This window comes from Neltuma alba, unplaced genomic scaffold, assembly GCF_004799145.2.
Source record: "Neltuma alba isolate B1F8T4 unplaced genomic scaffold, ASM479914v2 tig00012116_pilon, whole genome shotgun sequence".
NCBI lineage: Eukaryota > Viridiplantae > Streptophyta > Magnoliopsida > Fabales > Fabaceae > Neltuma > Neltuma alba.
Genome location: NW_021636668.1, coordinates 1 through 124,128, shown reverse-complemented (window position 1 = coordinate 124,128; position 124,128 = coordinate 1). Strand labels below are relative to the sequence as shown.

The following is a 124,128-nucleotide window of genomic DNA, read 5'->3' as shown; positions in this document are numbered from 1 at the left end:
CGCTCTCCTTTTCACTTTCCACGACCCCCATAATTGCAACAATTCAGTATATTTCGGGGGTGTTTGGATAGAAACCAAACCATGGTTTCAGAAGTGCTTTTACGGATTACGAAGTAAATATGTGGAGGAGGTTACCTCGTTTTGTGGAAAAGTGATTCTGAAACCTAGGTTTTGGTTTTGCCAAACACCCCCGAATACAATGTTCATATTTCGTCCCACCCAAACCCTCCAAATAATCCACCGCGCTTCTACTACATTAGAAGTAGCTTCGAGCAATATTTAAAAGAATGGCTCTCCCTCTGCCATTTTTTTGCCCACAAACCCAATTTCTCTGATCGTTTTCCTCTTCGTCAGGGAAGTACTTGACTTTCTTATATTTATAATGGAGGGATTCAGGTTTTGTCAGAGCATCTAGCACTGAAAGCACCTTGATAGAAAGACTAAAAATTAAAAGGAGATGGTTCATACACTAATATTCTGAACTATCTTCACGCACTAATTGATAATCGTATTTACATAGCTGGTTATATATTTCGAAATTTCACTGAGAAACTTTGTCTTGAGAAAAAAAATGAAAATAAGCAATCTCGCATGAACATTGACAACCACTTGTTGTGTTCGTCACATACAAATTCCTGATGCCTGGAGAGTCAGCACAGACAATAAGAGAAGACGTAAAACACGAGATTTCACAAGCTAGCTCGCGCTTGTCAATTGGCAGCATAACAGAAGCTTTACTTTTATTGATCACCAAAGGACTTCGACTGCTTTCTGTGCAAAACGCACAAATGAAGATGATAAAAAACAGATAGGAAAGAAAGACCAAATTTATACTTAGACGGTAAGAATCAATTCGCTCCAACTGATGTACTCACCTGCAATATCATGGGAAACAATCCACATGAGCTCGCACCAAACATGATGAACAAGCCAGAGTTCCATCTCTTATGATTTTAAACGATGAGATTTGTTGGAGGCTATTATTTCCTGCGCGGAAAAATTACATGTGAGCTTTCATCTTTCTCACTACCTGAACACCAAGGAAGATACAAACATGAAAAATGAGGCTACACCTGAGAATAGCGCGCATGATCATTGTGCAAATTCGAGGTTTTTACTATTGTTTCCCACTTGGTATTATTGCTGGATGTTGTATGAGAGTCCTGGTATATAGATTGGGAATGATTGCTTAAATTTGATTGCTGCAATGGATTCCTTCCTGAAACCAAAGGCAGGGCACGCCAGAGCCATGACTCAGAGGGCGATCTCGGTAATGGTGGGGGAACAGGACACAGAACAGATTCACTTGAATTACTATCAGCTATTACAATTTCCCTGTTGTTGGTATCTGAATCCATCGCCTTCTTCTCTTCCAAGGCTTGTAGTTCTTTTCCATCTTGAGAAGCTTCTGGAGAAAATGAATGTGAAGAAGATAATAGTTTTACCGTGCTTGCAGAATCTATGTACAATGTCTTCTCCACTGTTGAATTACTTTCTTCATTGTTTCCATGGCTTCTGCTCTGGAAGTTCAAATATCTGCTAGATTGACTAATATTCTCAGCCTCTCTAGAATCACAAAGCAACTTTGCTCCTCGAAGTGGATATTGAGGTCTACTTCGACAAGGAGAAACTCCAGCAGCAGCAGTTCTTGAACGCCTGAATGGAGACAACCTATCTTGTTGCTGCGACTCACCTGCATCATAAGTAAACCTACATGATTGACTCATCCACTTCTTCCTCGCCTCCCTCGTGTCCATTGATACGGTTTCAGAGCTCGACTTGTTCTTATAAATAGCATCAATGGCCTGCAGGAATCATGCATCCTTGTGGGTAAATGTATTGGCACACAAAACACTAAGGGGGAAAAAGAAGTGTCTGCGTCAGACAATACTTTTATCAGACACAATACAACATTTTAATTCAGACATGAATGTTTCAAATTTTGTGTGTGTGTGTGTGTGTGTTGTTACCTTTTTTACCATAGGAGCTGGGCTATAAGATCGAACATGAGATTTTTTGTTTTGTTTAGAAACCTCGTAAGCAGCAGTAGACATGGGAACTATGTTCCTCATTTTCATGCCAGGCACAGAATTTAGCAAGCACAGCGAATTCTTAAGGCGTAGTTGGGGAAGCAGCCCACAACCTTTTGCCGAGCCATTTGCAGAGTCATATTTATCGTCTTCACTTTCTTCTTCAGTTTCACATTGGTTAGAACTTTGTATAATGTCAGAGATGTAGTTCTTGAGCAGAAGCTTCTTTTCCTCACGAAATGATCTGTTAATTTCTCTAGCCTGTTCTACCACCACAGATTGCTTTCTTGAAGCATATTCTGGAACCTGTAAAGTCATTGCTTTAGCTGCGGGCAAGAATCGGTTCATCATGAAGTCCCTGATTTTCTGATCCGTGTGAAATGTTCCAGACTTGTTCGCATTGTAACTATTTAATTCTAACCCACTCATCCCACTTACTCTACAGTTCATTAAGACGGATTCTGGAGGCGAAATTGTATCAACGGCATCAGAATAAACGTTGTCATCATCATCATCATTCCCATTGGTCCTTCTTCTCTCATCTTCTGTTTCTTTGCTCCACGTGGGAGATTGAGCAACAGGAGGCTCCTTCGGCTTGGATCTTCCGAGGATGTTTTCCCAATTGAGGGGAACAGTAACAGGTTCTGCTAGTTGTTGCATAGTCGAATCTGATTTAGGGTATAGAAGAATGTGCTTTTTGTCCAGTGTTTTCTGCGATGCAGCAGAACGTCTCACAGACAGAAGAGGGGCTTCAATATTCAATCTTTTTTCGTCCATCTTGGTCAACAATTGAACTGTATCACGCGGCCCCTCACAATTCAGGAAAAGGTTATGAACAATGTCAGCAGCGAGGCAGAAAATGTCGGGTAAGAATCACTAGTCCTCCTACCATGAAATTAAAATCTGGATAAAGACAAAGAAAGAAGAATAAGATTATTAGCAGCAGGAGACCTCCTGGCTGTAAGCACTCAGTACAGCAGAAGCCATTAACAGGTTCTATATTGGGAGAACGCAAAAACAGATCCAAAGACGCAAATATTGAGCAGAGTTTACCCCCACCATGACACTGAGCAGAGAAACAGAGAAATATGTCATAATTCTGTATCGGAAGGCTGGGTAAAGAGCCGTGATTCCCCATTTGTACAGAAAGGTGAAAAACAATTGAACATGACAACGCCTTACATCTCTCTCAGTATTACACTGAACAGAGGAAAGACTATATGCTTTGTTATCAGTATCACAGGCTCAGACTCAGAACCACCAAACCATGAACACCAACAGAAAAAATAATAAAATAAAAGAACATGCTGTAGAGAAGAAAAAAACAAAACCATCTCTATAACAAAAAGGATATGAAATGACGCGCACAGCTACAGAAGCGAAAGGTTTCGGGTTCCTTGACCAAAGTATTTGACATGGCTGTAAAGAAACAAGCTTAAGCGGAGAAATCCAGAAAGTGGAGTAAGACATTGAATGAGGAGTAAATAAAAGAAGAGGGTTACCTGGAGAAGGAAAGATTCAGATGAAGATGGATCAGAAGACAACGGTAGGTTGCCGGGCGATGGGAGGAGAGGGAATGAGTAAGGGGAAAGAAAAGCAGAGGGTTTAGGGATGGAGACAGAAGCTTTAATATGCATCTTTTGCTTTCAAAGCATGTTTCACGGTTCGTTCTAGCTGTGCGCAGATGGAAAGTAGAGGTTGCCAACACAGTGACGGTACATTCTCAAATCAAAACCGTCCTCGAATATCCAAACGACAGTATCCCCGGCTTCACTGGACTTTACTCCCTTTATATATTGGTATAACTTATTTATCTATCTACCATACTCCATTTCATGTGCTTACTGATGACATTAAGTATAGACCGTGCTAAGAATGTGAGCTAATTATAGATTAAAGACGGGAAGTGTGGGGTATAAAAAGGAAGAAATAAATCACAAAAATACAAGGGGTTGAATCACATGATGTGAATTGTGAATACGTAACGTAGAGATAGACAGTTCAGAGAAGACAAAGTGGGTGGGGAGAGGGAGGAGGGAAGAGGTGCGGCCCACTAAATTTAGTTGACATTAAAGGGTGAGTCCTCCTCCTCCGCCCTCCGCCATGACCATGCGTCCTTGCCTATGAATCATTTGGGTTGGGGACAAAACCCAAATAATTACACCCACTCTCCAGGGGCAAAGAGCCAAGAGGACGTGCCTAAAGACAGACAGCCTCATAAAGCAAAATTCCACTACGGCTCAAGCCAATAATTGAAACGCCCCACTCTCTCCAAATCTTTCTGCTTTTTTTCTTCTTTTTTTTTCCCAAAGACAAGCCCAAAATATATTACAGATCAAATTTAAAAGTCCACTCATTGGCTCTGGACATTTATTATTGTGTTCACCTGTGTTATTGACTTCTTTCATAATAGACTATTGCCAATTTGGAGTCAATTTTAGCCCGATACACCCTTCTCTGATTCTGGATTTTGTTTCCAGTGAACTTCCTGTACTTTTCTATTATTTTTTATTTTCTTTTTTGAATAGGATGGTATCGCTAACTCCTCCGGTATCCCACACCACATTGGATGCAGACTAATCCGAAGCGCCCCCCAGAAGAGGACTTCCCAGGATTCGAGCCCATAACATGGTAGGGACGTGACGCCTTGCCTTTCCGTTTGCGACCAGTCGGACCCGCCCTCCCGGGCATTATTTTTTATTTTCTTTAAAACAATAGAGAATCTCTCTCCCAAGTGTGTGAATGAGAGCGAGAGCCGAAGGCCCCTTCTGCGGCTATATGGTTGAAGATGATAGGATGAATTTTGTAAGACCTTATTGCTAATGAGTAATGCCACGGCTTCCCTTGATATTCAAAAGCGAAAAAATAAAAAAAGAAGTGAACAATTCTCGTGTAAAAAGTAATAACGATTATTATTATTTTACCGGTTTAAAAGTACTTCATGGATGATACGCCACCGAGCACTCTAATCCAAGGGTTTAGAATAATATAGGACGCCCATGAGTTTCAGCAACAAACTGAAACCAACATTCCAGTATAAATAGAGCACATTATTACTGTGTGGATGATACAGAATCTGCAGAAACACAAAGCCTCGTCTTTATCACCTTCAATGTGTTCCTGATTTGGTTCACACTACCTGTTCTGTGCCCATTAACGCCTACATGGAAATGGAAGCAGCCAAGTGATTCTGCTTCTGATTCTACAGAAAAAGATCAAATTACTACTGACAAGGAATCACTTCGCATCAGTCTTCATGTTCAGCGCATTGCTGCTGCGAATGGGTTCCTCTTCAGCTCCAGGAGACGGTACGTCTTTCTCTCCCCAGCTTCTCTTTCAACCTTACTCCATGGAAACTTGTGCTTTGCCATCTTCTTCTTCTTGGCAGCCACCCCCATCACGTCTCCCGATTTCTGCGTTAAAATTTTATCAGAGCTTGTCATTTTCAAATGAGCATTCGAAATACGACTTTCATATAAACACAGTTTCTTACTTTGAGACACAATCCCTCTTGAACGTCACAAATGGGGTAGTCACTGGGGCAACAATAATTTGTTCCGCAGCAGCAAACAGCATTCTCATAATCACAGCAACCATAGATCAGGCAGAAATCGAGTGAATCCAAAATGCAACAACATGTTTGATCTGCAGCACAAAAGAAGAAGTCTCCGCATTTCCTTGGTGAAGGCGACGGAGGAGGAGGAGGAGGCGGTGGCGTTACTGGTGGGGGAGGACCAGCTGGGGATGGTGCGGAGGACTCTTTGGTTGGGTATGAAGCCATGTAAGCTACTCCACATTTCCCATATTTCTCAGCACCGTTCCTTTTAAGTAAGAAATAGCCGTCTAGTCCCCAGCTTGTTCCCCAGGAATTCTTCACAATCCAGTAATCCTCACCATCCTCTGAACCATACCCCACAATCAAAACCGCATGATCAATATCTTCTGGATCACTTGAGCAACTCCCATCATAAATCCCCTGTTCAAACAATCACAAAACAAATTCTAGTTCCTCAAACTCGTAGTCATCCCCTGCTTTTTATTGACTGATTTATATCAGTATGACTAGTTCAACTTACACCAGTATAGAGTTGGAAATCAATTGCAGAGCCATCCATGCCCACGCTGATAGGCTGCTTCACTGTTGCACACAGAAGAGCACTCTCTGTTCGTGCCACATCCTTATATCCATCAATGCCAACCACTTTTCTCTCCTCCTGATTCACCAAAAGGCTCTATAAAATTACGCAGAAAGAAACATATCTATCCATTTCCTCTATGAGCAGAACAATACCTTAGTGATGTTGCAGGTTCCATCTGCTCCAGTATATGGATAATTAGTTTCTGTGTCAATCCCACCATTGCTTATAACCCATTCGAAAGCGTAATCCATGTTCCCTCCGTCACATCCATCATTAGTGGTGTCACAGTCCACAAGCTCTTGTTCTGAGAGACTAATGAGTTTCCCTGTGACTATTGCATTTATTCCTTCCATGGCTCCCGTGGAAGAGAAGGCCCAGCAGCTTCCTGATGAGAAGGTCAATCAGAGGTATGTTAAATATTACGAGTCATGAATGCATGGATAAAAAGTCTCATAATTGCTCGTTCTAATAAATTAATACAAGGGGCAATATAAGAAGTATAAAAGAACAAAACTATTTCAGTAAATAAATTCAGTAGAAGGAACCAGCTCCAAGAAAACGTGTCAACAATAGTTGTCAGTGAGAAGAAACTTGGTTGGACCATTTATATCAAGGACTGCTAAATTGTGGTGCGCCACATAATTATGAAAATTAAAGTAGACCCGCAGCTACATGTGAGCAAAGTGTCTCAATGATTATTACTTAGATTGTTAGATGCACCAGAAAGTAGTACTATGAAATGGGATTAGGTGAAGAACATAAAAAGTGATGAAGTGTCATTCCACCATCAGAAGGAGGGAAAGTGATTATATAAAAGATAATAACCGCATTAAGCTTAAATTTCAATAGTTAAAAAAAGAAGCTTACCACAATCTTCTTGGTTCTTAACACCAGTAACAACCCCCTTCGTTCTCCAATCTAAGGAGGAAGGCGCATCTTCACAAGACCCGTCCTTTAAATGGAAGCCTCCATTCATGACGCTATTGTCCCTTGTCTTGATAGGCTTCTTCATCTTTGAAAAATATTTTGTCCTGAACTCTTCATTGGTCATATCAGCAAACCTGTTCAGACCCAAACGGTGCGCATTGGGAGAAGTCATCATTGCATTCTTCTCTACAACATATTTGAGATTCCTCTTGAAGTTCTCCAACCTCATGGCTGCTTCTTCTGGGTGTCTGTAAAACCTTCCATGCTCCCTCTTCCAACGTTGGAACAGCTCGAGCACTTGTTCCTCGTCGGAAGGATACTTGTCAAGTTCATAGCCTAAGATGGAGTACTTACTGGGAACACCATGAGAGAGACAAACCAACGAACCCCAGATGAAGAAGACAAGAGAGGCCTGAAGTTTCTTTGAACTCATTATCTCCTCTGGGTTACAAGCAAATGTTGGTGAACCAGAGGGTCTTTGTGTTGCATTATAAAGGGAGCAATTGAACGCCCAAGTCTTGACCAAGCCTACCAGTCAGCTCAAGGGCAACAAGCAACCAATTCTCTACGTAAATGGACTTACCCTGAGACTTGAATGACGTGGGGGAAAAAAGGGTCGGATGTAATTGACCATAGGGCTAACTTAGTAGATAAGAATAATTTCATATGATTTTTTTTGGTAGCAAATTTTTCAGGTGTTTGTCTAATAGCCTTTTATCCCAAAGATCTTTTAATCTGACGGTCAATCTGGGTTTTGAATGGAGGTTGGACTTGCTGTTCAACAGTCAACACCTGATTTTGCCGATGCCGCCATTGTATATTTTGGGCCGTGCTTTTCACGTTTCTTTTTCCCAAAAACAAAGAAAGAAAAGAAAATGCATCTAGCTTCGTCCCACGTGTCTTCTTACTTTTTGAAAAATCTAAGTTCCGTAATTTTAGAGTTCTGACTCCAACCTAAAAACATGCCCAAAAGAGAATGCCATACAAAATTTCTAATTCCTGGTTTGGGATATGCAGAATTTAAGCATATTATCTATAGCTTATATTTTTGGATGGGTTTATATTTTACATAGAAATCTGTGATATACTCTTCCGGTCCTTAATATAAGACTCATTTAACTAATTTGATTAGATTAAGGAAGTTAGGTAAGTTAGTTAATCATAAAAAATGTGACACGTTTTTCCTAAAACACCATAATCATCTTTCTTAATACCTACTCTCCCTCTTCTACTTGATTATAGTTGAGGGAGTATCCATAAGGGTAATTTAGAGAAAATTGATAAATATGAGAAGTAGGTCTTATATTTAGGACTAAAACTAACTCAATAATTAGGTCCTATATTAAGGACCGAAGGAGTAGTTTATGAACTATAAATAATATAAATTTTACATTGCAAATGGGAAATAAAATATATAAAAGGAGACATTCCCAAAGTATGGGTGTCTGCGTGTGTGGGGGGGAAAGAATTCTTGGCAAAGGGACCTGTTTTTCATAAGCACTGTACTTTTTTGGGAGAGCTGATATTATGAAGAAGAAGAAAGGCAGCGATCAGCACTGAATTTCAAGTTCAAGCAAATAATTGCTGAAGAATAGCCAAATGGTTGAACCAAAGTGCCAAACCAGCAAATAAAGAGACATTGTGGCTGAGTAAATTCAAGTTCCAGGTACCACATGTCTCATAATGATGATTGGATTAGAGAGAAAGCATGTTGCAGCTACCCTGCTGGAATGGCAAGCAGTAACCTCGGAATAACAAAGTAGTGGTACCCATTAAAATGGAAAGTGCCCATTCAAGATGCCGAACAAAAAATTCTTCCCTTTGTTAAACCCTCCCAAAAAAAAAAACAAAGAAAAAGTCAGAGCAAAAAAAAAGAAATGATTCTGGTCTCTTGTCTTTGAGTATCTTTTAAATTGGGCCATAAACGAATTACGTCCTTACTTAATATGGGCCGCATATGGAGCCCTTTAAACATGTTCCCGCCCTCTATTCTGGACCCTCAGCTGCAAAACCACCCCCTCCTCCTTCTTGTCATTCTTGTTTTTTTTTGGGCCTGAATTCTTACAAGCGGGTCTGAAAGCATCAGGTTAGAATGCGGACGAGCACTTAGAAGGTGTTTGGATATCCTGAAAAATACTTCTCAATAGTACTTTTTCGTAAATCAAGATAAACTCTTTCACATATTTACCTCGTAGACCGTAAAATCACTTCTGAAACCATGATTTGGTTTCCATCCAAACACCCTTTTAGTCTCTCTTTTTCTTTTCAAAGCACAGACATTCTTTTACTAAAGGCAAAAAAACATTATTATATACTAAATATAAGTATCTCTCAATAAAAATTCAAATGCCCTTCTTCTTATGCAATTTGTCTACTTTAAAACAATTAACACCTCGCCATGTCTGGAATTTCGCATCCTTCAAAATCACTTTAAAAAAAAAAAGTAATTTTATGCAAATATACATTTTTTTATGTATTTATTTTATATATCGTAAAATTATTTCTAAAAACTAATCTAAATACGTCCTTGATCTTGAAGCCCGATTTTAATCGAGCTAAACGATAGACTAAGATAAATTTCGACCCATTTTGCCGCCTTAATGGTCAACGTCGAAATTGGGACCATGTGCATCCATGAAGAAATATCCACACGAAATTCAATGCTCATTAAATTAATTGTGGAGTAAAATACTCCAACCCCTTTCTTGATACTTGTCCTATATCAATATATCTTAGCATATGCACACATGCAGACAAACAGGTGGAATTTAAAATGAATATTAAATCTGTGGCAAAAATATTAGTATTAATTCCCCCTCGCCGCCCAATAGTTTGCTAATATATGAATGAAAAGATGTAAATATATCATTGTTCTGTCCACTTGTTGTACTACCTTGCAGCCTTTTTCCCCGTCGTCCCTGCTGATTTAATAAGAAAACGCCAGCGTGAAACTCATGCGGAAAACTTGTCTTGTTCTGTGGGGTTACCTTTGTTTTCTAGTTTCTCAATAACTTAAGAGTGTTTGGATAGAAACCAAACTATAGTTTTAAAAATATTTTTACGGTTTATGAAATAAATATATGAGAAAATTTATCTCATTTTACAAAAAAATACTTCTGAAATCATAATTTAAAAGTTACCAAACACCCTTCCATATTAGATCTTTTCAAACAACACAATCCCTCCCTGTGCCCCCCATTTCAATAATTATTCTACCCTGTGTTTCACTCCCCACAGCCACAGCCACTCCTCCTTTTCCCTTTTTCCTATCGAGTAAACTCACCCATTATTTGCACTTACAGGACTTTTTTGTATTCACAGTTAATAACTACGTTTATATAAATTTTTTATATGTATTTATTTTATATTTTATAAATTATGATTGAAAAGTTATTTATGCGTTATTTCAAACAAACCCATATTAGACTATTGAGTCGGGATTCCGGTTGAGGTAACACCCAATAGAAGATAGTTGTTTCCTATATTTGAAGTTGTATTGAACTCTAGCTAGTTCTAATTTAGGCTGGACATCAAACAAAAGATCCTTCTTAGAGCATTTAAAGTCATATTACCTTGGTAGGCTATAGTTCGGATTCGAGTTGTACTGGACTATAAATAAAAAAAATTCTTTTAAAAAGATATTTTTTTCTATTCGCACCTGCACAAGAGATGTTATGCTCAGTGTTAAATTCCCTCCGCTCATATTAACATTTATTAGTTTATTTTAATTTCCAATTCTCCCTTGACCTTTCGACCACTTTAATTAATCTCATCAATACAACTAAACCCGGTTACCCTTCGGCCTTGTTCGTTATGGAATTGTTACTGTTAGTCTTTTAAATGATTCAATTGAGAAACGGTGATTTCCAAAAAGAAAAATATTAATCATCATACAAACCGAACTACTTTGAGGATTCCTTCAATTTGGTCATTTATGTTGACAGTTTTATTGACAAGTCATATCATAAACATTTAATTAATGTGCATATATGCCAAATTATAAATAAAACACATTCCTCAAGTTTGATCTGATCACACGAACTAAATACTTTTTAAGGAAAATTAGACAGATAGGCTTAATTAAAACGTTTCAACTTTTAACCATGTGCATCCATGAAGAAATATCCACATGAAATTCAATGCTAATTAAATTAATTGTGGAGTAAAATACTCCAACCCCTTTCTTCATACTTATCCCATATCAAGGGTGTGTTTGGATGAAACCAAACCGTGGTTTGGAAAAGTGATTCTGGAGAATAGATTCTGGAAAAAATAGATTCTGTGAAGAATAGATTTTGTAAAAAAGTGATTCTGAGAAGTGAGAGTGTTTGGATAGTTGTTATCAGAAGCACTTTTATATATACAAATTACTAAAAAAAAGACATAAGTTAATATGATAATTACAGAAAAAATAGATTTTATGATATATCTTAATTTGAAGAAATAAAGTTGTTAATAATATGTTTTTTTACCAACATAATTAATAATACATAAGATAATATAATTAATAAATAATTAATGTCTATATATATTTATAAAATATAAGATTAAATATATTTATAAAAAAATATGTTTATAAAAAAAATAACAAGATACATATCATATAGGTCCTCACACTCTCCCTTTTTTCTCCAAAAGCAAAAAAATTTTGCTTTTTCCAAAACCATGGTTTTGGTTTTTGGGGAGACTGTTTGGGTAGCATTTTCCCCAAACCATGGTTTGGGGTGCTATCCAAACAGAGCCCAATATATCTTAGCATATGCACACATGCAGACAAACAGGTGGAATTTAAAATGAATATTAAATCTGTGGCAAAAATATTAGTATTAATTCCCCCCCTCACCCCAATATTTTGCTAATATATGAATGAAAAGATGTAAATATATCATTGTTCTGTCCACTTGTTGTACTACTTTGCAGCCTTTTTCCTCGTCGTCCTTGCTGATTCTTAATAAGAAAACACCAGCGTGAAACTCGTGCGGAAAACTCGTCTGTCTTGTTCTGTGGGGTTACCTTTGTTTTCTAGTTCCTCAATAATTCCGTTCAAATGTTTAAAGACTGTCATCATTCGCTCCCAATGTGCCTCATCGCTAAACATAAGAGACACTTATGTTAAAAAAAGAAAAAGAAAAAGAAAAATGGTTAATCACAAGATATGACTTCATATCTCGATTAAACTCGGTCTAAATGCCGCATCACTGCGCATACAAGGGACGCATCTATAAAAGCATGGTGTGTCATAACATGATATGTCGGGAAAACTAGGGATGGCGAGTTTCCATATGATTAACTTGTTCCTGCTCTGCTTCCTCTGTGCTCCACTCATGTGTCTCTCTTCTTCCATCTCCGGTGGCTTCTCCATATTGAGAGACCATGACAGCCTTCGAAAGTTTGCCTCAGAGGAACAAGTCTACGGACTTTTCCGATTGTGGCAGAAGCAGCACCGACGGGTCTACCCAAACCCACAAGAAGAAGCAAATAGATTCCAGATTTTCCAAAGCAACTTGAAGCACATCAATGAGATGAATGCCAAGAGAGAATCTCCCTCGCAGTCCCGTCTTGGTCTGAACAAATTTGCAGATTTAAGTCCCGAGGAGTTCAGGGAAATCTACCTGCACAACGTAAACATGGCGCCCAACACTGCTACCAAGTTCAAGAAGGACGACTCCTGTGATCATGACGTGCCTGCTTCTCTAGATTGGAGACAAAAAAATGCTGTCACTTCAGTTAAAGACCAAGAAAACTGCAGTATGATGATCTGTCTTGTTTTTTTGGAGCCTGGCGAGAGCACTTAATTTATTGATCATTGATTTAATGTGTGATAATTGCAGAAAGCGACTGGGCATTCTCAGTGGTGGGAGCCATAGAAGGGATAAATGCAATAAACACGGGGAAGCTGATCGAACTTTCAGCACAACAACTGGTGGACTGTGACCCAAAAAGCCATGGTTGTGCGGGAGGATTCTACTTCGACGCATTTGGTTGGGTTATAGATAATGGTGGCATAGATACAGCAGCTGATTATCCATATACAGCCACAAACGGTTCTTGCCAGGTATTGATTTCCTTTCCTTCTGCTATATACTAGCCTTGTTATTAAAAAGTTGGCTAATCTGTCTCTCTTAAACTAAATTAAATTCTGGGCTCTCTTCCTTTTTGTTTCAAGCAGCAATGGAAAAAGGCTGTTAGTATCAGTGCCTTGTCCTTTATTGCATTTGGCACAGACGATGCAATCTTGTGTGCCGTTGCTCAGCAGCCTGTCACCACCAGTGTGAATGCCGTCGATTTCCAATTTTACACTGGCGTAAGTGACCTCCACATATTTAATTATTCTGTACCACGAGGCATGGGACATGAAAAGAAGATTGATTTTGCTTTTTGTTGGGGTGATTTGAGCAGGGAATCTATGGAGGCGACAACTGCGATAAGAATTCGACGACAGCCACGTTGGTGGTGCTGATCGTGGGATACGGAACAGAGAATGGGGAAGATTACTGGATAGTGAAGAACACATGGGGACAAGACTGGGGAGAGAAAGGCTACATAAGGATCAAGAGGAACGCTGGGTGGCCTTATGGCGTATGTGCTCTTAATTTTGCTGTTGGCTACCCAACGCAAAGCACCTCTTCTTCGTCATCGTCATCCACTTCCTATGGGGCTGTCCTCCAGGCCTAGACTAACTATGTTACTTCGTGGTACTTTTGTATTATGTGTATGTCGTACGTAAGCCACGCTTCTGTGTTGCTGTGTCGGAGTTGGACATGTTACTTACATAGTCACGTGTCTTCTCTACTAATAAATAATGTATCCTTCGGCTCTGCAACTCTGTGGTGCGTCAGGTTGTTACTGAATAATATTGATGTTGTGCTGCGTCCTGCACTGAGTATTATCATCTGCAAGCTACTTCTTTTCCGGACCAAATCATCGGCGAGCTTCAAGAAAGATCAAACCCAGAAACTTGAAGAATCTTTTACCATTATTTATATTCTCATGCGATGATGAAATGATTGGCCAAAAATCGAACCACTGGGGCTCTTTGGATCAACATTATTTCATAAATTATAGTTAAAAAATTACTTATAAATAATTTTAAACGTTGGTTGAGAAAAAGATATCAAAACTCCTGAGGAAATAAGATGGCTATGAATGAGCGACAAAGTTCACGGGATTTAACTCTCCCATCTTCGTATTGAGTTCACGGGGAAAAGAGAGGGGAGTGAAGGAGAGAACATTTAGCTTTCGACTTTTTTTTCTTTGTTCTGTCCGCTGCTCTGCCATTTTCGTATTCTGGTCCCTCACCAAGCTGCAGGGGACAGCGACCACTCTCCGATGCCAGCATTTATATGAGAGCATCAGACGTTTGTCGTTTTGCTCATTAAACGGACGATATGATTCAATACGTTGTGGTTCACTGGTTGTCGTATGCACTTTGCAGGAACTTCCACGTGGCCCAATCAGAAACGCATTGAGGCCCCGAAACGCCAGAAGATATATATGTATGCGTGTGTTATATCTTATTTATAAAGTATTTCTAACATATTTCACACATATTAAAAAAATCTTAAATTGTATTTACTCTATATTAAAATATAATAATTTTTTAAATTTATTTTTATTTAATATATACACTTTTTTAAAAAATATCTATATTATAATAAATAAAGAATAAAATAGTAAATTTATAGTAAAAATTTAATGAAATAATTTATAAATATGACTAAGAAAAACCTTCTCTCTCTGTCCTATAAATAGGACTAGAGAAGTATATATTACTTTCATTTTTAATAGAAAATCTAGTATATAATTTAATTTAAATTACAGATTAGATTTTATATTAAGAACTAAAAGAAGTTGTAAAGGAGTTTGTCTAGTTATTTATCACTATATTTAGTCGAAAGTTGAAACAAGGTGAACTTAAAAAAAAAGAAAGAAAAAAAAGGAGCTGTTAGGTTGCAACTCTATATCAAATTTCATTTCATTCAACGAAATTTAAAAAAGTGTGATCTCCTTTTCCCTTCGATTTTATGAGATATATTTTGGAATGATTTCCTGGTTCATAATTTAAGATATTTTGGAGAAAACAGTGAGTTATTAATAACCTTGATCCAAAGTTACCCTCCTTGAATTAAGTGGAAGTTAATTAGAGTTTAGCGTAAAATGAAGGGTGTTTTTCGAATTTTTTATTTTTTATGAAAAAAAATTATGGTTTTTAATTATGTTTAATGAGTTTTTCTTTTTACCAGCAATGTTTAATGAGATTTATTAATGTTTCCAATTTGTTCCAAAAATATGTTATCCATAATTTTGGTAGCATATAAAAGGCTGTAATGCGTGGGCTGGATGGAAAGATAAATAACCGATGTATGACTCCAGGCTGTTCACACTAATATGGCCCATGAGCTGATTTGTCCTGTAATTTAGTACTCTTCCGGTCCTTAATGTAAGACTCATTTAATTAATTTGATTAGATTAAGGAAGTTAGGTAAGTTAGTTAATTATAAGAAATGAAACACATTTTTCCTAAAATACCATAATCATCTTTCTTAATACCCCATTTCCCTCTTCTACTTGGTTATGGTTGAGGAGTATCCATAGGGGTAATTTAGAGAAAATTGATAAATATAAAAAATGGGTCCTATATTTAGGACCAAAATCAACTCAACAATTGGATCCTATATTAAGGACCGGAGGAGTATTAACAAGTTGGATCCTATTTATAATCTTAAATTCTTAATCAGTTTCATTTAGGGCCTGTTTAAATTAGTGATTAAAAAAATTATTTTTAATTTTATTTTTTAAAAAATTAAATTGTGTAATATGATTTATATTTAGATTAACTTTTGTAAGTCAGTTTATAAAAGTGAAGTTGTTTAGATTATCATTGAAAAAGTAAGTTTAGTTATAAAATGATAAAAAATAATATAAATTTTATTAAATAATATATATTTTATTTTCTCTCTTTTGCAATACTCTAATTATATTTTCCCGTATATTTTTTTTATCATTGATCTCATTATTATAAGGGCATATTTAAAATCAAAAGTATATCTATAATCTATTTATTACTTTTAACTAATTTTTTATTATCCGTAAATTAGTTATCTAAATATTACTCATCTAGTTCTGTTTATAAAGTAGAGAGAGAAGTTTTTTTGGCCCTATTATAAGTCACTTCATTAAATTTTTGGCATCAATATACTATATTGTCTTTCATTTATTATAATGTAGATAGTTGTGTTTTTTGAAAGGTGCATATATTCAATAGGGTAAAGTTAGAAAGTTGCTATATTTTTATGAAGAATTAATACAGTTTAAGATTTTTCTTGATCCGTATGAAACATGTTAGAAGTACCTTATAAATAGGATCAGAGAAATATAACAGAGAAAATAGTAAATTTCTTAAAAATAGAACTCAACTCTTTTTTAACTTCTTCTTTCTGCGTTTTTACTTATTATAGCTTTCTATGCAAAAATTAAGTTGTCAAATTGTGGATCTAAACACGACAAATTTTGTATATGTTTGGTCATTCAAGCGCACGATTGAGACATTTTGATGCTGTCACGAAGATACCTTTGATGTTTGGATCTTTAATAGGGAAAAAAAAAAAGAAGGCAAAAGCAGACCAGAGAAACGAATATTATTAAATATTCCAAATGTATCGCCATTTCTTTTTGTCGGAGTATTTTTCCCCTCACTTTCCTTTTTTTTATTTTGGGCCAGATTTTCCCCCTCACTTTCTAACTGAAGGTTTTGAATCGTTATTTACAAATAAATAGCTTAAATTTATTTTTATTTTTTATTCTGAAATCGGTTATTTACAAAATATTCTATTGTTACATGACTTTTTTGTTGAATATGTTTCTTCTTCGATATTTTATTGCAATTTTTCCAAAGTTAAAGCTACTTTTTTTAGACTGTTCTTATGGAGGAGAATACTATCATTATAATAAATAAAATTATACTACCTCCGGTTCTTAATATAAGAACTCATTTAACTTTTATTTTGGTCATAAATATAAAACCAAATCCAATATGTCTCTCACATTTATCTTTTTTTTCTCTAAGATTGTCGTTATAATAATAGTAGTTCTAACTAATAAATTTGATTAATAAAGATATTTTAAGAAAGATAATACTTATTTATTACAAATAACTAACTTAATTGATTTTTCTTAATCTACTTAAATTAATCCACTAGCTCTTCTATTTAAGACCGAAAATACTCGTAATATATAATAATCCTCATAAAAGTTGAGTGGATGCTGAAAAGAAACCCCGTCACCAAGGAAAAGGAATGTAATCAAGGAGAATGAAGTATTGGAATTTGCAGTAATCATAGGATCAAAGAATATGATTGCTTTCGCAATATGGAATTTCTGCTGTGTGACTGTGAGTAGTTCTCAAACTTGCAAGCTTCCTAAATTCCGCTTCTGACCTGAAACTGACATGCAAACCACAATTTGCCCCTCTAAAGTCCCCATGAGATGACCTTCTCACCAAACAAGTTACACACTGACCCTCAATTATTAGCTCCATAAACTAAAATCCACAAATTAAACCGCAATCCCTGTGATATTTTTTAATTGCAGGCCGCAGGATAAGGTTTCCTCAAGACAACTTAAGACCCCTCCTTTGCAGTTCTCTTCTGTTTGAATCAAGATTTTTGCGCTATTTTTCTCATCGATGATGCATAAAGAGATAGGAAGGTGCCTGCACGCGACCTCAGCTTAGGAGTGAAAAAAATAACATGCTCATTTGGTGAAGTTGAGCTTATCCGAATGTTAATTTTGACAATGACAAGTTTCACCAAAACATAATAACGACACATCGTCAGGTAAATTAATTGTAAACAAGTTCTAATGTTCTGAGTCAAACATTTAAATGGTTGGGTCGTGGGTGAAAATATCTACGAAAAGCACCGTATCCACAAAGCAGCACGGCTCCAAAATGATACCGACTATTCTCACAACTTGTAACATGATATCCATGAGGTTCCTTGGCCTTTTGCTTTTACAATCTTATCGGGCACAACAAACACAGAGATAAATCCTACATAGAAATTCAATCCACGAGACACTAATCAGTTCAAGACCCAATTCATCAAGTATAGTGAACACCACAAACACAACAAACATGGTAATTAATAATCTAAAGCAAACCATGACATCCTCAGTGAGTGTCAGTCTTACAAAACATCTGTTCTGTAATTTTAGCCAACGACCTTAGATTACAACCTACGATAGTGTTGGCGAAAGAGCAAGTATCTTCCCCACTGCTCCCTGCCGGAATATCCACCACGTACGACTCTATCACCACCGTCTTCCCTTCAAATCCTTCACCATCCTCCTCATGCAGAGTGATGGTGGACCTGTAATTCAAAAGCCGGTGATCCCCACCGATCATGCTAAACTTCATCACATACTGATCATCATCAAGCTTGTCCAGCCTCTCCAAGCTAACTCCGGCTGGCATGCCGGACATAACCTCAACCTCACGCACACTGCCAACCCCACCATCACCAGCCAGTATGTTACAGCTCTTTATGAACTGCTTGTAACGCTGCGGGTGATCAAATTTCCTGATCAGGGACCAAACCAGAGGCAGTGGTGCGTCTATGATCTGAACCTGGTTCGAGCCACACTGGTTGGATAAGGGGCTCGAGGTGTGATGGCGGCTCAGCATGGCGAGCATTTTTGGAGACCTTTGGCCACAAGGCATTAAGTTTTCAGAGTCCTCTGCGTTAGACTCTTGGTTGTAGTTATCTCAAGGAACTTTTGGCAGTGTGTATTTATGTGAGAGGAAACCAAGAGAGAGGGAGGGAGATGGGCTTACGAGTTACGAGGTAAAGTATTCATCAAGAGGAGAAAGTGAGGTTGAGGTATTGGCTTGTTTTGGAGTCGGGTCGGCGGAGCTGCAATTTAGTACTTTGGAGTCTTTCGGGTGAGCCATTCAATGCTTCGGTGATAGTTATCCTCTTTGCACATGTCGGTTATGGTTAGGAAGAGAGGCTATGATTGCTGCCCCACTTCAGAGAGTAAATTATTGCAGCGTGTCTTTGACTCTGTTAAAATTCGTAGAGATCCCTTCCTTAAGAGTTGAGTTAACTTGGAATATCTCCCAACAAGTTGGCACAACTGATACGGATACAATATAAAAAAAAAATGAAAAGAAAGAAACCATTTAAGTGATTTATTTATGTATTTTTGGAGTGGGCGGTGTTGTGGCTGAGGGAGCAGAGGCAGTCGCTCAAATCAAAATTAGGTAATTTCACGAATTTGTCCATCCGTGGTGGAAACAGTTTCAGGAAATACTCCTTTCTTCTATGCAGAGTTCATCTCAGTCATTTGCCACTAGGTCCGTATCCAAGGGAAATTTGTCTTTACTACCGACGAAGAATACTCAAAGCTCTTCAATACTTTTTTCTTCCTCAGAAAGGTAAAGCAGGTGGGGGCATGCACTCTGGTCTACAAAATTCCTGAGTATAAAAAAGACCTAAGATAAGTAAGAATGAAAAAAGATCACAATACCCTCTTATTTTAGAAGTACGCGTACTTCAGAAAAAAGGTTGCTATAAGAAAATGTTCCCATCACATAGCACATCAGCACTATAAAGTCCGTGTAAGTTTAACCCATCTTAGTCCGATTCCAGTGTACAACATCTCAGGATTTTTCTAGAAGCACTGTCTGACTAAAATTACAGTCTGCTCCCTTTAGAGCTAGTCAAGTAATGTGAGCTTAATTTAAGAAGGAATAAAAAACGGTCAGGGCATAGCACATAGAATCGCGGCACACAGAAAAGCAATGATCTATCAAACAATAATCTCTATTATTTTGATGATCTACTTTCATGTTTGTTGCCTGCCCTTTGTGAAATATCAAGCTTGCCCAGTACTGAGAGGGAGGAGCATTATTGTCTAAAGACTTTCACAGCTGGTTTTAGATCGTTGATATCATTATTGAGGTACTTTAACTGTGGAGTTGGGCCTTGACCATTACATGCAACAAATCAGCAAATGGTGGGCAAAAAATATCAAGCTAATAAGACTTGCTATTTAGAACTGGGGTCCAGAGCTTAGATATTCCATGCTAAGATCCAAACAATAATCAATACAGATGGGTCTTCAACATCATTGAAAACCCTAGTACCAAATAATGTCCACAGAGCTTTAGCTGACATAACTGCTCGAAGCTATATCAAATTAATATTTAGCGACATGGTGATTAGTAATAACACAAAAAGGAACTAACACGAATTAGGAAATATGTAAATCCTATAACGACATGAGTGTGTTTGTAGTTTTTCCACCATATTTTTGAATCAAAGATACTGCCAGTACTCATGGCCAAAAGAAAACTGCAAGCACCAAATATAGAAACTAAAGATTCAAGATTTACATAATATCAATTGCAAATTCATATATACATCTAACAAGGTTCTTCCTCCTAATTCTTCCGATTTGTTTTTGCCCTTTTGGAGTTCAGAGACAAACAAAAATTTAGCATGTTGAGGTTGCATCGAAAATTAGGGATTGGCATTTGGCCTTAATCCGGTCTCTAGAATATTGTTCTGGTTTTATAGAATTTGGTTCACGGAAGGACTAAGGGAGTGAAAGGTGTCCTCCCATTGCTTAGTGTCGCGGTGCCTGTGGTTGAAGCAAAAAGGTCTGGTGATTTAAAAGATGTTTCTTCTCACACCACACCTATTTTGGTAGCCTTGCTTTTTCTGACTGCTCTTGCCCATTTTATCTCTTAGGAGTTGAGTAGGAAGGGCTGACAAAGAGATCAGGTCATAGAACCTGAGTTAATTCTTTCTTATGATCTTATCCTAGTTCTATGTACTTTTCACCTCCTAATAAAGTCACTTTTTTTCAAGGAAAAGAGATAAGGCAGGACTTGTTTGGATTGACTTATAAGTAACTTTTCAAACATGATTTACAGAATACGAAGTAAGTATGCGAGGAAAATTTTATCTCGGCTTACGTAAACTTGCTTAAAAGTCTGTTTTGAATGGAGGTCCAAACAAGCTCATAATCTGCATATCAACAACAGGCAAATTTTACTTCCTAAAGAATGCCATCTATAATTTCTACAAGATCTACAACAACAAGCCTTATCCCACTAGGTGGAGTCGACTACATGAATTATACGACGCCATCGTGTTCTGTCAACAACCCAGTCCTTAGATATGTTATTGACTAGGAGGTCTCGTTCAATGACCTCATTAAGCGTTCTTCTTGGTCTTCCTCTGTTCCTTTTTATGGGATTCCATCTTGTCTAATTCACCCTCCTCACCAGGGCTTCCAATGGCCTTCTCTACACATGTCCAAACCATCTTAACGATTTTTAACCATTTTCTCTTGGATAGGTGCCACACCGACTCTTGCTCTGATATTTTCATTTCGAATCTTATCTTTTCTTGTATGACCACACATCCATCTCAACATCCTCATTTCTGCTACCCCAACTTTCTGCTCTTGTTTTCCCTTTATTGCCCAACATTCACTACCATACAACATAGCCGGTCTTATAGCAGTCCGATAAAATTTTCCTTTAAGTTTCTCAAATACCTTCTTATCGCAAATAACTCAAGTAGCTTTCCTCCACTTTAACCAACCAATTTGTATTCTATGAGAAACGTCTCCATCAATTTCTCCATCCTCCTATATAATACATCCTAAGTATTTAAACTTTGATACTTGAGGAATGATTTGCTCCCCCATCTTCACCTCCAAATCCCCATTGCCCTACCTCCCCCAAAATCACAATGCATATATTCTGTTTTGTTCCTGCTCAAGCGGAAACCTTTCGACTCCAACGTCCTTCTCCATAACTCCAATCTAGTGTTAATCTCTTCTTTTGATTCCGCCATGAGAACTATATCATCCGTGAAAAGCATGGACTTAGGGATTCTTTCTTGAATAGGTTCAGTTAGAACATCCAGAACAATATTGAACAAGTACGGACTCAAAGAGGATCCCTGATGTAGGCCAATCTGAATAGGGAAATCCTTTGTCTCACCTCCAAGCGTCATTACACTGATAGTTACCCCCTCATACATATCTTGTATGGTTTTGATATAAGCAACCCATACACTTTTTTTTTTCCAAAGCCTTCCACATTACTTCTCTTGGCACACGATCGTAAGTCTTTTCCAGGTCAATAAAGACCATATGTAAATCCCTTCTTTTATTTCTATATCTTTCCATTAACCCTCTTAGTAAATAGATTGCTTTCGAAGTGGATCTCCCTGGCATAAATCCAAATTGGTTTTCTGAAATAGAAGTCTCCAGCCTCAACCTATATTTCATCACTTTTTCCCACAACTTCATTGTATGACTCATAAGTTTTATCCCTCTGTAGCTTGCACAGTTTTGAATGTCTCCTTTATTCTTGTAAATAGGAACTAAAATACTTCTCCTCCACTCATCTGGCATATTCTTAGAACGTAAAATTTCATTAAAAAGCTTGGTTAGCCACACCTTACCCTCATCTCCCAGACATTTCCAAACTTCAATAGGGATACCATCAGGCCCAACGGCTTTTCCATTGTCCATTTTCTTGAGAGCTGCCTTAACCTCTCCAATACGAATCCTGCAGTAGAAAGCCAAATTCTGATCATCTTCGTTAATTAGCAAGTCCTGTAAGTCCTGAGTCGCATAATTGCTTCCCTCATTAAACAACTTGTAAAAATAAGCCTCCCATCTGTCCTTAATATCACCATCAGTAACTAACACTTTACCATCTTCATCCTTTATACACTTTACTTGGTCCAAATCTCTCTTTTTCCTCTCCCTTTGCTTCGCAATCTTGTAAATATTTCTTTCTCCCATCTTTGTTCCTAACTCCTGATAAAACCCTTTATAAGCTTTAGTATGTGCTTCGCTCACTGTTTTCTTCGTCTCTTTTTTAGCCAACTGATATTTTTCCCGGTTTTCTACACTATTGCACGAGTGTATGGCCTTAAAACAATCTCTTTTCTGTTTGACTTTCTCTTGCACACTCTTATCCCACCACCAAGTCTCCTTATCTCTCTGACTAGGACCTTTGGATTCTCCCAAAATTTCTTTACCTACCAAACGAACCCTTGTAGCTATCTCTTCCCGCATCATGTTTGCATTTCCCTGCGACTCCCAAATCCCTTCCTCCACAAGGGTCCTTTTGAATAACTCTCATTTTTCACCATTTAACTGCCACCACCTAACCCTGGGTTTTACCACTTGATGATACTTTTGCCTGATACTCTTAAAACGTACATCAAGAATAAGTACTCTATGTTAGGCAGTCACCCCATCTCCTGGAATCACTTTGCAATTAGTACACAATCTTCTATCTGGATTCTTAACAAAAAAGAAATCAATCTGTCATTTTGAGACACCACTTTTGTACGTGATTAAATGCTCCTCTCGCTTCTTAAAACAAGTGTTGACAATCTTAAGATTATATGCAAGAGAAAAGTCGAGAATAGATTGTTCTCCACTATTAAGCTCCCCAAAACCAAAACCACCATGGGCCCCGCTGAATTGTCCTGCTTCCTTACCGACATGTCCATTAAGGTCCCCACCGATAAAATTTTTTTCTTCGAGTGGTATGCTTTGAACCAACCCCTTCATATCTTCCCAGAACTTATCTTTAAGGTGTGTCTCTGCCCCAACCTGAGGTGCATAGGCACTAATGATATTGATAGTATCTTTTCCAACAATTACTCTTAACGATATTATTCTGTCTTTAAACCTTTTAACCTCTACCATGTTTCTTTTCCATGTTCCATCAACGATGATATCAACCCCATTCCTTGCACTCACCTTTCCTGTATACCAAAGTTTATACTCTCCAAGTTTCTTGGCAGCTTCTCCAGTCCATTTGGTTTCTTGGAGGCACAAGATATTAATCCTTCTGTCCCTCATAACTCCTGCTATTTCCATAGATTTCTCATTCAGCGTCCCAATATTCCAAGTGCCAAATCTAATCTCAGTCTCATGAACTAACTTCTTTAGCTGCCTCCGTCCAAGAGAGTGCAGTAACCCTCGCTTATTTAACACTACATCCGGGTGACGATGCAGCGGCTCTAGCTCATTTCTCACTGTACTCGAGCCATACAGCACATCACTTCTGGGCAACGACCTAGCATTAGCGTACTTACTTCGTTGATCCATATTCATGAGATTCGACCGGCTTTTACATTGGCTGTCGAGAGCCTAACACAACCCTCCTTCTTTATCCAGACTTGGGACCTACTATACAATATAGGCGGAGTTAATGCCATCTATAATTTATCCCACTAAAATGCCAACTAATCTCAATGAATCCAAGCTAAATGAGACTCTTCGGTGCACGCATTTCCTGCTTAAAAAATTATGAAACGACAAATATGGATACTAAAGAAGAAATTCGTACAGACATCAACCATGCAATGTCACATCTTGCTCACAAATTCCATTCAAATCCATACGCAGTGATATGATAGTGAATACTTGGTGCTTATCGTCAGGAGCTATCCTAAACCCTATAAAGGATTAAAGGGCCACCCCAGGCCACAACCCGAAACCTCCAAGTCGAAGGCTGATTGAAGAAGATATCATTGTCCGTCCCCACGCACTTTTATATTCCCTTGCTTTAGTCATCTGAAAATAGCCCTTTTGTTCATCGTTTCGTTATTTTCTTGGATTAGATACTTGTTCAACGAGTATTAAAACCTCAAAATTAGGTATAGTATGTCCGGACTCGTTTCAAGATTAAAGATGATGAAATAGAATATGAAGAAACCGAAAGTTCTATGCAGTAGATTTATGAGCTAAAAAAACTTACTTTAAATCGCAAGTTGACAGTGGCATCAGTAATTGCAATCTGCAGCAAACAAAGCATCTTTTTTTAATTTCATTTCGCGGGGAGCAAGAGACCCTCCCCTTTCCGCCCAAGATATTTGGTGCAGAAGGCCGGAAGGAGGTCAGACAGTTGTTTCTTTCCCGAAAAATCTTTGTCTTTTTGATACAACGAAATATCTTATTTGACAAGTGTTCCAATTATAGAAAGCCTGATGTTATCCAACATTGTGATCCACAACCCGATCAACTATCATGTGCCCAAATTAAAAGACCGATTATAAACCCGAAAATGCTAACACATGATATCTAGGCCCAAATCGAGGCGGGCCATTTTGCAGAAATCTGGGGAGCTGGGGGCCGGAAGCAAAGAAAATTATTATTATTGATATTTTGGTTCAAATTACAATCGCTTAAACGCCCGCAATGGTGTTATTATGCGTAATTTTTTTTAAGTTAGATTATTTTCAAATCACTTTAAATTTGAAACTAATCTCTATCTGGGAGCATTAAAATTAAACTTCTTCCGGCAAGCGCGTAATTTTATTCGCTCACTTATATTATCAACTTTCACCGTATATGTCAGTAGAAATTCATGTTATTAAAAATTAAATTGAAAATCTCCCTACATATATCACAGATCACAATGAGTCTTTTGAGGGAAAAAATCCAAAGATGTGGATGAAAATAAAGAATAAGAATGAAAAGGGACGAATAAAAAAAAAAGGGTATGAATAAAAAAAGATGAAGAGGCCAGGTAAGGCAGGGGGCACAAAAATGGGAAGCAATAAAGTTGATTATAAACTTATACTGCCTCAGAATCATCATAGTGTTGCTGATGGTAATGTTGGTGACATGTTGATATAAAAAAGGAATGCCTTTAATATCATAATAACCTTCCTGTACTGTCCACCACTTTGTTCTCCAATTTCATTATTATCAATCACACTCTTTCATCCAATCCATTTCTCTCTATATCTATTATGTATGTTATGGACCACATCATGCCCTGCCCTCTCTCATTCATTATGATTCCACCCACATACACCACACTATCTTCTTCCTTCCCACTTTCTGGTTCTTGTTCTTGTTCCTGTTTCTCTCATCTTTGACGCTGACCTTCACTTCTCTCTCTAGCCAGACACTTTGATTTTGGCCCCAGACATCAGTCCCTACCAAAATCACTCCCTTGAAAACCCTTGGTTATGAAATATATATATATATATATATATATATATCATATCCCCTGTGCTTCTTGAGGTCCTATTCTGCCCCATTTAATGCCCATGCTAGCTAGCCCCCTTCAATGCTTGGGCCCATCCAACCCCATTAATATTTCATTCATTCATGTTGCATTCATTTCAAACAACCTGAAAACTAAATCCTCTCCATCTTCCTATCCCTGGTAATCTTTCGGAGGCAGGCTTCTTTTTACGCTTTTGAGATACCAGTTTGATTTGTTGTTATCTGTGAAAGTAATATTTGCTAGTAGAGAGGGGGGATTTGAGCCACAAGATACAGGTACATGGAATAGGTACGAGGGGTGAACACAACGCAACAGAAACAGAAGAGTGAGTCGTATGATGCTGCTTTAAGGTAACAGTGAAGTAATGATGTGAAAGATATGTGTGTCGAAGCATGTTTGGGTTGTAATGGGCTGTCTGGTTGTGAGATTTTGTTGGGTTGTGCGTTGGAGTTGTTGAAATATGTATATATGATATTAGCAGTCGGTAGAGGGTTGATTCTTAATCTTATAATATAATGGGAATATGTATGAAAGCAGCTCACCATTAAAAAAAGCTACAAGTGGAACTTGTCACCAAATGCTCTTTGTGGGCCCCCGACTTTGACCCGTTTTTTCTATCAGACATACATATTTGGAGCGTTATAGGCACTAAACGTGGATACCTTAGACTTTTGTTTATCCCGGTACGAAGAACGAACTCTTTCCACTTCCACCAAACTCAAATCCTCTTGGTTGAAATCTTCGTTCTCAAATCTCCTTCAACTTGGACCCTCACGCTCAAATAACTTGAGCTGTTTTATTTTTGTTAGACATAAGTATCTTCTTATTAAAAATAATTTTATTTAAAATACTGTCAGACACTAAATATAGATACTTCAAATTTTAGTTTATCATGTTGTAAAGAATGAACCCATTCCGTTGTTGCTGGATTCGAGTCCTCTTGGTCTTGGTTGACCCATTCAACCCTTCATTCCCAAACAGTAACTCCATGTTGTTTTTCTCTTTCAATGGAACATATATAGTTTTTATTTGTTCTGCCCGAACATGACGTGTTATGATGTTTCCATTTGTTGTTGAGATCCTGTGTGATAGAGTAAAAAACTAAAAATTGCAATCTGCCTTCAGCTATTAAATTTTGTTTTGTAAAATCATCCAGATATCATCACTAGTAAAATCAGAGTTTTTTCGTTTGGCCAGCATTAAGTATAAAATCAAATTCGCCTCCTTAATTATAAAAAAAATTAAATAAATAAAAGCTCTCCGACTAATATTTTTTTGATTACTTTTTGGTTGTAGTGTTGTGGTTGGAATTTTGTTCATCTTTTTTTCTTCTATTTTGATCAACGGAATTTTCTCCATCATAATTTCAAATAAAACACATATAGTCAAGTTTCCAAACCCAAAAAAAAAAGAACAAAAATCAAAACGCGATGTTTTTTGGTGGAGCTCGAATGTAATATTCCACCTAATAGCACAAGCTAATGAAGTAAGGCAAATACAATCCGACAATTTAAACACCAATAATATTATATAATAGCACCAAAGCAATATAATTAAACAGGTTTTGTTCCTTTCTTTAACCAAAATAAAACATGTTCCTTAAAATACTCATGGTTGAGCGGTGGAAATGAATTAGGATATACTTAAACTCAGGAAATTTTAAAATGCATTTAACTCGGTAAAGTGGAAATAAAACAGAACAAGACACTCAAATTATAAGTTCTATATATATATATATATATATGTTAGAACTCACTAATGTGATTCCTTTTCTCTCTTTTTTTTTTTTCAAAAATAGTGAGATTAAAAAGGGAAGAATGATGAAAAGAAATAGGAGAGGAAACGTAAAAAGATGGAGGCTCATGGGTCCGTACATAGCTCACATGATTTCCACAAACACCTGCGTCTGAATGAATAAGCGGGCCACATTCTACGTGGGACACACTTAACTACATCGAAAACTTCATTTCACATTTTTGTAGGTTATAAATATAAGATTTAATTTATAATATAATTTATATTACAAATCATGTAATATATTTAAGACTCAAGATAGTATATATCTATTTTCTCAAAATAAGTCCCTATTTATCTGTCATTTATTTTCTTCTACATCAACATTTATTTATGAACTTTGGTACAACCCGCTTTAATTTAAAGGTTGATATATTTTTTCGAATTATTATTTTAACTTCAAAAGAGCAGTCCATCTTGAAGCCAAGAACCAACATTCAAAATGGTTCAGTTTATGTCAATGTCATTTCGGCTTAAATGGGTTAACTAAATACTACCTCCGGTCCATTTAATTGAATTAGTGGGTCCACTTTTCTTGCCTCTTCTAAATGGATACAAACAAATCATATCAAACTCAAACCAAAACACATGCCTTTTTCAATCTGATCTGTGATTATCTTATCACCTACTTAATTTACTCTTTTTTTTTTTTAACTCTTCTTTTAACTAACCTATACTTAGATATGGCTCTTGAACTCCTACTCACCCCGTAAGCCTAGGAAAATAACTACTTTTAAAGCCTCGATAAGGTGATAACTAATGATAATGAACTATAATCTTCTCATATAATAAGAAGTTATTGGTCACATCATAACTACTCTTTCTCTTATGAATTGTCTTATTTTATTGGAACCGTCAATACAATTGCGAATTGATTTTTCTACATTCATACATCTGTTCATTGACCTAAAAATAAATGTGATTGGGCACAATTTCCACTTTTTTTTTATAGCGTTACCTAAATGCTCACTTTTATGTTTATTTGTGAGTATAAAAAAAATGCATGTTAACTCAATTTAGATTCCCGCTAATGAGCACAATTTTGGATGATCTACATTAGAGTTTAATTCTTCAGTTTTGATATATTATTTATTATGAAAAATTAATCTATAAATAATTAATTTAACTAATTTATTTAATCTACTTAGTGAATTAGAAAGAAGGAGTGAAAATAGGGAGTGAAATATGTGCAAGCATAGGCGTATGAAAAAGAGGAAAAGGACAAAACGGAGGGATTAATTGGGGTTTGGTAGCAGACAAATACGTAGGCCTTAGTCAAAGCACTTCACAGAACCTCATAAAAAGTGTGAATCCCCGTTGCCACTACCCCTTCCAATGTCACTCCCTCCCCACATTCCCACATGATCCTGCCTTCCTCTTCTTCACATTTCGCCATCCCCCCTTTTTCACACCCCCCCCCCCCCAAAAAAAAATCCCTTATCTTTTTCGCTCCTTCCCCAACTCATTCTACTTTTAGAGCCCCCAAAGTCTCAAACTTTTTAATTTTGATAGCTACCCACACGTCCACTCCTCCTTAATGTCTTCCTTCACAATCATTCACCCACATGTTGTTCAAAAAGATGTTCAATACGGCTGAATTAAATGTAAAAACATTGAAGATTATTGAAAGGCTCTCTTTTCTTGGGGTTAGTGTCTTTGCTTGCTAGGCAGTCCCAATCATGCACCATACACATGTCAGCTTTGAATATCCTCATCCTGCAGCCCCTAACATGTGTTCTTATTGAGATGAAAAACTCATATCAGTCAGTGTGTGTTCGTGTGGAGGCCAGGGACTGACCTGAGGGCCCCTGAATTATGCATGAAAAGCCCAAGTACAGAGTGTGCTGCAATTATTCATACCATAAATTCCATCCCAATCTACTCCTCCCCTTTGCTTACTTCTTACTAATATTCATTCATTCTATAATATTCCCAATCCTTTCCTAAAAGCTCTTCATTAAATATACCTCCAACCCAATAAAGCTTCCCCGTTAAAATCATGCCCCTTCATTACCCAAAATGCTTCTGCTTCTTCGTTCTTCTCCTCCTCCTTCTTCTTATCCAATATCTCTCCCTATGACCCAGTTCCATCTGTCTCCTCTCTTGCTCTGTTAGGGGGGAAAAATTTTTTTTTTAACACCATACAGAGGAAGCAGGGGAAGAAGTTGCAGGCATGAAGAACACCATAAGGTGTTGCATCTCTTGCATTCTTCCCTGCGGAGCACTGGATGTGATCCGCATAGTTCACTCCAATGGCCGCGTCGAGGAAATCAGCGGCTCCGTCAAGGCCAGCGACGTCATGAAGTTGTACCCCAAGCACGTCCTCAAGAAACCCTGCTCTCCGTCGTCTGCCGATGACGGTGTCGTTCCCAAGATCGTGATCGTCCCTCCCGATGCCGAGCTCCAACGAGGCAAGATTTACTTCCTGACGCCGGAGGAGAAGAGTCGGCCCACATCGTCGGCGCCGAAGAATAAGAAGAAGAAGGAGCGGAGTGAGAGAACGTTGACAAACAGAGATAGTAATAGCGGCAACGCCGCCGTGGCCATGGCTAATCTGCAGATTCTATCCTCCGATCGGTACTTGACGGATATACTATCCGAGAAGCTCTCGACGCAGAGAGATAGAAGAAGAGGGCGCGTCGCCGTGTGGAGACCTCACCTGGAGAGCATTTCGGAGTCTCCAAGTGATCTGTAAGGGGGTGGTTCTTGATTGTTTCCGAAATCTTATGATTTCAACGAAGCCCGCTTCATCCTTTTTATCCATATATTACAGGGTTTATTTTAAGAGATATTTGCAATCCATTTTTTGAACTTCCAAAGAAAAAATGAATTTCTTTTTTAGTTTTTCCTTTGTGTCTTCTTCCTCTTCCGCCAGTGCTTCTTCTCTGTACATAGGCTTATAGATAGAGGAACGCAGTTAAAAAGAAAAATTGTAATAATGCTTATCTTATGGATTTTGAAACTGGGTTGCTCTAGTGCTAGAGGCGGATAATTCTGCAATCAGATTAGGGCCATAAATGGGTCAGTTTCCATTGTGGAAATAGTTTTGAGCTTTTACGATCTTTTGGGTGGTCATTGTTCGCTCAGTGGGGCATATATTATAGATCAAATCATGATGGGTGCTATAAAATTGTAACTGTGATAAAGATATAAATCCAGGACTTTCTATATATTGCGCGCTTTTAATTTACTTACCGTTCGTGAAGAAATTTTGATCTATTACTGCATGCATGGATATAAAAGATCCCACTTCTGCAGTTCTGCTGTGTCAGTAATTATCTGTTCATTAGTGATTCTGCATTCAAATCAATCATAATGAGAGATGATTGCCACATGATTAGACCTGGGAAAGCGGGCTGGCGGTGCGGATATGGGCCAGCCCGCCGCGGTGCGGGCCAAATGCGGTGCGGGCTGGCAAAGCCCGCCTAAATTTTTTTTTTTTAAATTTATTATATTAGTATGAGTTAAACCTAATTTGAAATGTTGAAATTAGGCTCCGAGTTTTAAACTTGAGTAATGGATCCTAATAAAAAAAAAGAGAATTAATTTATAATATTAGAAGAAATTTAAGAAAAACTAACATATATATTTTTTTATAAATAATTAATTTAACTAGTTTTCTTATCCAAATTAATTAAGTAAATCTTTTATGTGTGTGTATGTATGACTATATGAAAATCACATATTTATCTAATCTTATGAAGCCGTGCATACTAACGACAAATAGATATAAAAATAAAAGATGGATAGTGCTCTTCATATAACCATACATATATATGAAGTGCTTAATTAATTATATATATAATGATATGGATGAGGTAATGTCCATATGAAATTTAATGGTCAAAATCATCTAACTATATTATATAATGTATTAAAAATCAGAAAAAGTAAAAAAAAAAAAAAAAAAGCGGGCTGACGGGCTGGCCCGCGGCGGAGCGGGCCAAAAGCGGTGCGGGCTAGGGCTAGGAAAACATCAACCCAAGCCCGCCTTTTTTGGCGGGCTGGGCCCGCGAGCCCAGCCCGTATTACCGGCTCTACACATGATCATTTTGTTAATGGAAGCTCGCGTTATATTGGAGCAACCTACGAACTTTTGTTCTGAGATAAATTCTAAGTCATTAGTTTAAGAATATTATTATGTAAAGAACAAAATTTAAAGAAAACCCAGAATGTCAGAAAGAGTCTCTCTCTCTCTCTCTCACACATTGACATCGTCATGGAGCGTTGTTTAATTTGTCGGTGCCGTTCATACTTTAACGCTAAAAGCTCACCTAATGCTTCCATCACTTTCCCTTACAAAGAGGAGTTCCATTTCTTATCGTAGTATATTGCATTAAATTTAAGAAGACTTCTTCTCTGCATTCTTATATCGTAGCGTATTGCATTAAGCTATGGCGGACTTCCCTACCCACTGGAGAAAAATCCTCATCCAGTTTTTCACAAGAATAGGGACTGGGATACGTACCTAATATGAAATGTATGCACATTAGAGTCTAAAAATTTTGATAGAAGGGGGAAATATAATAAGTTGGAGCTATGATAAGCAAAAGCTCGTGCTGATGTCTTGTGGATCTGATATTTCTGATTTGTGATTCAACTTTTTTCGGTCGAAAGCTCCCGGCACCAGCTGTGGTGGTCAACAAAAAGTTGACAGGCAAGTTCGTGCATGAAGGAATCATTAAAATTAATGTGATCTAATCTGTAAACCAGTTCATCTAATGGCATGTCAGGTCCCAATACAAGTGAAGTGGGTCAGGAACCAACATCTTTCTGGACACTTTGCAGAAACATCATGCAACTTTTTTCATGTCTCATAATGGCATAATGCATTACTGTTCTTTGTGCGATCTTTGAGAGTACGGTTATTGTGCTTCTGAGCAAGTATGTAGAGCCACTTTTCAAGTGGAAGATACAAGATTTGCAGAGTCTAAGAAATATTAGCGAGTGTGACGAAGGGGTTGATGAGCCGCTCTTGATGGCAGAATTGGCTCAGTTCCAAAACTTGCAGGGTTTTCAATTTTCCTTTACGAGACAAACCCAAATTGGAATCATCATTGCTATAAACTAAATAAAGAAGCCAACTTTCTTTGAGTAAGAAAGAAAGGCTTTGATTTGACAGTGGACTTAAGGTGGCTGTTGCGGGATATAAGAGAGTTTCATAAAATAGACAAACGTTATAATGATCTAAATTCTAGTTCTTAACCAAGTGGAAGAAGAAGCAGTTTCAAACCGTACCTACACAAGTCCCACAGAGAAGAATGGTGGGGACCTGAGGGTTAGATTTGGTTGGATTTGAGTTTTGACTTTAGAAAACTGGGGAAGCGGCTTGGGGACCATGGAGAAGCTATCTGTTAATGTTGACGACAGAGACGAGAGGTTCTTATAGCCTTGTTTGTCCGGTTCAGAATAAAGCTAGCGAGTTATAAACCTGCCTTCCAACAGAAGAAGAGGAAGAGGTTTTGAGAAGACCAAAAATATGTTGTTCTTTCTGGAAATTAATAGTAATAACTTTTAAATAATCTAATCTAAATACTACCTTCGATTCTGTATATACAATATAATTTATTTATAGTGCAGTTTACTACCTTTGGTCCTTAATATAAGATCTTATTTATTTTTATTTTGATCTTAAATATAAGACCCTAATCTATTTTGTCTCTAATATTTATGCATTTCTTCCTAATGTATCCCTTCTAACAATAGTAGTTTTAACCAATACACTTGATTAATAATGATATTTTGGGAAAGATAACACCTATTTATTACAAATAACTAACTTAACTTTTTTTCTTAGTCTCCTCAAATTAGTCAACTATCTCTTATAATTAGAATTAGAAGTAGTATTTTACAAACTGGATTTTATGTATGATTAGGTTGGCATTCAGCCACTCAAAATCATGTTGCAAAGGTGATTTCTCAAATATTAAACATGACCGAGTGATTTGAGGTGATATGGGTTTTTAAAGTGTTTATTCGGCTTAATTCTTTTCGTTTGCTTTTCTTCATTCATAATATTATGAATGACAAGCCACACCGGTAAACAAAATATTATTATTTATTCATTTTCTTTTCAAATTTTAATTAATAAATTGCAAATCACATTAAACTCCCGTCTGATGGGTCCAGTAAAAGTCATTATTTTTCATAAACAGCGTTATTTTGAACATCTCCAAACTATTTTGGCTAGGTTTGGGAAAAAAAACAGTGGGAAAAATTTACTTTATAAAATATTGTAATAATAATATCCAGCTATAAATTATTCAGGTCAAATTTTAAAATTAATTAATTAATTTATATATTATTTAATATTCATGGTTTTTCTCTTTATAAACACTTAACAAGGATGTTGCTAACTCGTTAATAATTTGAAGGTGTCCCTGCCATTACTGTTACTATAAGTGCTGGGTTAAATTATCAAAGCGCACTCAAATAATGTGGATGAAGCATCTGATAGGGGTATTTGAAAAAAAATCAAACTATGATTTTAAAAATCATTTTATAATAAAATAAGGATATGAGAAAAAAATTATTTCAATTTATGTGAAAGTACTCCTCTAGTTTTATTTATAGACTGAGAGAAGAAAATTTTTTATTCTATTTATAAGAAGAGAGAAAAAAATTTCATATGAATGTATAATTTTATTCTTAATTTATTATTGTGTTGATTTTATTTTTATAAAATATATTGTATATTAAATAGAGATGAAATTAGAAAATTATTTAATTTTAAAAGAGAGTTAATAAAATTTAAAATTTTTATCAGTATGTATGAAATATGTTAAAAATAATTTATAGATTAGATAAAAAAAATATTTTACAAGTTTTTTTTTTCCTGGTTACAAATACTTGTCTACATGCGATTCTGAGTGAGTGATGAGGATAACAAAGCCTTGGAAGAAAACTTCGCGAAACAATCATAGTAAAATGCTGGATTCCCCGGGAAAAGGAATCCTTAAAATCAAAACTTCAAAAGTCCAAAGTCAAAAGTCAAAACCAATGTTCCATATATACTGCTATATCTCTTTTTTTTCTTAATTTACAGTAGTATTTTGGCTGGCATATGATCATACTATGATATAGGGATATGTTGGTTCTCCAAAGCAAAACAAATGTGATATTGTGATTGTGAAAAACATGGAGCGGCCAAGCCGAGCCGATCCCATGACGCCAGCCACTTTCCACGGCCCGTCTCAGACTCAGTGGGTTCCCTTCAACGTCACGCGCCCTTCCCCGGCGACTCAACGCCTCTACCGTACCGCATTACCCTACTCTCTTTCTCCTTCTCTCATGCGTCCGCCACTCTCCTCCCTCTTTCTCTCTCATCGTTCCCACTTTAACCCCTTTCACCTTCTCTCCGGCTAGTCGCCGTTCTTTCTCCGATGGGGGATATGCGCGAGTCTCTCACGCCGCCTGTGAACCATTCGCGCCCGATGCCCGTCCGCGAAGATTGTTGGACCGAGGAAGCTACCTCCACCCTCGTCGACGCTTGGGGCCGCCGTTATATACAGCTTAACCGCGGCAATCTCCGTCAGAAGGACTGGCAGGACGTGGCGGACGCTGTCAACGCTCTACATGGTCATACCAAGAAGACGCATCGGACGGATGTTCAGTGCAAGAACCGCATCGACACCATTAAGAAGAAGTATAAGATTGAGAAGAATAGGGTTTCCTCCCCAGGCGGGGCTCCTTCTACTTGGCCCTTCTTCGATCGCTTAGACGTTTTGATTGGGCCTGCTTTGAGTGCAAAAAAGGCGTCGCCGTCGCCTCCGGTGCCGCTTTCTTTGCCGTATCATAAAACCCCGTCCCCCGTACCTGCGGTGCCGGTGACGACCTTAGCGCTACCGCAGAAGCGGTCGGCGGCGGCACTATTGGAGGATGGATTCTTCATGAGGAATTATTCAGCTATGGCAGCCGCGGCAGCTGCAGCAGAGGCCGATGAGGATGAGGATGACGACGAGGGCGAGGAAGATGAAGTTGAAGAGAGGGGAAGCGAGGTTGAGGAAGAAGAGAGGGAGAAGGAAGGGGTGAGGAGCTTGGCAAAAGCAATCGAGAGGTTCGGGGAAGTTTATGAGAGAATGGAGAGAGAGAAATTGAGGCAGATGGTGGATTTGGAGAAACAGAGGATGCAGTTTACTAAAGATCTGGAAGTACAAAGGATGCATATGTTCATGGACACGCAAGTTCAGTTGGGGAGGATCAAGCGCGGGAAGCGACCTGGATCTAATGGTAAGTTAAAACTTTCTCGTTGTCTTCTCAAGTTCTGGGTTGATGGCATAGCATAAAGCCATAAACTTTAGTTATTTTGTTTCGACGGTATGGAGTAAGTAGCTTATATCGTGGTTATAGGCTATTGGGTCGCAAGGGTATTTCCGGTTTGATTGTTGGTTGGTGGGAGAAATAGGTTTTTGGTGTAGATTTTGTGTGTAGAAAAAGCAATCATTTTATGTAATAGTTATTTCGCTTTACAATTAAATAAGCTAGTCGTGCTTGTGCGCTTTCTTACATTGTCATAGAAAGTTCTTCCTAATTTATTAAATTTGTCCTTGAATTGAATATATCTTAAAAAGACAGCTTCCTTGTTCAGGCTTACGTGTTTCTTCACATGGTCTATAGTGGTGTGGCATTACCCTGTTCTAAATTCATTGTCTGTGAAGTTTATAAGTAAATTATTGCAGTTTTTCTCTTAGGGGGAAAACCTAGCAGTTTGTTTTCTGAGGAACCACTTCATCTCCTCTGTTCTGAGAGTAATTCGCTTGCAAGTGAATGTTATCATCAGCCAGGTTGAGGCTGCAGGCACCAAAACCTCATCACTCTGATGCAACAGGGGAGGGTAGCCAATGGCCATGTCACAGAATTGAGGCAACCAATCTAAATAAGTCAGAACAAATAAGAAAACTAATTTATGTATCTAAAATTTATAAAGGGAAAACTATAATGCAAATTAAGTCCCGAGAAATATCAATATTATAAAGTAACACGCAGTCATATGAAAAGAATATAACCCCAGGTGTGCACACAACCAAATACAAACTAAGACATGAAAGACTAAGACCTTTTAGCATTGCCATGAACACTGATGCGGACATGGACGTGAACAGTGCTTCATCTTCGACGTGTTTGCACATCATTGAATAATACACATTTTCTTTTTGGCCTGAGAGTAGTACATGTTGCTAGCAACTTGCAAGAAGTACATAGCAGCTTCCTTAGATCTTAAACAGTGTACAGCTTTGCTGGCAGAACCAAGGAATAGGATTGACAAAAGGCTGTTTTTCTTACCATTGTGTGCTTCAAACTTCCATACTTGATTCCAGTTGCCCTTTGTTTTAGATGCCTCTTGGTTCTTGAGTGATTAAAGTGAAGACAAAGGTGTGTACTGGCAGTATGCTCAGTTGATGATGTAACTGTTGGGTTTTTATGACGGTAAATTAATTAGCTTTTGCTTTGTGATGTTAATATGGTTGGATTATTATACTTAGGCCTGAATGATGTTATATTTCCTTTTATTGCAAATTTTTTGGGTGCTAATCTCCTTATTTCTTCTGCCTGTGTTTGACGTTAAGCAGTTGGTAATTGTATTTGAAATTAGGTTCTTTCCCGTAAACTAAGTCTGAAGTTTGAGTCTTATGAATGAAAAACGAAGGGCTTAACCCCTGTTGGGTCCCGACTCGGCCTGAATTCAACCAGATAATATCACCAAAGAGGTGGGGCTTATCATGTCATCTTGATAAATTTTTATTATGGATGACCTCCTGAGATATTGTGAATTCTTGATTCTGTTGAGTAGAACTCTTGCATAGATTCTGCACACTGTCGCCCAATGATGGATATGATGTAGCGTTTTCAAGTCTTTCGTTTACAGGCTAAAGTTAGGGAAGTACGATACTTTAGTTACATTAAGAGGGTTTGAACTCTAAACAAGAAAATTACTATACTGTAAAGACAAGCATAGGTTTTTACACGCACAGAATCTCTCCAACGTAATAATACTATTTTACGTGTGCAGAGGTACAAATAAAAGAGGTTAGTTTTTTTCTTAGGTCTCGAATAAATAAGAAGAGAGTGTTACAGACTTGCAAAGGAATGAATGCCTTGTTGCGTCATGAGCTGAACAAAATGGTGACAACAAGTTACATCTGTTAATGTTTATTATTGTTTTCATATGAGACTTGCCATGGAGCATTTACATGCATCTAAGGAGAATTTTCATTCTGCAAAATGAAATACCCATTTATTTAGGAGAACCAGGTATAGATTCTCCCTATTGGTAACTTTAATTCCATTCATGGTTAGCCAGTATAAATATGTTTGGCACCCGGGAGTATCCTTATTTGATTACTCTTCTCCTCGTAGTTTTACAATAATTGCTCTGGACAAGTATGCTTACATCAGGCATCTTAGATTTTCGGCTGCCATTGCATGTTTATCCTATTATCCAGCTACTCAAGGCGGTGTTTTTTCTGAAGTATATTTGGTCGGTTTTCATCACTTAAAAATGCTATTACTCATCTGTTATCCTAGCTGATCTTTAAAATGAGCGTTTCTGGTGACTAAAGTATCAAGTGGGAGATTGACTGCCGTCTAAACATTTCTCTTAACTCGAACTTGAACCTGTAAGAAGAAGCTGGGAACTAAAAACACGGAAGAAGGAATAATTGCACTAGAGGGAGGAAGTCGCTTGGCAGAGCAGAGATGCACCTGCCAGGCCGGTGGAGCTTATTTGGAAGCTACTTGGGATGACTCAAAGTGAGTCATGTATAAAAAGAGGATTAATTTATTAAATGAAGAAAAAAATTAAAGACTGAGTTTTAACCAAGTTAAAGATTCAGAGATTGAGTCATACTGAGTCATAGTAGAGGGATCAAGTTATAGTTGTGTTAAAACTTGAAACCTCAAAATATTAAATTTCCTTTAAATTTTTTGTTTTTCAACAGATTGTAATTGATTGAATTTGTTCATTACTGCAGATATGTATAGCTAGCCAAGTGCGCAAAGCTTGGACAGTGATTGCTGATTGGAAGGCTTTTTGAGAATTGAGATCCTGTTTCTTAAAGTATAACCTTCTGGTAAGGTATATCTTAAGCTGCTGATAGGTATGCCATCATCAGGGATTACCAATTAACGACTATCATTCATTTAGCTGGATTTTCGTCTGTACGTTGGAGGCCGTAGTGAATTAATTCAGTAACCGTGCTCGATCCAAGTCGAGCTCACATATACAATGTCTAATTTAGGTCAGTACTGTTTCTAACCAGTTTTTCACCCCTCCAGTATGCTGAGATAATTCATAGCGGACTGGCATTTCTTCAAGAAGCTGAAGGAAAATATGTAGTGTTATTTTCTTTTTCTTTTCTTGCCCTTAAACATGTAGTGTTATCTTCAAATTTAATTATTTTAGTAAACTGGAAGTGTATTTACCATGGTAAAATATTGCTGAGAGGAATGAGTGTCGCTTTAAAAAAAAGAAAAGAAAATAAAAGAAACAAAAGTTTTGGAACTGAACCATAGCGTGCGACTTGTAGATAGTTTGACTTTATACGCGCACACAGATGAATGTTATAGCATTATATATTCTATATTTACGATGATATAATATTAAGATTATAAAATTAAAGGAATTCAGGTGTCTAAAATTCTTAAACAAAATCTAGTAAACATCATCGCCTATTAGAAACCTGGCTTATCATTTAAAATTGGTTGAGACGGTGCAAGGGCCTATGTGGGTGACGATCAAACCTCCAAGAGGGAATATAGCAAATAAATAAATCAATCAAAAGAGACAAGGCAAGTGATGCAGCAATCAGATTTCCAAAGTTGCACCATGGAAGATGATTATCCAGAATGATTGGGGCAAATTTTAATGCAGCAATATGGATATGGATGGACGTGTTGTAATAATGATATTGATTAATATGTTAAATATTAATGCCTCATAAGACAAGCCGATTGAGGAAATAATTTTAGGGTGAAAATTTTTAAGAACACGGAGATATTCTTGGCCAAAAAAAGAATATGAAGATATTTATTCTAGACGATGAATATATTGCGTCGTTCTTACATCCTGCTTTCATACATTGTCATGTTTTGATTATTGCATGCTAAACACAGTTTAGGGTTTGTTTGAAGTTGTTTAATATGAGCACTTATAAGTACATTCACAATTTTGACCAAAAAAAAAAAAGTACGTTCACAATTGGGGCAAGCCTTGTCTCATAAATTTATTTTGCATTTCGTAAATCACGATTGAAAAACTGTTTTGATACCTAATTAATTTGAATGTCTCCAATGAAAACAAGACAAGTTCTATAAGAGAATGAACACGATTATCATAGTGAGATAATTTATCACTGATACTGATGGGATACTTGCTGGTCAAACTCACTTGTATGACTCAGTCTGTATATCTCGTTAAGAATGTCACACATTATCTTTTTTTTTTAAAAAAAATGAATTTTAATTATTGGTACGAAATGGCTGCGTTTTTTTATTTCTTCTTTTCTGATATTCTAAAGCTAAGCAATCAAAATTTATTTGAAGTTTAACTTGTGTTATGAAAAATTTATATTTATTTGTATCTCAAAAGTAAGTTATAAAATTTACTAATAATTTTTTGTTATATTGATATAATATTTTAAAGATATAACGTATGTGACATATTAATAACTAATTCTACATAGGAACTGAAAATTTCCCTTGTAATTTATTAATAATAGGGGTGTCGGGGAACTCCCAATGCCACTATCATGTATACTCATCCTATCCTTAATTATTCAGCTAATGTTTTCTAAATGTAAGGCCTAGTTATCATATTTATTAATTTTTTTAAATTAACTCTATTGATACTCTTTCAACCATAATCAAGTAGGAGAGAAGGGGGATATTAAAGAAGATAATTATGGTATTTTAAGAAAAACATATCATATTTTTATAATAATTAACTAATTTACTTATTTTTTTAATTTAATCAAATTAATTAAATAGATCTTATATTAAGTATCGGGAGATACTCACCAATATTTCGATCTATATTTATACAACCGTTATATTTTCGGGAGATACCATGGATATTTTTTATTGGCAGCTGCAGAGACTAATTTGTCTCAAATACTGAGAGCAAAAGTTAGATTTCTCCCAACCGCAGAAAATCCTAAAAAAATTTAACATTATTTTTTCATACACAGAATTTGAACTCTAGACCTTAATTAAGGAAAATCTCTTACACTCGATTCAGGCTTTGCTAGTTGATCTCCAACTTCGCAAAGCAAGATTGCTAGAGGTTCGCCGTTTTGTTCAGTTTATATCAGTTAGTTCTAGTTACAATATATATATATATATTACTACTGCACTGTTACTGTATTACCTAGTTTTTACATCTGAATCGGACATGCGTAACAAGAGTTTTGTGTAAATTAAAGTGAAACCCCAGGCAAGGCATTTAATTCCGACGCACACAGCCAGCATATGGAGAAAGCCATTAATTTGCCTTGAGACGATATCTTAAGCTAACAATATCCAAATAGGTAATATATACAAATACATGTGCATGGGCAGACAGCTGGACTAGAATTAAGAAGATATAAACGAAGATTATTTGCTGAAAGTAATTAAGGTGGTTTAATTTCACGAAGACAACATATTCTTATAATTAACGACGACACATATCATATTACTTCGCTTGTTCTTTCCCTTCTGTTTGTGCTGAATATGTGTGGAAATGAGGCAGCAGAGTTGGATGATTTCAGCCAATGCTCTTTCTCCATAACACTTCTGCTAATTCCACCTTTTTCTTTCGTGCAGCCCTGCATATATATACGCTAGTCATCATGTTATCATTTAAATATTCTATCCCATACATATGTACGTAGCTACGTACCTACGTACGTACGTACATACATGAAAACACACGCATTCATGGACGCTCTCATCAGAATATGCAAGTAAATGATGGAAAATATCTAATTAAGCTGACCCTTGTACATTAATATAAATATAATTATGCAGATCATACAATAAAAATCCATATTAGCCGTATTAATTATAAGTATGATTGAATATAATAATGAAGAGATACACGTATAATAGACACGCATGTAGATGCACCCACTAAACATCATCAATGTCTGGTGCAACTTGAGAATTCTGCAAGCGCATTTCCAGTTTCCAGAACTTCTCGTCATTGCAACTGAATCATATATGTGCGCGCGCGCAACTGGGTTCTCCATGTAGAGAAAATGATTTTCCATTTTCATTACAGCCTAATTAACGTTGTCTACTAAATCACACCTACCTGGACTTCTCCCTTAATTTTATATAATCATTTACCTCTTAATCGGCAGCTCTCTGCTGGGTTTTGTGTGTGTTTATAAGCATCATTATGCATTTGTGCGTAAACTACGCACCCCCAGCAGGCATATCACTGCAACTAGTTCTTAGTTTGGTTCCCCAACTAAATGATTTCCCGATTAATCAAAACTCCCAAAGTCATACTCCATATATATTACTGTTTCCCCTCATGTGTTCTGCCACAAATGAGAAAATGTGACTCTTGCGATTTTCACACGCTTTAATTAGCTGACATGCCAAGGGTTCTTGTCAACCATTTGAGCTAAAGATGCTCCTTTTTCACTCCAACAAGCTACTTGCAACGCGTTAATTGAGAAGATTAAGAGGCCAGGCTATCTAATAACTTAACAAATATATACATGCTATGTGAATTGACAACTTAATTAATATATTAATTGTATCTCTATATGTACGCACTTGTCTTAATAGAACTTTTATGAAGAGTCCTTTCAATGCCAAATAAAGCTATGAGCAATACTCTCTTCCTATCTCTAACTTCACCTTGAGGTATATATTTCAAGAGGTCCTCTTCCAATCAGCTTCGCTTAAATAAGTCGTTAATTACAAAAATTTGGAGTATTAATACTCATCAAAACCTATGGCATGCTATAGGCAAAGGACAAGACCGGGTTTACATGAAAGGGACACGGTTCAGCATACTACTCATTCAATCTAAGCTTCATGGCAACGGTGAAGAACTAGTATATGGGGGTGTCCGGGTAAAAACAAAATTACGGTTTTAAAAGTGTTTTTACAGTATGTGAAATAAACATGTAGAGGAGTTTGTCTCGATTTGCAGAAAAGTATTTCTAAGAAGTGCTTTTAGGGTTACCCAAACACTCCCTATAACGACAATAAATAATAAAATAATAATACATGAGACTAACCTCAATCTACATGAGTTAATTAAAAACATTCAACCAAAATTTAGATATTAAAAAGTGCCAGATTGCTCTTACTGGCGCCAGATCGCAAGTTTGATTTAATCCTGCATGAATGCTACCACTTCTAATTAAAAAAAATAGCAATGTGCGTGTTTGTGAAAATTACACTACCTAGCTATTATGTATAAATGCATTACCTAATACTACCACCCTATCCACAAAAAACCCAACACTATAATTTTTTTTTATTCCCAACAGAAACTAATTAAGTGAGACACACTTCCGAACTCCTAGTTTCCTTTTCTTGCTTTGGGACAACTTTTTATGAATAAATCGTCTGAAGGTCTACAAGTGTGTGTATTTATTTATTTTTATATACATAAAGAAAAAGGGCACAAGATTTTAGTTTAAAATTTAAATATAAACATGCGACTTTTTTTTGAATTTGCAAAGTATTTGTAGAGGTTAATCTATATAGAATTCAGGTTTCTATTTCTTGTAGCATTTCTGATTGGATTTTTAGTCAGTGTGTGTGGGGATGTATTTCCAGGGTCGCATGCATGCACGGCTTTCATTAAACAATGGAGGTTGTCAGCATTTAAGAACAAACTGAAATAATCTTCTGCAAATGCAGAAGATTACATTTATTCAAACTACTCCTCTAGTCCTATTTATAAGGTAAAGAGAGAAGGTTTTTCTTAGTCCTATTTATAAGTCACTTTATTAAATTTTTAGCATGAATGTATTATTTTGTCATTCATTTATTATAGTGTAAATAGTTATTTTTTGAAAGGTGTATATATTAAATGGGGGTAGAATTAAAAAGTTGTTATATTTTAATGAAGAGTTAATGTAGTTTAAGGTTTTTTTTTGTCTGTGTGAAACATGTTGGAAGTGTCTTATAAATAGGATCAGAGGAGTAAATAGTTGCAGCAAAATTGATTTCAAGTGACCTATAGAACAAACACAAAAGGACTTTTGCCAGATATTTAATATAATACGTAGCTAGATCAGCTAGTCCCGTTGGCATAAACTACACTACTAAATGATGAAAAGCCGGTTTTTATGTTTTGATTAAATGCAGAGAAGAACATATTCATTGAGAGATTTTCAAAGAAAAATGACAATATTTACAAGAGAAGAAGTGTACTTCCTCCATCCCTTTTTATAAGCAATATTAGAGCTCATCATATAGATTAAAATGTTAGTTAAAATTAGTTAAAGACAATAAATTTGTAAAAATTAAAAGTTCTTTATCTAAAATGCCCTTATTTATTGGGAGGAGAGAGTATAAGAGAGAGAATAAGAAAATTATTATAATAAAGAGAATTATGGAAGAGAGAGAATGTATGATGGAGAGATGATGGTTTGAGAAATGAGATAATAAATCTATTAAGTATCAAAATAAATAATTAATGAGGGCAAAATAGAAAATCCATTATATAAATTTAAGACAGTTTGCAAATGTTGCTTATATTTAGAGATAAGAAGGAGATGATAGTTGTTGCTTATAAAATGGGACAGAGAGAGTATACTATTAGAGGGGGGTGTGTGTATTAATGAAAACTCTCGGGCTTAATGTTTTAAAATGTTAAGACAATATGTGACATCAAACACACGTATATGTATCTCTCCAAAGTCTATTGGAGTAGAAGGCCTCCTTGTCTGTGATGCTCAATTGGCCCCAATCAACACACTTTCTTATACACAAAAAATGCAAACTGAAAGTTCAAATGCAGTATTACCATATATTTTCGACGCTGACATAACAAATTCAACAGGAAAAAATATATAACAAGGGTCTATCATTTTTCATAATAAGTGCGTAACAATCAACTCTTTAATGGACATAGATGTGCGTATTTGATATTTAACTTAATTACCTGGTCATTTACATACCCTTGTCTCCTACAAATGCATAAATACCCGATCGAATTTCACTGGCTAATATACAGGCTATTATCGATGCCTCTATTCAAGCATAAACTATATCGATCTTTTCTTAAGACATTCTAGTTAAATCTATGGAAATATGTATCTCCTAGCTATATCTACTTATAGCTACTAGTATACTATTTACTAATTCATCAACTGTGTATAGCTAGCCAGATTATGTGGCTTAGTTTATGAACACTGTTTCTTGGTGGACCGTGCTGTTTATGATATTTACGTTATGATTGATTTGACTTCCATCTATTTTTTGAGTTTATGCAAGACATGAGTACTAGTAAACATTTCTAGTTATCTTATAATTTGTTCGATTAGACAGATTTTCACATAACTTTATCCCGCTCCTTCCTTCTTCCTTCGCTTCCCATTAATGTATATTTTCTTCAGTATTTTGGAAAATTTTTTTTATAAATTCTTACCATATGGATCGTCCACGCAGTTTGCACATCCAATAAGCTTGCAAAGAGGACTCGTATATATACACTTTGGACAACAAGTGAGACAATCACATTAAATGACAAATTAACCAGACAAGCACCAAAAAAAAGTACATATGTGTGCTTGCTAGCTATAGACCACTGGCCTTCATCACATGCATCAGTTATAAAATGAAATATCTTACAAGTATGGCTAACATTGAACAACTAATTAAACCCAATTTCGAAGGTTCTTAAAAGAAAGTGAGAGGGGTAATATATAACAAGAAAGCTTTTTGCTACGCATCAGCATTTGGAGCTAGCTAGCTGGGACTGATATTCATATACACATTAATCACTTATATGGAAAATGAATTCGAGTATATATATTTATGTTCCTACGTCAATATGTGTATGTAATTACATGCAACGTAATGACATGTGAAGGGCCACAAAAGAAATGGGGAGCACAAATATCCAGCAGAATCAAGAAAAAGGCCCAAATTAAGTATAAAGTAAACACCCCGAGGAGTATTTAATTAGGAAACTGCAAAAACAGTGATTTGAATGATAGGAGAGAGAAAATGACCATGGGATCAGACTATTCTTAATTGCTTCTAGCCTAATCACCAGTCCTGTAAAATGTTGTTCAGGCAAAACGATCCATCTCTCCATAGTTTTACTATATGCAAAATTAGGGTTTTTACCCCTCGTTCTAGGGTTTTGTACGTACACTACAGTACAAATGTAATCCGCATCTATACCCTTCAAATTTCCCAGGTGTCTGGTCTCTGTTCATCCTCTTATTTTGGGTTCTTTTAAAGCAAAATCTTTCGTTTATCTATGCGAAGCAGATCATATATATGAAGAAGCTTATATATATATATAGATATATATACCTGACACGAAAGCTGAGGCAAGGTTACGTTCTCTCAAGAAGCCATTTGCTTTAGAGTCTTGGCTGTCTGATGAGGTCCCTTAATTGGGGTTCTCTTCTTCTTCTTCTTCTTATACAGAATTCCTCTGGCCTTTGCCTGACACTCTTTCACTTCACGCAGATACACCCTGATAGCTCCACTTCCGAATGGATTATTCTCCGGTGAGCCGCCGTGCTCTTCGAAGGCAGCTCGCAGACGTCCGATGAGGGCATCCAGGCTGCCCCAGGCCTGCCTGAGGGGACAGGTGCAAGGGGCAGGCGGGTCGGGTTGGCCGAAAAACACGCAACCTTGTAAGTGGACCTTAGTCTTCCCGAACTGATCGAGGTAGCGCAGAAAATCTAGGACGTGGTTGTAGTTACAGTGAGCGAGAGAAACCGGAGGTGACTGATTCTTCAGATACTGGCCGAAAGTGTTCCAGTCTCGCCGCTTCTGTGACTCGTATCGGCTCAGCGGCGTCTGCTGTTTCTCAGGCTGATCACCGACAGCAGCTGGCCTCACCGACGAGGTGCCTTGGCCGGAATTACTCTGAAATTCGCCGGACATGGTAGCCATATAGCTATATTGCAGGGAGGAGGGAATTGAATTGTATGGATGGCTGGAGATATTAATTTAGTGGGTTTGGGGGAATAATAGAAATGTCAATTTGGGGGAGAAAGGAAGGTGAAAGAATGTGGTTAGTGCAGTGAAGAAAGATGAAAAGCACGTCTTCTTTGAGAGGACATGTCATGGGCCCCCTACGAAGCTGCTTTTCCTCCCCTTTTATTCTCTCTCGTATTTAAATTTCCTTCTCTTCTCACCTATTTGCACCAAGGTTGCATTTTTTTTAAAGCATTCTTTTTACTAATACACAAATGATAACACTTTTAAGTGTTTAGTTATTAATTTTACACATATATAGAGTAGAGTCTTGAAGAAAAAACTGGGACATAAAGGTAAATTCATTTTCTTATATTATAAGGATGTTGGGCATCATCAATGATACAATGATTGTTACTTTCACAATCGGCATTATGGTCTCACACACTTGGTACGATTAGGAGTAGTAATGTATTTGTTGGTTTTTTGAATTTGTCTCAAAGTTGAGGGGAAACCAATTAGATGAGTCATTAGTCGGTGCTTACTGCTTTAAGTCGAAGGCTAACTTGATTAGGGAGTTTCATCATTGACATCTAACCATTGATTAGCCTCCGTATTGTTCCACTGATTTTCTTAATTAGATATACATCGTTATCACGGAGAGGTGACCTCATAATTATATCAATAAAATATATCATATATTTACATACGCCCATCAAATCAGGAGTCTTTTAATCTAAAATTGGTTTATCTTTTCTTTTGGCAAATCATGGCCAACCATTTTCATCCCTAGGGGAAAGGATGTATAATGGCCCACCGAACGAAATTAATATTTTTGACAAATGTGTTTTATTATGGGAGAATTCCTTTGAAATTTTCTATTGGAACATTTATTGTTCAAAAGTACCTGCAATTTTTAATTGTCTTTCGTTTTGCCTTTGAAATAGGACGTATGCAATTTTTCTTCAGTTATTTGCTCAGCCTATCTTTATGTAAAAGTCTTGAAAAAAAAAAAAAGCTGAAAATACGTTGCATATGACTTAAAAAAAGAGCAACCCACTCAAGGACATGGGTCCCAAACCAAATTTCAGGTACTGTGGGCAATAAAATTGTTGATGAAAAATTTTTAGGCAATTTTTTCTATTAGTGTTTTAACTATTAGTGAAGGTATTGAAGAACAATTTTTTTAAAAAAAAAAAAGTTATCTAGATGTAATAGAAAGTAGTGGGAGAGCTTCCACGCAAATGAACTTTAGTGATGAAAAAAGATTAAGGGTGAGCATTATTTTGGGAGGTTCCTTGTATGGAAGGTTTAATTTGGTAGCTAGCTATAGTCTTTAAGGCTGTTTTCAAAGTTTGCTGGGAAGAGTAAAAAACGTATGGGGTTGGCAGATAAAAACTTTGAATGCTGTTTGTGAGTTTTAAGCTCTAAATGTCAGGTTTGAGAGAGTACATTGTCCACTGGAAAACGACTTCTGCCTTATAATATTATCGTCCCCCCTCACTCCATTTGAACCCATGCACAGCTGTGGGGTTATCTTTTTCAAATCAAATCACACATATATGCACAGGCACTACAATTCCCTTATGAAAGTTATTATTATTATTATTATTATTTCTTTAATTAATTTTCCCCTCTTTGGGATATTTAGCACTGTAAAAACTGATGAACATCGATTTCCCTACCTCCCTCTGTGTAATAGATAAGGCATCATAAGCATTTGAAAATTAGCCTTTGAACAGAAGTTTTCCCCATCATGACTTGCCTTAATTTTCGTCTCTAACATTTTTGCCTCTAATAGGTTGTCATTTTTAATTTTAGAGGATGGTGCATCTGACCCACAGGTTCATTAGTCTCAATGTAATAATAAAATCTCCCTTTCCTCTATACTATATATTCGTGTTAAGTATCTAATATTAGAGTCGCATCAATTCCGAAAACTTTATAACTTTACTGAAGTTAAGAACGTTCCATAAAATTTCAAAATTTTCCTCAATATAAATCATTAGCTGGGGGAATGATATAATTGGTCCATTAGCTAGGAAGTTTTATGATTAGTTAAGAATGCCAGATGGAAAAAAATTAATAATTTAAACAAAACATTCTGTATCATAAAAGATGTAGGAGATTTTTATAATAACAAGAAGAGTGAAAAAAAAAATCAAGTTTCTACATTTAAAATAAAAACAAACTCACCAGATCCTACATTTAGAATTGGAAAAAGTATTTAGTACGTATAAATAGACTTTTTTTTCCTTCTTCATCACCCCACCAAAAAAATATCCATATGCATCAACCGTCACATACAAACACAAATAAATTAAATGGTCTTGTGTAAATGTATTATTAAGATGTTATCCTGAAAATTAATTCCTATGTAAGAAAACCAGAAAAGAAATTGAGGAAACCGGTAGAAAGGTTTGGGCACAGTTTCATTTTAACGCATATTACAATAATAATTAACAGCAAGAAATGGTAACACTACTCTTTTCCTTTGGCTTTGCGTATGGCACTTTGGAATCGCAACTTCAGCTTCAATTTTCTGATGACAATGCTCCTTTTATCTTTAATATAATACTACCTTTTGCCCTTAATATAGGAGCATATTTGACTTTTATTTTGGTTTTAAATATAAAACCCCAATCCACTTTGTCTCTTATATGTATTCATTTTTTTCAAGGTAATCTTTATAATAATAATAATTCTAACCAATATGCTTAATTAGCAAGAATAATTTAGAAAAGATGATATCTATTTATTATAAATAATTAACATAACTAATTTTTTTAATTTATTCAAATTAGTCAACTAGCTTTTATATATTAAAAACTGGGGATAGTAACTATTTAACTAATTTGAATAGATTAAAAATTAATTAAATTATTTAATAATTTTAACAAATGTGATATAATAATCTAAAACATCTCTTTGCCTCATTAGACCATATACAAGTTTATGTGATAAATAAATTAATTTAGAAAAAATGATAGATAGGATATGTAAAATGGATTAATATTTTACATTTAGGATAAAAACTAGGCTCATACATTTAAAACTTAGAAGAGAAGTAATGTTTTCTCCACAAGAAAATAATTCATTTCAAGTCAATTTCTAACGTCTCCAGAAATGATTAAAAAAACACATTAAATGTTAAAATAAATTCAAAAATTATTAAATAAGAGTAGAGGCACAGGTAGTAGACGTTTAGTCCGCCATCACGCTTGGATTCACAGAGAATCTGATGCGAGACAGTTAGCGAGCGGTGAAGAAGATAAAAACAAGGGCAAAATAGTCATAGAAAACAAATAATCGGAGTGGTGTTCTAGTACATTGTGAACTTTTTTTTATAAATTAGGGGTAAGATAATACGGTAATCAAGCACAGGCAAGGGTCAATTGGTTCAGTACAATATTGCCCCTAGAGAAGCTAACCCCCGGCCACTTTATATCCAGCCAATTAAATTTCCTAGTACGTACTCGATCTGATCGAGGACAAGTTCCAAGCTATATAATATTGCAAATTAAATAAAAGAAACACAATAATACCTGATATTACAAACGATTCATCTATACCCAATTAATAAATATTCCTATGGCTGCTGTCCTGTGAAGCATTTTAATTTGGCCCAGATTCAAATGAAACGTGGAGTCCTCAAGTTTGTTGAATCGTGACTCTAACAAACCTTAATCTTGAGACGCATTTATACGTTGTCAAAAGTTGGTGCTTGTCAATAAGGGGAAGGTAAGACGCCACGTACTCACCATGTCTTGGCTCGAATCCTGAAAAGTCCCTACCTGGGAGTGACTCCGGATTAGTCTGCATCCTTTGAATGTGGAATACCGGAGGGAAAAATCTAAAAAAAAAAAGTTGGTGCTTGTCAATAATGGAAATTGAGTCTAGCAAAGCTAATCTCCCGTAATATAACAAATCAATATTTGAATTTTTGTCAGAAAGATACCTGATTGTACCTAAAACGTGATTTTTTTTAATTAGAAAGACACATGTGCTTAATGAAAAAAAGGTTGGTATTTGTCTTTCATTCACTCACAAACATACATCTGGCTAGTAAAATACAAGAGTGAGGATGTTATATATATAAAAAATTAACATTGGAATCAAACTATGTAGGATTAAAGAAATTATACAAGAGATGGAATTAGTTTATAAAAGATATATATATAATCTCTTGTCCTAATTATAAGACCTCATTTATAGTAATTATGTAAGAGATGAAATTAGCTTATAAAAAATATATATGTACTGCCTTCGGTCCTAATTATAAGAGCGAAGGTAACATATGAAAGAGTCAAAGATCAGTTAGTGTTAGGAGGGAGAGGAAGTGAGATATACATATATATATATATATATATATATTGGGGTCCATGAGGTTCCCCTACACAGGTGTCCCGATAAGGCATTATGGTGTTGGTTGAAGTTTGGACACAAGCTTTCACATAGTCTTGTCTAGCTCCTTTGTTGATATGTATATTGGCCTACCCTGTGGAATAAATGTACTTTCCGACGAGCAAAGCCGCCCAAAAATAGTAAAATTTTTCTGGATTTCATCGATTCAATTCAAAGATCCTCCATTTCTCTTCATTCATTGCCTCATCGTTTCCCTGCATTTCTCCATCATTGGCCAGATCCGATCTCACGCGCACCCAACATTATTCCCTGCAAAAAGCTAAAGCAACACCTGAAAAAGCTCATATATACATACATTCACACACAACCACATAATTACATTAGCCACGGTTCCTATATAGGGTTAATTACACACCCACACGCGTTTCATTCACTCTGCAATTGAACAGCTCCAATAAAGTCAAGGTCTTGTCTCTGAAAAGCATTGGTTACTAATGCGATTACACGTTTGTTTACATTAAATTAACCAACTTCTATTTTTGTAAGTTATGTGAATTATATTAATGCCTCAAGTCTTAATTATAAGATCTCGTTTGTAGACTATAAATAAGGTTTTATAATTAAGACTGAATGTAGTATAACATTAGCATTAGCAAAAAAGTCAACATGTTCAAACATACGAAACTTCAATAAACCTTATCCTTGTATTTTTATATCATTTATTTGGCAGATATAATAAGTTTTACCCTTTTGGATGCGATTGATAACCTCTGATTACGAAAGATTTATGGGAATTTCATCAGCAGGTTGAAATAATGTTGGGTTTGTGAATATAATGGTATGATATATTCCCTCCAGTCCTAAATGTAAAACATATTTTATAACATGGATTACACTATGAAATAAATCTTATATTTAGAATAAAAAGAACATATAACTAGCTATAGGCTCATCAATATGGCCTTTACTGCATATAAATAGGTGCATGATGAGAGGCCCTTTAATTTGTTCCTCCTTTAAGTCCGTGAACCTTTTGCTATAAATTTATCAATGTCTTGGTTGTGCCAAGCAACCAAATTATAAAAGTCTTTATTTTGCCATCATATTAGCCTAGGGCGAGCCCTAGGAGCTCAACGGATCATATTGATAAAGTTAAAACCCTCAATCTGTAATAATATATATTACTCTTTAATATAAGTCCTAATTGACTAATTTTGAGAGATTAAAAAAATTAGTTAAGTTAGCTATTTGTAATAAATAAGTTTTTTTTCTATAATACCCTTGCTAATCATGTGTATTAGCTAAAACTACATTTTGATGAAACTTTTAATATGTGCAATTACTATAAAGATTACTTTAGAAAAAATAGATAAATATGAAAGAAAAAATGAATTGGGATCTTATATTTAGGACAAAATTAAAAATCAAACTAGTTTTTATATTTAGGATATGAAAAGATATAAATTATGCCCCTCAAGCTATATATTCATAAAAGTTGACTATTTAATATCAACTTGGCCCCTCTTCGCGTCTAATTTAAGCTTTCCATCTGAGATATTGATGTGGCACCATTAATTCGTCTATTTGCGATCGCACATACGGGGAAATTAACAGTAACTTTTATTCTTATATATATATAGAGAGAGAGAGAGACACACACACACACACTTTAAATAAAGATAAAAGATCCAGCTTGCACAGGTTTAAGTCAATTCATTTACGAAGTTATACCGCAAGATCAACATATCAACCCATTTTGATCCAGATAATCAAGTGGATTCGAAATCTACATCTTGTTATATAGTTACTCCTTAAATTTATTATTTGTAAAAGAAATATATGTTGATTAATCTGAGATATATATATATATATATATATATAAAACACATATTCGGCCTCCATGGTAGTTCTAATTAAATCATTTAGATCAAGTTTTTACCGTACACATTAATTTGTTGTCTGAAAACTATTAAACCAGAACCATTAAATTTAATCAACTTCGCTTGTTTTCATGATTCCATTTTCAAATGACTGAATTAATAAATTTATTTAAGCCTCCGCGCGTTCGTTAACAAGTAACTTGATCTCAATTATGAACGACGGCTTATGAAAACGCTACTATAATTTTGAAATTGCAAATTTTCACACCACATTAATTAGTTTAATAAGCTTATGATTATGGGCTGTGAGAGTAAACGCTACTATTTGTATCGGATAACTATATATATAAAAGATAATTTTTAAAGTTTTAAAATGCGAATAAAAGAATTTATATGCATATATATAATTATTTAGATATTTTTTTATGTGTATATTCAATAAATTAGCTCATTAAAAAGTAAAAATGAGTGTTAAATATTTTAATAAACATAACATATTAAATTAAAACAGACCATAATGTTTGTCATTTTAAGGATTGGAGAGCTTAATTTAATTGGATGCTGTGAGGATATCTATCTCACATTTGTTAAATAAATAGTTTCTCTGAGCATCTTTTGCATCTAATTTTTATCCCAGAAACATATAAAATAACTTACGTTAAAACAAATTTATCCAATTTTTGTTAAAACCTTAAAAAATCTATTTTATAATAACAAATTAAAATAATTTAAATGGATTTATATGCAAAGCAGTGAAGACAATTTTTAACAGGATTATAAATTAAAACACTATTTTCAGTAAATAGTTTGTAGTCCAAACTATAAATTAAATATTATATTGAGGATCCGGGAGTAGTATCGAATATATATTATTGAGAGGTCGATAGAAAAGCAAAGACACACACATATGGCCAATGTGCCCTCAATATGAATTGCTTTTATAAAAAAGAAACACACAAAAGAAAAGAAAGAGAGAGAGAAGGTATAGTGGAGATGGAGGCGCTGGTTGGGCTATTCAAAATTAAAATGTACTCTCTTAGTCCTATTTATAAGACAAAAAAAGAAGATATTTTTAATCTTATTTATAGGATACTGAGAAAATTTTTTGATGGATGTGCAATCTTGCCCTTCATTTATTATTGTGTTCACTTTGTTTACATAAGGTATAATATATATTAAACAAAAATAAAATTGAAACGTTATTAAATTTTAAATGAGAGTTAATAAAGTTTAAGATTTTTTTTGGTCCGTGTGAAATATGTTAAAAGTAACTTATAAATAGAACTAGAAAAGTAGACACAGTTTGATTTAATTAGAGATTAGATGCCTTTAATTTAATAAATTAAACCCCTTAACCTAACTAAAGAATATTAAGCAAATCCACGTGAAATGGCCCCCACTCTTGGAGATATTGTCTCCTTAATATTCATTTTCACTCCTCCAGAGTCTACACCCCTCCTGTTTATATTCAACGCTTTATTTATTCCTCCTTCACCACTCAACTTTAATTTCCCTTCTCACACTTTTCCATATTACTATACTACTATTCCTTATTTTTTTAAACGGGGTGTTAGCGGTGCACGGAGATCCGAGACCCACATTTATCTATCCTGATCAGGTTGGGACGGGACGTAGTAAAATCATGACAAACTCAAATACAATGATATAACTTGGCCATCGGATCATCCTGTCTCATCTTATATGCATTTTTTACTTTTATTCATTATTTTATTTTACATGCCAAATTCATTTTAACTTTCATCTTTAAGTTTCCTAACCGAGTTTAGTTATTACTGTAGTCAAAAAAGAAATCTACCTCCTAATGTCTTCAAATTTAGCAGGCTGTTGAGAATGTCTATATTCCTCAAGATGCTCATCAAATTAGCCATTATTAACAACAATTTGAAATATTGTCCCCTGCTTGCCAAGAGCTAAAGCCAAGAAGCACTATTGTGCAGATATACTAGGAGGCCCATATGTTTGATGGAAAAAATGTTTCAGCATTACAATTTGCAAGTTGGGTTAAATGTACGTCCTAGTGTAAAATATGAACTTAAAGCGCCAAAATGAATGATAACTCGAGATTGAATTTCTTAAAGGATATATAATAGCTTCCAAATTCCAAATATATACCAATTAATGCATTTGGGACAAAGTATAATCATGTAATTTAATTTGAATATACTCCTCCGGTCTTAATTATAAGACCCAATTGACTTATTTGAGGAGATTAAGGAAGTAAGTTAAGTTGGTTATTTATAATAAATAAGTATTGTCATTCCTAAAATATCCTTGCTAATTAAGTATATTGGCTAAAACTATCATTATTAGAAGGATTATCTTGGAAAAAAATGCATAAATATAAGAGACAAAATGGATTGGGTCTTATAATTAGGACCAAATAAAAAGTCAAATTGGGTCTTATAATAAGGACCGGAGGAGTATATCCCTAAGGCGAAAGTATTATTTATAAAAACAAAGTATTATGGGATTAACTAGACTTGTTTCATTATTCTATTATTTCTGTTGTGGAGTGAAATTAAAGACTTGTTTTCCTTTTAATTGAAAAGAAGAAACATAACGGAGACTCAAATGGGCAAGGGAGAAAAGTAGAAGGCCAAAGCTGCGTTGCTAAAATTACAAACAAGAGCACCCTTCTTATATTCCCCATTTCTTTGTGATTAGTTGAAAAGGGAAATTTTGAAAACCCAAATTGTAATCTAAATCTCGCAGTCTGCCTAGTCTTTCTCAGACAAATGCATGTTCTGCATCCCAGGAATATATGTCTTTGTTGATCGTCATTATTTATCATTTCATCATAAGAACACAGTATTAATATATTCTTCGCCAACAGTGGAAATTAAATGCGCCATATATCAGCATTTTATCCATAAAGACAAATGCATAGTAATCAATGATCAACAAATTTCCACCAAATTCAATTATTCAAATCGCTTATTGAAGAAAAAGCCCTAGACCTCGTAAATCACACTCCAATTTTTCTGAATAAGGGGGCTGTGATTGACGAGCTTATATCTTTTATACATGTGACCTCGTCCATGAAAGGGGGGAAATATTCTTAAAACTTTATAGTATCATTTTAAACTTTAATTACTACCTAGCTAGTAACGTATATAGTACATATCATTACTTGCAGACATCCAACATACAGGAGGATGCCCTCACTTTATGGTGGATTCTTTGACCCCTTTATAAAGTATTTGCCGTCTCTCTCGGTGCAAAGGTTCAAGCTAGTCCTCAAGAAATCAAACCACCGAATTCACCATTAGGCATGCGATTTGGGCCTGATTGGGCGAAACATTCATTCTTAGAGCTAGCCCATGTTTTATAGCTTAGATTTCTTACACTTGGACTATATATGCTACTTGAAGCCTGCATCAGACTGACTCGTAAATAATGGTTGTAACAGTCAATACTGAAGCTAAGTAACAATAAGCACAGAGAAAAGACTGATGGAATTGGAATCTAGTTGGTTTGTTATTTTGGGACAGAAAATTAAAATCACTGAACATATACTCTCTTGTTATTAGCTGCATGAGTAGAAAGAGATCGACATTAGTAATTTAGATCAGAGTCACCTCCATGTATCATCGCAAGAGACAAGCTTCTGTATCCTGTGCCGTCTCAATACAGCATGTCGACGCAACCTCAAACTTCTTTGATTCCCACAATACAAGATAGCCTTGTAGCCATCACGTAATTTAATTCGCAGGAATGTAATAGAAAATATACAAGTTTAATTAATTTGTGTCTGTTAGCTCTTGTAGTTCTAAAATCTGTATAAAGGGTTTTTTAGATTATTATGAAGTAGTGTGCTGGAAGGTTTGATAAAATTATCTTGTCTCTTCGTGTCATCTCTTAAAGTTGCAGGTTTTGATCACTCTTTAAGAAAGCCAAGGGTCTCGCTTTGTTGCGTTCTTTTTCACTGTTGGAGAGTTCTTGTGTGGTTTTATTTTTCCTTTGTTTAATGTATATGATTTTCTCATTTTGTTATAAGAGTGATGTTATTTAATTTTAGATTAAAATGGCCAGCTTTCTCATGAAAATATGACTAAGAGAATGATTTATATGGTATATGCTTTAATTTTCTGGTTTCCCAAATTAATGATCACAAAGCATGCTTATCGCATAAAAGAAGGAATTATATATTAATCAAAGCCACTGGAAAAGAAAAGAAATGAAAAGCAGTGGCACATTCAAGTTCTGGAATTGTCTGAAATCTGAATGATGCCCAGAAAAAGTGAATGAATATATAGGAAACAATTAATCTTCTTTAGCTATGTTGCAGTCAGCAAAACCTTTAATCATGGCAAAGATTCTTCCTATAAACACTCAAACAACCTGTCTTTCAATATTATAATAATATCCTTCTCTTTCTTTTATTCAAAATATTACCCTCCCCATCTTAAATATAAGTTACCTAATAGACAAATTTTGGTCTTAAATATGAATCACTTGCAGTATGTTTAATATTTATTTTTATTTTTAATTTTATTTAATTATTATTGGAAAGGAAAAAAAAGAAAAGATTGAAGGATGATTCGTGAATATAGAGAAAAAAAATTAATAAAGATAAAATTAAATTTTTTTATCATTTAATGTATTTATTAATATGCAATGTTATAAGTAAGAATATGAGTGTTAACAATATTAACATTTACACATATGACCCCTTGTTTCCCGAAAACCTGAAATTTAATGTATGAATGATGCCAGCAAATAAATTAGTGTTCTTCATTACATCAGCTAAAACAACCTGAATGTATTCAGAATATTAATAATAATAAATAATTAAAAGACAAAGATCCGCATTTCTGCATTCAGAAATTATTTATTCACCGTCGCCATGCGCCGTTTACTGGACTTGGCAGCATAGTGCCCAGATTTGCAGAGAATTTGTCCTCCCATATTTGGATTTCTTTGAAAATTTTGTCCCATTATTGAAGCTTCAATTCAATTAATCTAATCTGATTACAAAATATAAACATAACAATATCAATTCAAGATAAACATAAACGTTAAATATTAAATAAAGCAAAAGATTAAGAAAGAAAATTAGATAGTTGCAAACAAATATTTTAATTTTAAATTATAATGATAACATTAATTTTATCCAATAAAATTAGAAGATAATCAAAACAAATTTAAGCATATTTATAGATGTCTGTGTTGATAAGTTGTTAAACAACAATTTACTGCAATATAAATACTCTAATTATTAAATAATTTTACATCACTATCAAACTCAATTTATATGCTTATTCATTTAGGCAACGGGCGTATTTTTTTCCCCCTCATGGCGTACTTACATCAAGAATGGCTCTACATAATTAAGATCTTTCCCCACTTCGTATCTGTGGATCGATCTGATCCTTAGAAGCTATAATCACCATTGAATCTGATACATTTGTCACTAGAAGCACCTTTTTTCCTCATGTTCATGAACATCACTTTCTCTCAATTATCTCTAACACTTTCTTGTAGCAGTGTGTCTCTGTGCGTATGCAATTCCCAGTTCATCTACCGTATTGATTTCGGTGATGTCAATTTACCATTTTGACCAAATCTTTGTGTTTAGGTGTGCCTCCGTCGCTTCCCGCAGCTCATCGGTACCGCTGGAAGCTCCGGCCCTGAACCGTCATTTCAAATTCAAGGTTGTCCCACCACTTTAGGACACCCAAGTCATTCTCTCAAAGTTGGAGGCTATTTTGGTGCTTTTGAAGGCGCTGTTGCTCTCACTGTACTAACTGCGATTTCCGTTCAAGAATGGCTTGCGGAGTTGGCAATCTCCTTCTCCGTCTGGCTAACCGATTCTCATAGCCCGTTCCTTACTCTCTGTTCTTCTCTTGGGCAGTTAAGTTGCTCCCACCCCTCCTCATCCGTTCTCTTTTTCTCTCTAAAGTTGGAAGAATTTTCCACCTTCCCCCCGTCATCTTCATTCATTTATTGCTAGCTCACATTCATTTACTCATTACATATTAGCAAAGTTCTGTGCTTCAGCTTCTGTGTGTGAGGGAGAGGGGGAGAATATGCCGCTAGTAAGGGTGCAGGTTCGGAATGAGTACGGCCTGGGGCGGCCCGAGCTGTACAAAAGGACCAGCAGGGAAGATCCAAAGGCTGTGCTGGATGGTGTCGTTGTGGCTGGCCTTGTGGGGATCCTGAGGCAACTGGGTGATCTTGCTGAGTATGTTTTCTTTAATCTTCTCTATGAAATTCTCTTTTTGCTCAAACAGGTGCACTGTGTGTGAAATTTGAACCCTTTTGGTATTTCATTGGTAAATGGGGTCATAAATTTCTGCAATTTCGACACTTAATCTGAGTTGTAGGTTACCGCTTTACGAGAAAGGTAGTTTAGCTACTAGCAAATATGGCGGATGTTGTAGTCAGAGAGGAACTAAAATGTCACCTAGTCGTTGAAGTTGATATCTGTCTTGGCTTGGGTTAAATTTCAGTTGATACGATGAAAAATTGTCAGTTTTTTGAGCCGTTTCATTTGAGGGACCTAAGCGTGTTGGATGGCTTATCAGTTCAAATATCCAATTCATCAAATACTTTGGCTGCTTTTGGATTAGCACAGTCTGTTTCTCGTCTCTTAACAATTTCGGACGTTCAGCGGGGGCAATGGTCAGTAGGAAGAATAATGTGAAAAATTGCAATTCTACTGTGATTTCGGTAAGAGTGGCACTGTGCTGTCTATTTCAAATGAGAGGAATTAGATAGCACGAAGAAATTGCACAGAAACAGCATTCAGATATGTACATGCAAACCACCTGTTCGATGAAAAACAGAAGTTCTGGTGATCGCAGTTATAAGATGAACTGCCAATCAATTTTGGTCTCTATCTGTGAGTACACCCTTTGTGATGCACATCAGATTGGACCTCAAAGGAAGTTGAAAATATTTGATCCTGATTATAATGGGACTGAACATATGTGGAATCCAGTCTACTGTCTACTATCTATTGTCTGATAAATAAATAATTATTGAAATTTTATGAATTTGGTTTAGAATATTGAGCAGAATAACTAACTTTATTCTGTGTCGGATATTTCTCTCTATTTTTTCTCTCCTCATGCCCAGTCTTTTCCTCTGCTATCCTCTATCTCCTTTTCAGAATGCGCCTCACTTTATAGTATGATTATAAAAAGTTCCTATCATTATGGCAGTGTTATACTTGCTTCTGGAATCTATGTCTTCTATTAACTTTATGTTGCCAATCGAATCTCATGTACTACTAGTGCTCCTTTTGGAAATTTGTGTCAACGTCTAACTAGCAAGCTTCATGAATGAAGCTTTGCAGCGGAGGTTTTTCATGGCCTGCAGGAGCAAGTAGTTACCACAGCTTCTCGGAGCCATAAATTGATGCTTCGTGCTCAAAATATTGAAGCTGCTCTTCCTCCACTGGAAAAGGCCATATTGACACAAACAAGCCACATACATTTTGCTTACACAGCCGGTACATATCATATGAGTTATAACCGCATTTGCCTGATTTCGATTTGGCATAACTTCTCTTTTAGACAATGGTCTTAAACTTATTTCGGAATTTTATATATTGCAGAAAGTTGTGTTTCCTTTCCAGGTGATATTTTTATGTGTTGTTGGGGATAATAAGAGTTAAGTAGTTAATTTTTTGTTGTTACTAGTTAGTTAGCTGCTTGACTGTTGCTTTCAGGTACCGTGCGTTAGATTTTAGATCAACACTTGTTAGTAATTTTTGGTTTTGTTGTTATGGAAGCCAAAAGGCATATAACAACTGTGCAAGAAGCCCAAACTCAAACTGTGAAAGTTTTGCCTCTGAAGCATGCTATATCACTAAGAGTACCATTTGAGCCTCTTCGAATTACAATTTGGCTCGTTCAGCACATATTTGTGCATTCAAGTGGCAGTAGAATAACTTCACATTGTTTCTGTTAACTAACTTTAAGTATAGGTCGCCCATTCTAGCATATGGGCTATTATATTCTTCATTTTATTCTTTGAATTCTCCTTCTTCTTCTTCTTTGGTTTTTTTGGGCCAAGTATATTCTTTGGAAATTCAGTGTGCCTTTTGATAAACATTTTAATATCAAGAATCTAGATAATATGGGAGAACTTAATGAGAGCATTTGCCCTTTCAGGTTGTGAATGGCACAGTCGTGCAAAACCTGAACAAAATCATTTCATTTACAATGACTTGCCACAATTTATTGTGGATTCATATGAAGAATGCCGGGATCCTCCACAACTGCACTTGCTTGATAAGTACGTCACATGTTCATTTGACTTCTCTGTCCTCTCATTTTTGGTTTGAACACGGTTAGTATGGTTTAATAGTACATCTTGAATTAGTTTCTGCATAGTAATGTCAAACAACTATACTAATTTTTTTTCCTGTTCATTTAGTCATTTTCCTGAAACTTGCTTTGTCCTGTTTTTCTCCTTTACTCCCCCACCGGGTGTTAGAAGGTGGTAACTACTGTTAACAAAGTCAAGTAAACCATCTAAAATTTAGTTCAATTTCTAGCTGATGAACTAATTCCTTGATATCATTCAGATTCGATACTGGTGGCCCAGGATCTTGTTTAAGAAGATATTCAGATCCAACTTTCTTCAAGAGAGCACCAGCAGATTCAGATGAAGCACGCAGCGAGAAAACTGAAAGATCTAGGAAAACTAGTAGAAGCAAGGTACTTTACTGTTTGGAGCATTCTTGTTGTACTTCATCCAAACTAGAGGCAGGCCTCTGCAAAATGCACGGAGCGAAATATATCTAATCAAATTCAAAATATATTCATGAGCCATGGTTTCTAATAGGATTATTAGATATATAGATACTCTTCAACCAATGTCTTGGTAATTATGGGAAATATGTTGGACAGAAGAAAAGGCCATCACGAAGAAATGGAGAAACTCTGCAGGGTGAACAAATGCATAGCAAACGTGGCAGGTAAAACATTGTTTCATGGATTGCAAAGATATATGTGTCATGTTAGTAATTCTTAATTATCAATCACATGATGATGTATGATTCATAGAATGCGATTTGCTTTGCATGTCCATAGGCAAACTTCTTCCTCACAAACAACTGACGTGGTGCTGGAATCAGATCTGGAGGATCATTCTTATTCTGTTGATCCAGGAGCTGATGTTGGACAGAGGAAAAGTTTATTGCAAAGAAATGGAGAAACTCCGCAGGGTGAACAAATGCATAGCAGTGACAGCAGGTACAACATCCTTTCATGGATTGCGCACGTATATATGTCATGTCACTAATTCTTAATAATCAATCACACGATGATGATGCATGATTCACAGAATGCAATTTGCTTCGAATGCCAACAGGCGAACTTCTTCCTCACAAACAACTGATGTGGTGCTGGAACCAGATCTGGAGGATCATTCTTTTTCTATTGATCCAAGAGCTGATGTTGGACAAAGGAAAAGTTTATTGCGAAGAGATGGACAAACCCTGCAGGATGAACAGATGCATAGCAGTGACAGCAGGTACAACATCCTTTCATGGATTGCGCACGTATACATGTCATGTTACTAATTCTTAATAATCAATCACATGATGATGATGCATGATTCACAGAATGCAATTTGCTTTGAATGTCAACAGGCGAACTTCTTCCTCACAAACAACTGATGTGGTGCTGGAACCAGATCCGGAGGATCATTCCTTTTCTATTGATCCAAGAGCTGATGTTGGACAGAGGAAAAGTTTATTGCGAAGAAATGGAGAAACTCCGCAGGGTGAACAAATGCATAGCAGTGACAGCAGGTACAAATCCTTTCATGGATTGTGCACGTATATATGTCATGTCACTAATTCTTAATAATCAATCACATGATGATGATGCATGATTCACAGAATGCAATTTGCTTCGAATGTCAACAGGCGAACTTCTTCCTCACAAACAACTGATGTGGTGCTGGAACCAGATCTGGAGGATCATTCCTTTTCTATTGATCCAAGAGCTGATGTTGGACAGAGGAAAAGTTTATTGCGAAGAAATGGACAAACCCTGCAGGATGAACAAATGCATAGCAATGACAGCAGGTACAACATCCTTTCATGGATTGCGCACGTATACATGTCATGTCACTAATTCTTAATAATCAATCACATGATGATGGTGTATGATTCACAGAATGCAATTTGCTTCGAATGTCAACAGGCGAACTTCTTCCTCCCAAACAACTGATGTGGTGCTGGAACCAGATCTGGAGGATCATTCTTTTTCTATTGATCCAAGAGCTGATGTTGGACAAAGGAAAAGTTTATTGCGAAGAGATGGACAAACCCTGCAGGATGAACAGATGCATAGCAATGACAGCAGGTACAACATCCTTTCATGGATTGCAGATATATATTGTATATGTCATGTTACTTATTCTCAGCCAATCACATGAAGATGATGTATGATTCACTGAATGCAATTTGCTTCGCATGTCAACAGGCAAACTTCTTCCTCTCAAACAACTGACGTGGTGCTGGAACCAGATCTGGAGGATCTTTCTTATTCTGTTGATCCAAGAGCTGATGTTGGACTGAGGAAAAGTTTGTCACGAAGAAATGGAGAAACTCTGCAGTGTGAACAAATGCATAGCAGCGACAGCAGGTACAACATCCTTTCATGGAGTTCAGATATATATATCATATATATGTCATGTTACTAATTCTTAATAATCAATCACATGATGATGATGTATGATTGACTGAATGCAATTTGCTTTGCATGTCAACAGGCGAACTTTTTCCTCTCAGACAACTGATGTGGTGCTGGAACCAGATCTGGAGGATCGTTCTTATTCTGTTGATCCAAGAGCTGATGCTGGAGAGAGGAAAAGTTTGTCACGAAGAAATGGAGAAACTCTGCAGGGTGAACAAATGCATAACAATGACAGCAGGTACAACATCCTTTCATGGATTGCAGATATATACATCTATGTCATGTTACTAATTCTTAATAATCAATCACGTGATGATGATGCATGATTCACAGAGTGCAGTTTCCTTCACATGTTGACGGGCAAGCTTCTTCCTCACAAACAGCTGACATGGAGCTGGAATCAGATCCGGAGGATCATTCTTATTCTGTTGATTCAAGGGCTGATGCTGGCTACATTGAATGTGGTTTTCAGCGATGTAATTCTGTGCAATTTGATGAGCAGGAATGCAAGGAATCACCCTCTTCTATGTTGACACAGAAAACTGATGCTTTTCAGTCTCCATCTTCTACTATAGATTATAGTTTTTCCCAAGGTTCATTCGACAAGCAAATTGCCTCTACTTCTGCTGGTCTTACATGGGATGAAAAGGAAGAGATAGTGGGTTCTGAAAGTCAGTGGTACGATAGAGATGAAATTCCAGAGGTCCTTGATGAAATACAGGACCTACATATGCATGAAGATAAACCTGTTGCCGCAGAAAATAGTGATCAAAGTGTTTCCTTATATGGAGAGGAAAGAAACCTAAAACCACTCTCCAGCAGGGTCCAAACAGATGAAACTGATAGCGAACCTGATAATTACTTGGATGCTCTTAACACCATCGAATCGGAATCTGAAAATGATCTTGATTGCGAAACAAAACAAGAGGCAGAGGAGTTCATGTCTCATCTGTCTTCTGAGGTCATGGAAAATGAAGTGGGAGCTGTTTCTACTGTGCTAGACCATGATTTTTACAATGTCTTTGCTCATACTATGTCCAATGTTTCATTGAACAAAGAAAGAGGTTTTGATTTCCCTGAAACCCTGCAAGAAATTCCTCCTCACATATCAGAGAGACATTTAAGTAGTTTAAGAGATCCAGTTCAATCAGATTTTCCTGAAAGGACTAAGATTTTACTTGCTCCTTGTGACTCTGGGAGCCCCATCCATGAACCAGTTCCTGACACATGTGGAAATGCTGTTTTGGACTGCTCTGCGGGCCCAAATCCTTTGGATGCTACCTGTTCTCTTGATGACCCAGTGTCAACATCCACTGAAACTGTTCCATCAAATGCTCCTGTAAGCCTAGAAAGTAAAATGACTTTAGTTGATTCTCATGTCTCTCCCACCCATGAACAGGAGCCTGAGCAACCTGCAAATTATGTTTTGGACTGCTCCGCAGGCCCCAATTCCTTAGATGATGTTCATATTCTCGATGATGCAGTGTCAGTGTCCATTGAGCCTGTTCAATCAAATGTTATCGTTAACAGAGAGAGGACTGAGAGTTTAAGTGATGCCTCTGAGTATCCTATCGGTGAAGAGGTGCCTCATATCTGTGGAAATTCTGTTTTTGACGATGCTCATAATGACTCACTGTCAGCATCCAGTGAGAATGTTCAACCAGATGGTTTTGTTAATTCAGAAACGATCAAGAATTCAGCTGATTCTCTTGCCCCTCAAGGTACCATCTATGAACAGGTATCTCACGTATGCAGAAACTCTGTTTTAGATTGCTCTGTAGGCACCAATCCCTTGGGGGATTACCCCACACTTAATGATTCTGTATCAGCATCCGTTGAAATTGATCCATCAGGTGATCCTGTTAACTTTGAAAGGACCATGAATTTAGCTGACTCTCATGGTTCTGTGAGTACCATCCATGAACAGTTGCCTCACATTGAGGGAAATTCTGTTTCGAACCACTTGGGAGGCACCAATCCCTTGGGAGATGATCATACTCGTCATGATATAGTGTCAGCATCCATTGAAACTCATATATCATCTGGTTCTAAAAATTCTGATTTACCAGACAAAGAAGCAGATAGCGTTGACAGTAATGTTTACAAAAGTAAAGAGACTCCTTCAGAGCCTGCTAGTGATCCTTCAATTGGGTTATGGACTAATGGTGGATTATTGGGACTTGAGCCATCAAAACCACCTGATTTTATCACGCCGAGTTCTGTAAATCATGGGCTCATGACTTCAACAAATGATACAGATGGTGTTTCGAGTCATAATTCAATGTCAAAGAGCGATGAATATAGAGAGGAAGAAGATTTGTCAAAGGTTGCTGAACTAAATCAAAAAAAGGAACCAAGTTCTAGATGCTTAGTATCACAGTGTGATGATCAAGCTTCTTGTGTCTCTGGAAAGACATCTAACTGTCATTGGCAGAGCTGTAGACATGGTCAAGATAATGAAGATTTTGATAAAAACAGGATATCCACCCCTGGAACCGCTGTCCCAGTTACCCACACAGGTTGTACTGAACCTATTAAGGGAAGTGGGCTAAATTCACCTCTGCTGTTTGGGCTTGGTCATAAATTACTTATAAATAGCTTTTATCGGAACGTTTCATTTGATGAAAAATCTGGACCTGATAATTCTGTGAAAACTGGCTTATTGGAGCAGAGTGGACAAAATAGCACTGTACAGCAGTCACTTCCTGAGACAACCTTCAAAGAGAAAGTTAGTTATGATTATCCTATCTGTTCACCACCTCCTTCTCCTCCACTTGAACATATGAAAATATCCTTCTGTCCTGTTGATGGGTTTGAGACCTTCAAACTAAAACTGAAATTTCCTGATGCGAGTAATCATGGCGAGAGTACAAGGGACACGTTTCCTTCATTCCGGTTAGTCCCAGAGCATTCCATTTTTGTGCATGAGTCGGGCTTCAATTCAGATGATGACGATACTTTTTGTAGATCAACTCCTTTTGTGTCAGATGATTGTCTTAGTCCTCACTCTGACTATAATTCCGATCAGTGGGAGTCTGATGATACTCCTGATATCAGTGGCGATGGGGTATATGATTCATCTCACAGAGTATCATTAATTGAATCGAAGTCAAGTTCCCGAGAAGTCAGAGGAGTGACCAATGTTGATATCAATTTGGAAAGTGAACATATGCTTACTCAGGATAGTGCAGAACCTTCTTTATCTGGGCATTTACTTGATTTTCCTAGCTTTGATACGATGGACCCCGTTCCTGGAAAAGAATGTAACAAGCATTCTGATGGCGATAATAATCTCAAATTGCAAGGTCATTCTGAGTCTATACCACTGGCACCGCCTCTTCCTCCAAATCAGCGGTCGGACATGATGAATGAAAAACAAAATTGCATGTCAAAAGATTCTGAACAAACTAATGATCCAAATAATTCAGAATCTACATTGCAAGTCAGGCCTACCCTGGTGGAGCAAAATCCAACTGATCATGAGGATCGTGAGTTTAATGACAATATTCCGTGTAAACTGAGGAACAAGGTATTCATCTTATAGATTATTTTTTTCTCTAAAGCTTTATGTTTAGGTAACCGTGGTGGATCCGGAATTTTGCCATTATTCATGGATTCAGTCTGTAACATGAATGAATAGAAGAACGGAGATCAGGCGGGAATTGAAAAGGATATGAATGAAAAGGGAGATTTTCTTCGTCAAATCAGAAGAAAAGCATTCATTTTCGATTCTTAATGATTTAAGCAGCAGATGATGATTATTTTCATCTTCTTAACTTCGAATATTATTGTCACAGTCCTCCAATCAAAAGCATGCAGCAACAGAAAGGCCAAATGATATCACAAGTCCCTTTACAACCGACAAAGTTGCTGCAATTTTAAAAAAAGCAAATGCCATCCGCCAGGTTTTCATCAATCATCTTCTCGTTTCTTCTGCCACTCCTTTTGCTCTGAGCCTAGTGACTGTGAACTATTTGCTTATCATATGTGAGTGATAAATTTAACTGGGAAACTCTTCAGGTTATTTCAAGTGATGACGGTGAGGATGATGATAGCTGGAGTGAGTCTTGATGTGTTTGATAGTAACAACAGTTGATCTGCAAGAAAGAGTCGTCCTTGCCTTCTAACCAGAAGTTTGCGTGAGGCCTTGTACTGAATGTAAGTATGTGTGGATAAATCTTGTTTATCTGTAACTAGTTGTAGTGAAGCTGCTAGTTTTATATAGTTTTACGCCCATTTGTATTGATTCCTTCATTAGTTGATTTTACTTTGGAGGTTTTGAAATCAGGTTAAGTCAATGTATTCTTAGGTTGTTACTGTCCGAGGCAACTATTTGTACACAGAATGCAAGAAAATATGATAATTTTGAGTCATGAATCTCATTTGAAATCATTATTAGCTTTTTCAATTTTGGGACAGCCATATGATAGATATTTGCTAGTACATGTCAAATTGGAGGCTCTGGTTGGAGGCAATCCTATTCGAGGCACTGTCGGGCGCTAAATATAGACACCTCTCCCAGTAGAGATTTAAACCTTGGTTCACCACGCGGTGAGGGACTAGTCCCTTCCGTTAGATCTAACTCCTGTTGGTGTCCAAATGCTTTCTTGACAAATAATTTTTAAAACCATTTTTTTACATGATAAATAATTAATCTTGCATAGTCCAAAGCCGTTGTCACTTTTGTAGACTTTATTCCGGTCCTGTACGAGGTGGAGTATTTTTCGATTTAGTTACATGTAAGAACTGTCTTTTTCTTTTTCTTTTTTTGTTTCATATTGCTTCTCAATTTAATCTTCCATAAAAATTATATTCTATTTAGCTCCTCATACATGATTAGTTTGGAAGATTTTTAGCTTCAAGCCGCCAAGTGGAGACTTGCACTCAATAGAACATATCTTCTATTCTGTGGGTGGTGGTGGTGTTTTTAATTTGAGAAAATGATGAAACGTGAAGAGATAATGTATAAAAAAAATATTTTAATGGAGGGATATATACACATTGAAAAAAATAGAAAAATTATTAATTTATCAAGTTTAAATTATTTTGAAACTATTGAATCAGTAATTATTATTTTTTTTGGTAGCTCAGAGTATCAATAATTAATTTATAATATAAGATTCTTATCAATCGTTTTAATTTTACTATTAGAAATATTTCCTATTTCAAGAAAATGATTATTATATAAACTGCTGTCGCGAATTTAAATATTTTATAAAGAGTAATGGGTGCATAAATGATGATTTAAAAAAAAAAGAAAAGAATTTTTTTTGTTTTTGTTTTGGTCCTCCTTTTGGGGTAATCCAAGTTGGAACATCAATGAGATGGAACATAGCATAGAGTATATGGGCTGGTTTTGGCAGCTTTTACGTATTGTGTCTGCGGTCCTTTCTTTGCTTCTATTTACTTTTGTTATAACTTCTTTTCTTCTCTTTTGTTTTGCCCTTAAAAAAAAAATTCTTTAAAAATGCTATTAATCTTTTTGACCAGAAAATGCTATTAATCTACTACTCTATGATCTACATTAAAATAATAGTAGTAATTATTAATTATGCATCCCAATCTACCCCCAGTGTCTCATTGATTTTATTAACCAAACTCAAACATTTGAATTTTTTTTGAATATATATATATGTGTGTGTATTTCTCATATTTCTATCCTTTTTTTTTGTGCTTTTAACATATTGTATTATATTATATTGGCATCTGCGTGTCACATGTAAATGCACAAAGGAAAATTTTGTTTAAAAACTCCAATTAAACTAAATTTATAATTTAAAAAACTTTTTATTTTATAGAGAATTCAGTATCCACTACTACCCTGTCAAATTTGAACATTGCCAAGCCAAATTCATAAGAAAAAAATATAAACATTCTAAACATTAAGTTTATTACTGTGTTCTAGCTAAAAAAAGAATTATTCTTTGTATTTTCCGAAAAAGTTAAAAAAATCACTATAAAAAATATTTAAAATAGTTTTTTTTTTTGGTTAAATTCATTCAATAACATATTCCTTATAAGTTCTCAGTAACTTTGATCCTAAGAATAATTAACAAAAAAAAAAAAGGCATCACGAGTTTATTACTTTGACAGCTTCTAAAGATAGAGAGACCTCGTGAAAAATGTAAGCCGATTGTAACATTTTTTTAAAAGAAAAATTAACATCATGATAGTTCAACCATACTTATCAGTATGAATTTTCCTTTCTTAATTAATTAATTATGTCCTAATCCTTTCTTAATTAATTAATGATGTCCTAATCCTTTTTCTAAAGTAGAGCCTGATATAGCTAAGCTTCCAACTTGCTTAGACCAGCTGAGGAACGGCCTCATTAAAATGGTCAATAAAATATTAAATGATTATTAAAAAAGAAATCTCTCAGCAAGATGATATAAAAGGACAAGAAAGACTTTTCTTGCTCCATTTATTTATTTGTTTATGGCCACTAAACATAAACCAGCAAGCAACATGCCGCCCCCCTCTTGTCAACTGGGCTTAATTCGTTGAATTAAACATGAATATCGTATCAATTGGTGATAAAATAATTATAAAATAAATTTTTCTCTTATATAAAATATTTTGATCTCTAGAAGTCTTCATTTAAGCCTGGATTGATAGGAATCATATTTTAATTTTGTTGGATTTTTTTTAAAAGATTCTGTGGGCAAAATTTTTTTGTATTCATACTACTTTATCTCTAACCTTCGATTCTTGACGTAAGAACTGTTTAACTAATTTAAAAAAATTAATAAAATTAAATAAATTACTTATATATAATAATACTGGCATGAGCTTTCTAAAATATTCTTATGTAATATATTAGATTATATGTAAATTTTATGAGTTGCATAAATTAGTTTGGGATAAAATAATAGATATGATTATAAAATGAATTAAAATCTTATATTTATTATCAAAATTAACTCATTAACTAGCTCATGTATTGAGAATCGGAAGAATGTATAAGGATTAACAATTCAACACAATGGAAAGACAAATCTCCACTAAAAAAATTGTCTATATATATATATTAGCCAAAAAGTCTTTGCTTTTTAAAATGAAAGAGAGACTTTGAGGAGCAGGAGGAATAGAAAGTGCAATATTTGAAGATAATTAAAGAAAGCAAAAAAAAAAGAAAGAAAGAAAGAAATGAGGTTGCATTGTCCCCATTAAGAAGTTGAAGAGTGAGCTGGAGATGATCTCACTTTTTCAAATAATTAATTATGAATATGTGAAAGTAATGATGACGATGAATGCATAAAGATTCCTTTTTAATTTGGTAAAGAAATATATTAATGGCGTATATATCAACAGATATTTGTTACATCAACAAAAGCGTTGCGTGGGAAAAGGGAACCAAACCCACAAGACCTCACATATTAATAATTATTTTTTGTTGCCGCCGGAAGCAAAAAGTTTCTCAACAAATCCATCTGAACCTGCAAAAGTTGCCTTTCGTGTCAAAAGTAAATACCAAATACCATTATCCCAACAAGCAACTTACTTTAGAATTAATCCCAAAAAAAAAAGAAGAATATATATAAATATATGCCTTTATTTCCAGGTCATTTGCCAAAAGTCACGAGCCTCGACCATAGGAACTTGTTCTTTTTCTTTTGGGGAAGACATATGGGGACTTGTTCTGATCCTGGCAAAATGGATGATGGAGGGAATAATAAGGCATGTGAGAATTAGTTGTCAAAGTTTGAAAGCATGCTTTAAGGCTTATAAAATTTATCATCTCAGCCAGAGTTGTTGACTTTTGTCAACGCTTAAAAACTTGGAGAAATTCTGCACACCCTTTAGAAAAAAAAGGAAAATCTATGTAATTTTGGTAAAACTACTAACGGGGATAAATATGTCTAAATAATTATATTATTCTCTTTAGCCCCGTGTAATATTTTTCTTTGTTTTTAAGATTAATACAAACCTCTCTTAAATTTTGTTGAAATTTATTTAAAATTTAACTGCAATAACAAATAAGTGAATAGAGTTTTATTTACTTTACATAAAAAGTGAATACAAGTATTAAGATGCTGGCTCATTAAATTCAGTAAATGTAAGAATACATTTTAATTCAGGAACACTGTAGTATAGGAACAAAAGTGAATGCACTGCACGCATGTGAATTTAATATAGACGTCCAATGTCAAGATTGATGTTCCACAGACGAATGGCTTTATATATACTACAAACCTTCTTTTTTTCTTTTTCCAAATTTGAAAAGAAAAAGATAGGTTAGGCTTTTGGATTTTTCTTTTGGCCAAATGTTAGGCTTTTGGATAGAAATATCCCATCACACAGCTAACTTCTGAATTTTGATTATGGAATTTCACTAATAACAACCCCCGGGTTTTGGCCTTTTGATTCCCTTTGCAAGAGATCTACCTGGATTGGGACCCACCCTGCATGATGCTGACGTAGACTTCTGATGTGGACAAAAAAGCTTCCCACTTTCAGGCCCTTTTGGCCTTTTCCCCCCTTTTCCAATCCGTCACTTTATACTCCACCTACGTTATACTAGTCCTACTATTTCTTCTTTTTATTATTTCTTTCTTTCACACTCACTTTTCTTCCCCTTCTCTCTCTCTCTCTCTCTCTCTTTCTCCTTTTCTTTTCCCCCCTTTTTCCTTTTTTTCCCCCCTAAAACTGTTTATGATCGCACCAACTGTTTTGCGCTTTTCACCTTTATTTTTTTCTCCTATATATATATATATATAGAGTACTTCCGTCGTCTTCCTTCATCAACCTCAACCCAAAACCAAAAGCCTTCTTCGTTAAGAGCAGTAGTAATATAATAAAGGATAGTTTCTTCTTCTTCTTCTTCTTTATTTTTCTGTGAGTGGAATACAGAATGGCCGATGTGAAGAACGGCCAAGATAATCATCAGGGGATAAAGCTGTTTGGGGCTACGATCACGTTGCATCGGGGAAGAAAAGGGGATCAGAAGGTGGTGGAGGAGGATCGGGCGACGCCGGAGAAGAGGCCGGACAAGATCATACCGTGTCCCAGATGTAACAGCATGGACACCAAGTTTTGTTACTTCAACAATTACAACGTTAATCAGCCGAGGCATTTCTGTAAGGGGTGCCAGAGGTACTGGACCGCCGGCGGTGCCCTCCGGAACGTGCCCATCGGGGCCGGCAGGAGGAAGGCCAAGCCACCTTGCCGTGGGCCTGCTGGATTCTCCGAGGGTTGTGGCTACGAGGAATCTGTCGACGGCGGTCACCGCCAGTTTGTTTTGGATGAGGGGTTGAATATTATGGAGGAGTGGCATGTCGCGATGGCTCAGAGTGGTTTCCGGCACCTTCTGCCAGCAAAACGGCCGAGGAACACCATTGCCGGTCAACCTTTTTAACCTCCCTCCCTCCCTCCCTTCCGTTTTTCTTTCTTTCTTGTATATGATATTATTAAAAAAAAATTGAAAAAAAAATGCTCCATACAAATTTGATGGGCATGTTATGAGGTATTTTCATTTTGACAGCAATTTAAATGTAGTGTTTGCAGGTAGGTAGTATCTATGGATGCATGAGGAAAAAAATGTTGATTAGAAATAATTTCTATATATATCAGCATAAAATTAAAAATATAATTATATAAATGGATGCATATTGGTGTATTTCAATAATTAAATATATTGATAATATTTTTTAAACAATTCTACGTAAATATATTTTCCACACAGTCACAATATAATGCTTCGATACTCTAGCATTGCACCTTATAATTAGGGTTAAAAAAAAAAATTCTTTTGCGCGTGATCCCTGATTGAATTTGGAAACAATAATTGTTTTATTTTTTTAAGTCAGAGTATTATATGAATATGATGTTCAATTATTGAGTTGCCTGGGCATTTTTTATAGTACTGTGAAAAGTTATCAAATAATTAAAAATATTGTGGGAAGAACAAGCAATTTGACGTTGCCGCTCAACTTGATGTTTAGCAACGATCGACGACGACGTCCAAAACCTGTTGCTTATTAAATAATAAATTATTTAATTTATTGACGAGGCCACCATAAAATGAGGTGAAAAAGTCAATGAACAGATGTTTCTTCCCTCTAATGGCGTTACGTAACCGTGAATCTATAGCTAGTAATTATAATCTTAAACAGGTTTAAACCTGTTGCTAATATAAAAATGGACCCGTGTAAAACTAAACACCAGATTGCTTAATGAAGGGTTTCGCGCATTAATTATATAGTGATATAAGTTTTTCCTTGCATGATTTAGCCTTTGCTTCACACACACACACACATATATAGAGGAGATAATATAATTATTTTAAAAAACATTATAACTAAGTTTCAATTAATTAAAAGAGAGCTATGGATTCAAAACCCCATTGTCATTTTGAGGATTCTATTGGCGAATAATTTATGAGTACTTTTATATAAAAAAGAATAACAGTGAGATAGAGTTTAAGTTTAACCTTTGACGATGATGAATTTTTATATTTTAAGATCATATAAAATATTATTTTCGGTGTTAATTATAAGATCTCGTTTGTAGTTCATAAATAAAAATTTTACAATTAGGACAAGAGATTATATATTTAAACGTGTAAAGTTAATTAGGAGATAAAGAAGAAGGGGTTGGCGGTTGGCGGTTGGCGGTGGCAGGAGTGCGATCCACGAAAGCCACGGTGTTGAATAAATTAAAGGTGCGCACAAAATCTGGAAACGGTCAATTGCATAAATAACGAAATTACAAAGGAAGCTCACTTTGAAATTGAGATTAGATTAAATTAAATTAAATTAAAATTGGTGACATTTAATTATAACTTGTTTTGTCTTTGTTATGACAATTAAGGCCTCTAGTGAACATCCTTCTCATTGTTTCTAGAGGCCGGCCTCTTTTTTCTCGCTTTCATTTCATCCCATTCAATACAACTAGGAAATCTCGTCTTCACTTTCTAAAGCCAAAGACTAGTTTAAATTTTACTTGTACTTAGTCAAAAAACACACACACAAAAAAAAACAAAGACTTGTAAATAATATTTTCCCTCTTTCTTATCATGAGACTTAATCATATATTTTATAATATAACATACTTTATTTAATTTTTTCCTTAATTTTTTTAATTGAGTACAAAACATCTCAAGTAATTAATAAAATTTCTCTAACTAATGGTAAATAATTAATTTTATCAATTTATGTAAAATAACACACTAGATGCTTATAATAAAAATTCGAAGGAATGCTATGTATACCAAGAGATATTCCAAGTCTTGGCACGTTACTGATAGTCATGGGTTGAAATTATTGTGTGTGTTTTATTCTTCTCATGAGGTATGGGAAGTGTTCAATTTTGGATTGGGGTGTGGAAGGGATATTTTAATTTAGGAGTCTATTTTAATGTTTCTGCTTCTAAAAATGAGTATCGGATAAAGATGCCTACTTTTCAAAGGATGTGACATGATGGAAGGCATTGTGGATACACACGCAAGAAGAAAAAAAGTTTATACTTTCTGGTCTTCCCAACTTTTGTTTTCGTGTCCACACTTTTGTTGTCTCTTGTTTGTCATTTATTATCCTGATCCGGGTATATCACAGGTTCAAAATTAAGCAATTTATTTTATTTAATCTGTCGCATTATCCGCCACGATATGTTTTCATTTTGAAGGATTCGTATTCATATCAAAACATACCCCCCCCATTTTTTTTTTAAAAAATGGTTTGGTGGGGGTTTTTTTTTGCACTTTATTTTTTAGATTAAAATAGATAAATAAATAACAATGATCAGACTTCATATACACATTCATTCGTACGCACACGCATGTGTGTGTAAAGGAAGAAACGAATAAAGATGTTTTGTAATTAGAACAGAAACAAACAAAAGTCACGTCCCCACTTCAGAAGTCCGCTGCTGATAAAAAGATCAACGAAATGACGCATTGTATTGCAAATGTGCAATTGACTATTATTTATCCATCTTTGAACTTTTGAGACTAGTATATGGAATTTATTTAATAATTTTAAAATATGAGAATTATGTTTTTGCACCTAGAAATAAGAACCATCAACTCTCTTTTTTTTTTTTTTACTTTTAATATATATATATTTACTGATGTTGGGTTATTCAATGAAGGTTCATTCACACAAGTGAAAATCCCTTTTGATTGTTGATTGGCACAAAGATTAATTGCGTTCATAATCGGGATCTTGAATCCCATACATATGAAGTAAGATATGAGAATGAAGAATTAGAGCCCCCCCTCTTGGAGTGATTAGTGGGGGGGAAAGAGGGATTAATAATTGAATTAAACCAAGGAGGTAATTAATCTCAGTCGAGCGGGTCGTCATCACTGAGGGGGTCGGCGGCAAGGTGAAGCTCCTGCAAAACGGCGCCGCATTCAGGAAGAGGTTGGTTGCGGAGGAAGCCGAGAGGGTTGGCCGAGCGAACCGGCGAAACGATGCCGTTGTTGCGGGTGACGCTGACCTTAGCCGCCTGAGTCCCGAAAGACGATGCATCAATCTCAGAACACTCAGGATCGCTGCTCTTCACAAGAACCACCTCGCACGATTCGTCTTCGCGATCTCCTTCAATCTCCACACTGTATCCACCCGAACCGTCTGTAACTGCCTCTTTGCTCAGCGTCACCTTCCCGCTCTCTGCTTCCTTGCATTCCAACCTCACCGTCGCTCCGGCGACGAAGCGGCTGAGGCGGGTCATGAATTGAGTCCGGCAAGTGTCGCAGTAGACGGAACCCTCCACGAAGAACTGATCGTGGCACTCGGCCAGATTCAATAGGGAGATCAAGCAAAGGGCAGAGGCAAGGATGAGGATGGCGCCGGACTTCGCCATTGCCGCTTAGTGATTCCTTGCCTTTATTGTTTCTCTGTTTGGATGGGATTTTGATGCAGAGGGAGGGCTGACCATAACTATGCAAATTCCGGTCATTTTATACCTCAATGGCTTCGCCTAATCTTGGTTGTTCGTTATTCTTGTGCGGTTCTCCTCTTCCCCTTGTTTTCCGATCACCCATCGCCTGTATTTCACAAATGATCTCCTTTTTTTGGATTAATTATTTTCAAATCACTGTTCGCAGTAGAATAATCTATTAGCGCCTAGTGATGTTATACCAAATCAGGACAATTATAAGCGCTTGCCGTCTTATATTTTTTTCATCCGTAACTATAGAAATCGCTTTTGAGTAAGCTAACGAGAGAATTCAATTGACCTCGCCGGCAGGCGCTACTACCAACCAAAGCTATCGTATAGATTGGGCGGAGGATATTTCCGGGTTCGAACATTGTCATCGTATATATTGAACAGACTAGAAGAATTGTCCGAGCTTGGGCAATAATATAGGAATAGTTTGGGGGGAAAAAATATTCATAGGGGCTAATCTTTATAAATTAATTATTTTAATTCCTACGTTCTAAAATCAGAGGAGTGTATAATAAAATTGGATCGCCAGGAAGTAGGAACACAGAGACAAAGGTAATGGGATTCTTGTTAAGCATCATTATCAACATGGCGCCGGATTCGAATTAACAAAAATAATGGACGCCCCCTGGTTAATAAGGGATATCGTTTGGAAGATTCAAAGGTTCATAATAATCTTTGAAGGCCCATATCGACTTTTCACGTTATTAGTTCTTAATGCCAGAAAAGTCCAATTTCCTTGTTTTCGGCCACGGGACTCTTCTGTGTTTGGGGAACGTGGAGGATTTACACACACTCTTCAAGAATTTTGAATGGGATTGTTGTTAAGCAGCAGCAGCATCATTGTCAACACGAATTGCATCTTTAAATTCAAGAAATCTCAGAAAAATAATAAATGCCAAAGTTCACACGTTTTGAAAGGCATTTTCTTCAGGCAAAAGAGGGGGAAAAAAAAAAAAGAAAGGCATTTTCGAATTTCGTACAAGTTATGAACAGGTCTCTTTCGAGAAGAAAATTTTAGTGATGTGCCAACTGATCAAATGAGTCGCCAATAATCTCATTTCAAAGGAAATTTCCCGGAGAATTCCGTAACCAGTACGATTGTCCATTTGGACTGACTAAAGGGAAAAAATGCACCCATCAACTCATAGCCAAACTATGTTCACATATGTCTCAAATACACGCTAAAAAGGTGTGCAGAATGGGATATTCCTATAGCAAATCTTCGAAATGCTTTCCATTTAGTCAACTGGGGAAATAAAGCCCTAGGATTTGCAAGTTTCTAGCACAAAACTTCCAGGTCCTATCACAACAACGGTAAACTGTGAACTTCCGAGAGAAGATACAAAGAAAAACCGCCAGGAGTTGCATAGACTAGCCTTCTTTTATAGACAGCACAAAACCCTAGCCAAAGGCCTCGTCATTTTTTACTGCAAAAAATAAATATATGCATATTTCTCTGGTAAGGTAAAAGTATAAGCCCGAAGAAAATCCTTTTCCCCCTTAGTAAAATGGTTATCCCAAGAAGATCTACTAAGTGGTTTTTAACCTACCTCGGCATCTTCACCTCCACCAGTCCGGTTAGACTCCTTTTGTTCATCAGCTGTACAAAATTAAGAACTCGATTCAATTTACAAATAACTCAGACAAAGCACATGCATTAGAACTGGGTCAGTAGGACACAGAAGTAATTAAAACTAAATCTCAGAGGAAAAAGCAAAGTAACACCCAAGATAAGTTTAATACCACGACACAGTGGCATGTGTAAATAGCAAAATTGCAGGAATATGTGTGGAAACCAAACAGAACATTGGATTATTTCTAGTTCTATATTATTGATATTAGTTGGACCTTAGCAGGTATGTCAGCTTAGAATCTTCATCCTTCAACTAGCTTAAGAAAACAAGTTATATCTCTTCCAAAGTGCTTGCGTTTCTACCCGATTGAAGTTTTCAATGTGCTTAGAACGAAAGAGTGAGCACTCGTCGGCATTGAGGCAAGGGAGTTCTAAACAGAGGAAGCATAGGATTTTACGGCTAGATGAATGGGTTACTTCTACCGTAACAGACATGGTTCCACAGACCAGTTAAATGGGTATTAACACGTAATATCAACTTAATATTGAATAGAAACAAGAGGAAGAAATTAGGAAGTATCTAAACCAAATGAGAGAACAAAAAGATAGAGGACTATGGAAAATATTACTCAACAACACACCCATATAAGTAGCATAATAACACTAAAATAAGCATACTTGAATAATCCAAAATCTATTAATGAGAGAACATCTAACTCTAACAGAAGCACAAAAGAAAACAATTAGTACAACCCACTTCAGAGTTCATGAAAAACAAGTGTACTCCAATTAAGCACAAATCACCAAGTCCTAGTGATCAACTAGAAAATAGAGCAATTTAACTTAGACAAATAGAGTTACACTTTTCCACCAATAATTAATGAGAGGGAGATGAAAGAAAAAAAATCAAAGCTAAATGAAAGAAATTGGAAAAGTTGCATTCATCTTAATTGCTAAAGTTACAAAAGCAACGAAGAGATCAAGGATCTTGTGAAGGTCATAGATGGAATGAAATTTTTTAGTTAGCCTTAATACTTTTAATCAGAAATAAAGAACTAATAGCTTGATCTATTTTTTCCATAGTTTATCACCGTCACCAATAACACACAGAGGAAGAAATAGCAATCCAAGCTAAAGTGTAATCAGCACAGCATTGTACACAACCACAAACAAGGCATTGCCAATTATGAACAATATTCCATGAGTCAGTATGAAGAGAGAGAAGACACAAACAACCATACAAACTATAGTCTATGGCAATGTCTTCTAATAATTCTAATCAAAAGAACATATTGGAAATTAGAAGAAGGCATAGAATATATTTCGGTTACAAATGAGAGTGGCATAGTGGACGGCAAACATTAACTTCCAGTTTGTGATTACCTCCATCTTCAGGAATATCAGAAGTCCACAAAGTGAGATTGTCCCTTAGAAGTTGCATAATCAATGTGCTGTCCTTGTAAGACTCCTCACTCAAAGTATCCAACTCTGAGATTGCTTCATCAAAGGCCTGCTTGGCAAGGTGACAGGCTCTGAAATGAAAAGTATGTTGCATGAGTTTTTTAAAAATAGAACATGAACATAAGTGAAAAGTGATCCATGAACTCTGTCAGGAAGACTTTAACATTAAGCATACCTTTCGGGAGAGTTCAAAATTTCATAATAAAAGACAGAGAAATTCAAAGCCAAACCCAATCTGATGGGATGGGTGGGAGGTAACTCAGCCTCAGCTGTAGAGGAAGCTGCCTGCAAATGTAAATTATCAAGGGTCAGCCGTTGACATGAACTAGGGGGAACTGTGGAACAAAAATTGAAAACCTGTAACTCTTGCAGTCTTCGCTACTCAGCTAAAATTCAAATCACTAAAATCAGTACAACTACTCATTGACTTTTCAAAGACCCTAATTATCTCTCAGCATTGCAAAAAGGAAAAGATTACATATGACAAAACCAGATTTATAACCCATAAAGTTGGCAGTGCTTCGTCAGGGATACATGGATTGGGGAGAAAGAACAGCACAGAAACAAGAAGAGTTTGAGAAGCTGCGTCAGCTGACATCTAGAGTGTGCTTAGAAGGCAAGTTATAGACTAGGAACGGACAAATAAAGTTCTCAAGGATAAACATTTAGCAAACACTCCTCTCCATTTCCTCTCTGTATCTCACCAAGCAAGGATGATTTCGGGCTCATATATCATCAAAAAGTTCAGAACTTAACGTACTTGACAAGATGGTGGAATAGTTATTAGCATATTTGACTCAACTAACCAGAGCTACAAGAATAAATTGTTAGATATAAACCTTTTTTTTGGGGGGGGGGGGGGGGGAGGAGAAGGCAGGAGTCAATTAATACCTTGATTGCATCCACTTTGGCTAAACCTATACTAACATTTGTCGCTTGATATTAGTGAAAAATCTGAAAACCATCAAGTAACATTTTTCTTTTCAGGCTTCAGATGCCAGATTCACGCCAATGGCCAAGCAAACACAGTTCAAACATCATGAATCACAAGGTTTTGCGGTGAACCAACTTAAAGATATTTAAAACAAGACAAAGCAGATGATGATATAAGATTTATGAATTTGATTAGACCTGATATGCTTTCATGGATTGATCGGCTGCTTCTTTTCTCTCATCACCAGACTTAAACTCTGCCAGATACCGATAATAGTCACCTTTCCTACATTACAGGAAAAATGCCAAAGAGTAAAAATTCTGAAATTTAAATTCTCCAGGGAAAAAGCTGGAAAAAGGAAAAAGAAAAACTTAGAACCAAAATCAAATACATTTTGTAGAAAAACACGCTGGATTCACCACCAGCGCACGAGGGAATAAGATGCTTATCCATAACACTCATGATATCGCTGCAGATATTTGACAACTCCGACTCCACCTTCTGTCTATACTCCTTTATGCGTTGCACACTCAGATCGTTCCCCTTTGCTTCCTCTTTCTGCTCAATCGAAGACAGAATCCTCCAAGATGCTCTCCTTGCACCCACAACATTCTTATACCCAACTGAGAGAAGGTTTCGCTCCTCAACCGTTAATTCAACATTCAGCTTAGCAACCTTCTTCATGGCATCCACCATTTCTACAAAAAAAACAATAAAAATTAGTAATTACATCGTTCTCAAACTCGGCTCCAATTTTACTTGCACAGGACTAAAACAAATCCCACCAAAAATAAAGACAAGAATAGCTCAGACAAAAACAAATAAACTTCGAACGGTTTCTCCCCGGTGAGGAAAAATCTTCGCACAGATCATTAATTCCCACATAGTAGAGTCTCTCATTACCGAAGCAATGAATAACAGAAACCTCAGAAGAATAGAGTAAGGGAAAGACCTTCATAGCGCTCAGCTTGCTCAGCAAGCTTGGCGATGTAGACAAAGTTTTCACGTTCCTTAGTCGACGCCATAGCCGATCTGCTACCTTCTCTCTTCTTCCTCGCAGTCTGGTCTGAACTTTCTCTCTCTAGATATGACGCCTTTTGCTACCTTACTCTGTTTATAGTAGTAGCAATTTGGCGCAATGGAAAAGTTACAAGGCGGTCGGGGTTGGTGAATGACGGGCTGCGATATCGGAGACCGTGGGACATGGAGACAGGCCGAAGATGATGCCCACTCGCGGTTGGGAGAGTGATCAATGAAGCTGAGAGGCAGTGTCCACGTGTCAGAGTGTAACTATGGAAGTCCCTGTCACGTTCTGGTGCAGAGATTGTGGATTGAACGAAGAAATATGATTGGGATTGAGCTGGCATTGTGTCCGATTATCATTATTTTTCCTTTTCTTTTTTTGGTGAGAAATTATGTTTACTTAATATGATGACTGAAAATATTTATTTTGGTCACCAAAGTGATAGAAAATAGCCTCAAATTTAAATCATTAATATATATTTTTGAGTCATTTTTCGCAATGATCCTTTCTCGCCTCCTACCCCCAGCCCTTTCCTCTCTTTTCTTTATTATTAAGTTTTTATTTTAATTTTTTCAACCCCAAAGACTCTAAATTCACTTTAACCAAAATTAATGATTGGTCAACATTAGGCTGGTTATTCGAAATATACAAAAAGCTAAAAGACAACGTATCTCTCTATTGAAGTTGCAAAATTTTTATTACGTACATGTAAATGCTACTTTAAACTTGCCCCAAGCCCCAACTTGATATAAAGTATTGTTGTAAGGATATTGATGAACCTTAAAATAGAATACTGATATGAAGTATTCTTCTGAATTGTAATTTTACATTCACTGGTTACAAGCTAGCGCTCAGAATTGATCACATCTCCAGCTAAAGAAGATGTTTCTTCCTGCCTCATGCTGTCAGCAACATGAGCAATTACACCTATACCAGCGCTGTGAAGCCTCTCATCTTTCACCTGAAATCATCGCAGAAATCCCAAGTTAAGAACCCCAGAGAAAACCAACACCACAGAAGGAAAACGCACTTAAGATGCTTATATATCTTTTTCAAGTATTGATCCAATACATGAATATAGTTATGGGCAAAGAAAGGCCAGATTGCTGAGTGGAAGTTGACATCGACTTTTTTCCATCCCAGCCGCTGTAATCCGCGTACCATCTCCTCTGTCAATAGAACACAAGTCAGTTTTAATCATATAGAGATTAGTTACCCCACTGGAACTTTCCTGGTCTGTAATTTAGTTGTTAGGAATACCAATTACCTTCCATAATTTCGTAATATTCAATAGCATTCTGTATAGTTGGTGCATTTTGAGTTGCCTCCTTTGCTTTTGCTGCCTCGGGGGCAAAATTGGGGCCATCTGAGGGAACTGGCGGGCAATCTTCGACATTTACAATATGCTCGTATCCGTCAATTGATTGGTTAGGAGGCTGCCAATGAAACATACAGATTAGACATTCTTGACACTTTCCAAGTCACATTCTTTTTCCTACTTCATCCATTAATTTCTCTTTCTTGTTTGAAATACAAAATCCCTCCAAACAGCCAGCACCTAGGAGTAACCACAAATACCATCCATGACCTAATAGCCCCTTTTAAAGGATTTTTTTTCCCCTGGCGACGCCATGGATAGATCTACTCATGCATGGGTAACTACCATATCATTCAGTTTTTGATCCAGGAGTTAATCTTCTGCCAACAAAGTTTTGCCTCTATAGTGGAAGACAGAGAGAAGCTAGAGGACAGGATGGCCTTTTGCTTTTTTCGGCCAACGAATTAGATAGGATACTAATGAACTGACCAGCAGAGTTGAAATAATAAAAGCGTCTTGACCATTTTAAATGCCAAGGCCCCAGTCAACAGTCAGACCAGTAAAGTTCTCGAGTAAGAGTAAAAAAGCCCACTAACAGGAGTGAAAGTGAATGCATTATAGTCATGTGTGGCGGGACCTTCATTCTGTCAGATGTTGTATTCACACATTAATAATGCCCCACTTAAAGTGTGTTGTGAACGTTCTATTGTTATGTACTTTACTTCGTTTGTCATAATTATGTTTCTCACGTTGATATGTAGTCTCCATGGAGTACGGTACTATGGAGTATGGACCTCCATTTTGGGCCTTTCATGAAACGTGATCGTTCCACTATATTCATACTCAATAAAATACGTGCTTGATTTAAACCTACAAACTAATTTGACGTAAACCCGAAAAAAAAAAAAAGAAGCCCAAACTAATTTAAAGCTTAGAGAGACTGGTTCCAACTTTTGAGATTAAGAATAACACTGAGAATCCTACCATCTGTTTAATTTTTTAATGCAAATAGTTTATGTGGAAGTGAAGGTCGTCCATCAGAGACAATAGCCATAAGAAAAAAAACTAAAGGAAAAACAAATCCAAAAGAGTGATTGTTGCATTCACCTTTCCAATCTCAGTTTCCCTCCTTATTGAGGAAGTACGCCACCCAACCATATCTATATAAAGTCAAAGAAATTACCATGATGGAAGGTGAATAAGGATATAAAATGTGAGATTCAAGAGGATACGATCATATGAAACATTAGCATATGCCACACGACATCTAAATGCTCCTAGCGCAGATCTACAGAAAATGAATCATATAAGCACTGGCTTGAGAGTCTGAGTCTGAGACATAAGAATCTATAGTTAGTACAGGGTTTTCTTGACTTACATGAACTTTTCATTTTCACAATCAGAAGCCATTCTCAATAGAAGGGGTGGTTTGTTCGGTTTACCATCAGTGAGGAACAACTGACTACCAGTCTGTCCAAATAATAGAGGAGCCAGAGGTGGAGCAAGCTTTTCAAGGATAGACACGCCAAATAGAAATGGAAGCTGAAAAATATGCACGCAATCAGTGAAAATGCTTGTGACGTGCATATTTTCCTCATGATAAAGTAGAAGATATAAAGGTAAAAATTTCGAATGCCCTTGAAGCATTTGGAAGGAAGACAAATCCTTGAGCACTAGCAACATACCGGCGCTTCTAAGTGAAGAAGCATAACTCATCCGCCAAAATGTAAGTATCATGCATTGATTAATTTTTCTTAAAGATATTAGAATTTGGAGGTACAAAAGCAGTGTGTGGTTAAAGCATCCGAGAAAAGATGCTGATGAGTATAAACAAATGACAACAGACAAACCAACTGTAGTTCAATAGCATGATTCAAATGAAACACTTTTGTATGCTAACCAAAGTATCACCATAAGTTATGTTGTCCAGAACAAACCTGCTTTTTCCCCCTCACACCAAGATGGGGAGTTGCTAGGGTAATAAAATTGATTGGCTCTAATCCAGCAATCACCCCTCCAGTAGACGAGCTTGTTCTCTGTGAATTTTCTACTACGCAGTTTTTGCTAGGTTTGTTGGCATTACTGGTATAAGATGAATAGAGAACAGCAATTGCACTTCTAGCAAATAGGCCACCCAGAGAATGGGCTAGAAAGGATATCTTTTTTAAGCTCTTTGTCTTCCCTACAATTTGCATGACCTGAAATAATAATAAAATAACCATACAACCTGAAGCAGTGAAAACAAACTTCAATTTATCAGAACCAAAATTGGAGGTCCTTAATCTAGATACATTAGTTTGCATATATTTCAGGACTCACTTCATCAGCCAACTGCTTTCCAGCTTCATCAATCCCAACTAATGTCTTAGAGTAAGTGTTACAAGAACTCGCTGCAGACATCAAATAAGCAAAAGGACGTCCACTTAATATTTATTTTAGACCCATGAATTGAAGCACTCAACAATTGTTCTTCTCAAGAAATATCATTTATACACATTGCAGGTCAATTATCATCACCGCTTCGATAATAGGCTAACTACTGTTCAACTGATACACAAAGACTCTCACATTATAAAAAGAAAAATGATCAACGAGTGAGAATATGGTTTTGCTAGCCAACCCAATCTCGGCAGTGTTCAGCTAAATCAAAGTAGATATAGTTTCACTAGATTAAAATATCCCATTTTGTTCGCTCCAATCGATCACAAAACCATTTTGAAGTTCTCAGTGGTTTCATAATCTTTGAGCATGGGATACACACACTTCCCACCACCTTTAAATGAGAGCTTAGGTCATTTTGCAATATAATAAGACTTCATACAATTAGGTGTCTCTTAAAAAGTATCGGTTTAGTCTAAACAAAGATAATGCGTTTAACACAAGTAAAATAGATATGAACACTAGATACCATAAACTAGGAAACTTTTTCCAAGACGCCTTTTCAGCTCTGCTTCTGCATATGTCCAGTCACTTGGGCTGCATTAGTTAAGAAATAAGTCATACGGACAAAACTTAAGAGCAACAGCCAAAAGAATGAAAAAACCTTGAAAATTGTTGAAAATACTCATTCTACACTTTTACACTGGAAAAAAAAAAAAAACAAAGAAAGGAATAGCTTCAAATGAAGAATGTGAAATAAAAGCATTAACCAGATGAGCTTTACAACACACTTGTACTCAAACTTGAACACAGAATTGCGCAAGCAACATTTGAAAAAAGATAAATGTACCTAGCCATGATACCATGAACAAGAATGAGGAGATGATCCGGGCCATTATCTAAATTCCTAGTACTTCTAGCTATAGACTGTCCTTCCGCAGTAGCAGTAGTATCCATGGCTTTAGCTATAATACCTTGGTATATCTGTCCACTGTTTTCACCTGCATAAGTTTATCTGCCAGCCTTAACGTAAACAAGTGGGAAATTTTGGAAAGCAAGAATATTTTATTAATATTTGAAACCAATATTATTATGTTATTTTCACTGGAAATAATAATTTAAAAGGAGAGGGTTGGGAGAAGAAAGCCATGGAGGATATATCTAAAATTCAACACACAAAACGCCACACCGAATATGCATAAACCACTGTCCTACATGATCATGGAGATCATAATCACAGCCATGGGTATACAAGTAATTTGACAATTTTAGGCAGACAGAATTGCATCTCTTTATCCTTCATGATGAGGAAGAAAATTGCGTTGCGCCATTGCACCATATCTAAAGTTCTAGATCAGTATCACGTGATATACCAGCAAACTCTTGCCCAATTGTTTGTATTACCGACATGAATTACAATGTTTTTGAACTGAGCAAAACCCACTCCTTATTCTTCTAAATGAATCTAAAATAAGTCCAGAATTACACTTGAGTTCTCATTAACCGCCTCCTTTCTCATTTTTCTTGATGCGTGTCATAATGGAAATCATATTTCTTATCTCCAGGAACATCAGATGCCACATGGATATTAAAAAATAAAGACTAGCATCCAGTTTGCATCTTGAAGTCTCTGCCACAGTCGCTGTCCCCATGAGGCCAAAACTGACAACTAGTTACAATAGTAAAACTTAAAAGGTTTCATATGTATGATTGTAAGCTGTTCATTCTTCAAATAACTCAATCAGTCACCCAAATATATATATATATATATATATATATAAATCAGGATTTTACCAGCATTTCTTTAAATTTAATATCCATATGCTTTGAATCATATTCTTTCAATCAAATAATTCGACGGGGATTCAGTAAGGTCGGTAAAAAAGGTAATATTGATGCAAACTGATTATTTTACAATAAGGTAAATGTAATAAAACCATGGTCCTCGGTAACGATCCTCCAAGACAAGTTTTCGGCTCTTAGCAAATAGCAATCGTACAGATGAAATTGCTATGACATCCATGGTGGATCCCGGATACTGACAGTAGACGCCTAGACGGAGAGCTGTAGATGTGTCAGAGAGAGATCATTGTCACGTAAAGGGTGGCTTTTTTCTTTCTCCTTTCGGGACAGCACGAAGGGTCTTAATTTTGGCTGAATCAGAGATTCTCGAAAAGCAATAGAAATTTTCTGAATCAACATTCAGCAGTTGATAGCGGCAAAGTAAATAGTCCAAAACTACGCATGAGCTACCCAAATACCACGACCGACCAATGGACAAAAATGAAAGGACACGTCAATTAGACTTCAAGTCCCGACAGGGAACTGCTGTCAGAAAAATGGCGCATAAAGAATCGGAAAAGGGCAAAAGCAAAGCTCTTCGAATTAAAAGAATGCACAAAATCCAAATTAAAAAGAGGGGAAAAGGGAGGCCGAGAGTAAAAACCAGTCAAGTCCAGATTATAGAAATGGGCAATCTACGCAATTAATAAATACGGTGAAGTAAGTGAAGCTTGGGAGGTAAGAGCTGAGAACCAAAATAACAGGGGATAATTACTAGAAGCGAAACTCAATCCCGAGCCGGAGGTGAAGGATGTAGAACAACGCAGCAAAAACGATGATGACGCGCGAGAAGACGCCTCGATTGGACCTTGCGAGATATTCTTTGTATTATCAATTCTCCAATAGCTTCCCCGCCAAGCGTGAACTAAAGGAACTGTTGCCATATTAAAATATGCATAAACAAACAGTTCTCCTGTGTCTACTAACACTTAACCAAAACTAAACCCCTGTACACCCAGAGAGATGGTTCCAGAAAGAGCAACACCGAGAGGAAACGACCCTTAAGAGTTATAATTCTCTCCCTCTCTCTCAATTTTAAAAGCAAAATCTGCGTAGAAGATGCCGCCATTACCTGCTCGTTCACCGACAGCTGACCGGAAATCTATAAGTCTCCTCACCCTGCAGGTTGAGTGGTTCAGATACAGTTATCGGCAGATTCTTTTTTTTTTTTTTTCCGTCTCTTTTGTCTTTTTAGAAGAAGATTGCTACATCACGCAAATGACAAGATAGTTGGAAAATAGAGAAGAGTGATTCTGAGAAGACGACGACTTAGACCTGGGGATGGCGTACCTGGTGTGATAGCAATGGAGGTGGAGGGAAAACGAGAGGCTGTGGCCAAGAAACAATGCTCCGAGTCGCTTTGAGTATCGGAAGGACTGGACAAAATGAACAGTGGGTCACCCGCCTTCAACTTCTTGAACTTGTTAGGTATCGCCATCGATATCTTCAATAAAACACGCGCATCACGAGCCATTCGCGTAACTTTCAGTCTTGTGAATTGTGATCGTCCTCGTTGTCGGAGCCCCGTACAACCAACAGGAAGAAGTCTACTCATTTTCACACTTGTTTATTGTGGGTGTGGAAAATGACGCCCCGAGTTTCAGTCTCGTCCAAACGCCAACTTGAGCAGGGGATGAGCCAGAAATCATGGATGCGCTCAATATAACCTTGACATCAGGCCTGAAAGTTCCCAGGACATTTTCTGGGATGCCTTGACATTCATGAACTGACCATGACACTTGATTTTTACATACCTCCGCATGCAATCCCTTTTTTTATCTTTTTTTTTTTTTTAAGTAATACTAGCTCTGATACTTGCTTGTTAAATTTTATTTTCGTTTCAATTTATTTTATTTTTCATATTTATATTTTTTAAAAAATAATTCTTATAATAATAATAGTTCTAGTTATTATACTTTAATTAATAAAAATATTTTAAAAAAGACAACACTTTTATTAATTTATTTAAATTAATCAATTAATTTTTATATTAAAAATCAGAATGGATTTCAGGTTATTGACATATTTACATGCATATAGGAAAGATGCAAAAACGTAACATGTTATAAAAAATTCGACACGATGTGTTTGCATTTTTTTGACAACAGGGTAAGGCTTTACAGGCTCTTAATTACGTAACAGTAAATCACTAAACAAATGAGCCAAAAAAAAAACCATCCCCCGGGTCTAAAAATATTTTCCTCATCTTAATCCAAAGAGCATTGCCAGAAAATAAAAGCTTTACGAGGGAGAGGAAGAATTTCCAAAATAATTGTTTTAAAAAAAAAACGGGTTTTTTGATTTCAAGATGTTATAAAGGTGGTTCCCACTGGCAAAAGAAGAATCAGGAACTCAACAACTTGCCCATTTGGTTGTGAAGAAGGTGAAGATGCAATGCACCTACTTTGAGATTGTAAGAATGCAAGAGAAAGATGGCAATCAGTGCTCCTACCTTCCATATGAGAGGACTTCTTTTCTTTGCAGGGTACATAATGGCTAGAGCGGAATCCACAAAAAGAAGCTGGAATGGAGCTTCCTCGCAAAGTTCGATAGAATAATCTGTTTGGTTGTATCTGTTGGGACATATAGACATCAAGATGCAAGAAGCTATTTGGAGAAGAAGCAAACTATGAGCACAACAACGCCCAAACAAGTTTCTTTAGGGCCTACTCAGACTTTGATCTCAACAGAAAGTGTGCAAAACTTAACAACAGATATTTGGAGGGCCTAACTTATCAGAGTACACTTGAAGACTTTATGGTTGTCAAGGTAGATGGTTCCGTCCTCAATAATAGTAATAGTGGTTGTGGAGGAGTGATCAAAGATAGAGATATGAACTAGATAGTGGGATTCAGCTATAAATTGTCCAAAGTCCCACCTATTATTGTGGAGCTTATTGGTATAACACAGGGTCTATACCTAAGTTGGACCAAGGGATTTAGGAAAGTTCATCTTCTATTAGATTGTATGGAGGTGCTCAGTTTGACTATCAGAGGTTGCGATCAGAATCACCCGTATCTAGATGTAATTGAGGAAGCCCGAATGGGATCGTAAAGAGCTATATATCGCAGATCACCTAGCACGAGCTACTCATGGAATGGCAGGAGGCTACAAAGTCTTTGAACAACCCCCTCCTTGTGTACTACAAGGAAATGGAGGATGACACGAGATGTTTTGGTTGTTCTGTTTTATTTAGTGTATTTAGGTTTGTAGAGTTGTTGTAGTTTGTTTGGATGGTATCCAGTTTATTGTAAAAAAAAAAAAAGAGTTAGGTGGCCCAACCCATCATGTAAGACCGATTAAGGTCCAATGTAAGCATAATTATTTTGATGGCTTTGGGCTTGAAGACATTACACTGAAGCTTGATGCTCTGAAATTAGCACAAGACACCAACTAGTGTTGGTCTAAGTGGAAGGGACCTGGGCACCTTAAACATCATGTCCTGAGTTTAATCCTTGGGGCAGTGTGTATAGAACAAACACTGTTGGGAGGGGTCCCGACTATGACGTCTGATCGTACCCTGAGAGATTAGTCTCTCACCGTTTGGGTGGAAAAATACTCTGGGTAACCAAAAAAAAAAAATAGCACAAGACCAGCGTTTTCTCAGTGGCGGACAACATTAGATTTAGATGGAAAGGTTTATAGTTCCAAGAAGCCATAGCTTCCCATATTGTATTTACGGTGACTGCTCGTGTCTTACATATGGGGGAGCTTTGTGTCATTTGACCTAATATGTGTATACTCAGATAGGAGATAAAATCACAGACACACCACTCCATGATCCATATTCCTAGCTAGATGGTCCCAAAAAATGGACCAAACACAAAGGGAAAAATAAAAGTGTGAATGTAGATCATATTTCTTTCTGGTGGGGGGTTCACATAATAGAACAAGCATGAGGATTATCGTCATTGAACAAGGTGACAGCTTTGTCATTGACAATGGAGGAACCAATGGACTGTTGGTAGTAGCCAAAGTCATCACCATTGTTATAGCCATGATTGTAGTAGTTGTACGAGGAAGCCTTGCTATTAGCAGTAGGCATCGCAGAGGACGAGGTAAGAGGATTATAAAATTTGCTCTCATAATTATAACTGGTCTCATAGTTACCGCTAATGATGCTGTTGCTGTATTGGCGAATAAAACCATGGTACTCAGGGTTATATGGGTATGACCATAACTCTGCCCTTTTACCCATCTTCCTCACTGTCCTCAAAATCTTGTTTTGGTCTGCCCAACCCATCACTGTTACCTTCTGCATGCCCATGTCTACATCAACATCGTCGACTCCTGATACATTATTCACAGATATTAAGTACGCACTCTCATTAAAATCATTATTCTTTGCAAAGTTTATGTATGTTTATTATACCAGGTAACTTTTGAAGAGCTTTCTTAATCTCGGTCTCGCAACCTGCACAGTCCATGTGCACGCAAATCTCCACCATCTGGAAACCAAGACGAGACAAAAGTTGAGTCAGTGAACTGAACACTAGCCAGATGAACATCAAGCTATACCCCGATAAGCCGATTGAGGTAAGCCACATGTACTGCAAATTGATACGTTCTAATTTTCATTTATACGATATATAAGCTATCTTCACAAATGGTGAAAATGACTTTATGTAGTCACGCAAATGAACTTTCGATCAAACTGATGAACCGAGAAGAAAACGTGTGTGTCTGTGTTTTACAAAAGCTTCATATAGACATGCAAAAAGAGCAAAATAGAAAGACTAAAGATTTAGTTATCTAACTGACATGTTTGATATAAATGAGAAACTCGTGGCCTCTATTCTGTCCCAAAGTGCTTGCTATGGCTATATATGAGCTTCTTTGTAATGGCGAGAGAGTGATTATGGTGAATTTATAGGTGCAGAGAAGCCACACTAAGGACGGTAACGGACTTGCAAGGAAAAAATTGGAAGTTAAGAGAATATAATCTTATGGGATGCGCATATCCTCACATTTTTTAATAATCCTTGCTCTTTTTCTCTTGAAGTGGACAACATCATTTGAGTTTTTTTAGATTCTTGGGAAATTGCAACACAAATGGATAGAATTTGTAGGGAAGACTGCAACAACTGTATTATATATTAGTATATGATATAATCTATGTGCTGTGTATATTGTTTACAAAGTCAAATTTAATGTTGGGGAATACTGGGCAATTAATTAGTAATAGATGTTGTCATATTTATAAACTTTAAATTTAGAGAGAAGTGTGATTCATTTTATAAATTTTAATTTGAAATTTGTTTAAACATTTAATAATTATTTATTCTTTCTTTTTTGTCGTTCTCATATATTCTTTTTTTTTTTTATCTTTTTTCTCATTTATTCTAAAGGAATATTTGAAAACAAAATTATATTTCTAACTTATTTATTGTTTTTAACTAATTTTAATTAATTATTTTCTGTAAATTAATTATCCTCTAAATTAATTTTCATTAGGATCAATTGACCAGGGATTGATGAATCAATATATTTTCAAATATGAGAACGACTGGAATTAATATATTAATTAATCACCAGAAAGATGACAATGCGAAATTTAGGGGGTGTTTGGATAAAAACCAAACCATGGTTTTAAAAGTGCTTTTACGAATTACGAAGTAAATATGTGGAAGATGTTACCTCGTTTTGCGAAAAAGTGATTCTGAAACCATGATTTTGGTTTTGCCAAACACCCCCTTAAGTTTAGTAGGTTAGCTAAATTAGTCGAGAGGCTTTGGTTTCTGAGACTACGGGCAAACATTATTGTAACTGGAAATTTCATAGGAAAACTCATTTCTTGATTATGTCTACGCTATTTTTCCAATTACTCAAAGGGAGCCAATGAGGTCTTTTTTTTGCTTTTTGTCATGACAAGTCCACAAAGTTGGAGTGAACGACTTAAAAATACTATTCATTTAAAATAAGATAGTAACTAAAAGATGGTGTACACAATCATGGCTGTCATTCGCTCTAGAGTCGATAACTACAAATGCTATGGTAAGGTACACAGTTTCGACAGCACAAAACTTCGACCATTATCATGTTCTAAAATAGCATATAACCCGTTCTCGGTCCTGACAATCCACTAAAGCTCAAGATGCGGGAAGGGAAAAAATGATGCTATTACCATTTATACTAGGCCACACAAGGAAAGGGAAAAAAAATTGCAGAAAAGAAGAGTAATAATGCAGATTAATATGAGAAGAAAGTACTGCCACATGTTCCTTTACTAGCATTAAATCTAACTTCAGCTTGAAGACATCACGCCGGCCTGACCTGCCTTGTACATGAAGACATTAGTTTACATGCTAAACTATTATTTATTGAAACCACGTCCCTTTCCTGGGACAGCTCGGGGCAAATGATCAAATATAGCACTCATCTAATCGGCTTTTATGAAGCTGAAATGCCGGGTTAACCCAGGCTCCACAGCTGCACTGCATACCTGCCCAGTTGAAGTAACCCAAACGAGCATTGCAGCCCATACAGAGAAGTTTATCCTCCACGCTACCTTCTTGTACTGCCAAATTCAAACAACATGCATATATATAGTTAGCATGAAGAGTATTATTGTGGGAACAAAGTGAATTATGAAGGGAATGAACAAAGACCTGCTTGCATCCACTTCATGGGCTCGACGAATAAAGAGGTACACTCACTTTGCTTTTCCTTTTCCCATGGGTTGCCACTCCTCTTTTTCCACTTGAAGCTTGAGTCACCTTTTCCATGTTGATGGGAAACTATATTCTCCTCAGAAGCAACAATTCTTCGGCATTTCTTACACCGGTATATGACAGGAGATTTTGTTGTGGTTTTCAACTCTGAGCTACCAGGCTTGGTCATTCGGACTTCCTTAGAAAATATCCTTGACGCACTGCCAATTAAGAAGCAGATAAGTGGAAGGGTGGCTCGTAGCAGTTAGACTAATGACTGAATTGAAAGACAAATGATGATATAACAAGCCGAAGAGTCATCAGAAGTGCATGGAAGTAACGGAAAAGAGAAGTAAAATCTTACTAATTGCCAACACTAGAACATTACAGCATAACCATAATGAAGATAGTCTTCGATGGGGAAAAAAGACAATTGACAAAGGCAAGAGGGGTTACTACTCATAACCCTAGCTGGGCTTTGTATTTATCGCTTACTAACTAGTAAAGATAACATTTCTGCTTCAAATCATATTTTCAGCTTAATTTCGAGAATAAAATATCCAAAAGTTTAAAAGATTAAAAGGCTTCAGAAATAAAACCGAGTATCTGCAAAACATTTGTGAGGAGAAATTATCAATCCACATATACATTGATCATCTGCATAAATGTCTTGCAACTAAACCCAAAAAGTCTCATTACTAACGCTTTCGGTGAAGCTTTCAATAAAACTTTGAGATTGAAGGCTTAAACCTTGAAATCTCTTACACCTAAACCCAAAAAAATCAAACATGTCAGAGACCATTCCAGAAAAACCGGGATCAAAACAATCATATTTTGAAATTCATTGAGATACGCACATGATCAGAACACTAATGAAATCTTCCTTATCCAGGTGGCCCCCATATGATAGTAATGGATATTTGAATTTCACAAGCTGTCTTCAATCAATGTGCGTGTATAATTCTTGTAACGGTCCCTTGAGGTTACGATGCTAATTTTTACAAGCCTCTGACCACGGAAAGATACAAGATCTGATGAACACTCAGCCAAGAGCTGAGTTTGGTGAGGATACAGAGGACAAGGTCATCAGGTAGAGAAACCACAACCTCCTCTGCCTCCAGCAACCATGGTTTCCGGCGACTTCTTCAATCTTTTCCGGCTAACAAATGATGATTGTTTGGGAAAAAAATTCAATAAAACACCTATTGTTTGGTCGTATCCCTAATCCCTCTAGCCCTATCTTATCTCACTCTCATTGTGAGAAAAGCGAAGTGAGAAGTTATATATACACAACAACGACAAAAAGGAAGGGGTTAAAATGAAGTCGTTTGGTCGGCCTGAACCAGAAATCGATCCTCACCTGCAAGAAATTGTTCGGCCGACTTCCTCTCTGCGGTTTAGGGCTTCGGAGTTTACTTACCCAGAAATCCTTCCCTTGTTGGCGTCCGCGTTACGAGCTTGAGAGCAAACTCCTCTTCGCGATTCCGGGCCGTCAATCGCGGCTTAGGGGGATCGGCCGTATTTTTCCTCCCTCTCTGTGATGAAGTTAAGCCAATATCTCTGAGACATGCAGTTTTTTTGCCCCCCGGCAATGAAGTTTTGTTCGGGAAAAAACCCAATAAAACATCTGTTGCCATGTAAGCAGTCCTACAGATACCACGTGAATGATTTATGGTAAAAAATTTGTCTAATCAACGTTTTAACTGTATTGGACCCCCAAAAAAAAAATTAACTGTGAAAGTTAAATTTGGTTAAATGAAATTACCCCATAAAAATTAATTTAAGATTAAAATTGTACCATACAGTGGGTGTAAATTAGATTGGTTATTTTCGTGTCTATGTATCTTCATATTTTATTAATATTTCTCTCATATAATAATGATTATTTCATATTTTATTAATTCAAAATGATTTTTCAAAACTAAAACGCGGGCAGCTCTTCTAAGAGACATTCAAACTTTTATTTATTATATTATAAAAGGCTAACTCTTTCTATTAAAATCAAATTTTAATTGTAATTTTGATTTTTTTTTTTGTTAATTTTATTCGATATATTATCAGGTTTAGTTTTAGAAGTATCGCGCAAGTCATAACAAAACACCACACCCCTGCTAATAGTGGAGACCTCTTGATTTTGGGCCTTTGAGGTAAGTTCGCATGAGTTATTGTTGGCTCAAATTTCTTCCAAGGCCGGGTGTGATGTGATGGCAATATCAGAGATAATTCTGAGATTTGGATTGTTGGGTTTTGCTGTGAGATGGGTATTTGCGGTGCTGCAGAAACAGGAGAATGGGCGATTTTTAAGGACCTATCCTTGGCACGGTGATTCTAGAATCTGGTGCCAGGACCCTAGTTGGGCAGTTACTTGAAAGGAAAATATTGAGAGATGCAGTCTAGTGTTTATCAGAATATGCTAGGAAGTGAATTAAAATATACTCTTCCAATCATCAGGGATTAGGTCTAGCGGAAGGAGTTAGTTCTTCACAACATAACTAACTAAGGTTCGAATTCCCCCGGGAGAGGTGCTTATATTTAGTACCCGACAGTGACTCGAATAGGATTGCCTCCAATAAGAGGATACCTATGTTTTAGTAAAAAAAAAAAAAAAAGCTCTTCCAATTCTAAACATAAACCCTATTTTATTTTATAGCGTAATTACATTTATTACATTTGCTATCAGATAAGTATATCAAGAGATGACAAGAAGGTAGCAGTTGGGCTTGCAAAGATGGGTATTGCTTTTGGATAATTGTCCTTAGAATTTAAAGACTCTTTTAGGCAATGATTATGCAGGTTTTAATCCTGGTAGTTTATAATATGGGCATTTAGCTCTCTCTCGTGCCAAAAAAAAACAAGTTTACATGAGGTATTCTTAATTCAATAATTGATAGTAGTTGGATTAGACTACGAACCAAAGCAGGAAGTCAAAGGCTAAGGTTTTGTCGAGACGTCCAAGTCAGTCCGCGCTGTGATTTTAATTAAACAAATCTTCTTTAATTAAAACAGGAGCAACAAACAGGAGCAGTAGTGTTTATTATTATTTTTAAATACTGTACACTCGTTTCTTTGCTCATTTTTGGGAAAATAAAAAATGACTGGAGTAATTACAAAAACGGAAATTGGGACCCCCTACAAAAACGTACATAAGTTTTTGACTATAATTAGATTGCAAATGACAACATATTTCAACAAAATACTTGATTTTTAATTTCGCAATTTCTACTTTTTGTTTTTGCGATTTTTCCTTTTATTTTTCCTATTTTGTTTAAAAAATATTTTTTTATATTATATTTTCATTTGTGCAGTTTTTAAATCAGTTTTTAATCTTTGCACGGACAATAGCCAATAGGTTTATAAAAAAAAAATGGTGTTTGTACTTTTAGCATGCAGAAGAATAATAATGGTAAATGACTTATAATACATTAGCATTAGCAGTAAAATCTGGAATGAAAAATTTTTTAAACGGTACTCATTTGGTTCTAAATTTAAGACTCATTTTAGAATGTAAATTATTTTTAAAAATGAGTCTTATATTTAGGACCGGAAAAGCATTAAATTAACTTATAATGTGAGGATAATAACATTTCTTGCATAATAGGAAAAAAAAAATATAGATTCAATTTATTTTCAGAGATATACTCTTTTATTTAATCACGATATCAAGATGATTGACTAGTGGTTTATTAATTGATTGGTGACTCGTTTATTAATGGAAGTATAATAGAAAAATTTTAATAAATACACTAAGTCCTCCTTAAAATTTTCTTATAAATTATTTAAAAAAGAAATTAAACCATATTTTTTAATTGTTTTATGACAATCTGAAATTCAACTCATAATAAAAGTAACAATTTTGAAGCTTCAACAATAATTTCTGTAATATATATATATATTTCTCTTCCACTTATTATTCCACATGATAAATGGAAGGGACTCATCATTTGGCTTTTATTTTTTTAATGGAATAATCTTCTTTTGCAATGTATTTTGAAAAAGAAAGACGTCCAATCAGGCATTGCAAGGTTGCTATTGAAATCGTATGATGGTTGACACAATCAGCAACCACTAACTAAAACTATTACTGAACTTCTTTGTCTGTGTTGCACTTATAGGATAATGTATAATATTTTCCGTTGGCAAAAAGGAAAAAAATAAAAAGAAAGATAATGTATAATATTTCCACCCCTTCCCAAAAGCCAATAACGGATATAATATTTCTATCACTTCTTCCCAAGGGCAAATGGTCCTTAGTAAAAATAATTAAATGAAAAAGAGAGCTACCGTGAAAAAAAAAAAAAAGACTATATATGTGTTTAAGATTATATGTTTTCCACTTAAATATTAAGATAATATTTATTGAAGAAATTACAATCAAGTTCCACATAAGAAAAATAATTACTAAAAGGTCTTAATAACAATCTCAACAGCTTATAAAGACAAGTCTTATAGTGAGAATGACAACATTTAGGACTTGTTTTTTAATTTTTTTTCCTTACTTGGGACCTCCATGTAATTCTCCCATATTTATTTTTATCACAAACATCTTCCATTGATATTTTCTTATGACCCTCCTTACTTCCCCTTCAAATCATAAAATCTAGTTGTGTATTATGAGACTTGATTGATAATATCAAGGGCTCATTTAAAATGACAGTTATGAACACTTATAAATATGTTCCATATAAATTGAGATCTTATTCTGTACTAGTATTTCGCAAGCAAATTTAAATTATTGGAATTAAGTTCGTAACTAAAACGACTGAAATGCTTTATTATTCAAACAAAATAAATAAAAAAATAACCCCAAGAAAAAGGAACGAAGTCCAATGTTCCAGCTGGAGCCTTGAGGGCTTCAAGGATCACGGACCCATAGCCATTGCTTTTTGTCAATCAATACCACTAGCAGTTGAATGACTTGAATCCTTAATTTTCCCACCTCTTCTTTTTTATTCATTCCCAGAGCCATAAATTTAAGTGAGCCTACTAATTTATAGTTTGAGACTTGCACGCCTTAAACACCAATAGAGACGAAAAGATGGACAAGTTAGCCTTCTGCTTATCTGTTCATGGACTGAAGAATAAGCTCTATGAATATTTATAGCGCAATGGTCAACGTTGCTCTATTATTGTTTTGTCCATATAAGCTCTGGAACAGTGGTGAGTCATATAATTTCCTTTCAGTCTTGCTTCTTTCCAAGGCTCTCTGTAACTCTATCGCTAGCACCATCTAAGCTTCCTCGAAAAATCTTGCCTTTTTCCCACATATGAACGATGTCCTTTGCAAATATCAAGATGAAAATGTGGATGTTTAGTAACTGATCTTCCCCTTCCAACCCCTCAATCTTTTTTCTCTCATACGTAATGGAAGTTATGACATACACCATCAACGGAAAACAGAGCAACAAAGCAGGTTTCCAAATCTTCACTCTCCAAAAATTATCATTTTGGTTCGCTCCCACAACTCGTCCCCCCGGTTTTCGTCTTCTGCTCCGGAATTAATATCAATAGAAGATCTGTGACTATGGTTTACTGCTCTTATAATTCGGTCTCTTCATCTGGGTCTGATGTCTCGAGGCTGTTCGATCCAACTTCGCATAAAATTGTTGACTCTAATGGGGTTTCGCAGAGTAGGGTGGTGTCACCGAATTCGTTGGTCTTGAATAGTCAGAAGGGGCATCCAATTAATTCCCCTATGAAGATAGGAAAGAAAGAGGCATCGGAGGCAAAAGCTTTGGCTGCTATGAAGAACCACAGTGAAGCAGAGAGAAGAAGAAGGGAGAGAATAAATGGTCATCTCGATGCACTTCGTGGTCTTGTGCCCAGCAATGTGAAGGTAATGTGTGCTTTTCCCTCAACTGGAAATCTTGTTCATTTGGTTATAAGAGCTGAGAGCATTTAACGCTGGCTTTTGGTTTAAGATTCTCCGCAAAACATGACTTTGATATGATTACCCTTAAAGATTCCAGCCAAAATGACTTCACTGAAATGATATTTCTCATTATGTAGAGCTATTGAGTTCTTGCACATTCTTTCTATTATCAGCTGCTAATAAAATGGAAAAATCAATTCAATTCAAATTCAAAGAGGATCAGAACAACCATCATCTTGATTTAGGCGATAACCAAATCGGAGCTAAGGGAACATTACAAAGCAAGGTTAACCGGACAGTGAAAGATCAAAGATGTTTGGCTTGCTGTTGGAATTAAAGGGAAATATATGCCGAGTTTCATCGAATGAATAATGCTATTACTTCATCGTTAGTGGGAAGAATCAATGACAAATTAACAGATTTTAACATATTTTGATTCCTGATACAATTATTCAACTTCGTGTCCAGCTTTTCAACGATTTCCAGACTCACTTCAATGGTTGTATTGTTAAGTACCGTAACAATTATGGCAGATCATGGTTATGGAACACTATGTTGTGGCCCTCTAATAATGCATGCTGATTAATTTTTGTTGCTTTTAAAAGAAAAATGAAGCTGTATGTACTGTGCTGCAAGCACCGCAACTAAGATTTGAGGTACTTGTTGGTAACTAAACAAACGGTTTTAATTGCATCATTATTGTCCTTGATCGGTGGACTTATTTTACTAGTTGGTAATGTCAACTATCTGGTGGGTCTCCTATCATATAATGTAGAATTATTTATTATGCATGACATGCGTCTTACATCACTTGGGTATATCTGCTATTCGTTTGAATCGAATAATTTTTCCCGCATCACAAGCTGAAATGAATTAATATTTCTTGTTGGATGTTATTCAAATGTGCAAGTTAACCTAATGGCTAGTGATTTTATTCATTTATTAATATGAATTATTGATTATTAATCGATGAGAGGTTACTGGTTTCAATATTATATCGTTTTATAGGAAAACAATTGTACGCTATGTGCTTGATCATGCACCAGAGTATAGAATGATTCTTTTTCTTGATCAAGTCAAATTTAACAAATTATAAAACATTAATTCTGTTTAAAGTCAACTTTGGTGTATTAATCTTATGTCTGTCACTGAAAAATGGAGAGCCTTTTCTACTATGAACTAACTTCATTAATTTATTTGCTATTAAGTATTTCTGTCTAAGCAAACCATGATTTCTGGCATGCAGCTTACGAATGATGGAAGACCTGACTTAATATCAGGGCAGAGTGCCAGTTTTTATTCTTCTCAGTGCAATGACAAAATCAATTTTTATTATACAACATATAATTATATGTGCCTTGCATTTTCTGTTTGTTTTCTAACTAATAAGCTGCTGCACTAGAAGGAAAACCTATATTTAAACCCCTATGTAACTAAGCTTCCAGCATTTAATATTCAAACTCTGCTAGACATCAATTTTCTGTTGTTTTTATTTTTATGTAGTCTTTCATAGAATAACCAACTACAAGGAAGCTGAGAATCAACCGCTAGATTAGGCGTTTGCTGTCAGGGAGCTATTTTCTAAAACATGAATCAGCTGAAGTCTGAATGTGGAATTAAGTGGAACACGATTGATTAATCCCAAAAGTTATGATCTGTTTTTTGAGAATGGACATCACTGTATTATAAGTAGATTTATTTTGAACATGTTTCCCTTTTCTTTTGGAAAACATTTGTTGCAGAAGTTGACCTTGAATTGCTGGGTTAATTGTTATGTGCAGATGGATAAAGCAACGTTATTGGGTGAAGTTATCAACCAAGTTAAGTTACTGAAGAAGAATGCAATGGAAGCAAGCAGAGGTTTTCTCATCCCAATGGATGATGATGAAGTTAAAGTTGAACCATACAACGATGAAGGAAGAGGAGGATCAATGTTTTACATGGCATCTATATGTTGTGATTACCGGCCGGAGCTACTATCTGACCTAAGACAAGCTCTTGATGGGCTTCAACTGCAATTAATGAGGGCAGAAATATCAACTTTGGGAGGAAGGGTGAAGAATGTATTTTTCTTTAGGTGCTGCAAAACAGAACATATTAATATTGGGGCATGCCAACTTGTTCCAAGTACTGTCCACCAGGTACTAAGTTCTGTACTGGAGAAGGCTTCTAGCTCACTGGAACACTCCTTGGGAATGTCACTTCGAAGTAAGCGTAGAAGACTTTGCTTCATTGAAACATCAACTTCCTCATGAACTGTACATAAAAATAATACTTATTTCTCTTCTTTTTCTTGGCTATGGGGGAAGTTGGATTCTTCTCCGTTTGTTGTTTTTGGCTCTGAAGGAAAAATATAACGTTAGAATCATGTGGAATGTGCTGCTCATGCTGCTTATGGTCTCCTCTTTCCATTTGATCTCTGGCAGTGAAAATGTGTACTGGTTGGAACATTAAATCTAATCTGCACTGGAAGTCTTGGTTTCCTGTCTTATACATGGAATGGATCCTGAGTAGTGGATCATTGTCAGCATTAATAACTAATGGGAATTATTATTTGTTTTGTAAGTTATTTGTGTGAGAAATATGCGTGAATGTATTTGCACATTACTTACAGTTTAAAGCTTGAAGAAATTGAATTTGCACGTCCTTAAGCCGCTTAACGTTCTATGCTTTATGATACTAATCTCATGGGCATCAAAATTTTGTCCAAGTTTGATCTAACTGCGCTATAGCCCTTCCTCAAACTTTATCTCAAGTTCCCTCATTATCATGGGATTCGGATTACTCCTACAATCCAATAGCTCTCTGCCAAAGCCTAGAAGTCGCACGTTTATTTATTTCTATTGAAAGTAATCTTATTTAAGATACTGTCGGATACTAAATGTAAACATATCTTTTAATAGGAATTTAAATCTTGATTCGTTATATTGTAAGACACTAGTCTATTCTACTAGACCCAACTTTTGTTTGTAGGGAGAATAGTTTGTAAGGAGAATAGAATTTCTTTTCCTTGTTCTTTATTATATCTAATATTTTTAAACACATTAGCTTTCTTGCTTAACATAAACGTTGCACAATAGAGGATCCACAATCACTTTGCAAATAGAATTGAGTTGGCCCTATTAGGTTTTTTTTTTTTGAGTTTCTGGATATAATGTGAAATAGATATATCCAACTATTGAAAAAAAATAGCCTTTCAATTCTTGTACCACTTTTGAGAAGTTATTTTTTTAAAGTTGCAGTCAAAATAGATTTAATGTTTGATATAGAATTTGAAAAATAATTTGTACTATTTTTAACTCGTAATAACACAAATTGTTGTAGTATTATATCTAAGATCTGTGAAATTTTATATTGCTGTTTCTTGAAAATTAATTTTACATTACGGATTGTAAACACCTTAGGTTTCCTCATAATAGGATATAGTAGGATTAACAAAATAAATTGGTAAGGATAGAACATGCACCCTAGCTGGCATCCCGGCACCAGTGGTCTAGTGGTAGAATAGTACCCTGCCACGGTACAGACCCGGGTTCGATTCCCGGCTGGTGCATTTCCCTTGTCACTTTTTCCATCTGTACTTGTTCTTCAGCCGTAACGTCCTGCGGCCGCCAGTCCAGTCTACGCACTTCGACCTGTGAAGAAGCTTTTAAGGAGAAAACCCTCTTGACTTGAACTTTCTCATGAATATGCAAGCTGATGCTCCAAAGTGGACATATCCACCCATCACCACCTTAGTGGTTCTTGTGCACTTTTCATCTTTCTTAGTCTCAAAATCCATCATCACGCCAAAGTGCGACTAAGTCCAACAATACACATTTCATCACCCTATCAACTTGTCTATCTCTTTTGCTGCCACTGCAATTAGACTCTACTGTGGAGTTTCAGTCTTCTGCTACAGATAACTATTTTTTTCACTTAGTGGAATGCCCATTCTAATTTCCACAGCCCCATTATCCCCACGTGTCTCAAACGCATAACTGTTCAAGGTTTTTCCTGGGAATGAATATGCCTATATGGCACCATATTAGTTAGACGGCATTCATAGCCATAACTAATATTCGGCACTTCACCACTCTATTCTGCTATGGACAAAGACATGTTCTTCTCTTCTTTCCCTTTCTTTCAGACTTTCTCTCTTCTTCGTCTTGCTTGTCCTCAAGCTTATCTAATTTTGGGATTTAGATACTGTGGTCCGGTTTGGAACATTAGGCGCTGGGAACTCAAGGAAATTTTTTTTTCTTGTTATTAAAAAGATGTGTTGTGTTTTTTTTTTTTGGTTGTGTTTAGCAGTAAGAGATTTGAGTAACTAAATAAGAATATGCAAATTTGGGGTATTTTGTTTATGGACTTGAGTACTTAGAAAGTGTGTAAAACGAAAGCATTTTCCTCCGTAACTTTCCTTTCAGTTGGCTTCACACTAGGGATTCTTATGTATCACTTTTCTACTCGTCATTTTCTCATGACAAAATGAGAAACAAAGAGCAATTTGTGTTAGGTTAACTACTGCGGGATTCCATAGAAAAGAGGAGAGGTTAAAATGAAGGTAAGCAAGACACATGATAAATTTTGTAAAGTTGTTTTACGGAAAGAATAGACCTACTTTATGTCATGAAAATAGCAGGGTGATGAGAAAACCAAGGTCCATTAGATTGTGGAACATCTACCAAGAGTGGTGAATTTAAGTGAAAAAAGAAAAGGAAAAAAAAGGCGTTGGAGTCTCCTTCTTAGCTTCTTCATAATGTTAAGAATATTCTGTGCTTGCAACTTACAGAAATAAAACCTATATTCTTCAATCTGAACACACTGCTGCCGTGAGAGAGACATTAAATGACTCTTTGTCTCCATGTTTTATGTGAATTTCTCTTCAAATACACAAGTATAGTTAAGATTGCATAGAGAATCTAATTTGGTATAGTCCTAACCATATTTGTGTCCCAATGGAAGTCTGCCTAAAGTTGTTCCAAAGTTGTATTCTATGTTACCTTGCTGACTCTCTTCTTTGGGTCAAAATTGATCACATGTAACTATGCATGTTGCACTAACTTTACCCACACTAAAGCTATTAATTAAGTGTACCAACATACCAAAATTCAAATGCCTTATCTGACTTCTTCAGTTTTAACCATCTAGTGCTATTTCACCACACATTTGCTTTTTGGAATCTCCCAGCTCAAATCTCAATGATACATCTACAACACAGGAGATTAAGGATTTACATTAAAGTTCTTTATTGGGAAAGAGGTCACTGAAACTGTCATAGATAATTGGGTCTCTGCCTCGCTCTTATTCTGGGGAAAACTTGACAGAACCAATCTGACATGCATGTGAGAATATCGTAGCCACTCATTCAAATGAGATTTTGCAGCCAATTAAGAATTTGAATGATGTCAATTTAGTTTGCCAAGTGATTGACACGTAGGCCCTTCCTGAAATTTATTATTCCTTGGGGGAACAAGTACACTGGGCCTCCTTGATTCCCACATGCAGGAGATCACAGATGTACGCAGGTAATTAACAATTTATTCTCAAACCAAATTATGATTAAATCCCTAATTTAATGAATTACGATAGTAATCCTCCATTGATAGTCAACTTACGGAGGCGAGAAGGTTCTCAAATTGAATTGGTGAAAACGGAAGAGTAGGTCCCACTTATATCAACCCACTCATAATTTAAAGACTAGTGATCTTGGAATTGTGTTGCACGGGCAAAGAGATAGACTCACTGTTAGTGATATTAAGCCAAATAGTATTTTTTTCCTATTAAAATAAATAAACAATAATAAGATTAAATCATAATGGGACAATAAATACGCCATTTGAGATCTCGTGCATTTAATACCCATGAGATTAAACCGGGACAGCACTGTCCCTTTGCTTTGGCTCTGTTCTTCCCCTGTTTTATACAGAGTCCTTCCGTAATTTCTTTGCTTTTCTTTCTCTCTCTGTGCCTTACAAAAGACAAGTAGAAACCGAATTATATAAGGAAACAAACCCAGGACAGTTTTCAGAGTCTCCTAGTGCGTGTCTTCCTCTGACGAACCAAACATGTCGTCTACTCCTTCATCTTCCTCTAATGGGGTACTCTCTTCCATAACACTTCATATCCTTGCTCGCATCAAAAGGTTTCTCAAACCCAAAGCGACCCGAGTAAGCTCTGATCCATCTGATCAACTCGAAATATCAATTACCAAATCCGAGAGCAACATCGACAAGGTTGAGAATTGTGAATCAGCGAGGCAAGCTATGGAGAAACAGAGTTGTGAGGAGGAACAGTCTGTGATATCGTTGAAGAGTTGCGTGAAGAAGCTTCACTTTGGGAGCTGGGAAGAGAAGGAGATGACGGCGAAAGAGATTGAACGCCTAGCCAAAGAAGATGTCAGGGTAAGAAAGCTGATAACGGAGCTAGGAGTGGTGCCGGAGCTGGTGTCAATGGTGGCGTCGGAGGTGGCTGGCCGGCAGCTAGCAGGGCTGAAGGCATTGGTCCAGCTCGCCCATGGAAGTTACAAGTACGTTTTGCGATTTTAGTTCTCTCCTGCTTCTATGATAAAACTTTCTGCTTTTGTTTGAGCTTTGGATTTCCTCAAGACTTCGTTATTTGATTCAAACAGGAAACAAGTAAATTTGATAGGAAATTGGTAAATTCAGTTGGTTGATTCTTTAGAAATTCTTTGATGTTATTGGTTGAGTTGATTCCCCTACGGAAAACATATTCTGCAGTATTCTTGTAGTATAAAGGTATCAAAGGAGGTACTAGTTTCTCAAAGCCTTTTCTCCTGAAATTTTTGAGGGGTTGAAGCTCTAACAACAATTGATTCTTGGAATCACGCAGAGAATGCATGAAGTTTTCTTCTCAAATTTGAACACACCTTTTTTTCCCAATATTGTTTGACATGTTGCTTTTTATAAGAGATATTTTGATGTTATTTCAAATTTTGTTTGTTGATTTTTCATTTTATCCCTCTTTAATTACTCATATTGATCAAATTTTATTATTATTATTTTTACATATTTGTTGTCTCCAATTAATTTTAACTAACATTTTGAAAACATAATGTGATTAATTATTTTTTGTAAAAAGGAACAGAGGGAGCATGAGATGGAAAAATGAGAAAACATCCCGAAATCCCATTTTTCGAAATCAAAAAAGAAAAAAAAAAAAAAACAGTAAGACAGTGCGTATGAGGCTTCTTGCAATACATGCTGTAAAATTACGAGAGTTATCAAAGCAATCAAGGCTTGCATTAATGGCGTTAAATCCAAGAATACAAACGTGGCCAGTGTTTTCGGATCACCTTCCTAAAACGTGCATATTCATTAAAATAACGTAATTATAATTAATTCTCCAAATTTGTGCTTCGTTGTCCACTATGTTGCTGGGTTGTAGGACGAGCTTACAAGGGAACAGTATCGCTACTGGGGAGACATTTTTGTCTTCACAATGTATAAACAACAGATTACTAAAATCCAGGATAGTTATTCAGATTCCGCCAATGTCTTCAGCCTCATTTTAAAAGTCTTATGTTGACGTGCACTTTCCAACACATATCTTTATTTGAGATCGTCATTGACTTCTTTATGCAAGAAGTGTTGATACTCTCTAGTTAGTTTGGCATTCTTATTTCTTTAATATGTAAATTACATCATCCCCACAAAAGAAAAGAAATAATGACGGCAGAACATTGAATAGTTGACTTCTTATGCTGACTCAGTACACATTAATTATTCAGTACAAGCTTTCAGCCTAACTTTGACAAAGCCTGAAGTATGGTTTGCTTCTTGTCCTAATTAAGTTTGTTCCTCTTTCAGAAACAAGGCTTTGATAGTGGAGGCAGGTATATTCTCCAAGCTGCCAAAGAGAGTTGACCTTGATGAATCAACAAGAAGGGAATGTGCAGAGCTGCTCTTATCATTGTCATCTCTAGCAAACAGCCAATTCCCTCTTGCTTCATTAGATTTTCTCCCATTCATTAAAGACATTCTGGAATCAGATCCAAATGTTGAAACCAAGCAATCATGCCTGGGTGCTTTGTGCAACCTCTCAACCGTGTTAGAGAATGTAGGGCCTTTAGTTTCAGCTGGGGTTGTGCCTATCCTCTTAGAACTGTCCTCTATCAAAGAAAATTCAGAGAAAGCACTTGCTACTTTGGGAAACTTGGTGGTGACCTTGATGGGAAAAAAGGCAATAGAAAATAGCTTAATGATGCCTGAGAGCTTGATAGAGATTTTGACATGGGAAGATAAACCAAAATGCCAGGAGTTGTCAGCTTACATTCTGATGATTCTAGCTCACCAGAGCTCATCACAAACACAGAAGATGGCACAAGCAGGGATTGTCCCTGTGCTACTTGAAGTAGCTCTGTTGGGAAGCCAATTAGCACAGAAGAGAGCACTAAAGCTACTGCAATGGTTCAAGGATGAGAGGCAATCAAAGATGGGGCCACATTCTGGGCCACAAACACCAAGAATGGCGATGGGCTCACCAGCAGACCACATAGAAGCAAAAGAGGGCAAGAGAATGATGAAGAGCTTGGTGAAACAGAGTTTGCATAGGAACATGGAAATTATTACTCAGAGAGCCAGCACCCCCGGGGATCCAACTAGGTTGAAATCATTGGTTATCAGCACAAGTTCCAAGAGTTTGCCTTATTAAATGTGTTCTCTCTCTCTCTCTTTTTTTTTTTTTTTTTGAGTGCCTTAATTTTTTCCTCTTTAATATTAGAATTCCCGGATCTGTGCTGTGCCTTCACCAGCAGCCATTGACGGGCCAGAAATTTACAGAATGATTGACAATGGAAGAAATATCACATTTCTTGCACATCTTCAGTTCATCTAGCGGCCATGTCTAAAGGAAAACTTGATATGTCCTCCTTTTTAACAAGGCAAAAGACATGTCACTTAAACGCAAACCGGAGCTTTCACGTTAGAACGAACATGGCCGATCTAGTACCGAGTTCCACGGCAGGAGTCACATGGCCCACATCTCATGACCAGTTCATACGATAACACTCCTCATTTTTCCCCCCAGAATAAGGCGCAAGCAGAATTTCACACTCCTCATCAATAATCTTTATGCCCAAACACAGACAGATCAAATTTCGATGATTTAGAGGGTCAAAGAGGGTCAACTCATGAAGTGTAACCTTGTACAAAAATGTATAACATGTAATATGGGCAATCCATTTTTAAAGTCAAGTATTCCTAGTTCACTCTAAAATCATTACAAATAGTCTCACGCTAGAGAACGATACAACACATGGCCCCGTCTACTGCACTAAGCAACTCGCGGCCACTGGCATCCTGAGTCCAAATCCCGAAAGACTACATGGGAATTTGATGTAGGCTGAATGACATCGGATCAAAACGGGACGCGGAAACCACCTCAAAAATCATTAGTTACAGCAGTAGTTAAGGCCGCCAATGAGGTTTAGCAGACATGAAAAGTTCAAGGAAATAACAAGCACTGTTAAACATGCATTACCCAAAATAAACTCAAAACAGCATTAATTAGTGCTTTTCCATGTTAATAGATCAGTAAATTTCACACTGAGCAGTTTTAAGCATGAAAGAACACCACAACACGAAATGCAAAAGGTATTTCCAGGGTAGTTAAAAGGAGGAATTCAACATGTTTAGAATTCAGAGAGAGCACTTGCTAAAAGAGAGCCAAAATCTTAATTCCAGGTGTTTGATAGCCATGCTCATTTCGATCAGAAGTTTTGCTCTATATTAAAAATACCAGAAGCTCACACTGTCCCAAACTACAAAACAGAATCTAAACAACTTAAATGCACTAAATTTAAGTGATCAAACAATAAGAATCTAACTAAAAGAAAAGGCATGCATACTGAGACAAAAGATTAGAAAAGAATATAAAAATATTGCTCTCAGTGAAGCACATCAGACTCAGAAATAAAAACATAATAGCCACATCGGGACTTAGGCATTGATCTATAGAAGCACGCTAAACAAACAGCCGGCTCAAAAGGAGGGTTGGCGCAGAATAATTAAAAAGACAGACGAGGAACATCCAAATATACAAAAGAATGTTGTTTATTCTTTAGCTGTGCACAAGAGAATGGAATCAATTCAGAGTTTTCCCAAAACAAAAATCTATCTTTTAGAAAGTTCATTCATGTCTTTTGCTTATCTGTTAACCTCTAACAGGGTGAAGATGTAATAGAATATTGTAATGCATAGCTGTCAAAATCATATACATGTACATTGCTCCAGAAGAACAGGTAAAAATTGACAAAAGCCCAAAAACTTACTGTAAATGATGGACACATCCATCACACAAGAGTGACAGCATGACACTCACGTAGAAAATTTTAACCAAGGTTTTTGATATCACTGGCAACATTTCAATATGGTATCAATAACTTTGAAGCTTGAAGCCGGCCGCATTTTTGACAAAGACTCATTAATAACTAGGGAGAGGGGAACTCTCCTAGAAAAATACAGTGTCACAGGCAATACCTGTTTAGCGGCAGAGGGATGAATGGAGTTAAAATGAGACTTTCAATACTAACAGGCTTTTACATACCCTGATTTTTTCTGCGCCAAGAAGAAGAAAGAAAGAAATAAAGAGAACAAGCAGTGCATAAGTCATTTGACCTGTGCAGATGGGAATGAGATTAAAATTTACCCGTCACAGGAAACAGCAGCTCAACAGCATGTTAAGGTCTCAAGGAATGAAGTGGTTCAACAGGAATAAGTATATATAAATAATCCGAATCACACAGATGTGATTCTGCGAATTTTAATTAAATCAGCAATCTGTATTGTGCCAAAATCACACCAAATAGTGCAATTTGTATTGTATATCCTCTGATACTAGCGAAGTTGATAAGGAAAAAGGTAGCACTTATTGTCTACGTGAACATGCTCATTCTTTCCTTTACCCTCATTAATTTTCATTCCTTTTTAAGCTTTTTGCCTCTTGAGGATCAAATGGGCTGAGCCTAACAATCAAGGGTACCAAATGAAATGTGGTTTTCCTTTAATGCAAGGACAATCAAAACATTATTCAACAGTTGAATAAACTGCTTGCATACAGCCCCTTGATGTCAGCTTGACTAAACTTGTATACTAAACAAGTTGATTCCAAATTATTAGACTCACAGGCTATTCGAGGACAAAATAAGCTCGTTTGGACTTTTCAAAATTCCAAAAATATAATTCATATCCATCATCTTAAGTTCATATAAACATATTTATCACTTTTATGGTCAGAAAATACTGTCCTTGACCGCAAAAATATGGTGTAGTTTTTTTTTCTTAAAAATAAATTAAGATTTACCCCAAAAAAAATAAATTCAACATAGACATTGCCAGATCAAGTTTCAGCGAATCCTTCATCAAATAAGAATAAGAATAATACTCAAGGTAGGCAATTTTTAAACAAGTCTAAGTCTGAGTGCCAAATCAATAACAGACCTAAGATAATATGCATAGTCTCAAAAGGCTTGCCTCAACTGATTTACGCCCTCAAGACTCGAGAATTTAAAGATCGATTACAAGGATATTTCAAGAAATGCTCAAGAATACAAACCCCAGATAGTGAAACAAATGCTCAGTAGCCACATAATGACCAGAGATACAGAGTAAAATGATCAACGGCTAAAGATGCATCAAAGTTCAAGGTGAACACCTTTTTTTTTCATGCAGGAGGCATAAGCACCTTTGTATCTATTGAATAATTTAAAACCCTATTTAGACGAAAATCATCCAATAAAACGTTCTACAAATCTTCATATGAATACTACATTCAAATACTAAGCAAACTCATGTAAGCTTTCACTAAAACCTATCACAAATAGGAACAACACATAGAAGCAGAGGTAGTGAAGCAGCAACAAATTCACAGCAGTCCATGTAATCAAAACCAAAGTATTCATTGTCTGGATTCACGAAATCAGCATAACCATTTAAAGCATAAGCGCCCAAGAAGCCATCACAAACCTGAATCAAACACCCATTCAAAACTCAAACCAGGAATTAACATTTTAAAAACTAAGGGCGAGCTATAAAAAGTAACAATTATTACTCAGAAGCACATAGCAGAATCATCAAATAAATAAGCATAACGCTACATGTCATTTTGTCGTATCCACTTGAGTCTGAAGACTGTACTCTGTAGAACTAAATAATTTCCATATATAGCCATTATGCAGATTATTCATATGTGCATGCAATTTCTAGAATTAAAAAATGAAAGAGAATAATTAGTCCTTCTGACAGAGCAACATAAACTCTCCTTTTGGAAAGCCAAATGAAAGAAAGATCTCAAGTTTAGTGGAAGGAAACAAATATTACTATTCATGATAGGATTAGGTTCATCCAAATATCTGCGTGCATGAAGCGTGCGTGTGTGAAATTGTGCTGGGGCAGCAGAAGGAATCTGATCCATTCCTTTCCTTCCAAAACTCCATTAAGTCTCAAAAATTCTTTCTTCCTTTATCTTCTCTTATATTCCAAGTCCAATCATACAAAACCCCAAAGGAAAAAAGTCAATTAACCACACGATACTAATAGATTGGGAAATTGACAAATTGAAACCAAGGTTACGAGTCATGCCAAAAAAGATAGGGAGCGTGCACAGACGGAAGAACCAAAGAAGTCACCATCAAAACAATTTCACATACAAAGGAAATAATTAATATACATATTTTTCTTTCTACTCATCATATTTCATAAAAATTATGGTGCAGCTTCATGATCACAGATGGCCAGTTGATATTAAGCCTATACTCTATTTGTTATGATTCAAAAGGTAAAAAATCCTAAGATAGCACCAAAATGTCCCCATATATTTAATAGCGAGCATTCAAAATTGGAGAGTAACAACAGTCGAAGATTTGTTTCGTGTACACCAATCGAAATAGCAAAAGAAAAACATTTTTTCAACGAAACGATGAGGATTTAATAACAAAAATAAAGCAAAACTTTAAAGTTACCAAGGTTAGGATGGTATACAAATAGAAGTTCAAAATGAAATTATGAAAACAAGAAAAAGCAAATCCATATAAAGGCACGGATCGGTAGTTCTATTAACCAAAATAAAAAAAGCAAACCACATCAAGGGCACGTATTAAAGCAATAAACAACAACAATTGAAAAATCAAATGCAATATTACCTCAGTAGTATGGCGGCATGCCTTGGTACATTCCTCCTGGGGCCATCCTTGGCATTTGCATGGGCTGTTGATGCTGAGAGGGAACAGCAGATGAGGGCAAATTATAATGCGAACCATCTGGATATCCTCCGGTCGGCATTCCAGCAGAGGATGAAGGCAGCCTAGCGCCATAATCACCAGAAGTAGGCCCACTGAACTGAGAGCCACTATAAGCCCCTCCAATACCGGGACCGTACCCCCCACCGCTATTAGGAGTTAAGGTAGATGGAACCTGCGTCCCATACGGCGGCAATGAAGACTGCAATCCATAATTATTACTAGGCATAGCCATAGGGCCCTGATGCGCACCACCAAATCCCCCATATGAAGGGCCATGACCCCCATAGTTTGATCCCATCATAGGGCCAGGTAAAGATGGTTGCGGCTGTTGTGCTGCCATGCCATTACCTGGTAACCCAGCAGGGCCCTGGTTAGGAGCTCCTCCTGATTTCCCCTTCTTGTTATCCATGGCCAATTTACAAAGCACTTGGTGCCCATCAATAGTCTTGACTGGCTCAACTAGAGACGCCCTAGCACCCTCCTCCGTTTTGTACACAAAGAACGCAAAACCTTTGGACTTTCCGTTAGCTTTGTCAAACCCAAGAGGCCCTTCTTCGATTTCCCCATAAGCCAAAAAGTAACTCAACAGCCTCTCCGACGAAATATCAAACGGTACATTGCCCACAAAAATTTTTCGGGCAGAAACATCACTTGCAGCTGCGGCAGCCGCATTAGTCCCTTGACTGGCCGACAATCCAGAAGCTGCAAGCTGGGTCACCGTCATTCTCCCGTCAATTTTCTTACTGGGCTCTTTCAAAGCCAATATAGCACCATCAACGTGTTTAAACGTCACAAAGCCGTATCCTTTGGACTTCCCGGTCGTTTTGTCGAAGATAACAATCGCCTCATCGAGCACCCCAAAGGAGGAGAAAACACTGCTAAGTGTCTCCGTGGTGGTTTCCCCTGCAAGCCCCCGAACAAAGAGTTTCCGAAGGGTGGAATCACGGTCGGCGACGGAACGTATAGACTCAAGAACGTCAGGGTGATGAAGAGCAGCTGAAAGAAGCAGGTCGATAAGCTGTTCTTGATTGAAGGGTTGGAGGATCTTGCGGATGTCATCTGCACCAAGCGGGGTTGTTGAGGGCACAGAATCGTCGATTCCGTTCTCCTCGGCTTTGCGCTTCTTGGAGAAATCCATGGCAAAAAGACTTCGGTCAGGCTTTGCAGATTAGGGATTCCTGTTTGGCAGGGAAGAATTTAGAGGATACCTTCAGCGTGGAGGGAGGAATATATAAACCCTAACACCCGATCGGCAAGGCGTGATTCGGGTCAGCCCGGTTATAAATTAAATTAAGACCAATAATCATCAGTTGCCAATAATTAAAGTCATTTGTATTAGTATATCCATAATTTGTACTACCTCCTATTTTAAATATAAAAATTAGTTATCAACAGGGTTGGTTTAAGTGGTAAGCGGTTTGGTATCGCTTAAGTGAGGTCTCGAGTTCGAGCCTCAACGTATGCAGTCAGGTGCACGACGCGGGTCGTATTTAGATGTAGTTGGTGAATTGAATGGGGCAACTAAAAAATATATATAAAAATTAGTTAACTAATTTGAGTAAATAAAAAATAAATTAAATTAGTTATTTATAATAAACATGTATTGTTTTTCCTAAAATATTTTTGCTAATCAAGTTTATTAGTCAGAACTACTGTTATTAGAATGATTATCTTTAAAAAGGATGAATAAATAAAAAAGATAAAATAAATTAGGATCTTATATTTAGGATCAAAATAAAAATCAAACAAAATCTTATATTAAAAATGAAGATCATATTTTAAGGATTTTTTTTTTTTTGCCAACCGTATTCTAAAGATTCAAAGACTTGCGCCCCTTTTTTCTTTGAAAGTTGAGACGAATAACAAATATAGATAACGAATATAGAATTGCCTTTTTATTTAAAAAATAACAAATATAGATAATAGTACAGCTATATCATTCCTCTTATCATTTTTATAAGTTACTTAAATAAAAGATTCTTTCTTATATTATTTTGGAAAAAAGACAGAAAAATAACATTTGAATTTCATAATGTCCAAATGGTATGCTAAATTTAAGAAATCTTAATTTGGTCTCAAAAGACCAAATTGAGATTATCATGTTAAAAGAAAAGGCCAAATTGAGATTATCATGTTAAAGGAAAAGACTAAATTGTCCTTCATTTTATTTATTATTTTTAAAATACCAAAACTCCCACTAGCTGGCCAGTCGTTCGCCAAAGCTCTGGTGGCAACAGTCACCGGAGTTCCGATAGTCGGAAATAATTTTTTTGAAAATTTTTACAACGTCAGTATAATGGTTAACAACTTTTGCAATATTATTAACAATTTCAGTATAGTAGTTAACAACACGTTTTCTGAGAAACTTAACAAGCTATAATAGCCGAAAACAATTTTTTTGAAAATTTTTACAACTTTAGTATAAAGGTTAGCAACTTTTGTAACGCTATTAACAATATCAGTATAGCAGTTAACAACAGGTTTTGTAGGAAATTCAACAAGCTCTGGTGGCCGAAAACAATTTTTTTGAAAATTTTTACAACTTCAATATAACCGTTAACAACTTTTATAACGTTATTAACAATTTCAATATATCAGTTAATAATAGGTTTTTCAGGAAATTCAATAATTGGTCGCCGGACCTCCAATGGCTGAAAACAATTTTTTGAAATTTTTTACAACTTTAGTATAACGGTTAACAACTTTTGTAACTCTATTAACAACTTCAGTATAGAGGTTAACAACAGGTTTTTGAGTTTGTTAACGGCATTAATGAAGTTGTAAAATGCTACTTTTTGAATTTTCTGAAAACCTGTTGTTAACTGCTATATCAAAGTTGTTAATAGAGTTACAGAAATTGTTAACTGTTCTACTAAAATTGTAAAAATTTTAAAAAAAAAAGTAGTTGTTAAAGCTATAAAAATGTCATTTTTTTGAATTTGTAAGAAAACCTGTTATTAAATGCTATATCAAAACTGTTAATAAAGTTATAAAACTTGTTAATGGCATTATTGAAATTATAAAAATACTACTTTTTGTATTTCTCAAAAAACCTGTTGTTGACAGTGTTACAAAAGTTGTTAACCGTTATATTGACATTGTAAAATTTTTTTAAAAATTGTTTCTGGCTGCTGGAGCTTCGGCGACCAATTATTGAATTTCCCGAAAAAGCTGTTGTTAACTGCTATACTGAAATTGTTAATAGCATCACAAAAGTTGTTAACTATTATACTGAAATTGTAAAGATTTTCAAAATAATTGTTTTCGGCCGCTAGAGCTTGTTGAACTTCCCAGAAAACCTGTTGTTAACTGTTATACTGAGGTTGTTAATAGCGTTGTAAAAGTTGTTAACCGTTATATTGAAGTTGTACAAATTTTTAAAAAAATTGTTTTCGGCCACTGGAGCTTGTTGAATTTTTCAGAAAACTTATTGCTAATTACTATACTGAAGTTGTTAATAGCGTTACAAAAGTTGTTAACCGTTATACTGAAGTTATAAAAATTTAAAAAAAAAATTTTTCGGCCGCTAAAGCTTGTTGAATTTCTCAGAAAACCTGTTGTTAACTGCTATATTAAAGTTATTAATAGCATTATAAAAGTTGTTAACCGTTATACTGAAGTTGTAAAAATTTTCAAAAAAATTATTTCTAATTGTCGGAGCTCCGGCAGGCTAGTAGGGGTTTTCGTATTTTAAAAATAATAAATAGAATAAAAAGCAATTTGGTATTTTCTTTTAACATGATAATCCTAATTTGGTCTTTGGAGACCAAATTGGGATTTCTCAAATTCAGCAGACCATTTGGGCATTATAAAGTTTAAGTGCCATTTTTTTGTCTTTTTCCCTAATATTTTTATAAGGCATCATATGAGATGTTTATTTTATGTTTCATATTTTTTGTGCATCCGCATGTATTATAGCTCATTTATAAGGTGGTCTATGTTTTTCGATTATAACTCTCTTAACTTATCAAATGTTCGGTTTATTTTTATGCCTCCTATTATGGTCAAAATAATACTCTTTCCGTCTCTTATTATAAGATTTAATTTTTTAAATAGGTTTTTTTTTTTTAAGATCCTTTTTTAGTTTATCTGAACATTTAATGTAGTATTATTTATTTTACTCATAATTTAATGTATTTAATACATTTTCTTTCTTCATTTATCTCATTATTACTCTCTTACATTTATCCATTTATATATAGAGTTATATTTGAAAAAAAACTGTATTTGCTACATATTAATTACTTTTAACTAGTTTTAATTGTTTTTTTAAACCGTACAATTTAATTAAAAAGATATCACAAATGGAGTAGTAAAAGTAACTTACAGATAATAACCCAAAAATCCTTGTGAATCATGTGGGGAGCAAAGATCACCCCAGAAATCCTTGTCTAATTTCTTAAGGAAAATTAGTTCACAATTAATTTTTAGGATTAATAATTTTTAGTTTCTGAAATTTGACTCTAATTTTTATTTTAATTTAAAAATTTAAAACAAATATTTTTAGTTTTTATTTTAATTTAAAAATTTGAAACAAATAGTTCTAGTTTCTAAAATTTAAATGGTTAGTCTTGTTGTAAGAATTAAAAAAAATTAAATCAGACTAACATAAAATTAAATTTAAAATGCTAAAATATTGGTTTAAAATTTAAGAACTAAACACATTTTAAAATTAAGACTGCTCGTTTCAAATTTTATCCAGCAAAATTAAAAAGAAGTGATCGAATTTAAACGCCAAATATAGCACCAGTATCCTGTCGGTAGGAAAATTTATTGGAAAACCAGGTAAATAACGCGGACGCGATGACGGATGTGGAGTCCGAGGTACAACATTAACGGGAGGATAAGGAAAAAGGCAGCTCACAGTGTCAGTGGAACTAAAATCGGTTTGCCGAAGACGCGGGAATATGGCCGACAGTTGGTTGGGTCCCACATGGTGGAAGACCTTCCCCTTCCCGTACCCCAGACTACCTTCCCCGTCTTCTCCCACTTCAACCTTTTCCTCCGCTATGGCTTCATTTCCTTCTCAGCATCGCCAATGTCGTTGTTCCTCGGATGCTAACCCTACTCACCCGCAACCCGCATTGCTCGTATTTTCGGGTACCTGATAGTTTCATTCGCTCAATACCGTCTGTTTTCTTGTCTTCTTTTATTGTGTTGATGTGGAAATCTAAGCGCTTTTCGGAGTTCGATGCGTAGGTGGGACGGCGTTCAATGGCGTGGCGGAAGAGCTTCAGAACTTCACCACTCGTGTGGCTCATGTTCTCCCCGTTTCTGATGATGGTGGAAGTACGGCTGAAATTGTCCGTGTCCTTGGTAACTATTTTTACTTCTCGCAAGATCATTTGATGGTGAATGTCTGCGAAATTTTGATCTTATCTTCCCGGGGGCTTGCCAGTGGATATTTGGCTTTGAGAAATTTGTTATTTTTGAGCTTACTGGAAATAGAAATTAGAAATATGATTCCATGATGGGATAATTTACAGGTGGTCCTGCTGTTGGGGACATACGATCCAGGTGTCTGAGATTGTCTAATCGAAGTACGGCGGAGGCTCTTGCAATTCGCAGATTGCTTGGTCATCGTCTATCACTTGATCCACATCACGCTAAATCAGAATGGTACCCCTTTATTGATGCCGTGAAAAGCCTCCTTCCTGCTGTGAATAATATTTTTTTTTCCTTCGGCAAAATCAGAGTGGTGCCACTTTAATGTTACATCTATTATATTTCCATGCTCACAATTCTATACTCCATTGGAGCTGTCATTCAGATTTACTCCGATGTAATACTTGAAATATAAATAATAGGTTTTCCCAATTGGTGTTGGTATGTAAAAAAAACAAAACTTGGAATATAAATCTTGATCCTTTCAGAAATATTTTTCAGAATTCAAGCTAAAAAGAAAAGGCTGAAATAGTTATATTTGCATAACTCAAGGCCTTATCACTTTATAACTTCTGCCTTGGGAGGATGTCAGTCTTAGTCTACTTCCCTATAGTCAACAAATCTCTGACATTTTCATCTCTCCCTTCCTCCACTTCTGCTGCAATTATATAACGTCTTAGTATATCATCTTCTTCTTCAATCATTTGTGTTTATTTGTGTGAGTCATTGATTAGTGCTGTCTGTCTTTCCTCTAGTTTTGATGGAACTATAACTACTAACTTGTGCTTTCTATCTATGGGACGTGATCCCTTGTGCCAACTGGTCATATGTCTTAATTTAATGGGGAAAATTATTTTGAATGTTTTCTTCACTCCCCTTGTGTGATTTGCTATATGTTATTGTTGTGTAATACTCTTGGTTTAGCAGTTAGCTGAGTTTCATGTTGTAGGTACTCTATTGTGGAGGGTGATCACTCTCTATGGAAAGGTGTGTCAAAACCCTACAGGGAGACTATTCGTGCCTTTCTGGCCTATTTCCAGAATCAGGTGACCTCTGTGTGCAAACTGATGCTTTTTTATTGGATTTCTCATTCTGTCAATAAACAACCTTTTTTTCATAACTATTTTTTCTCTCTCTTCTCTGGCTATTAGCGAAATACTGCGTACATATAATTTCTTTCTAGATGATGAACTCTCGATTCACATTGTCAATTTCAACCTCTTTTTCTCCATGATTTTTTTTTTTTAAATTTTTGGTTAGCAAGGGGCTACTGTTTCTCTGAGTTGTTCTAAATTATTTATCACTACAAATATTATTTTTATCAATATTGCTATCTTTCTGGTATTTTGCCCTTTAGTATGCTGTCATTTTCGTCATCACCATCATAATGTTGTTGTTATAAATATTGCTACTACTTTTCCTATTATCGTTTTTCCAAGTTGCTTGCCTCTTTTATGCTCTTTCAATATTTTGGCATAACACGTGGCCTTTCTTTGTCTTTGTACAGATTATTCGCCGATCCGATGAATCATTTTGTTTCAGCAATGGCAGGTCTTTTATCTGCTACTTCATCCTGATTTTAGTTTAATAGAGTGAATTTAAGGGTCTAATTGTTTAACAACTTTACTGACATCTTATAAACCTTGCAGCATTGGGAATTTCTTTTTTGCAGGAGCACGCATATTTTTTCAGTCCTTGGATGCTGCAATATTTCTGTTTCACGTGTATCAGAGATTCCTTCTGATAGCCTGGTCTTACCGGTGATTTCAACCAATGATAGGCTTACATTAGGATGTGAATTATGGGTATGGTTGATGGTTCTATAACTGATTAACATTGTAACCATGATATGGTTCCATGGAGTTTGTATTCTAGGTGTATATTTATTTTTCATTATAAAAGCAATTGATCTAAAATTTCTCAATGGTGAGTTTCACTCCTTTTTTAATCCAGTACATCATCTCACAACTTGTTTCAATCATATTATAGGACGGTACCATTATACGGGGACAAAATGAAATTTCTCATCCGACCAGTGGATCCATGGAGCCTGTTAAAAAGGTGTGTTAGTGTCTTATCTGTGATAAGATGCTAACTCTTACTGTCTTACAGCATCTTGGTTGAACTTCTTTTGGTAGAAAGGGAGCTTTGCTGAAATATATTATATATGTTATCCAGCCGCTGATTGACTTCTATCACACAATAATTTCTTTCTCTATAAGTAAAATTATGAAGTTTTTGTATGTGCTACTGGTTCTTGGCATTTGTATTGGATGCTTCTAATCTGTTGAAGTTTTATACATTCATGGACAGGAAAACTCTTCAACTCCAGGACTTCCTTCAAGAATAAAGCGGGTGTTCTACATGTCAAGTGAAGGGAAAAATTTGCTTCATGAGGTTAATGGCTTGTCTTGTCTAAGCATTTGCAATGTCATATAGGAGCTTGATGTGAATGATTCTTCTTCTTCTTCTTCTTTTTTTTTAAAATATGCATTGCTCTATAGAATGGGAATAGAAGTAAACTCAAAAGGATTGATAGATGATGCAAGCATAGAATCATTTATCTTATTTTTGCATGGACAATTATCAAATATTCTTGTATTGCATATTATGTGAGTAATATTAATAAAGTATCTATTTTATCTCGGGTGATGGAAGGAGACTTTTATTTTGGTTATTATTGGTGATCAGCTTCATTACTTGTTAACATCTTCTGTACAATTTCATTTTTGGCCACTTGTTATGTTTGGGTTTGGTTTGGTTTGGTTTTAATCTAACCGAGCCTTTAAAAAAAAAAAAAGAAGCCAATTTGAGAAATTGGTTTGGATGTGGGGAAAAAAAACTGATTTGGACCTCCTCAATTTTTCATTGTAGTCAATTTGTTTTTGTTCTGAATGTAACTACTGGTTTTTAACTATTACTTCCTTTATTCTTATTTTTAAATAGGTCTTTCCTGCTGCTAATCCTGCTGTGCTAGAGCAGTTGAATAATGTGGATTGCATTGTCTATGCTATGGGTTCCCTTTTTACTTCGATCTGCCCTTCATTGGTAAGGTCCTTGCTATCAGTATATATGTTGTGCAGTTATACGGTATTTCTTCTCGATGAAGTGACATGGTTACCTACTGATTCATTTCATTTGAAACGGTCCTGATTCTGTGTCTTCTAGTTCTAACGCAATATTTTTGTATTATTTGATATATTGTAAAATTAATTGATATTCTCTGTGATCATTAAATCTTGATATGAGTTGTGTCTGATGCTTATCTACTGAGTAGAGCAACATTTTTATTTGCTACGGGAACTTTAGTATTTGTGAGAATCAATGCACCATAGCTGTATGCAGATATTTTAGCGGGATGGTTTAAGCTCTTCAAGGGTAGGGTTTCAGTTGCTAATGGACTTCTATCACGAGACAGTGAAATCACACTTTAAATGCACAAGGGGGAGAAGTGATTGTGAACCAAATCATATGGATTTCTCCCCTAAATAAAGGGGTAGGGTGATTACCAACTTAGGTACAGAAAAGTAGAATGATACTTTTCGAACAATCGGATGGTGTTGCAAATGATAATGATTGAACCTATGTTTTCTCCCCCAAAACTTTCTACCTATTTTAAAATTTAACTTGCTGAGTAGTAATGATAGAAACTCGTCCCCCCTGAAAGTTTCCTCCCCTTGTAAACTCAATATGCTAAATCTTAAACCAATGGATGTTTTTGCATATTTTACTGACTGTATTTAGCTGCTAGCATGGTGTTTAGATTTATAAAGGAAAAGAATAATGTCAATTTGCTGAGGCAGTTAAGACTAAAATTCTTGTCTTCCCAGATGTTTGATAATTATACATTTCAGTAACTGCAGATCTTTATATGCATTTGCAAAGAGAAATTAATTGTTCTATTGCATTGAGCCATAATTTGACTTCTTAGTTTGTTAAGAGCATAATGTCATCGTAAACAAAGAAGAAGAAAGTCTCAGCTGACTTTACATCAAATGATGTGGAACGTTCTACTATTCTATGTGATTTTGTGGGATTGGAGGCACTTTCTTGCATTAATCATACACATGTACTAAAGAGTTGGCTGTCATACCCAATCTGATTTTACTAGATTAACTTACTTTCCAGCTCTCTGAGAAAATCGTTTTGATCTAATTTTATTACAGCTAATTTGTAATTTTATGGAAGCAACATTTTTTTCTTTAGGCAATTAAATTGTACCATTAGATGGTACTGACTCCCATAATTTTGTAGGTATTGCTGGGAATTGGAGAGATCATATCTTCAAGATCCTGTCTAAAGGTATTTTGTGATCTTTTCCTAAGCTCATTGGCAAGAGTGATGATGAGGTTGGGGTCTCCATAAGATGCACTTTTTATTCATCTTTTCACTGGAAAACAATCACCCGGACTGCAACTCATTCAAAGTGGCCCAACCTTGGTATAACTGCACTGTTTGATTGAGGGCAAAGTGGGCATAGGTTGATTTCCTTTGATATGGTTGCAAGTCCCAAGTCCCATAACATTTACTTTTCAATATGACGAAACCCAAGATTTTAAGTTCTGTCCGTCATATGGTATGAGCGCACTGTTTCAATCAATTCAACTACAGTTGTAGTGAAGCACGCGTCTCTTCGCTAGATAGATAAAACTCTATTTTATTTGATGGAAATAGTGTGTGTGTGTGTGTGCGTGTGTTCTTGTTTACTTCCATGGCATTATCCAAGCTCTTTCCTTACTGGAACTTGGACTGCACTGTGCCTTGTTTTGGCGACCTAATGGTGGATTAGATTTGTGTCTCGCTCATTGAAATCTCCGTGACTTGCCAGTTTGTTAATAATATTTTGAGGAAAAAGTTGACAGGTGCTTATGTTGAATGGCTCACGTGACCGGGAGACAAGTGATTTTTCAGCTTCATGCTTTGTAACTGCCATTACGGATGCTCTCAATCGAACATATGGAGATCCCTGTAATCGCTTACAGAACCTGGCAAGTATCGAAATTCCTTCATCAGCAAATTACCTGTAGCCAATATAACTGACTTCGTCCGGAGAGCCAGTATTTAATCATTGGGACTATTTTTTCTTAACTAAAGAAATCCCATAAAACTTGAATTCACAGAGTTAGTTGATTTGACTGTTTTTGGCTACTCTAGGGACACGTGTCATCTATGTAGTATGAGCATTCTTATACTTCACACTTCACAGCTCTACTCTTCTTGACGCAATTTTTTCTTAATTAAAAATTTTTTTGCAGCCTGGACAGTATATCAATACCCTCTTGGTTCCAAGAGACGGTGAAATTCCAGTTGATAAAAATGTCTGGCTTCCCAAGGAATACGTGAGGTGGTATGTTGATTTGTAATTCAAAGTAATTGTGACCGAGAGAAGAAATTATCTCTTTCCTGAGATCTCAATATAGGCCAGTTGTTTTCAAACTTCATGGACAAATTCAAAGAAAGAGCTTGCATATTTTTTAGGTGTATTTGACATGTTTGACCTATCAAAATGATTTTTAGGTTGTATTTGACATGTGAACTATCAAAATGACTTGAGATGTGTTTGGGTGTC

At 36.1% G+C, this 124,128-nt stretch overlaps 18 protein-coding genes, 2 long non-coding RNA genes and 1 other non-coding gene across 31 annotated transcripts; 9 read left to right on the top strand and 12 right to left on the bottom strand.

The window, feature by feature from the left end:
* Nucleotides 1-496: 496 nt before the first annotated feature.
* LOC114722895 (uncharacterized) lies at nucleotides 497-3,867 on the bottom strand. Its single transcript, XM_028909017.1, has 5 exons — nucleotides 3,533-3,867; nucleotides 1,971-2,933; nucleotides 1,074-1,805; nucleotides 876-987; nucleotides 497-771 (listed from the first exon to the last, which is right to left on the bottom strand). Exons 2-4 carry the CDS (start codon nucleotides 2,805-2,807, stop codon nucleotides 946-948), a joined length of 1,611 nt encoding a protein of 536 aa, XP_028764850.1. The 5' UTR covers nucleotides 2,808-2,933; nucleotides 3,533-3,867; the 3' UTR covers nucleotides 497-771; nucleotides 876-945.
* A 1,054-nt stretch (nucleotides 3,868-4,921) lies between these two features.
* LOC114722973 (low-temperature-induced cysteine proteinase-like) lies at nucleotides 4,922-7,616 on the bottom strand. Its single transcript, XM_028909101.1, has 5 exons — nucleotides 7,037-7,616; nucleotides 6,322-6,554; nucleotides 6,107-6,244; nucleotides 5,524-6,006; nucleotides 4,922-5,443 (listed from the first exon to the last, which is right to left on the bottom strand). Exons 1-5 carry the CDS (start codon nucleotides 7,527-7,529, stop codon nucleotides 5,291-5,293), a joined length of 1,500 nt encoding a protein of 499 aa, XP_028764934.1. The 5' UTR covers nucleotides 7,530-7,616; the 3' UTR covers nucleotides 4,922-5,290.
* Nucleotides 7,617-12,366: 4,750 nt separating this feature from the next.
* Nucleotides 12,367-13,968, top strand: LOC114722974 (ervatamin-B). The gene is made up of 4 exons (XM_028909102.1): nucleotides 12,367-12,844; nucleotides 12,928-13,151; nucleotides 13,266-13,400; nucleotides 13,496-13,968. The coding sequence occupies exons 1-4, from the start codon at nucleotides 12,379-12,381 to the stop codon at nucleotides 13,769-13,771; spliced, it is 1,101 nt and encodes a 366-aa protein (XP_028764935.1). The 5' UTR covers nucleotides 12,367-12,378; the 3' UTR covers nucleotides 13,772-13,968.
* Nucleotides 13,969-17,979: 4,011 nt separating this feature from the next.
* LOC114722989 (abscisic acid receptor PYL11-like) lies at nucleotides 17,980-19,500 on the bottom strand. The gene has a single exon (XM_028909136.1). The coding sequence runs from the start codon at nucleotides 18,813-18,815 to the stop codon at nucleotides 18,267-18,269; it is 549 nt and encodes a 182-aa protein (XP_028764969.1). The 5' UTR covers nucleotides 18,816-19,500; the 3' UTR covers nucleotides 17,980-18,266.
* A 10,605-nt stretch (nucleotides 19,501-30,105) lies between these two features.
* On the top strand, nucleotides 30,106-31,120 carry LOC114722997 (uncharacterized). The gene has a single exon (XM_028909151.1). The coding sequence runs from the start codon at nucleotides 30,130-30,132 to the stop codon at nucleotides 30,649-30,651; it is 522 nt and encodes a 173-aa protein (XP_028764984.1). The 5' UTR covers nucleotides 30,106-30,129; the 3' UTR covers nucleotides 30,652-31,120.
* A 3,868-nt stretch (nucleotides 31,121-34,988) lies between these two features.
* LOC114722966 (trihelix transcription factor ASIL2-like) lies at nucleotides 34,989-39,398 on the top strand. 2 transcript variants are annotated; one of them, XM_028909086.1, is made up of 2 exons: nucleotides 34,989-36,185; nucleotides 38,927-39,398. In XM_028909086.1, the coding sequence occupies exons 1-2, from the start codon at nucleotides 35,339-35,341 to the stop codon at nucleotides 38,938-38,940; spliced, it is 861 nt and encodes a 286-aa protein (XP_028764919.1). In that variant the 5' UTR covers nucleotides 34,989-35,338; the 3' UTR covers nucleotides 38,941-39,398. The 2 variants fall into 2 exon arrangements, with proteins under 2 accessions (XP_028764919.1, XP_028764920.1); XM_028909087.1 differs by lacking the exon at nucleotides 38,927-39,398 and adding an exon at nucleotides 37,549-37,646.
* A 1,967-nt stretch (nucleotides 39,399-41,365) lies between these two features.
* Nucleotides 41,366-47,176, bottom strand: LOC114722873 (protein LIGHT-DEPENDENT SHORT HYPOCOTYLS 10-like). The gene is made up of 2 exons (XM_028908998.1): nucleotides 46,452-47,176; nucleotides 41,366-41,758 (listed from the first exon to the last, which is right to left on the bottom strand). Exon 1 carries the CDS (start codon nucleotides 47,040-47,042, stop codon nucleotides 46,485-46,487), a length of 558 nt encoding a protein of 185 aa, XP_028764831.1. The 5' UTR covers nucleotides 47,043-47,176; the 3' UTR covers nucleotides 41,366-41,758; nucleotides 46,452-46,484.
* An 11,624-nt stretch (nucleotides 47,177-58,800) lies between these two features.
* On the top strand, nucleotides 58,801-68,412 carry LOC114722871 (protein SCAR3-like). 9 transcript variants are annotated; one of them, XM_028908989.1, is made up of 15 exons: nucleotides 58,801-59,516; nucleotides 60,625-60,788; nucleotides 61,453-61,576; nucleotides 61,869-62,001; nucleotides 62,194-62,261; nucleotides 62,377-62,538; nucleotides 62,657-62,818; nucleotides 62,937-63,098; nucleotides 63,189-63,377; nucleotides 63,469-63,657; nucleotides 63,778-63,939; nucleotides 64,067-64,228; nucleotides 64,324-67,519; nucleotides 67,788-67,895; nucleotides 68,011-68,412. In XM_028908989.1, the coding sequence occupies exons 1-15, from the start codon at nucleotides 59,362-59,364 to the stop codon at nucleotides 68,059-68,061; spliced, it is 5,187 nt and encodes a 1,728-aa protein (XP_028764822.1). In that variant the 5' UTR covers nucleotides 58,801-59,361; the 3' UTR covers nucleotides 68,062-68,412. The 9 variants fall into 9 exon arrangements, with proteins under 9 accessions (XP_028764822.1, XP_028764825.1, XP_028764824.1 ...); XM_028908991.1 differs by having other exon boundaries at nucleotides 58,802-59,516; nucleotides 63,496-63,657; XM_028908990.1 differs by having other exon boundaries at nucleotides 58,803-59,516; nucleotides 63,216-63,377.
* Nucleotides 68,413-72,674: 4,262 nt separating this feature from the next.
* LOC114722988 (dof zinc finger protein DOF1.5-like) lies at nucleotides 72,675-73,469 on the top strand. The gene has a single exon (XM_028909134.1). It carries the CDS (start codon nucleotides 72,845-72,847, stop codon nucleotides 73,346-73,348), a length of 504 nt encoding a protein of 167 aa, XP_028764967.1. The 5' UTR covers nucleotides 72,675-72,844; the 3' UTR covers nucleotides 73,349-73,469.
* A 2,610-nt stretch (nucleotides 73,470-76,079) lies between these two features.
* On the bottom strand, nucleotides 76,080-77,185 carry LOC114722917 (olee1-like protein). The gene has a single exon (XM_028909038.1). It carries the CDS (start codon nucleotides 76,795-76,797, stop codon nucleotides 76,276-76,278), a length of 522 nt encoding a protein of 173 aa, XP_028764871.1. The 5' UTR covers nucleotides 76,798-77,185; the 3' UTR covers nucleotides 76,080-76,275.
* A 729-nt stretch (nucleotides 77,186-77,914) lies between these two features.
* LOC114722916 (14-3-3-like protein C) lies at nucleotides 77,915-81,978 on the bottom strand. The gene is made up of 7 exons (XM_028909037.1): nucleotides 81,805-81,978; nucleotides 81,244-81,550; nucleotides 81,050-81,137; nucleotides 80,094-80,203; nucleotides 79,841-79,989; nucleotides 78,435-78,484; nucleotides 77,915-78,311 (listed from the first exon to the last, which is right to left on the bottom strand). The coding sequence occupies exons 1-7, from the start codon at nucleotides 81,875-81,877 to the stop codon at nucleotides 78,309-78,311; spliced, it is 780 nt and encodes a 259-aa protein (XP_028764870.1). The 5' UTR covers nucleotides 81,878-81,978; the 3' UTR covers nucleotides 77,915-78,308.
* Nucleotides 81,979-82,619: 641 nt separating this feature from the next.
* LOC114722894 (uncharacterized) lies at nucleotides 82,620-86,876 on the bottom strand. The gene is made up of 11 exons (XM_028909016.1): nucleotides 86,852-86,876; nucleotides 86,424-86,574; nucleotides 86,103-86,170; nucleotides 85,514-85,584; nucleotides 85,132-85,392; nucleotides 84,573-84,736; nucleotides 84,427-84,482; nucleotides 84,302-84,354; nucleotides 83,144-83,312; nucleotides 82,948-83,045; nucleotides 82,620-82,837 (listed from the first exon to the last, which is right to left on the bottom strand). The coding sequence occupies exons 1-11, from the start codon at nucleotides 86,874-86,876 to the stop codon at nucleotides 82,721-82,723; spliced, it is 1,233 nt and encodes a 410-aa protein (XP_028764849.1). The 3' UTR covers nucleotides 82,620-82,720.
* A 7-nt stretch (nucleotides 86,877-86,883) lies between these two features.
* On the bottom strand, nucleotides 86,884-88,927 carry LOC114722947 (uncharacterized). Its single transcript, XR_003738194.1, has 3 exons — nucleotides 88,706-88,927; nucleotides 88,488-88,534; nucleotides 86,884-88,289 (listed from the first exon to the last, which is right to left on the bottom strand). It is a non-coding gene; the product is annotated as an uncharacterized LOC114722947 (long non-coding RNA).
* A 2,365-nt stretch (nucleotides 88,928-91,292) lies between these two features.
* LOC114722943 (heavy metal-associated isoprenylated plant protein 28-like) lies at nucleotides 91,293-91,863 on the bottom strand. Its single transcript, XM_028909065.1, has 2 exons — nucleotides 91,788-91,863; nucleotides 91,293-91,705 (listed from the first exon to the last, which is right to left on the bottom strand). The coding sequence occupies exons 1-2, from the start codon at nucleotides 91,861-91,863 to the stop codon at nucleotides 91,293-91,295; spliced, it is 489 nt and encodes a 162-aa protein (XP_028764898.1).
* A 1,567-nt stretch (nucleotides 91,864-93,430) lies between these two features.
* LOC114722944 (probable inactive dual specificity protein phosphatase-like At4g18593) lies at nucleotides 93,431-94,270 on the bottom strand. Its single transcript, XM_028909066.1, has 2 exons — nucleotides 94,024-94,270; nucleotides 93,431-93,932 (listed from the first exon to the last, which is right to left on the bottom strand). The coding sequence occupies exons 1-2, from the start codon at nucleotides 94,253-94,255 to the stop codon at nucleotides 93,778-93,780; spliced, it is 387 nt and encodes a 128-aa protein (XP_028764899.1). The 5' UTR covers nucleotides 94,256-94,270; the 3' UTR covers nucleotides 93,431-93,777.
* LOC114722946 (uncharacterized) lies at nucleotides 94,265-95,619 on the bottom strand. Its single transcript, XR_003738193.1, has 3 exons — nucleotides 94,923-95,619; nucleotides 94,769-94,832; nucleotides 94,265-94,286 (listed from the first exon to the last, which is right to left on the bottom strand). It is a non-coding gene; the product is annotated as an uncharacterized LOC114722946 (long non-coding RNA).
* A 3,478-nt stretch (nucleotides 95,620-99,097) lies between these two features.
* LOC114722942 (putative transcription factor bHLH107) lies at nucleotides 99,098-102,594 on the top strand. Its single transcript, XM_028909064.1, has 2 exons — nucleotides 99,098-99,898; nucleotides 101,716-102,594. The coding sequence occupies exons 1-2, from the start codon at nucleotides 99,587-99,589 to the stop codon at nucleotides 102,187-102,189; spliced, it is 786 nt and encodes a 261-aa protein (XP_028764897.1). The 5' UTR covers nucleotides 99,098-99,586; the 3' UTR covers nucleotides 102,190-102,594.
* Nucleotides 102,595-103,416: 822 nt separating this feature from the next.
* Nucleotides 103,417-103,487, top strand: TRNAG-GCC (transfer RNA glycine (anticodon GCC)). Its single transcript has one exon. It is a non-coding gene; the product is annotated as a tRNA-Gly (tRNA).
* Nucleotides 103,488-105,846: 2,359 nt separating this feature from the next.
* On the top strand, nucleotides 105,847-110,379 carry LOC114722940 (U-box domain-containing protein 7-like). The gene is made up of 2 exons (XM_028909061.1): nucleotides 105,847-106,445; nucleotides 107,746-110,379. The coding sequence occupies exons 1-2, from the start codon at nucleotides 105,985-105,987 to the stop codon at nucleotides 108,587-108,589; spliced, it is 1,305 nt and encodes a 434-aa protein (XP_028764894.1). The 5' UTR covers nucleotides 105,847-105,984; the 3' UTR covers nucleotides 108,590-110,379.
* Nucleotides 110,380-110,403: 24 nt separating this feature from the next.
* Nucleotides 110,404-114,352, bottom strand: LOC114722941 (UBP1-associated protein 2C-like). 2 transcript variants are annotated; one of them, XM_028909063.1, is made up of 2 exons: nucleotides 113,076-114,352; nucleotides 110,404-110,493 (listed from the first exon to the last, which is right to left on the bottom strand). In XM_028909063.1, exon 1 carries the CDS (start codon nucleotides 114,310-114,312, stop codon nucleotides 113,077-113,079), a length of 1,236 nt encoding a protein of 411 aa, XP_028764896.1. In that variant the 5' UTR covers nucleotides 114,313-114,352; the 3' UTR covers nucleotides 110,404-110,493; nucleotide 113,076. The 2 variants fall into 2 exon arrangements, with proteins under 2 accessions (XP_028764896.1, XP_028764895.1); XM_028909062.1 differs by lacking the exon at nucleotides 110,404-110,493 and adding an exon at nucleotides 111,308-111,900 and having other exon boundaries at nucleotides 113,076-114,349.
* A 3,727-nt stretch (nucleotides 114,353-118,079) lies between these two features.
* LOC114722851 (uncharacterized protein YNL011C-like) lies at nucleotides 118,080-123,906 on the top strand (the record flags this gene model as incomplete). Its single annotated transcript, XM_028908970.1, is given in 13 exon segments — nucleotides 118,080-118,274; nucleotides 118,374-118,490; nucleotides 118,661-118,793; nucleotides 119,509-119,605; nucleotides 120,067-120,110; nucleotides 120,209-120,276; nucleotides 120,279-120,364; nucleotides 120,549-120,620; nucleotides 120,873-120,956; nucleotides 121,506-121,607; nucleotides 122,814-122,861; nucleotides 123,422-123,547; nucleotides 123,815-123,906. Coding segments are annotated over 13 exon segments (1,262 nt in total), but the record flags the coding sequence as incomplete, so codon positions are not given.
* Nucleotides 123,907-124,128: the final 222 nt, after the last annotated feature.

What these genes read in the sequence shown, in the direction of transcription:
- LOC114722895 (XM_028909017.1), bottom strand. Translation starts at nt 2,807, where the DNA reads ATGGACGAAAAAAGATTGAATATTGAAGCCCCTCTTCTGTCTGTGAGA. An exon ending in CAGCTCCTATGGTAAAAAAG is followed by an intron (nt 1,806 to 1,970) that starts GTAACAACACAC and finishes TGATTCCTGCAG; the next exon opens with GCCATTGATGCTATTTATAA. An exon ending in ATCATGCGCGCTATTCTCAG is followed by an intron (nt 988 to 1,073) that starts GTGTAGCCTCAT and finishes TTTTCCGCGCAG; the next exon opens with GAAATAATAGCCTCCAACAA.
- LOC114722973 (XM_028909101.1), bottom strand. Translation starts at nt 7,529, where the DNA reads ATGAGTTCAAAGAAACTTCAGGCCTCTCTTGTCTTCTTCATCTGGGGT. An exon ending in TAAGAACCAAGAAGATTGTG is followed by an intron (nt 6,555 to 7,036) that starts GTAAGCTTCTTT and finishes CCTTCTCATCAG; the next exon opens with GAAGCTGCTGGGCCTTCTCT. An exon ending in GAACCTGCAACATCACTAAG is followed by an intron (nt 6,245 to 6,321) that starts GTATTGTTCTGC and finishes TTGGTGAATCAG; the next exon opens with GAGGAGAGAAAAGTGGTTGG.
- LOC114722974 (XM_028909102.1), top strand. Translation starts at nt 12,379, where the DNA reads ATGATTAACTTGTTCCTGCTCTGCTTCCTCTGTGCTCCACTCATGTGT. An exon ending in TAAAGACCAAGAAAACTGCA is followed by an intron (nt 12,845 to 12,927) that starts GTATGATGATCT and finishes TGATAATTGCAG; the next exon opens with AAAGCGACTGGGCATTCTCA. An exon ending in ATTTCCAATTTTACACTGGC is followed by an intron (nt 13,401 to 13,495) that starts GTAAGTGACCTC and finishes TGATTTGAGCAG; the next exon opens with GGAATCTATGGAGGCGACAA.
- LOC114722989 (XM_028909136.1), bottom strand. Translation starts at nt 18,815, where the DNA reads ATGCCTTGTGGCCAAAGGTCTCCAAAAATGCTCGCCATGCTGAGCCGC.
- LOC114722997 (XM_028909151.1), top strand. Translation starts at nt 30,130, where the DNA reads ATGAAGAACACCATAAGGTGTTGCATCTCTTGCATTCTTCCCTGCGGA.
- LOC114722966 (XM_028909086.1), top strand. Translation starts at nt 35,339, where the DNA reads ATGGGGGATATGCGCGAGTCTCTCACGCCGCCTGTGAACCATTCGCGC.
- LOC114722873 (XM_028908998.1), bottom strand. Translation starts at nt 47,042, where the DNA reads ATGGCTACCATGTCCGGCGAATTTCAGAGTAATTCCGGCCAAGGCACC.
- LOC114722871 (XM_028908989.1), top strand. Translation starts at nt 59,362, where the DNA reads ATGCCGCTAGTAAGGGTGCAGGTTCGGAATGAGTACGGCCTGGGGCGG. An exon ending in CAACTGGGTGATCTTGCTGA is followed by an intron (nt 59,517 to 60,624) that starts GTATGTTTTCTT and finishes TCATGAATGAAG; the next exon opens with CTTTGCAGCGGAGGTTTTTC. An exon ending in ATGCATAGCAATGACAGCAG is followed by an intron (nt 63,378 to 63,468) that starts GTACAACATCCT and finishes TATGATTCACAG; the next exon opens with AATGCAATTTGCTTCGAATG.
- LOC114722988 (XM_028909134.1), top strand. Translation starts at nt 72,845, where the DNA reads ATGGCCGATGTGAAGAACGGCCAAGATAATCATCAGGGGATAAAGCTG.
- LOC114722917 (XM_028909038.1), bottom strand. Translation starts at nt 76,797, where the DNA reads ATGGCGAAGTCCGGCGCCATCCTCATCCTTGCCTCTGCCCTTTGCTTG.
- LOC114722916 (XM_028909037.1), bottom strand. Translation starts at nt 81,877, where the DNA reads ATGGCGTCGACTAAGGAACGTGAAAACTTTGTCTACATCGCCAAGCTT. An exon ending in AATCCATGAAAGCATATCAG is followed by an intron (nt 80,204 to 81,049) that starts GTCTAATCAAAT and finishes TTACATTTGCAG; the next exon opens with GCAGCTTCCTCTACAGCTGA. An exon ending in TGATATTCCTGAAGATGGAG is followed by an intron (nt 78,485 to 79,840) that starts GTAATCACAAAC and finishes AATTTTGTACAG; the next exon opens with CTGATGAACAAAAGGAGTCT.
- LOC114722894 (XM_028909016.1), bottom strand. Translation starts at nt 86,876, where the DNA reads ATGAAGGATAAAGAGATGCAATTCT. An exon ending in GTGTGAGGGGGAAAAAGCAG is followed by an intron (nt 84,737 to 85,131) that starts GTTTGTTCTGGA and finishes CATATTTTTCAG; the next exon opens with CTTCCATTTCTATTTGGCGT. An exon ending in TGTGAAAATGAAAAGTTCAT is followed by an intron (nt 84,483 to 84,572) that starts GTAAGTCAAGAA and finishes CATTTTCTGTAG; the next exon opens with ATCTGCGCTAGGAGCATTTA.
- LOC114722943 (XM_028909065.1), bottom strand. Translation starts at nt 91,863, where the DNA reads ATGGTGGAGATTTGCGTGCACATGGACTGTGCAGGTTGCGAGACCGAG. An exon ending in AGCTCTTCAAAAGTTACCTG is followed by an intron (nt 91,706 to 91,787) that starts GTATAATAAACA and finishes ATAATGTATCAG; the next exon opens with GAGTCGACGATGTTGATGTA.
- LOC114722944 (XM_028909066.1), bottom strand. Translation starts at nt 94,255, where the DNA reads ATGACCAAGCCTGGTAGCTCAGAGTTGAAAACCACAACAAAATCTCCT. An exon ending in CATGAAGTGGATGCAAGCAG is followed by an intron (nt 93,933 to 94,023) that starts GTCTTTGTTCAT and finishes TGAATTTGGCAG; the next exon opens with TACAAGAAGGTAGCGTGGAG.
- LOC114722942 (XM_028909064.1), top strand. Translation starts at nt 99,587, where the DNA reads ATGGTTTACTGCTCTTATAATTCGGTCTCTTCATCTGGGTCTGATGTC. An exon ending in TTGTGCCCAGCAATGTGAAG is followed by an intron (nt 99,899 to 101,715) that starts GTAATGTGTGCT and finishes TGTTATGTGCAG; the next exon opens with ATGGATAAAGCAACGTTATT.
- LOC114722940 (XM_028909061.1), top strand. Translation starts at nt 105,985, where the DNA reads ATGTCGTCTACTCCTTCATCTTCCTCTAATGGGGTACTCTCTTCCATA. An exon ending in CTCGCCCATGGAAGTTACAA is followed by an intron (nt 106,446 to 107,745) that starts GTACGTTTTGCG and finishes TTCCTCTTTCAG; the next exon opens with AAACAAGGCTTTGATAGTGG.
- LOC114722941 (XM_028909063.1), bottom strand. Translation starts at nt 114,312, where the DNA reads ATGGATTTCTCCAAGAAGCGCAAAGCCGAGGAGAACGGAATCGACGAT.